At 37.5% G+C, this 144,179-nt stretch overlaps 2 protein-coding genes across 3 annotated transcripts; both read right to left on the bottom strand.

Moving 5' to 3' along the window:
• Positions 1-26,596: 26,596 nt before the first annotated feature.
• On the bottom strand, positions 26,597-143,225 carry LOC134843885 (peptidyl-prolyl cis-trans isomerase-like 3). Its single transcript, XM_063860207.1, has 3 exons — positions 143,202-143,225; positions 28,218-28,554; positions 26,597-27,124 (listed from the first exon to the last, which is right to left on the bottom strand). Exons 2-3 carry the CDS (start codon positions 28,492-28,494, stop codon positions 26,901-26,903), a joined length of 501 nt encoding a protein of 166 aa, XP_063716277.1. The 5' UTR covers positions 28,495-28,554; positions 143,202-143,225; the 3' UTR covers positions 26,597-26,900.
• Positions 28,632-65,598, bottom strand: LOC134843884 (methylglutaconyl-CoA hydratase, mitochondrial-like). Of its 2 annotated transcripts, none has more exons than XM_063860205.1 (5): positions 64,346-65,598; positions 45,026-45,277; positions 43,886-44,119; positions 38,804-39,037; positions 28,632-28,742 (listed from the first exon to the last, which is right to left on the bottom strand). In XM_063860205.1, the coding sequence occupies exons 1-5, from the start codon at positions 64,634-64,636 to the stop codon at positions 28,665-28,667; spliced, it is 1,089 nt and encodes a 362-aa protein (XP_063716275.1). In that variant the 5' UTR covers positions 64,637-65,598; the 3' UTR covers positions 28,632-28,664. The 2 variants fall into 2 exon arrangements, with proteins under 2 accessions (XP_063716275.1, XP_063716276.1); XM_063860206.1 differs by having other exon boundaries at positions 45,026-45,262; positions 64,346-65,597.
• Positions 143,226-144,179: the final 954 nt, after the last annotated feature.

Below are 144,179 nucleotides of genomic sequence, written 5' to 3'. Positions count from 1 at the left end.
GTCTTTTGTGGAACTTTATAATCCTGATACATGAATTAGAGTATTCAATACCTTGTGCAACTAGACATTCTCGAATTTTGTTGCTCATGGCCACAACTATATCACCCATATTTGGGTACAATCTCGGTTCAACACACATCGCTTCATCTTCCTTTTTGTCTCCGGAACTTTGTCTGCAATCCAAAAAATCAAAAATTGCTTTTCCACGCCGAAAAATTCTGAGCTCTATCAAATGAAACTATTGTTAGTTGAAAATAAAATTCATCAAAAAGAAAGCGCAACCGCTGAATTTGTATCCATTGCGACTGCTATTCTTGTTATTGAAGCATTATTGAAAATTTTTCTTGAATATCCAGTTTTTGACGAAAAGGAATGATAAATGTTCTGGCAATTGATTCCATTGCAACTATTGATGATTACCTTCAGCTACTAAAAATCTTTTAGTAAACAGCAAACGATCAACAATTATTAGACTAACACTTGGATTATAAGAAAACACGTATAAATTAGGTCTGGCTCGATTTACTTTAATTCGAACTTTGATATTTGAAGGTTTTTTTTTTCTGTACCAGAAAAAACAAATCAAGTACGAGCCTCCCATAGAGTGAGAAGGTTATTCCTGCTCCTCAATAATTTTCTCTATCAGTGAACGGAATCGTATCAAATTTTTTGGTAATTCTAAAAACAAAAAAAAAATTGGTCTAAATTGAGCTATTACTTGTTTTTATATGATGCTCTATTTCCTTAACGCAATGCTTTATACATTTGAAACTATCTATGCGGAAATCTACTGAAACTTCGGTAAAATTAACACTTACAATTAATAACTACACTTTTACATAAAAAATACTTCAAAAATCAAAACATGCACAAAATCAAAAATAAGTTCCTAGGGAGGAATTAAAAAACATGAACGAAATAAAAAAAGTAAAAATCCACTCACATTTTTGGGTTTTTGTTGTTTTCGTGAAACCATTCGCCGAGACTTTTTTTGTAAGAAATGAGTAAATAAATTGATCTCTTTCTTGTCAAAGAATCAGGAAGGACTAAGTTTTGGGCAATCGAGTAATCGCGATCCAGTGTTTTCCTCTATCACTACTTGGAGCTGAGTTCACAAACGCCAAAGAGTAATTTGCTAGTTGGCGAATTTAATCAGAGAGATAAGATCCCATATACTTGAACCTGAGCTCAGGAAGTACTTCAATAATATGCACAAGTGAAAAATTATTAATCTTTGCATTTGTTAGCTGATTCCCGGACTAGACAGAAAAAGATCAATTTTTTGTACAAGTAAGGAAAATACATTAGTTCACTTACAGGCATTCAGGGACTGAAGAAAAACTCAAACAGATGTCGTCTTATGTACTGGACAAAGATTATTGAACACGGCGTTCGAAAATATATCAGATAATTTTTGGGTTTTCAACTACGCAGCACTCACTGCCAATTTTTGGTGGAGATTCAAGTATGATTAAAAACAAAACAGATCGTACAAAGACTATAAGGATGAACAATCCCCAAAAAAACTTACTTTCGTTGGAACCTAAAATTCAGAAAAACGAAAACAAATTTAAGCGATTTATCTGAATTTGCCAATTTGAAGATTTGATTGGTCTTTTCCAAGACTATCACTTCCGTTACTTACTCCAAATGAAATTGTAAAAACATTTCTAATCTCAAGTTTCCGCCGCTAAGTTCTGGATAATGCATCTGTTCAGCTGCATCTTGTAGCGAAGTCAAGTCAAAAACAAGATAAGTGTTTTTGAAAATCTTCCTTAGGAAGAGCTGGAAAATCTTCGTTGAAATGCTTGCATTCATTGTTGTAAAATGGGCGACAATAAGCGGTGAAGTCTCTGATGAAACAATTGCTTTTCCAGGCCGAATAATTCTGAGCTCTCTCAAAAGAAACTATTGATAGCTGAAAAAAAATTTCACGAAAAGAAAGCGCAACAGCTGAATTTGTATCCATTGCGACTGCTATTCTTGTTATTACACCATTATTGAAAACTTTTCTGGACAAAGATTATTGAACACGGCTTTAGAATATAAATATTAAAAAACTTTTGGGTTTTTAACTACGCAGCATTCACTGCCAACTTTTGGTGGAAATTTCAGTCTGATTAAAATTAAAAAAGATGGTACAAACACTACAACAATGAAGAATCTCCAAAAAATACTTACTTTTGTAGGAACCTAAAAATTCAGAAAACTTGAAAAAAAATTAGCAACTATTCCGAATTTGTCGATTTGATTGAACTTCTCCCAAGACTATCACATCCGTTTTTTACTCCAAATGAAATTGTGAAAACATTTCTAATCTCAAATTTTCGCCGCTAAGTTCTGGATGATGCATCCGTTCAGCTGTATCTTGTAAGGAAGTCAAGTCAAAAACAAGATTACAGTGTCTTTGAAAATCTTCCTAAGGAAGAGCTGAAAAATCTTCGTTGAAATGCTTGCTTTCATTGTTGTAAAATGGGCAACAATGAGCGGTGAAGTCTCTGATGAAACAATTGCTTTTCCACGCCGAATAATTCTGAGCTCTCTCAAATGAAACTATTGATATATAAAAAAAATATTTCACGAAAAGAAAGCGCAACAGCTGAATTTGTATCCATTGCGACTGCTATTCTTGTTATTACACCATTATTGAAAATTTTTCTGGACAAAGATTATTGAACACGGCTTTAGAATATAAATATTAGAAAACTTTTGGGTTTTCAACTACGCAGCATTCACTGCCAACTTTTGGTGGAGATTTCAGTCTGATTAAAATTAAAACAGATGGTACAAACACTATAACGATGAAAAATCCCAAAAAAACTGTTGTTTGTAGGAACCTACAAAATCAGAAAACTTTTTACAAAAAATTAGCAACTATTCCGAGTTTGTCGATTTGATTGAACTTCTCCCAAGACTATCACATCCGCTTTTTACTCCAAATGAAATTGTGAAAACATTTCTACTCCCAAAATTTCGCCGCTAAGTTCTGGATGATGCATCCGTTCAGCTGTATCTTGTAAAGAAGTCAAGTCAAAAACAAGATTACAGTGTCTTTGAAAATCTTCCTAAGGAAGAGCTGGAAAATCTTCGTTGAAATGCTTGCTTTCATTGTTGTAAAATGGGCAACAATGAGCGGTGAAGTCTCTGATGAAACAATTGCTTTTCCACGCCGAATAATTCTGAGCTCTCTCAATTGAAACTATTGATAAATGAAAAAAAATATTTCACAAAAAGAAAGCCGAACAGCTGAATTTGTATCCATTGCGACTGCTATTCTTGTTATTACACCATTATTGAAAAATTTTCTGAACAAAGATTATTGAACACGGCTTTAGAATAGAAATATTAGAAAACCTTTTGGGTTTTCAACTACGCAGCAATCACTGCCAACTTTTGGTGGAGATTTCAGTCTGATTAAAATTAAAACAGATGGTACAAACAATACAACGATGAACAATCTCCAAAAAAATACTATTTTTTGTAGGAAACTACAAATTCAGAAAAACGAAAACAAACTTAAGCGATTATTCTGAATTTGCCTATTTGAAGATTTGATTGGTCTTTTCCCAAGACTATCACTTCCGTTACTTACTCCAAATGAAACTGTAAAAACGTTTTTAATCTCAGGTTTCCGCCGCTAAGTTCTGGATAATGCATCTGTTCAGCTGCACCTTGTAGTGAAGTCAAGTCATAAACAAGATAACAATGTCTTTGAAAATCTTCCTGAGGAAGAGCTGGAAAATCTTCGTTGAAATGCTTGCTTTCAATGTTGCAAAATGGGCAACAATGAGCGGTGAAGTCTCTGATGAAACAATTGCTTTTCCACGCCGAATAATTCTGAGCTCTCTCAAATGAAACTATTGATAAAGAAAAAAAATATATTTCAGGAAAAGAAAGCACAACAGCTGAATTTGTATCCATTGCGACTGCTATTCTTGTTATTACACCATTATTGAAAATTTTTCTGGACAAAGATTATTGAACACGGCTTTAGAATATAAATATTAGAAAACTTTTGGGTTTTCAAGTACGCAGCATTCACTGCCAACTTTTGGTGGAAATTTCAGTCTGATTAAAATTAAAACAGATGGTACAAACACTATAACGATGAAAAATCCCAAAAAACTGTTGTTTGTAGGAACCTACAAAGTCCGAAAACTTAAAAAAAATTAGCAACTATTCCGAATTGTCGATTTGATTGAACTTCTCCCAAGACTATCACATCCGTTTTTCACTCCAAATGAAATTGTGAAAACATTTCTAATCTCAAATTTTTGCCGCTAAGTTCTGGATGATGCATCCGTTCAGCTGTATCTTGTAAGGAAGTCAAATCAAAAACAAGATTACAGTGTCTTTGAAAATCTTCCTAAGGAAGAGCTGGAAAATCTTCGTTGAAATACTTGCTTTCATTGTTGTAAAATGGACAACAATGAGCGGTGAAGTCTCTGATGAAACAATTGCGATTCCACGCCGAATAATTCTGATCTCTCTCAAATGAAACTATTGAAATATGAAAAAAAATATTTCACGAAAAGAAAACGCAACAGCTGAATTTGTATCCATTGCGACTGCTATTCTTGTTATTACACCATTATTGATAATTTTTCTGGACAAAGATTATTGAACACGGCTTTAGAATATGAATATTAGAAAACTTTTGGGTTTTCAAGTACGCAGCATTCACTGCCAACTTTTGGTGGAAATTTCAGTCTGATTAAAATTAAAACAGATGGTACAAACACTATAACGATGAAAAATCCCAAAAAACTGTTGTTTGTAGGAACCTACAAAGTCCGAAAACTTATAAAAGTTAGCAACTATTCCGAATTGTCGATTTGATTGAACTTCTCCCAAGACTATCACATCCGTTTTTCACTCCAAATGAAATTGTGAAAACATTTCTAATCTCAAATTTTTGCCGCTAAGTTCTGGATGATGCATCCGTTCAGCTGTATCTTGTAAGGAAGTCAAATCAAAAACAAGATTACAGTGTCTTTGAAAATCTTCCTAAGGAAGAGCTGGAAAATCTTCGTTGAAATACTTGCTTTCATTGTTGTAAAATGGACAACAATGAGCGGTGAAGTCTCTGATGAAACAATTGCGATTCCACGCCGAATAATTCTGATCTCTCTCAAATGAAACTATTGAAATATGAAAAAAAATATTTCACGAAAAGAAAACGCAACAGCTGAATTTGTATCCATTGCGACTGCTATTCTTGTTATTACACCATTATTGATAATTTTTCTGGACAAAGATTATTGAACACGGCTTTAGAATATAAATATTAGAAAACTTTTGGGTTTTCAACTACGCAGCATTCACTGCCAACTTTTGGTGGAAATTTCAGTCTGATTAAAATTAAAACAGATGGTACAAACACTATAACGATGAAAAATCCCAAAAAACTGTTGTTTGTAGGAACCTACAAAGTCCGAAAACTTAAAAAAAAATTAGCAACTATTCCGAATTTGTCGATTTGATTGAACTTCTCCCAAGACTATCACATCCGTTTTTCACTCCAAATGAAATTGTGAAAACATTTCTAATCTCAAAGTTTGCCGCTAAGTTCTGGATGATGCATCCGTTCAGCTGTATCTTGTAAGTAAGTCAAATCAAAAACAAGATTACAGTGTCTTTGAAAATCTTCCTAAGGAAGAGCTGGAAAATCTTCGTTGAAATGCTTGCTTTCATTGTTGTAAAATGGACAACAATGAGCGGTGAAGTCTCTGATGAAACAATTGCGTTTCCACGCCGAATAATTCTGATCTCTCTCAAATGAAACTATTGATATATGAAAAAAAAAATTTCACGAAAAGAAAACGCAACAGCTGAATTTGTATCCATTGCGACTGCTATTCTTGTTATTACACCATTATTGAAAACTTTTCTGGACAAAGATTATTGAACACGGCATTAGAATATAAATATTAGAAAACTTTTGGGTTTTTAACTACGCAGCATTCACTGCCAACTTTTGGTGGAAATTTCAGTCTGATTAAAATTAAAACAGATGGTACAAACACTATAACGATGAAAAAACCCAAAAAACTGTTGTTTGTAGGACCCTACAAAGTCCGAAAACTTAAAAAAAATTAGCAACTATTCCGAATTTAACGATTTGATTGAACTTCTCCCAAGACTATCACATCCGTTTTTCACTCCAAATGAAATTGTGAAAACATTTCTAATCTCAAATTTTTGCCGCTAAGTTCTGGATGATGCATCCGTTCAGCTGTATCTTGTAAGGAAGTCAAATCAAAAACAAGATTACAGTGTCTTTGAAAATCTTCCTAAGGAAGAGCTGGAAAATCTTCGTTGAAATGCTTGCTTTCATTGTTGTAAAATGGACAACAATGAGCGGTGAAGTCTCTGATGAAACAATTGCGTTTCCACGCCGAATAATTCTGATCTCTCTCAAATGAAACTATTGATATATGAAAAAAAATATTTCACGAAAAGAAAACGCAACAGCTGAATTTGTATCCATTGCGACTGCTATTCTTGTTATTACACCATTATTGAAAACTTTTCTGGACAAAGATTATTGAACACGGCTTTAGAATATAAATATTAGAAAACTTTTGGGTTTTCAACTACGCAGCATTCACTGCCAACTTTTGGTGGAAACTTCAGTCTGATTAAAATTAAAACAGATGGTACAAACACTATAACGATGAAAAATCCCAAAAAACTGTTGTTTGTAGGAACCTACAAAGTCCAAAAACTTAAAAAAAAATTAGCAACTATTCCGAATTTGTCGATTTGATTGAACTTCTCCCAAGACTATCACATCCGTTTTTCACTCCAAATGAAATTGTGAAAACATTTCTAATCTCAAATTTTGCCGCTAAGTTCTGGATGATGCATCCGTTCAGCTGTATCTTGTAAGGAAGTCAAATCAAAAACAAGATTACAGTGTCTTTGAAAATCTTCCTAAGGAAGAGCTGGAAAATCTTCGTTGAAATGCTTGCTTTCATTGTTGTAAAATGGACAACAATGAGCGGTGAAGTCTCTGATGAAACAATTGCGTTTCCACGCCGAATAATTCTGATCTCTCTCAAATGAAACTATTGATATATGAAAAAAAATATTTCACGAAAAGAAAACGCAACAGCTGAATTTGTATCCATTGCGACTGCTATTCTTGTTATTACACCATTATTGAAAACTTTTCTGGACAAAGATTATTGAACACGGCATTAGAATATAAATATTAGAAAACTTTTGGGTTTTTAACTACGCAGCATTCACTGCCAACTTTTGGTGGAAATTTCAGTCTGATTAAAATTAAAACAGATGGTACAAACACTATAACGATGAAAAATCCCAAAAAACTGTTGTTTGTAGGACCCTACAAAGTCCGAAAACTTAAAAAAAAATAGCAACTATTCCGAATTTGTCGATTTGATTGAACTTCTCCCAAGACTATCACATCCGTTTTTCACTCCAAATGAAATTGTGAAAACATTTCTAATCTCAAATTTTTGCCGCTAAGTTCTGGATGATGCATCCGTTCAGCTGTATCTTGTAAGGAAGTCAAATCAAAAACAAGATTACAGTGTCTTTGAAAATCTTCCTAAAGAAGAGCTGGAAAATCTTCGTTGAAATGCTTGCTTTCAATGTTGCAAAATGGGCAACAATGAGCGGTGAAGTCTCTAATGAAACAATTGCTTTTCCACGCCGAATAATTCTGAGCTCTCAAATGAAACTATTGATAAATGAAAAAAATATTTCACGAAAAGAAAGCACAACAGCTGAAATTGTATCCATTGCGACTGCTATTCTTGTTATTACACCATTATTGAAAATTTTCTGGACAAAGATTATTGAACACGGCTTTAGAATATAAATAATAGAAAACTTTTGGGTTTTCAACTACGCAGCATTCACTGCCAACGTTTGGTGGAAATTTCAGTCTGACTAAAATTAAAACAGATGGTACAAACACTATAACGATGAAAAATCCCAAAAAACTGTTGTTTGTAGGAACCTACAAAGTCCGAAAACTTAAAAAAAAATAAGCAACTATTCCGAATTTGTCGATTTGATTGAACTTCTCCCAAGACTATCACATCCGTTTTTCACTCCAAATGAAATTGTGAAAACATTTCTAATCTCAAATTTTTGCCGCTAAGTTCTGGATGATGCATCCGTTCAGCTGTATCTTGTAAGGAAGTCAAATCAAAAACAAGATTAGTGTCTTTGAAAATCTTCCTAAGGAAGAGCTGGAAAATCTTCGTTGAAATGCTTGCTTTCAATGTTGCAAAATAGGCAACAATGAGCGGTGAAGTCTCTGATGAAACAATTGCGTTTCCACGCCGAATAATTCTGAGCTCTCTCAAATGAAACTATTGATAAATGAAAAAAAGTATTTCACGAAAAGAAAACGCAACAGCTGAATTTGTATCCATTGCGACTGCTATTCTTGTTATTACACCATTATTGAAAATTTTTCTGGACAAAGATTATTGAACACGGCTTTAGAATATAAATATTAGAAAACTTTTGGGTTTTCAACTACGCAGCATTCACTGCCAACTTTTGGTGGAGATTTCAGTCTGATTAAAACTAAAACAGATGGTACAAACACTATAACGATGAAAAACCCCAAAAAATTGTTGTTTGTAGGAACCTACAAAATCAGAAAACTTTTTTAAAAAAATTAGCAACAATTCCGAATTTGTCGATTTGATTGAACTTCTCCCAAGACTATCACATCCGTTTTTTACTCCGAATGAAACTGTGAAAACATTTCTAATCTCAAGTTTTCGCCGCTATGTTCTGGATGATGCATTCGTTCAGCTGTATCTTGTAAGGAAGTCAAGTCAAAAACAAGATTACAGTGTCTTTGAAAATCTTCCTAAGGAAGAGCTGGAAAATCTTCGCTGAAATGCTTGCTTTCATTGTTGTAAAATGGGCAACAATGAGCGGTGAAGTCTCTGATGAAACAATTGCTTTTCCACGCCGAATAATTCTGAGCTCTCTCAAATGAAACTATTGATATATAAAAAAAATATTTCACGAAGAGAAAGCGCAACAGCCGAATTTGTATCAATTGCGACTGCTATTCTTGTTATTACACCATTATTGAAAATTTTTCTGGACCAAGATTATTGAACACGGCTTTAGAATAAAAATATTAGAAAACTTTTGGATTTTCAACTACGCAGCATTCAATGCCAACTTTTGGTGGAAATTTCAGTCTGAATAAAATTAAAACAGATAGTACAAACACTACAACGATGAAAAATCCCAAAAAAACTGTTGTTTGTAGGAACCTACAAAATCAGAAAACTTTTTATAAAAAAATTAGCAACTAATCCGAATTTGTCGATTTGATTGAATTTCTCCCAAGACTATCACATCCGTTTTTTACTCCAAATGAAATTGTGAAAAGATTTCTAATCTCAAATTTTCGCCGCTAAGTTCTGGATGATGCATCCATTCAGCTGTATCTTCTAAGAAAGTCAAATCAAAAACAAGATTAGTGTCTTTGAAAATCTTTCTAAGGAAGAGCTGGAAAATCTTCGTTGAAATGCTTGCTTTCATTGTTGTAAAATGGGCAACAATGAGCCGTGAAGTCTCTAATGAAACAATTGCTTTTCCACGCGGAATAATTCTGAGCTCTCTCAAATGAAACTATTAATAAATGAAAAGAAAATTTCACAAAAAGAAAGCGCAACAGCTGAATTTGTATCCATTGCGACTGCTATTCTTGTTATTACACCATTATTGAAAATTTTTCTGGAAAAAGATTATTGAACACGGCTTTAGAATATAAATATTAGAAAACTTTTGGGTTTTCAACTACGCACCCTTCACTGCCAACTTTTGGTGGAAATTTCAGTCTGATTAAAATTAAAACAGATGGTACAAACACTATAACGATGAAAAATCCCAAAAAACTGTTGTTTGTAGGAACCTACAAAATCAGAAAACTTTTTTAAAAAATTAGCTACTATTCCGAATTTGTCGATTTGATTGAACTTCTCCCAAGACTATCACATCCGTTTTTTACTCCAATTGAAACTGTGAAAACATTTCTAATCTCAAGTTTTCGCCGCTAAGTTCTGGATGATGCATTCATTCAGCTGTATCTTGTAGGGAAGTCAAGTCAAAAACAAGATTATAGTGTCTTTGAAAATCTTCCTAAGGAAGAGCTGGAAAATCTTCGTTGAAATGCTTGCTTTCATTGTTGTAAGATGGGCAACAATGAGCGGTGAAGTCTCTGATGAAACAATTGCTTTTCCACGCGGAATAATTCTGAGCTCTCTCAAATGGAACTATTGATAAATGAAAAGAAGATTTCACAAAAAGAAAGCGCAACAGCTGAATTTGTATCCATTGCGACTGCTATTCTTGTTATTACACCATTATTGAAAATTTTTCTGGACAAAGATTATTGAACACGGCTTTAGAATATAAATATTAGAAAACTTTTGGGTTTTCAACTACGCAGTATTCACTGCCAACTTTTGGTGGATATTTCAGTCTGATTAAACTTAAAACAGATGGTACAAACACTATAACGATGAAAAATCGCAAAAAACTGTTGTTTGTAGGAACCTACAAAATCAGAAAACTTTTTTAAAGAATTAGCTACTATTCCGAATTTGTCGATTTGATTGAACTTCTCCCAAGACTATCACATCCGTTTTTTACTCCAATTGAAACTATGAAAACATTTCTAATCTCAAGCTTCCGCCGCTAAGTTCTGGATGATGCATTCATTCAGCTGTATCTTGCAAGGAAGTCAAGTCAAAAACAAGATTACAGTGTCTTTGAAAATCTTCCTAAGAAAGAGCTGAAAAATCTTCGTTGAAATGCTTGCTTTCATTGTTGTAAAATGGGCAACAATGAGCGGTGAAGTCTCTGATGAAACAATTGCTTTTCCACGCCGAATAATTCTGAGCTCTCTCAAATGAAAATATTGATAAATGAAAAAAATATTTCACGAAAAGAAAGCACAACAGCTGAATTTGTATCCATTGCGACTGCTATTCTTGGTATTACACCATTATTGAAATTTTTTCTGGACAAAGATTATTGAACACGGCTTTAGAATAAAAATATTAGAAAACTTTTGGTTTTTCAACTACGCAGCATTCACTGCCAGTTTTGGTGGAAATTTCAGTCTGATTAAAATTAAAACAGATGGTACAAACACTATAACGATGAAGAATCCCAAAAAACTGTTGTTTGTAGGAACCAACAAAATCAGAAAACTTTTTAAAAAAAATTAGCAACTATTCCGAATTTGCCGATTTGATTGAACTTCTCCAAAGACTATCACATCCGTTTTTTACTCCAAATGAAATTGTGAAAATATTTCTAATCTCAAATTTTCGCAGCTAAGTTCTGGATGATGCATCCGTTCAGCTGTATCTTGTAAGGAAGTCAAATCAAAAACAAGATTACAGTGTCTTTGAAAATCTTCGTAAGGAAGAGCTGGAAAATCTTCGTTGAAATACTTGCTTTCATTGTTGTAAAATGGGCAACAATGAGCGGTGAAGTCTTTGATGAAACAATTCATTTTCCACGCCGAATAATTCTGAGCTCTCTCAAATGAAACTATTGATAAATGAAAAAAATATTTCACAGTAAGAAAGCGCAACAGCTGAATTTGTATTCATTGCGACTGCTATTCTTGTTATTACACCATTATTGAAAATATTTCTGGACAAGTTTATTGAACACGGCTTTAGAATATAAATATTAGAAAACTTTTGGGTTTTCAACTACGCAGTATTCACTGCCAACTTTTGGTGGAAATTTCAGTCTGATTAAACTTAAAACAGATGGTACAAACACTATAACGATGAAAAATCCCAAAAAACTGTTGTTTGTAGGAACCTACAAAATCAGAAAACTTTTTTAAAGAATTAGCTACTATTCCGAATTTGTCGATTTGATTGAACTTCTCCCAAGACTATCACATCCGTTTTTTACTCCAATTGAAACTGTGAAAACATTTCTAATCTCAAGTTTTCGCCGCTAAGTTCTGGATGATGCATTCATTCAGCTGTATCTTGTAGGGAAGTCAAGTCAAAAACAAGATTATAGTGTCTTTGAAAATCTTCCTAAGGAAGAGCTGGAAAATCTTCGTTGAAATGCTTGCTTTCATTGTTGTAAAATGGGCAACAATGAGCGGTGAAGTCTCTGATGAAACAATTGCTTTTCCACGCGGAATAATTCTGAGCTCTCTCAAATGGAACTATTGATAAATGAAAAGAAGATTTCACAAAAAGAAAGCGCAACAGCTGAATTTGTATCCATTGCGACTGCTATTCTTGTTATTACACCATTATTGAAAATTTTTCTGGACAAAGATTATTGAACACGGCTTTAGAATATAAATATTAGAAAACTTTTGGGTTTTCAACTACGCAGTATTCACTGCCAACTTTTGGTGGATATTTCAGTCTGATTAAACTTAAAACAGATGGTACAAACACTATAACGATGAAAAATCGCAAAAAACTGTTGTTTGTAGGAACCTACAAAATCAGAAAACTTTTTTAAAGAATTAGCTACTATTCCGAATTTGTCGATTTGATTGAACTTCTCCCAAGACTATCACATCCGTTTTTTACTCCAATTGAAACTATGAAAACATTTCTAATCTCAAGCTTCCGCCGCTAAGTTCTGGATGATGCATTCATTCAGCTGTATCTTGCAAGGAAGTCAAGTCAAAAACAAGATTACAGTGTCTTTGAAAATCTTCCTAAGAAAGAGCTGAAAAATCTTCGTTGAAATGCTTGCTTTCATTGTTGTAAAATGGGCAACAATGAGCGGTGAAGTCTCTGATGAAACAATTGCTTTTCCACGCCGAATAATTCTGAGCTCTCTCAAATGAAAATATTGATAAATGAAAAAAATATTTCACGAAAAGAAAGCACAACAGCTGAATTTGTATCCATTGCGACTGCTATTCTTGGTATTACACCATTATTGAAATTTTTTCTGGACAAAGATTATTGAACACGGCTTTAGAATAAAAATATTAGAAAACTTTTGGTTTTTCAACTACGCAGCATTCACTGCCAGTTTTGGTGGAAATTTCAGTCTGATTAAAATTAAAACAGATGGTACAAACACTATAACGATGAAAAATCCCAAAAAACTGTTGTTTGTAGGAACCAACAAAATCAGAAAACTTTTTTAAAAAAATTAGCAACTATTCCGAATTTGCCGATTTGATTGAACTTCTCCAAAGACTATCACATCCGTTTTTTACTCCAAATGAAATTGTGAAAATATTTCTAATCTCAAATTTTCGCAGCTAAGTTCTGGATGATGCATCCGTTCAGCTGTATCTTGTAAGGAAGTCAAATCAAAAACAAGATTACAGTGTCTTTGAAAATCTTCGTAAGGAAGAGCTGGAAAATCTTCGTTGAAATACTTGCTTTCATTGTTGTAAAATGGGCAACAATGAGCGGTGAAGTCTCTGATGAAACAATTGATTTTCCACGCCGAATAATTCTGAGCTCTCTCAAATGAAACTATTGATAAATGAAAAAAATATTTCACAGTAAGAAAGCGCAACAGCTGAATTTGTATTCATTGCGACTGCTATTCTTGTTATTACACCATTATTGAAAATATTTCTGGACAAGTTTATTGAACACGGCTTTAGAATATAAATATTAGAAAACTTTTGGGTTTTCAACTACGCAGTATTCACTGCCAACTTTTGGTGGAAATTTCAGTCTGATTAAACTTAAAACAGATGGTACAAACACTATAACGATGAAAAATCCCAAAAAACTGTTGTTTGTAGGAACCTACAAAATCAGAAAACTTTTTTAAAGAATTAGCTACTATTCCGAATTTGTCGATTTGATTGAACTTCTCCCAAGACTATCACATCCGTTTTTTACTCCAATTGAAACTGTGAAAACATTTCTAATCTCAAGTTTTCGCCGCTAAGTTCTGGATGATGCATTCATTCAGCTGTATCTTGTAGGGAAGTCAAGTCAAAAACAAGATTATAGTGTCTTTGAAAATCTTCCTAAGGAAGAGCTGGAAAATCTTCGTTGAAATGCTTGCTTTCATTGTTGTAAAATGGGCAACAATGAGCGGTGAAGTCTCTGATGAAACAATTGCTTTTCCACGCGGAATAATTCTGAGCTCTCTCAAATGGAACTATTGATAAATGAAAAGAAGATTTCACAAAAAGAAAGCGCAACAGCTGAATTTGTATCCATTGCGACTGCTATTCTTGTTATTACACCATTATTGAAAATTTTTCTGGACAAAGATTATTGAACACGGCTTTAGAATATAAATATTAGAAAACTTTTGGGTTTTCAACTACGCAGTATTCACTGCCAACTTTTGGTGGAAATTTCAGTCTGATTAAAATTAAAACAGATGGTACAAACACTATAACGATGAAAAATCCCAAAAAACTGTTGTTTGTAGGAACCAACAAAATCAGAAAACTTTTTAAAAAAAATTAGCAACTATTCCGAATTTGCCGATTTGATTGAACTTCTCCAAAGACTATCACATCCGTTTTTTACTCCAAATGAAATTGTGAAAATATTTCTAATCTCAAATTTTCGCAGCTAAGTTCTGGATGATGCATCCGTTCAGCTGTATCTTGTAAGGAAGTCAAATCAAAAACAAGATTACAGTGTCTTTGAAAATCTTCGTAAGGAAGAGCTGGAAAATCTTCGTTGAAATACTTGCTTTCATTGTTGTAAAATGGGCAACAATGAGCGGTGAAGTCTCTGATGAAACAATTGATTTTCCACGCCGAATAATTCTGAGCTCTCTCAAATGAAACTATTGATAAATGAAAAAAATATTTCACAGTAAGAAAGCGCAACAGCTGAATTTGTATTCATTGCGACTGCTATTCTTGTTATTACACCATTATTGAAAATATTTCTGGACAAGTTTATTGAACACGGCTTTAGAATAAAAATATTAGAAAACTTTTGGGTTTTCAACTACGCAGCATTCACTGCCAACTTTTGGTGGAAATTTCAGTCTGATTAAGATTAAAACAGATGGTACAAACACTATAACGATGAAAAATCCCAAAAAAACTGTTGTTTGTAGGAACCTACAAAATCAGAAAACCTTTCAAAAAAAGCAACTATTCCGAATTTGTCGATTTGATTGAACTTCTCCCAAGACTATCACATCCGTTTTTTACTCCAAATGAAATTGTGAAAACATTTCTAATCTCAAATTTTTGCCGCTAAGTTCTGGATGATGCATCCGTTCAGCTGTATCTTGTAAGAAAGTCAAATCAAAAACATAATTACAGTGTCTTTGAAAATCTTCCCAAGGAAGAGCTGGAAAATCTTCGTTGAAATGCTTGCTTTCATTGTTGTAAAATGGGCAACAATGAGCGGTGAAGTCTCTGATGAAACAATTCCTTTTCCACGCGGAATAATTCTGAGCTCTCTCAAATGAAACTATTGATAAATGAAAGAAATATTTCACGAAAAGAAAGCACAACAGCTGAATTTGTATCCATTGCGACTGCTATTCTTGTTATTACACCATTATTGAAAATTTTTCTGGACAAAGATTATTGAACACGGCTTTAGAATATAAATATAAGAAAACTTTTGGGTTTTCAACTACGCAGTATTCACTGCCAACTTTTGGTGGAAATTTCAGTCTGATTAAACTTAAAACAGATGGTACAAACACTATAACGATGAAAAATCCCAAAAAACTGTTGTTTGTAGGAACCTACAAAATCAGAAAACTTTTTAAAAAAATTAGCTACTATTCCGAATTTGTCGATTTGATTGAACTTCTCCCAAGACTATCACATCCGTTTTTTACTCCAATTGAAACTGTGAAAACATTTCTAATCTCAAGCTTTCGCCGCTAAGTTCTGGATGATGCATTCATTCAGCTGTATCTTGTAAGGAAAACAAGTCAAAAACAAGATTACAGTGTCTTTGAAAATCTTCCTAAGGAAGAGCTGAAAAATCTTCGTTGAAATGCTTGCTTTCATTGTTGTAAAATGGGCAACAATGAGCGGTGAAGTCTCTGATGAAACAATTGCTTTTCCACGACGAATAATTCTGAGCTCTCTCAAATGAAAATATTGATAAATGAAAAAAATATTTCACGAAAAGAAAGCACAACAGCTGAATTTGTATCCATTGCGACTGCTATTCTTGTTATTACACCATTGATGAAAATTTTTCTGGACAAAGATTATTGAACACGGCTTTAGAATAAAAATATTAGAAAACTTTTGGTTTTTCAACTACGCAGCATTCACTGCCAGTTTTGGTGGAAATTTCAGTCTGATTAAAATTAAAACAGATGGTACAAACAGTATAACGATGAAAAATCCCAAAAAACTGTTGTTTGTAGGAACCAACAAAATCAGAAAACTTTTTTAAAAAATTAGCAACTATTCCGAATTTGCCGATTTGATTGAACTTCTCCAAAGACTATCACATCCGTTTTTTACTCCAAATGAAATTGTGAAAATATTTCTAATCTCAAATTTTCGCCGCTAAGTTCTGGATGATGCATCCGTTCAGCTGTATCTTGTAAGGAAGTCAAATCAAAAACAAGATTACAGTGTCTTTGAAAATCTTCGTAAGGAAGAGCTGGAAAATCTTCGTTGAAATACTTGCTTTCATTGTTGTAAAATGGGCAACAATGAGCGGTGAAGTCTCTGATGAAACAATTGATTTTCCACGCCGAATAATTCTGAGCTCTCTCAAATGAAACTATTGATAAATGAAAAAAATATTTCACAGTAAGAAAGCGCAACAGCTGAATTTGTATCCATTGCGACTGCTATTCTTGTTATTACACCATTATTGAAAATTGTTCTGGAAAAGATTATTGAACATGGCTTTAGAATATAAATATTAGAAAACTTTTGGGTTTTCAACTACGCAGCATTCACTGCCAACTTTTGGTGGAAATTTCAGTCTGATTAAAATTAAAACAGATGATACAAACACTATAACAATGAAAAATCCCAAAAAAACTGTTGTTTGTAGGAACCTACAAAATCAGAAAACTTTATAAAAAAATTAGCAACCATTCCGAATTTGTCGATTTGATTGAACTTCTCCAAGACGATCACATCCGTCTTTTACTCCAAATGAAATTGTGAAAACATTTCTAATCTCAAATTTTCGCCGCTAAGTTCTGGATGATGAATCCGTTCAGCTGTATTTTGTATGGAAGTCAAGTTAAAAACAAGATTACAGTGTCTTTGAAAATCTTCCTAAGGAAGAACTAGAAAACCCTCGTGGAAATGATTGCTTTCATTGTTGTAAAATGGGCAACAATGAGCGGTGAAGTCTCTGATGAAACAATTGCCTTTCCACGCCGAATAATTCTGAGCTCTCTCGAATGAAACTATTGATAAATGAAAAAAATATTTCACGAAAAGAAAGCGCAACAGCTGAATTTGTATCCATTGCGACTGCTATTCATGTTATTACACCATTATTGAAAATTGTTCTGGAAAAAGATTATTGAACACGGCTTTAGAATATAAATATTAGAAAACTTTTGGGTTTTCAACAACGCAGCATTCACTGCCAACTTTTGGTGGAAATTTCAGTCTGATTAAAATTAAAACAGATGATACAAACACTATAACGATTAAAAATCCCAAAAAACTGTAGTTTGTAGGAACCTACAAAATCAGAAAACTTTATAAAAAAATTAGCAACCATTCCGAATTTGTCGATTTGATTGAACTTCTCCAAGACTATCACATCCGTCTTTTACTCCAAATCAAATTGTGAAAACATTTCCAATCTCAAATTTTCGCCGCTAAGTTCTGGATGATGCATTCGTTCAGCTGTATCTTGTAAGGAAGTCAAGTCAAAAACAAGATTACAGTGTCTATGAAAATCTTCCTAAGGAAGAGCTGGAAAATCTTCGTTGAAATGCTTGCTTTCATTGTTGTAAAACTGGCAACAATGAGCGGTGAAGTCTCTGATGACACAATTGCTTTTCCACGCCGAATATTTCTGAGCTCTCTCAAATGAAACTATTGATAAATGAAAAAAATATATTTCAGGAAAAGAAAGCGCAACAGCTGAATTTGTATCCATTGCGACTGCTATTCTTGTTATTACACCATTATTGAAAATTTTTCTGGACAAAGATTATTGAACACGGCTTTAGAATATAAATATTAGAAAACTTTTGGGTTTTCAACTACGCACCATTCACTGCCAACTTTTGGTGGAAATTTCAGTCTGATTAAAATTAAAACAGATGGTACAAACACTATAACGATGAATAATCCCATAAAAAACTGTTGTTTGTAGGAACCTACAAAATCAGTAAACTTTTTGAAAAAATTAGCAACTAATCCGAATTTGTCGATTTGATTGAACTTCTCCCAACACTATCACATCCGTTTTTTACTCCAAAGGAAATAGTGAAAACATTTCTAATCTCAAATTTTCGCCGCTAAGTTCTGGATGATGAATCCGTTCAGCTGTATCTTGTAAGGAAGTCAAGTCAAAAACAAGATTACAGTGTCTTTGAAAATTTCCTAAGGAAAAACTGGAAAATCTTCGTGGAAATGATTGCTTTCATTGTTGTAAAATGGGCAACAATGAGCGGTGAAGTCTCTGATGAAAGAATTGCCTTTCCACGACGAATAATTCTGAGCTCTCTCAAATGAAACTATTGATAAATGAAAAAAATATTTCACGAAAAGAAAGCGCAACAGCTGAATTTGTATCCACTGCGACTGCTATTCTTGTTATTACACCATTATTGAAAATTGTTCTGGAAAAAGATTATTGAACACGGCTTTAGAATATAAATATTAGAAAACTTTTGGGTTTTCAACTACGCAGCATTCACTGCCAACTTTTGGTGGAAATTTCAGTCTGATTAAAATTAAAACAGATGATACAAACACTATAACAATGAAAAATCCCATAAAAAACTGTTGTTTGTAGGAACTACAAAATCAGTAAAGTTTTTGAAAAAATTAGCAACTATTCCCAATTTGTCGATTTGATTGAACTTCTCCCAACACTATCACATCCGTTTTTTACTCCAAAAGAAATTGTGAAAACATTTCTAATTGGATGATGAATCCGTTCTGCTGTATCTTGTAAGGAAGTCAAGTCAAAAACAAGATTACAGTGTTTTTGACAATCTTCCTAAGGAAGAGCTGGAAAATCTGCGTTGAAATGATTGTTTTCATTGTTGTAAAATGGGCAACAATGAGCGGTGAAGTCTCTGATGAAACAATTGCCTTTCCACGCCGAATAATTCTGAGCTCTCTCAAATGAAACTATTGATAAATGAAAAAAATATTTCACGAAAAGAAAGCGCAACAGCTGAATTTGTATTCATTGCGACTTCTATTCTTGTTATTAAACCTTTATTGAAAATTTTTCTGGAAAAGGATAATTGAACACGGCTTTAGAATGAAAACATTAGAAAACTTTTGGGTTTACAACTACGCAGCATTCACTGCCAACTTTTGGTGGAAATTTCAGTCTGAGTAAAACTAAAACAGATGGTACAAACACTATAACGATGAAAAATCCCAAAAAAAAATGTTGTTTGTAGGAACCTACAAAATCAGAAAACTTTATAAAAAAATTAGCAACCATTCCGAATTTGTCGATTTGATTGAACTTCTCCAAGACTATCACATCCGTCTTTTACTCCAATTCAAATTGTGAAAACATTTCTAATCTCAAACTTTCGCCGCTAAGTTCTGGATGATGCATTCGTTCAGCTGTATCTTGTAAGGAAGTCAAGTCAAAAACAAGATTACAGTGTCTTTGAAAATCTTCCTAAGGAAGAGCTGGAAAATCTTCATTGAAATGCTTGCTTTCATTGTTGTAAAACTGGCAACAATGAGCGGTGAAGTCTCTGATGACACAATTGCTTTTCCACGCCGAATATTTCTGAGCTCTCTCAAATGAAACTATTGATAAATGAAAAAAATATTTCACGAAAAGAAAGCGCAACAGCTGAATTTGTATCCATTGCGACTCTTATTCTGGTTATTACACCAATATTGAAAATTTTTCTGGACAACGATTATTGAACACGGCTTTAGAATATAAATATTAGAAAACTTTTGGGTTTTCAACTACGCACCATTCACTGCCAACTTTTGGTGGAAATTTCAGTCTGATTAAAATTAAAACAGCTGGTACAAACACTATAACGATGAAAAATCCCATAAAAAACTGTTGTTTGTAGGAACCTACAAAATCAGTAAAGTTTTTGAAAAAATTAGCAACTATTCCGAATTTGTCGATTTGATTGAATTTCTCCCAACACTATCACATCCGTTTTTTACTCCAAAGGAAATTGTGAAAACATTTCTAATCTCACATTTTCGCCGCTAAGTTCTGGATGATGAATCCGTTCAGCTGAATCTTGTAAGGAAGTCAAGTCAAAAACAAGATTACAGTGTCTTTGAAAATCTTCCTAAGGAAGAGCTGGAAAATCTTCGTTGAAATGATTGTTTTCATTGTTGTAAAATGGGCAACAATGAGCGGTGAAGTCTCTGATGAAACAATTGCCTTTCCACGCCGAATAATTCTGAGCCCTCTCAAATGAAACTATTGATAAATGAAAAAAATATTTCACGAAACGAAAGCGCAACAGCTGAATTTGTATTCATTGCGACTTCTATTCTTGTTATTAAACCTTTATTGAAAATTTTTCTGGAAAAAGATAATTGAACACGGCTTTAGAATAAAAATATTAGAAAACTTTTGGGTTTTCAACTACGCAGCATTCACTGCCAACTTTTGGTGGAAATTTCAGTCTGAGTAAAACTAAAACAGATGGTACAAACACTATAACGATGAAAAATCCCAAAAAAAACTGTTGTTTGTAGGAACCTACAAAATCAGAAAACTTTATAAAAAAATTAGCAACCATTCCGAATTTGTCGATTTGATTGAACTTCTCCAAGACTATCACATCCGTCTTTTACTCCAATTGAAATTGTGAAAACATTTCTAATCTCAAATTTTCGCCGCTAAGTTCTGGATGATGCATTCGTTCAGCTGTATCTTGTAAGGAAGTCAAGTCAAAAACAAGATTACAGTGTCTTTGAAAATCTTCCTAAGGAAGAGCTGGAAAATCTTCGTTGAAATGATTGTTTTCATTGTTGTAAAATGGGCAACAATGAGCGGTGAAGTCTGATGAAACAATTGCCTTTCCACGCCGAAAAATTCTGAGCCCTCTCAAATGAAACTATTGATAAATGAAAAAAATATTTCACGAAACGAAAGCGCAACAGCTGAATTTGTATTCATTGCGACTTCTATTCTTGTTATTAAACCTTTATTGAAAATTTTTCTGGAAAAAGATAATTGAACACGGCTTTAGAATAAAAATACTAGAAAACTTTTGGGTTTTCAACTACGCAGCATTCACTGCCAACTTTTGGTGGAAATTTCAGTCTGAGTAAAACTAAAACAGATGGTACAAACACTATAACGATGAAAAATCCCAAAAAAAACTGTTGTTTGTAGGAACCTACAAAATCAGAAAACTTTATAAAAAAATTAGCAACCATTCCGATTTTGTCGATTTGATTGAACTTCTCCAAGACTATCACATCCGTCTTTTACTCCAATTGAAATTGTGAAAACATTTCTAATCTCAAATTTTCGCCGCTAAGTTCTGGATGATGCATTCGTTCAGCTGTATCTTGTAAGGAAGTCAAGTCAAAAACAAGATTACAGTGTCTTTGAAAATCTTCCTAAGGAAGAGCTGGAAAATCTTCGTTGAAATGCTTGCTTTCATTGTTGTAAAACTGGCAACAATGAGCGGTGAAGTCTCTGATGACACAATTGCTTTTCCACGCCGAATATTTCTGAGCTCTCTCAAATGAAACTTTTGATATATGAAAAAAATATTTCACGAAAAGAAAGCGCAACAGCTGAATTTGTATCCATTGCGACTGCTATTCTTGTTATTACACCATTATTGAAAATTTTTCTGGACAAAGATAATTGAACACGGCTTTAGAATAAAAATATTAGAAAACTTTTGGGTTTTCAACTACGCAGCATTCACTGCCAACTTTTGGTGGAAATTTCAGTCTGAGTAAAACTAAAACAGATGGTACAAACACTATAACGATGAAAAATCCCAAAAAAAACTGTTGTTTGTAGGAACCTACAAAATCAGAAAACTTTATAAAAAAATTAGCAACCATTCCGAATTTGTCGATTTGATTGAACTTCTCCAAGACGATCACATCCGTCTTTTACTGCAAATGAAGATTTGAAAACTTTTCTAATCTCAAATTTTTGCCGCTGAGTTCTGGATGATGCATTCGTTCAGCTGTATCTTGTAAGGAAGTCAAGTCAAAAACAAGAATACAGTGTCTTTGAAAATCTTCCAGTGGTCATATCGAAACCTTCGTCGTATTTGACAAGTATTTCGGAATATTGTGTTTTGTGGAGTGGATTTTGATATTTACATGCAAATTCTGTTTCATGGTAGATTCGAAAATTTATTTGTGAATGTTCCTAAATTTAATATTGCGGCTTCTTAATTGACTTGGATTGACATTGTCAAATGGGATGGATTCAATGAAATATTTTTCAGGGAATTTTATCATTAGAGCGTGGATTTTTGCTACTTGAAAGGTTGTTTAAGTATCTTCGGGAAACCAAACAATTTTAGCTGCTTGTGTCCTTGTTGTAGGGTCACAAGAGCCTTGGTCATTTTTGCAAGGTAGTCTGATGCCTTGATAAATTATAGTGTTATCTTTTAAATCTTGTGTGAGTTGTATTTTTTCGAGTTGTATTTTCCGGTCAAAAACATTATTTCTTGGTATCCTTTATCTTTTGTATCTGCTTTGCAGTTTGAAGGATTATTTATTCCAATATATGGTATTCAGTGTTTGTCGTGAATATCATAAGTTAGTCGTCCGTGTGCGCCGTTGTATGGATATCTTTCGTCTAGTTTAATATGTCCTTGCTATCTTTCAAGTTCTGCTTGATGTACAGAGTCTGCGAAGACTTGAAAGTTTACTATTTTTCTGTTTGATTTTTTATTCATTGTCAAGTTTAATCTGAGCAGTTCGTTTCTACAATCTTCGGGACTTAGATGTAAAAGTCTTTCTATATTACTTTGGTAGAATGACTCGTGATCAAGTCGGTTTTTAATTCCATTTGAAACTTGTGAACAATGTACTTTCTTTTCGGAAAATGTTTTGCTGTAAATTTATAGCCTGTAAGTGTTGTTGCTCGGGCTTTCGAGTACAATGTTGCAAGTATGTTTGTGGTTTCTATATCTTGTGGTTCTGATTCGCATTGTTTTACTTGGTTTATTGCATATTTATGTAATGTTTTTTGTTCATTTTCTTCACAATGGTAGTATGTTACTAACAAATCCTGAGGTCCTGTGCGAGGAGATGGATTTGTGTTTTGTTCGGAAAAAATTAGAGAAAGGATGTGTTGAAATGTTAATATTTTAAAATATACATGTGTATGATAATCCTGAGTATGGGTTATAAAAGGTGAGATATCCAATTGTGTTTTTGGTATATCTGTCGTATTTATATATGACTTCAGTCGTTATAAATAGGGGAAGGCAATGATTGAGCTGTTATATTTGGTGGACTTAGGGGAAAAGGGTGTTGAACAATATTATTAAGTCTGACTGAGATTTCAAATTTTAATTGGAGACTATTTTGTTGAAGTATTTGAATATTGTGTTCTTGAATATCTTTGTGAACATCTTGTCTATACTGTAATCTATTTAGTGCCCGATTGTGGAGTCGTCTGATTTTTTGATGTTTTCCAAACAGTGGGGGAGGTGCTACGAAAGTATTCCAATCTAACCGTAGAGGGGTATTTGTCGATGATTGTTCTTGGTATCTTGCGTCAAGATTGGTGGGGAAATTCAGGGGGAAAATTGTTGGTGCAATTTGACTTAAAGATGGTGTTGATCGAAGTGAAAGTGTTTCTGGTAGAGATGATAATATTGTATCAGAAGAAATATCTATTGGTTCATTCACTAAATTTGGTTCACCTTGAGTATATGAGTGTGTTGTCCATTATGGTGGTCTTTCGGTGGTGTCTGGGGGGTTAAAAGGATTTTCTCGAATTTGTTCTGATGTTGGAGTTGAACCTACATAGTCTGATGGAATATTTGAGATGCTTTGTTGTGAAGCAAATGTGGGATTTTCTGGTAGTGTACTACTTGAAAGTTCTGAGGTAGTTGGTGTCGGCGATTGAGGTATGTTAAAAGGAACTCTGGGGGTCTGAAAATTTCTGTTTCTTCTTGGATGTATGATTTGTCTAATTATTTCAAGTGTGTTTTGATTTTGGCTTATATGTCTTACTCGATTAAGATCTTGTTGTAAGCTGTGGTTCGCTTAAAGATGCTTGGCGATGAACTGGTTCTAATGGTTCAGATAATCGTGCGTGTCGTTCTTCAAAAGTATATGGATTGTCTTGAAAAAAAATTCGTGTTGATGGTGGGGGATTGTTGGTAATTGTAGGTGTTACTGGACTTTCTTGGGATGTTGTTGGTGGGGGCTGGTTTGGTGGTGGTTGATTAGCAATTTTGAAAAGGTATTTGAGTGTTAAATTTTATTGGGAAAATTTATGTTTATTATAATATTCTTCAATAAAAAGTATCAAAAGAATAGTTGCTAAGGCGAATGTGACTATTGCCTTTTTTATACGTTTGCACATTGTCATGATTAGGGATATTAAAAATGTGAGAAAAATTATGAATAAAAGAAATATATCTTTTCGACTAAAAATGGTTCGTATCAATTAAATAGATTTTATGTTTTCGTACCTGTAGATGTGGTCAAGGATTTGGGAAAGTTGGAGATATATTTCAAATAGGTAATAGAAAATTAAAAAGAGATTGCGAAAAATTATAGAAAGGATTATAAGAGATTCAATTTGAGAGTTAGGTTAGAAAAAAAGCTGTTAAGGTGCCCCAAAAGTGGCACCAAAAAGGGCGACTTCGGTTACAAAAAAAAGAAGCTTCTCATTGATACACTAAGCTGTCGCTAGTGCAATACGCCGACAATTGCTTTGAAACGGAATAATTGCCGCTTGAAAAAAAAACAATTCCTGTCAGATTCGAGCGCAGGACCTTTGCCGTACCAGGCGTACTCGTTACCTCCAGGCCAATTCCCACCAATTCCAAGTTTGCCCCCAGATTTTGCTTGGACTGGATGAGCTGGAAAAGCTTCCCCTAGTGAACCAGGAGAGAAGCGGACCTGCACACAGAACAACCCAAAATTTATTTGAAGAAAACACAAACTCCATCTTTTCTAGTTCTGGTATGCATTTTCGTGGACATAGACAAAATATAGCCTGTTGTTCGAAACGTCAACAAAACATAACGCAACTTTCTTTAATTGGGCTTGCAATAAGGAAACTTTACGTCATCTACTTCTACCAAAATCTTCAGTACAGCTGATACTTTCCGAAACCCAGTTGATGGAGATTTTCTATTATTGCAGTTTTATACAAAATTAGGATACATGCTTTAACAACCAAAAACCACGAACCCGGTAGTTACGTAGGATCCACCGGTTTTTAAATCAGTGACACCCGTCTCGCATCGAAGAAAATTAACATTGCATTTGAATTTTTCAAATGCTGCGTCTGAAACTTGTCCAGTATTTCTTAAAACGAATATGAAAAACGTGTTACAATTTACTTATTTCTGATTTCAATTGAATCGGGAGCTTTTTCTATTGATTTATGCGATCTTCGATGCATTTCGGTAGCGTATCTTCGTTTGTTTCTATATCTTCAAATGGTTGAAGCTACTGCAGCGGTGAGGAAAACTTTCTTGCAAACATTCACAAACAGGAGTTCTCATGACGTATGGAAAACCAAAACATAGTCAACAGAAGGTTGAAAGAAAATTGAAAAACGAGAATCTGGAACCTAGGGTTCCTTCTGTTATAATCCCTTTTAAAGGTCTTTCAAAGAAGCCCCTGAGTTAAAAAGAGTTCGAACCTGTGAAGGGTTGGAAGTTTTTCAAGAAATTTTTCATTTACTAGCTAAAATGTGTCTGCTCAATAATTTGAGGCATGTTAGTTGGTATTTTTTTTGCCAAATGGACTGAAACTGCAAACGCGTCATAATTGGCTGGCGTCACTTAGCAATTATTCAGACTCATAAATGGCGTGCGTCACTTAAGAAATTTTGCAGATTCCAAGTTTTACTCATTCAGTTTTTCCCAATGGCGTTATCGGTCATACTTTAGCTTGTGTATGCAAAATGCAAGTTCACCTCTTTGTAAAGCTTTAAGAGCTTGGGAAAAAAAACTTCTCGTTTTCGCACCCCGATTCTCTCTATGAATTAACTTGGAAGTATGCCGAGCTAGAAAATTTCGAAAATGTTATTTTATTATTATACTGTTGTATAGAACAAATAGCTTTTACGTGGTTCAATTGATGCATTGAAAAAACATCAACTGAGTTTACTTATTACTAAAAAAAAATGTCGAAGGTCATGAAAAAAAACTGCGAGTTGAACAGTATAACAACACTGAACATACTACAACTGTGAACCCTTTTATTTGCGAGTTAAGTTTTAAAAAAAACAAGAAGTTTTAAGCTAACACACTACGGTTCGCAATCTCGATATTGCAAAAATTGCGGGAATAAGAGCAGATATTAAACGAAAATGCCAGATTCAGTCAATTACGCGTTATCCAGGAAAATCATATAATATTAGCATTAACACAGTTGGATTTACTAGAGACATCTACTTCGAATATACCCCAAATAGCAGCATAGCGGTTTTTTGCAGCAATTCTTATTAGGTTCATTCCTATCTCAGTCAGTAAAGAAGTACTGCACGCTATGCATGACGGAACAGCGACTGCAGAGAACATGCTAGTGTAATCACTATAAGTAACCACTGTCTGCTCACTACTATTCATAGCTAATGCATGTCGGCTATGGGATTGGCGTGTACTGTGACTGAATGTATAAAAACATCGCTGGTAAGTCGGAAGCTTCTCATCTCCTGGTCCACTGGTGGCAGCTTTTCCAGCTCATCCAGCACATCCAGTCCGTGCAAAATGTGGCCAAACACAGTGTACTTTCCGTCAAGCTGGGGCAAACTGCTGTATGTGAAGAAGAACTGGGACTCGTTAGTGTTCGGACCTACAAACAGAGCAACCCAAAAGTTGAAGAAAACGCAATCTCTTTCTTTTTTAGTTCTGGTATGCATTTTAGTGGACACAGACAAACCGTCTCGTGATGTTTAAAATGTCAACAAAACATAACGCATTTTTCTAATATTGGGCTTACAATAAGGAAAATTTACGTCATCTACTTCTACAAAAATCTTCAGTACTGCTGATACCTTCCGAAATCCAGTTAATTGATATTTACAGAACGCTAAATCTATCACTGGATCCGAAGTCTTTAGCTTCAAAATCAATTTAATATCCCTAAGTTATTAGAAAAAGACCGATGTACGACATTTTCTATCAATTCAGTTTTATACAAAATTAGGAAGCGTGCTTTAACAACCAAAACCACGAACCCGGTAGTTACGCGGGATCCACTAGTTTTTAAATCAGTGACACCCGCGTCGCAATAAACAAATTTAACATTGCATTCGAAATTTTCAAATGCTGCATCTAAAACTTGTCCAGTATTTCAAAGAAGATTGAAAAAAAATTGAAAAACAAGAATCAGGAGCCTAGGGTTACTTTTGTCAAAATCCCTTCAAAAAGTATTTATAAAATAAAAGCCCCTGAGTTAACTCATTATTCATCAAATTTCAAAGCTCATGTAAATATACTGCAAGTTGAACACTATAACAACACTAAACCTGCTACAAATGTGAGCCCTTTTATTTGCGAGTTAGCTTAGAAAAAAGGTAAAAAGGTGTCACAGAGGTAGTGCCAATATTTGTGACTTGGGTTAGAAAAAAAGAAGGTTTTCAATAATACACTATGCTGCCGCAAGTGTAATACGCCGACAATTGCTTTGAAACGGAATAATTGCCGTTTGAAAAAATTTCGGTCAGATTCGAGCCCAGGACTTTTGCTGTACCAGGCGTATTCGTTACCTCCACACCAAGGGGGGCGGAGACGCAAAGAAATATGAATTCATTATGAATTGAGTCTAAATTTACCATTTCTAATTTTGAACATTCTGAGACCAAATTTATGTACGTGAAAAAAGTCAGGTCTCCGACTGCAACAAACTTGCTTTAATGGTAATTATTATGAGTATTATTTAAGACCTGAATTTGCCATGGAGAGGATGCCCCTTTTGTTGTGCGTGAGGTTGTCGAAAATCTCGTCAGGGAACTTCCTGCCCCAGATACTGGCACCGCCTTTGCCCGTGTTCGTCCTGTCACCCGTCTGAACTATGAAATTTGGGATGTTCCTGTGGAAAGCGCAGCCGGAAAAGTAACCAGAGGCGCACAGCGCCAAAAAATTTTCACAAGTCTTGGTGGGTCTATCGCAGAACAACTCCACTTTTATGTCTCCGAGGTCTGTGTGCAGAGTCACTGACATCACTCAGCACAGCATAGAGGAGTAAAAAACAAAACTGTAATAGCCAAACAAGACCAATCTGAAACAATTATCTCGCTATCAAACTAGCTGAAAGCAACAGTTTTTCAGTGCATTCACATAAAAAATGAGCCTTGCTTCAATAAAATAAGTTAATTATTGATTGATTTATTCTATTCTCCAATAAAAACGGGGTTCCTTTTCTCTCGAAATGCTTGAAGTCCCTCCAGGCGGTCTTTTGTCGGTATCACCTGTAGGTAAAATCACGAAATCATTTTTGACCAGTCAAATATCAGTTTCTAAACATTTTCTAACAACCGCATCTTAATCTGACACAGATTTTAAACCAATTGACCTCAGATGAAGAAACTATGAGCAAAACCGGATAATAAGTACTCGAGAAGAGGGAATCGGATAACAGCCATTCAAACAGAAGAGAAGTTCGATAACAGTATAAAAAACTTCCGACCTTACTCGCGACGTCTAGATCGCCGTCTGCATACTGGACTAAATTACACCAAATTTTATTAAATTAAACTATCAACCATCTAACTCAAGAAGCTGAGATGAGCTTGTCGACACAGAGATGAAGCTGTGCTTCGCAAACACAAGCGAGAAAACGACGGAAATTAACAGTCAAAATGAAATTATTGCTGTGACTGATTCGAATCTACGATTTGGAGTCGCACACACCTGCATCTTCACCACGTACCCTGAAAGAATTAACACTAGCTACCAATAAAACAGCCACGTACACAAATAAATTGCAAATGCTATGCGGCAAAAATTGCACCAAATATAAAGACTAAACTTAGCAGGTAATAATCTGGAATATAAAAAACTAAAGGCAACAACACTAACTTTGCATGTAATCAACTAGAAAGCTTTAAGTCAAATATGTATAAATTATGCATTTCAAAAAAATTGCGAGATATATTGGGAAATGTCTGAAAAGCTTTCTAGCACTGTGCTGCTGTTTGAAAGAAATATTTTTTTTTCGTCTCAATTGATGAACTAAAAATGCATGAAATGTGATAACTCATTAGTAATCCAATGACAAAGCAGATGATAACAAAAAGTCGTAAAGGTGGCTCCAAAAGGAGCACCAGTATTTTCTACTTAGGTTGGGAAAAGAATACCCTATTTTACTACTGAGTTTAGGTCCGGAGTGGCCTTCTAATAGAGTAATTTCGGATAATGTACACCGTCTATTCGTCTTGTAACCTGGAGTAAGGTATTTGAACGTGCAATGTACAACAGAGTGTATAGCTATCTTGAAGCAAACTCTCTAATTTATATCAAACAGTTTGGTTTCCGAAAAAAAACACAGTACTATTGATGCTATTGCCGAAGTAACAGAGAAATGTCGCTTAGATAAAACTAAATCACCAAAAAGAACAGTTTTTCTTGATTTAAAAAAAGCTTTTGACACACTGAATCACGATATTCTTTTTCATAAGTTAGAAATGTATGGTGTCAGTGGGAAAAATCTACTTTGGTTTAAAAGTCACTTGAAGCACCGCAAACAACTTGTCCAAATTGGTGAAACGCGATCAACGTGGCGAAGTCTTGAATGTGGTGTCCCACAGGGATCCATTTTGGGGCCTCTGTTGTTTCTTATATATAAAAACAACCTTCCAACAGTCTGTAAATTTAGCGAAGTTTTTCTATTTGCCGACGACACAAACGTCACTGAACTGAACTGCTCGGTTGACAGCTTCGATCAAGACTTAGAAGCTATAAATAAATGGTTATTTTTGAATAAATTATCTCTAAATATGGACAAAACGGTACAAGTTAGTGTATCTCTTAACAGTACTTTCAACCAACAATTGTTTATTAATAGCATTCCTTTGAAAATTGAAGGGTCATGCAAATATCTTGGTGTTTATGTAGATGCTAAATTATCATTTAATTCTCACATTAATTTCATACGATCCACGCTTAGAAAACAATGTGGCATTGTTTCGAAAATGCGTCATTATGTTCCCAAAACTGTTATGATTGATTATTATGGCTCTAATATTAAGCCTATTTTGCAATATGGAATATTAGTGTATGGTTGCACTTCCTACACAAACCTTTTACCCCTTTTTTGATCCAAAAAAAATTATTCGAAATTATAAGGAAATACGAAAGCATTCGAAAAGTTTTTAATGATGAAAAGTTTTTAACAGTTCACGAGCTGCATGTATATGAACTCCTCAAATTTGTTTTGCGATCAGTAGCAGGACTTTTTTAAACGAGCTTTTTGTAATTGATAAACCGTCTTATATGACCAGAAGGTCAAATCTTAATCTAATGAAAGTTCCTAATTTCAAAAGCAAATGTCAAAGAGCTTCAATAAGTTACAGAGGAGCTAAGCTCTTTAATATACTTAGACAGAATTCCCTAATTCCAAAATTTTTTGATCAAGTTTCAAATTCAGATATTCAACGCATTGCCCACGAAATTCGGGATTTGTTTATATTAAGCAATGAAGAGCTAATCAAATTGGTTTTTTGTTGACATTTTTTTTGCGGATGCAAGGATAATGCTGGAGGATGACAGATGTGGAGTGCCTGCTTGTTTCAAGTTTTTTTCTAAGTATATTTGTATATGGTTTTCAATGCGTCTTCGGCGTTTTGAAGACCACACTTGGGCTTGTTCGCTGGTTACTGCCGCATGGGCTCAGTTGGATGTCTACTGACCGTTTAGCCCCCAATCAGCTCTGCTGATGTTAGAGAGGCTTCAAGGGATGGGACACAGTTGGTAGAAGCAGTAACCTTGAAGGGAACAAGTTCAAGTTTTGTTTTTGAAACCGAATAGGGGTGCCTACGACTAGCGAGTTTCAGAAATTATGAATGATGAATTTGAACTAGCTTCTTCTTTAATTTGGTTTTATACCGACTACGATTAAACCATCACTTTAAATATTGATACAGAGCGTGGACCTTATGTCATTAATCTGTCTAAACAACGCCTTAAATCTGCTGCTTTATGTTTATTCAAACTTGAGTATTTTTCTTTTCCAATATCTTCTTTTATGTTTTCAGATTTATATATTTTTCCTTGTCTTTGAAGATCACAAATTTGTCCTTCATTTGATAAAACGGGCAGTGATGAGTAACCAAATTGGGTTAACTGTCCCCTCACTGTTTCTGGTGCTTCATATTTAAATTCTGTTTATATGTTAATTTACCATTAACAGTGAGAAAAAAATTCTTTCTTTCTCACGGTATCTTATTTTCGGCCGGATATATTCATGCAATTCTTAGTCTAATATCAATCCTCTTCTTACTCTTATATTTCCTAGTCTCAAAAGCTCTTGTATAAACTCCTATTCTTGCTAGGTTAGAGAAGAGAAAGAGGCGGTTGATTTCTGATCTGTATCATACTTTCTCTGGCTGAAGCTATGAATAGTTTCAGCTTTACAATTTATCATAAATTTTAGTAATGGATCATGATTGGTTAGTCCTAAATGATTTACAGGGATAAATATCAAGGTAAACAATTACTTAAAATTCTTGTTTTGAACTGGTTCCACCCATCAGTGGTTCAGAAAAATTTTTAAGCCTACGTTTTTCTTGTGAAGGATGCATGGAGTGTCTTCTCGATTCTTGGACCAGAGTGTAAATTTATTGTGTCAGTGAAGATCATGTGACAAGATTGATGAAGATTGAGAAACCGTTAATAATCCAAAAAGATCGTATTGAAGTTGCAGATGTGTGTTATTGAAGTGTCAAGTTCGTAGATTAGAACGAGACTACGAGCATTCTCAATAACTCGTTCGTAACGAGTAGCGAGACAAAGGGCTGACGTCTCTGCGTGAAGCGCCAAGTGACAAGTATACGTATGTTTTGAGTTTAGGCATCGAGTTGGCCATTTTCTTTTTCAATTGATACTTTTGCTGCGATATTGGCTCCATACTTTAAATCCTGTGAGGGTTGTGACTGCGGGAAGCAAAACGAAAAGATTTGCCATTGCATAGTCGGAGCGTCGTTGAGTCATCTTTCTTATAATTGCACTTTAAGTGAATCAGTTTTAGTTATGATCTCAATTAATTATTTTCGCAAAAGCATTTTAATTGGTTCGATTATCCAGAGAGCTATTCAAAGTTGTTATCAGTTACTTTCGAAACTTTCCAATTTTTTGATGAAATCTGCAAGAAAGAAGGTAATCTAAAAAATTAAAAAATGGTTTGTAAATAGTCAAAAAAAATAGCAAAAATGAAACTCTAACGTAGAATCAGAATCAGAGAAAAATCCATTACGGAAATTAATTTCGATAATAGGTGCTTGTATTAATAGCTTTGCTAACATGTTGATTACGTTTCTAGTGTGTAATAGTGGCTCAAGACGCTCAAGTACATTTTCTTCAAGTTCTTCTGTTGTGACACTAAAATCCTGGTGAGTATTTTGGATTAGATTATAAAGTTTGTGATTAAATTTCGTGCCGTTTGTTTTCTAACAGTGGGATTTCAACAGGTTGAATGTATTCGTAAGGGATGATAAAGAGGCGGGAGTCTTCAACAGGGAACGTGTTATGAGGGGGCAAAAATGTACATTTGTCGAACGGGATCATAGAAGCGGAGGATGCCGTGCAGGTTAATACTTTTGATACAATGAGTGAAATTTAAGAAATAAGGTGATGTGTACTTTGAGTTTTTAAACAAAGACCGATGGTGTGGCTTAGAAGAAGTTGAGCTTTGTAGGAAGTGTCTTGGTTAAAAGGATAATAATTATGTGTGGGTTAACTTTGTTTTCAACATAAATTCGTGCGATCGAGTTCTTTTGGGTTGATGAAATTTAACTTTTGTTGAAAACTATAAGGGACTAAAATAGGACTGATATACTTTGATGTTATTAAGCGCATGCTCAATGATATGGTCGATTTTTTTATTGTTGCTTGGCAAACCAAAAATATATGCTTTGATGTTATTAAGTGCATGCTCAATGACATGGTCGAAAATTTTTATTATTGCTGTGCAAACCGAAAATTTTTCAATTTTTACGAAGAAATCTTCTGTGAGCTGTGAATTTACTGCAGGGTATGTGTCGCATGGTGAATCTTCCATGTAGCGGATGACATTGTGATCATAGTGTGCGATGGGGAAATGATTGGAATTGCGTGCTACGAAACGATAGTAAAATCTCTTAGTTGTATATTATTAGTGAGTTGGTGAAGTGCTGTTATATAAAATTCGTCGTCTTCAGGTTTACGAAGTGGTACATGGACTGGGTTAGTAAAGCTGTAGAAACAAAACCAAGGTAGTTTGGGAATTAATATGTGTTCGTCTGTATAAGAAACTTCGTGGCGTTGGGGTTCGTGGTCATTATAACAAAATTGTGGGAAAAATGGTATGCTAACAAGTAAAAATTCTCCAGTGTTAGTAAGTCTGGTGTGGTGGCTGCGGAGGAGTCTTGATGCAGAAGGCATAAAGATAAAGATATGGGTGGATTTGTTGGTTATTCTTTTCATTAGTATACCTTGTGCATGGGTGGGAGTGTTGCGAACGGATAATGTTGATGTTTCTGATGGTGAAGCGGAGTGGGTGAGTTGGTGTATTGTAAGTGGTTGATTAGCATTATGAAATTGTTGTTGGCGCTGAAAAAAAATCTAAATCGTGCGCTAGTTGATCATCTGTCATTGGGCTTGGAGTGTCAGGAAGAGTGCTAGAAAGGGGTGAAAGAATCGGGGAAGCGTCGGTATATGAAAATTCTACTCGAAAATGCGGAAAAAGCTGCTGCTCATATGGAAATTCCATAAAATAACCTGTTGAATTCGTATGGTTGATTTCCGATTACAAACTGTGTTAAGCAGGGCGATTGTTCATCTAGGTGGACATTAGATTATAAGCGCTGTTCATGTCATCTGTTGTGTAGTATTGTCCGTTGATTTTTATGAGAATTACTTGTATTGGTTCTATTTAATTTTAAATCATCTATGAGTGAGTTTCAGTAGCTTGCGTCGAGTATCTTTTTTAAAGTTTCTCCTGTTGCTAATAAGTTAACTGGGTTTTTAAATGTGTTTCCCTTTCGTGTTGTTTTTATATTTAAAGGGGGATAATTTCAAATTTCTCAAGTATTCCTATGAGTCTATTTACTATTTACTGTGTATGGGTAATTCACTTGTGTTTGTTTTTTAAATACTGCGTCTGAATTTAGTTGAAGATGTAATGGCAATTGAATTTTTCGAACAACAAACTTTGATGTGGCATATCCATTTGGTATAATTAATAAGAAGTGTGCTAATTGTTCAAACTTTCTTGATTGATTTGAGAATGTTGAAATTAAACTTAGCGAAAAAATTCTGCTATGTCGGGTATTTAATAAAATTTGTAATTTGGTTTCAACTAATTTCATGTTGCATCGACTAATTTCATGTAAATATTATGGTATTGGTATTTCATTTCTCATTGTCTCTGGTTGCCAACATTGAGAAGACATGGGTATTGTGTTTTTATATTATAATTTGGTGGTAAAGAATTTGTGATTGATTTTTTGTGGGTCAAAAATCAATCACAAGCATGGTTCAAAAACATCTGGTTAAAAATATCATCTGGTTCATCAATATTATTCCATTGGTATTTTCGTTGATTAGAATTATGTTGTTGTTGTTACAGTTTTTTTCTTTGGAAATAACCTTCATCTTCGAAGAAATGGGGTTGATTTCCTTTAGTGAATTGTCTATTGGATGGATAAAATTTTTCTGTTGGGTAGTTGTCAGTGTGATCTATTTGAGTGTTCCGTTTGTCATGGAAGCTAACTGATAGTGAATTTAAAAATTTTGTGGGGTTGTTGATTATAGTTCTGTTCCAGAGATTGTGATTGCTTTGTTCGAACTGAGTGTGCTATGTGATGACGGATATTTTTGTTTGCAAAAAAAATATAAATATGGTTCGCAAAACAGTTTCCATTTTTGATTTTTATTCCACCGAAGGAGTGTTTTTTAGTATTTGGTCTGTGTGTCTGATAATCCGTTTGTAAGTATTTAGGTAAAACAGTTGGTTTAATTGTTGATTGCAATGTTGTTTGTGGGAACGGGATGCAATTCTTATTTTGTAATGTTGTGATTGCTGGGTGAATAGGTGAGATCTTTTAATGTGTTGTTACTGGTAGTGTTGTAACTATTCCTTCATGAGTAAAATGCGATGGGGTTTGAAAATCTCGGTTTAGCGTTGTTGTTGTTGTTCCATTCGGGTTTCTCGTTTATTCATGAAAGTTGTGTTTATACTAATGATAGCTGTTCTATAGTAAAATAGTGTATTGTAGTTTGATGGTGTTGTGTCAGTTGATAAAGAGATTACCCTGAAATAAACCTTGTTTAGCGAAATTTTTTGAACAGTTCTGAGCTTAGTTCTATATTATTCTACAACATCATTTGGTAAAATAATAATCAAATCATGGTACCATTCAGGGTCCCAGAGAGTCTGTTTAATCTGCGAAAATCTTCGACGGTGAGTAGGAAACTCTTTTCTAGATTGTTCAATATTATTATTTGAGAAACTTCAATATCAGAGAGTTTTTCGCGAATGGCATTTAAAAATTTTGAGAATATGTTTGTTTTGAAAATTATTGTGGTGGGTATACAAAAATGTTTCATCTGTATCTATAAAGCAGACATAACTATAAATGATTGGGAAATCATAATTTGTAAATATTGAGTCTACTCGTTGTGAGTTTTGATGGTGTAAATTTTTGAAATATTCGTCAAAACTTTTGAGACACTTGAGTTCTATATTATCTGTTTGTATTCTGTGTGACGGTGTTTTATTATTTAAATCTGGTGATAGAATTTCATTGGTGAATATACCATATTGTGAGGTGATATTACACATGCTTGGTAGATAAGGTCTAGTATTGGCCTTTTTAATTTAACTTCTGGAAATTCTTGTCGGCATGGTATATTGCCTTTTCGAAATAAGCTTATAATGAGGTTATTACAAAATTGTGCCACTCCGGGTGATGGGTCACTGTCGGGATGTATGACAAACAGTAGGATAGAGTCATCCTCGAAATTTTCGCGAATTGAACCAATTTTCATGGTATATCACTGCTAATGTGAATCCAAGTGTATGTTTGTACTGGTTTTCTGTTATAATTCTTTTTTATTGTGCTTAATTTTATTGATGACGCTGTTAGTGCTTCTGAATCAGAAAAAAAACCAGTGTTCAATTAATTGTTTGTTTTGATTGCTTATTTGATCTTGGAGCTTTTCGAGATTTTGTATAAATGTAATATCATATTCTGAAATTGCGTTTCGTTTTCTAGAAAAAAAGATGTTTTTTTTTGTTTGGAAATAATAGTTTTTGTTTGGAAATAATTCTTATGATGGTTTTTTCGATCTGATATAGCCTATTTTTTGTTTGCGTGGTGTCATGACAAGATCGTTTCTGGGTCGGGTCTCGAAATAAACAATTGTCTAGACCTACTGTTAGTTTGTTGGCTTAACTATCTTTTGACATAAGTGTTAGAATGTTTGATGCGAAATCCAGGTGTTAACTGCCTATTTCCTTTTTTGTTAGTTCTTACTTTTTTTGTGAGGTTATCCTCTACCCTCTGGTCGTTTTTTCGTGGCAAGACAGGTTGGGGAGAGAGTACATGAAAAAGGATGATTCACTGCTTTCAAACGAATGCGGTGTTTTCTACAGTTAAGTAGTCTTAACCTTACTTAAATGGGGTTCGATCTGAGATCGAGTGTTGGAGAACACTAAATCAATTGACAATGTTCAGGTATAATTAGAACACACGTAGATCGCTAGAAAATATTTTGGAGCTTACTGTATCTTAAAGTTTTCATAAGCCTGGGTCAAATAGGAGGTGAGGTTCAAATGAAGGATGAATAACCGAAGTTCTTCCTTGCTGAGCTTCAAATAAATAGTGAGTTTTTGCAAAAAATCTTCAATTAGTCCTGGGTCGTTTAGAAAGTTTGGAGAGTGAATCGACATTTTAGGTCGTTAGACACTTATACTAAAGGATGACGTTGAATTTCATGAGTTAACAGATCCGAGGGAAGCCTTGATGATCTAGATTTAAGAAAGAATTAAGTTAAAAAGATTTCAGTTATAGATTTTAGATTATAGATCCAAGGAGAAGCCTTGCCGATCTAGTTTTTGATTTGAAAAATAAAGTTTAAGTTTTAAAGTGAAGGAGAGACCTTGGTGATTTCAATTGATATAAAATTTTAAATAATTAAGAATTAAAGAGAGATCTTGATGCTCTTGATTTTGATCATGTTAGTAGTTACATTTATGATTGTTTTAGGTAACGAAATACAAGAAACGATGATGATCCTCGAGAAGCAAGGAAGTATCACCTAACTCAAATCAAATAATTTTTATACTATTTTTTTGTATTTTTGTAGTTTTTCATGAATTCATGAATTTTAAATGAAATTTTTCAAAAAATTCAGTAAAGACTTCAAGTTTTAAAGTATATCGAGTTTCTTTGTCGACGTCTTGTTGTTTAAAAACAGTATTAGTTATTGCAAGTTATTCAACATATCGCTTATTAAATCAAATTTACGGCACCATTTAATGCAGTTCGTATAATAGTTAAAAAGATTTTAGTGCACATTTAATCTTCAAATTTTGTCGTCGTCGTCGTCTGCTTTTTCGCTTTGCGATGCACGTTTTTGTTTTGTCGTCTTTTGTTGTGATTCAGTTAGGTCTTCAGTATCAGCTCGGCTTGATTAGACTTATTGGGAACTGGGAAATAAGCTAATTCTATTATCGATTCGTTTTGACTTGTTTTTTTTTCTATAACTAAGTTAGTATTATATCTGCTCGAGACTTGTTGGTCAAACCATATGAATTTAGGTCCGGGTGGCTTTCTCATAGAGTAATTTCGGATACGGTACACCATCTGTTCGTCACGCTGTCCGTTTTTCGGCCGGAAAGATTCGTGCAACTTCTTAGTCTAATACCAATCCTAATCTTACTCTTATATTTCCTAGTCTCAGTAGATCTTGGATAAACTCGTATTATTGCGAGGTTAGAGGAGAGAAAGAGGCAGTTGATTTCTAATATATATCATACTTTCTCTGGCTGAAGCTATGAATAGTTTCAGCTTTACAATTTAACATGAGTTTTAGTAATGGATCATGATTGGTTAGTTGTAAATATTTTACAATGATAAATCTGAAGGTATAAAATAAATACTTTAAATACTCGTTTTGGACTAGTTCAACTACGCTCGCTAAATTTCAATTGTGTATATTGATAATGATTATTTAATTATCAAGTAGAAAAGCCTAAACTAGTATCAGAAGCGTTCTGGAGAAAAAATAGACCCGTAAAGACCTGAAAGAGAAAGGAACAAGAAAGAATCACCTGAGCATAATACTCCTGTTCTATCTTCATCCCTTGCTCTATGGGGCCTTGGGCTGACTGGTTGATTGCACGCTTGGCCATCCGCAGTGCAACAGGTCCCCTCAGCCCCATCTGCTGAGAGAGGGAAAGTGCAGTGGCATCTACTTGGTCACTGTCAACCACGTAATCCACCAGACCCATCTCCTTAGCCTCCGTTGCAGTTACAATTCGTCCAGTGAATATGAGCTCCTTAGCCTATCAGTGAACAAAAACGAACAAAGCAGTCACCAAACTGTCGTCTGTGAACTGTTGTATTTTTCTTCTGATTCAAACAGGAAGTTAAACTTCTAACGCATAAGCGAAGCAACATCAAGCGAAAAAAGGCCAAAAGGGAGCAGATGATGCAGGAAAAGAGAGCATATGTTGCAGCCCAAGGCAACAGACAAAAAGCCTCTTGAAATAAGCCTTTTAACAATAACATGACTGTACCACGAGCCTCTTTGTACCGATAGCTAGTGATATACATAAATACTCACCAATAAAGCGTTTAAAACCCATGCTATTGCACTGTCAATGCTTAAAGGCTATGCAGCAAAATGCCATCAATTATGAGAACTATATTCAGCGAGAAGCGTTCGATAGTGGACTCGTAATTAAATAAACCTTTGCTGGTGTAAAAGAGCGAGACAATTCAGCACGACATCTCATCAATCACGGACGGCATGTATTGAAAAATGCTTCACATAAATCATCCAAAATTACGTGAGCCTATGTGTGAAAAATAGAGGGCAAGAACACAAAAACATTTAAAAGCAAATATGACGCCTTCGAAAAATTATGATTTTGGTAAGATTCGACATTTGAGGTAAAAAACGAGCTTTGATTCCATCGCTCTGGAATTTAAGCCCATTTAGGCGACATTGACGATGAATAAACACCAACCAGAAAAACAATTAGTCTATATTATGAAAAAAAAACATCTAGAAGCACCAAGGTACTTTGCTGAATTAAATCATTGTTTTTCAAAAACAAATATATGATGTTTCTAATATAAATTCTAATCAAAATGAATTCTATTGCGATAAATAACTTAAAGCTTTACAAAAGACGTGAGAATAGGCTGATACATGAGAGGATGAAACTAGCTATATTGTGCTAACTTTTGTCAGTCCGACTACTCTGGGCAGAGTTTGGGTGCCTCCACCGCCGGGAATGATTTTGAAGAAATGAGGTTGATTTCCTTTAGTGAATTGTCTATTGGATGGATAGTGTTTTTTCTGTTGGGTAGTTTTCAGTGTGATCTATTTGAGTGTTCCGTTTGTCATGGAAGCTAACTGATAGTGAATTTAAACTTTTGTGGGGTTGTTGATTATAGTTCTGTTCCAGAGATTGTGATTGCTTTGTTTGAACTGAGTGTGCTATGTGATGACTGATATTTTTGTTTGCAAAAAAATTATAGGTATGGTTCGCAAAATAGTTTCCATTTTTGATTTTTATTCTACCGAAAGAGTGTTTTTTAGTTATTGGTCTGTGTGTCTGATAATCCGTTTGTAAGTATTTAGGTAAAACAGTTGGTTTAATTGTTGGTTGCAATGTTGTTTGTGGGAACGGGATGCTATTCTTATTATGTAAGGTTGTGATTGCTGGGTGAATAGGTGAGATCTTTTATTGTGTTGTTGCTGGTATTGTTATAACTATTTCTTCATGAGTAAAAGGCGATGGGGTTTGAAAATCTCGGTTTAGCGTTGTTGTTGTTCCATTAGGGTTTTCTCGTGTATTCATGAAAGTTGTGTTTATACTAATGATAGCTGTTCTATAGTAAAATATTATATTTTAGTTTGATGGTGTTGTATCAGTTGATAAAGAGGTTACCCTTAAATAAACCTTGTTTAGCGAAATTTTTTGAACAGTTCTGAGCTTAGTTCTATATTATTCTACAATATCATTTGGTATAATAATAATAATCAAATCATGGTACCATTCAGGGTCCCAGAGAGTCTATTTAATCTGCGAAAATCTTCGACGGTGAGTACGAAACTCTTTTCTAGATTGTTCAATATTATTATTTGAGAAACTTCAATATCAGAGAGTTTTTCGCGAATGGCATTTAAAAATTTTGAGAATGTGTTTGTTTTAAAAATAATTGTGGTGGGGATACAAAAATGTTTCATCTGTTCTATAAAGCAGACATAACTATAAATGATTGGAAAAACATGATTTGTAATTATTGAGTCTACTCGTTGTGAGTTTTGATGGTGTAAATTTTTGAAATATTCTTCAAAACTTTTGAGACACTTGAGTTCTATATTGTCTGTTTGTATTCTGTGTGGCGGTGTTTTATCATTTAAATCTGGTGATAGAATTTCATTGGTGAATATACAAATTGTGAGGTGATTTTACACATGATTGGTAGATAATGGTCTAGTATTGGCCTTTTTAATTTAACTTCTGGAAATTGTTGTCGGCAAGGTCTATTGCCTTTTCGAAATAAACTTATAATGAGGTTATTACAAAATTGTGCCACTACGGGTGATGGGTCACTGTTTTTTTTTTATTTGCCCCCGGCCTGCTCAGTGCAGGACCAACCGTGGGGGAGGGGGAGATGTTATCCATTTTGCCGCAGCCGGTCCCACCTTGAGGAGGCGGATGACACTGGGACCCCTCCAGCCGTGACCGAAGCGGGATTCGAACGCATGACCCTCGTGTTAAGAGGGATGTGCCTAACCCACTTGACCACGACTGCTCACATCGGTCACTGTCGGGATGTATGACGAACAGTAGGATAGAGTCATCCTCAAAATTATCGCGAATTGAACCATTTTTCATGTGATATCACTGCTAATGTGACTCCAAGTGTATGTTTGTACTGGTTTTCTGTTATAATTATTTTTTATTCTGTGCTCAATTTTATTGATGACGCTGTTAGTGCTTCTGAATCAGAAAAAAATCAGTGTTCAATTAATTGTTTGTTTTGATTGCTTATTTGATCTTGGAGGTTTTCGAGAAATTTGTATAAATGTAATATCATATTCTGAAATTGCGTTTCGTTTTCTAGAAAAAAAGTTATTTTAAGATTTGTTTTTTTTGTTTGGAAATAATAGTTTTCTTATGATGGTTTTTTCGATCTGATATAGCCTATTTTTTGTTTGCGTGGTGTCATGACAAGATCGTTTCTGGGTCGGGTCTTGAAATAAACAATTGTCTAGAACTACTGTTTGTTTGTTGGCTTAACTATCTTTTGACATAAGTGTTAGAATGTTTGATGCGAAATCCAGGTGTTAACTGCATATTTCCTTTTTTGTTAGTTCTTACTTTTTTTGTGAGGTTATCCTCTAACCTCTGGTGGTTTTTTCGTGGCAAGACAGGTTGGGGAGAGAGTACATGAAAAAGGATGATTCACTGCTTTCAAACGTATGCGGCTTTTTCTACAGTTAAGTAGTCTTAACCTTACTTAAATGGGGTTCGATCTGAGATCGAGTGTTGGAGAGCACTAAATCAATTGACAATGTTCAGGTATAATAAGAACACACATAAATCGCTCGAAAATATTTTAGAGCTTACTATATCTTAGAGTTTTCATAAGCCTGGGTCAAATAAGAGGTGAGGTTCAAATGAAGGATGAATAACCGAAGTTCTTCCTTGCTGAGCTTCAAAGAAATCGTGAGTTTTTGCAAAAAATCTTCAATTAGTCCTGGTTCGTTAAGAAAGTTTGGAGAGTGAATCGACATTTTAGGTCGTTAGACACTTAAACTAAAAGATGACGTTGAATTTCATGAGTTAACAGATCCGAGGGAAGCCTTGATGATCTAGATTTAAGAAAGAATTAAGTTAAAAGGATTTTAGTTATAGATTTTAGACTATAGATCCAAGGAGAAGCCTTGCCGATCTAGTTTTTGATTTGAAAAATAAAATTTAAGTTTTAAAGTGAAGGAGAAACCTTGGTGATTTATTTTAACTAATTAAGAATTATTAAAGGTCCAAGAGAGATCTTGATGCTCTTGATTTTGATCATGTTAGTATTTACATTTATGATTGTTTTAGGCAAAGAAAAACAAGAAACGATGATGATCCTCGAGAAGCAAGGAAGTATCACCTAACTCAAATCAAATAATTTTTATACTATTTTTTTGTATTTTTGTAGTTTTTCATGAATTCATGAATTTTAAATGAAATTTTTCAAAAAATTCAATAAAGACTTCAAGTTTTAAGGTATATCGAGTTTTTTTCGACGTCTTGTTGTTTAAACAGTATTAGTTATTGCAAATTATTCAACATATCGCTTATTAAATCAAATTTACGGCACCATTTAATGCAGTTCATATAATAGTTAAAAAGATTTTAGTGCACATTTAGTCTTCAAACTCTGTCGTCGTCATCGTCGTCTACTTTTTCGCTTTGCGATGCACTTTTTTGTTTTATCGTCTTTTGTTGTGATTCAGTTTGGTCTTCAGTATCAGCTCGGCTTGATTAGACTTATTGGGAACTGGGAAATAAGCTAATTCTATTATCGATTCAATTTGACTTGTTTTTTTTTAACTAAGTTAGTGTTAGATCTGCTCGAGACTGGTTGGTCAAACCACATGAATTTAGGTCCGGGTGGCTTTCTCATAGAGTAATTTCGGATACGGTGCACCATCTGTTCGTCACGCTGTCCGTTTTTCGGCCGGATAGATTCGTGCAACTTCTTAGTCTAATACCAATCCTAATCTTACTCTTATATTTCCTAGTCTCAGTAGATCTTGGATAAACTCGTATTATTGCGAGGTTAGAGGAGAGAAAGAGGCAGTTGATTTCTAATATGTATCATACTTTCTCTGGCTGAAGCTATGAATAGTTTCAGCTTTACAATTTAACATGAGTTTTAGTAATGGATCATGATTGGTTAGTTGTAAATATTTTACAATGATAAATATGAAGGTATAAAATAAATACTTTAAATACTCGTTTTGGACTAGTTCAACTACGCTCGCTAAATTTCGATTGTGTATATTGATAATGATTATTTAATTATCAAGTAGAAAAGCCTAAACTAGTATCAGAAGGGTTCTGGAGAAAAAATAGACCCGTAAAGACCTGAAAGAGAAGGGAACAAGAAAGAAATACCTGAGCATAACACTCCTGTTCTATCTTCATCCCTTGCTCTATGGGGCCTTGGGCTGACTGGTTGATTGCACGCTTGGCCATCCGCAGTGCAACAGGTCCCCTCAGCCCCATCTGCTGAGAGAGGGAAAGTGCAGTGGCATCTACTTGGTCACTGTCAACCACGTAATCCACCAGACCCATCTCCTTAGCCTCCGTTCCAGTTACAATTCGTCCAGTGAATATGAGCTCCTTAGCCTATCAGTGAACAAAAACGAACAAAGCAGTCACCAAACTGTCGTCTGTGAACTGTTGTATTTTTCTTCTGATTCAAACAGGAAGTTAAACTTCTAACGCATAAGCGAAGCAACATCAAGCGAAAAAAGGCCAAAAGGGAGCATATGATGCAGGAAAAAGGAGCATATGTTGCAGCCCAAGGCAACAGACAAAAAGCCTCTTTAAATAAGCCATTTAAAGATAACATGACTGTACCACGAGCCTCTTTGTACCGATAGCTAGTGATATACATAAATACTCACCAATAAAGCGGTTAAAACCCATGCTATTGCACTGTCAATGCGAAAAGGCTATGCAGCAAAATGCCATCAATTATGAGAACTATATTCAGCGAGAAGCGTTCGATAGTGGACTCGTAATTAAATAAGCCTTTGCTGGTGTAAAAGAGCAAGACAATTCAGCACGACATCTCATCAATCACGGACGGCATGTATTGAAATAGGCTCCAAATAAATCATCCAAAATTACGTGAGCCTATGTGTGAAAAATAGAGGGCAAGAACACAAAAACATATAAAAGCAAATATGACGCCTTCGAAAAATTATGATTTTGGTAAGATTCGACATTTGAGGTAAAAAACGAGCTTTGATTCCATCGCTCTGGAATTTGAGCCCATTTAGGCGACATTGACGATGAATAAACACCAACCAGAAAGACAATTAGTCTATATTATGAAAAAAAAAACATCTAGAAGCACCAAGGTACTTTGCTGAATTAAATCATTGATTTTCAAAAACAAATATATGATGTTTCTAATATAAATTCTAATCAAAATGAATTCTATTGCGATCAATAACTTGAAGCTTTACAAAAGACGTGAGAAATGGCTGATAGATGAGAGGATGAAACTAGCTGAATTGTGCTAACTTTAGTCAGTCCGACTACTCTGGGCAGAGTTTGGGTGCCTCCACCGCCGGGAATGATTCCGAGTTTGGTCTCTACCAGCCCAAGTTTAGACTGGATAGATGCCACTCTGAGGTCGCAGCACAGTCCCAATTCCAGACCCCCTCCCAGGGCCACTCCATCTATAGCTGCCAGAGTGGGCACGGGGAAGTGGTAGAGCAGCAAAAGGAGGGCTCTGATTTTGGCAACAAACACGGCCACCGGAAACAACCACACCTGTATAGCTTTACTTAAAATAAACGCAAAGTTAGAGCAACAGACAATCAAAAAACAAGAGATGTCAGCAGAAAGAGCTCTAAAATTCACAAAAACACAAATTTAGCATGTACTAATTTGGGAAGTTAAAATATGAAGGCAACCAAACCATTGAAGCCGAATAAACTTTTTAAACAAAAAATGAAAGAAATTGAAAAAGAAATTCGCTCCTGATCGGAATCGGAACCAGTAACTTTGTGGTTCCAAGCATACTTGTTGTTATTTTTACGCTAAGCGGTCAGCAAAGTCTCCTGAAAATAGCAATGATAGCTATCAAAAATGATGTATTGTCAGAAAATGTATTGCAAATACTTTCATCGCGTATCAAAGAAAATAGAAAAAATAATTGTGACAACTTTTCTAACAATGCAATCACATTCGATCTAGTGGTTTTCTGGAAAAGACTGAAAGCAGCCACTATACCTGTCCGAAACTTTCGCTTCTTTACAAATTCATCTGAAGGTTACACAAACAAAAATTGAAAACTAAAAAAGTTCTGTTGCATCTCTGATTTTTTTTCTTTATCAGCGGAACTGACAATACTCTCAGATTATTTGTTGCAAGAAAACGCAGAAAAACAGGTCGATAGATATTTTTGAATTCTTGCAAAAAAGGTTGATACATGAACGAAGCTGCTTAGATTTGAGGCGAGAAACATAATAAAAAAGAACTATACTGGAAGTTGACGAAAACAACCGAACGGGAATCGAACTATACAAAAACACTTAGGGCAACAAAATTAGGGCATCGAAATATGCCCTAACAGGGTCGAGAAGCCGGAACAAGATAAAGAACTGTACAAAAATAGAACTTTTTTAAAAAACAATATCAGATTGCCATATTGAAAAAAAAAATCACCATAAAGGTCTTCAAATTTCAAAATTATTTTATGACTGATACTTTCTATTTCTTCATTAAACATACCCAGTTTGAGAAAACTGATTCGTTTCTTTACGCTACAAATTGGAAGACACTCACAAACTGGAAGTCATTCGCTTTTTTTGTGCCATTTGCACTTTCATTATTGCATACTGAAACTGAACAGAGTTTAGATACGGGGTGGCCATCTCATAAGAGTAATTTCGGATAAAGTACACCGTCTGTTCATCACGCTATCTTATTTTCGACCGAACAGAATCGTGCAACTTCTTAGTCTAACACCAAACCAAATCTTACTCTTTAATTTCCTAGTCTCAATTATTCTAGAAAAAATATATATTGATATTTTTGCGAGGTTAGAGGAGAGAAGGAAGCAACTGATTACAATCTGTATTATAATTTCTTTGGCTGAAACTATGAATAGTTTTAGCTTTACAATTTAAATAGGTTTTAGTAATGAATCATCACTGGTTATTTATAATTATTTTCGAAGCTACATAATAAATATTTGTTCCAGACTTTATATCCTATCAGGACTGAGACTGCGTCAAGCAAAACCAATAGATTTGCCATTCCATAGTCTGAAAGTCGTCGAAATTTTTAATACCTTTTGCTGCTCGTTTCTTTTGCGCTTTACATTTTATATATCTGCTCTTTAGTGGTTTTCAGTTTTAGTTATGACCCTATTAGTTATTTTCGCAAAAAACTTTCATTGACTTTTTATTTTGAAATTTGCTCACCCTGGAGCCACTTTAAGGAAAAAATAAAATAGTCGGTTCAAAGCACATGATCAAGATGTCCTTCGAACGGCTGGTGGGTTAAGCCAGTTGGGGTATACTTGTGAGTGTCTCTTTGACTGGAGTCTTTTCTTAATGATAACCATTTCTTTCTTTTGTGTCAGGTGTTTTGTCTATTGTTTCTGTGGTTGTCCTCTTCTGAGAAACAGTGTCTTTGATTAGTGTTGAATTGGAATTTGGCATAATAAATTTGGAATAAAATGTTGATTTGAGTTTCAAAAGAAAATTTCATCCAGTTTATTCTGGTTGAAGTAAAGTGGTTATCCTTATTCCAACTGGGTTAAAGGAAACTTTGAAACGCGTGAAAGCTTTTCAAAAAAACTGTTATCAGTTCGTTTGAGAAATTCGAATTCTTTTATTCACTTGAAATGTCATGCGAAATTTGTTCAACAATGAAACAGTGTGCGCGGAAGTGGGCATTTTTAAGGGGCGAGTTCGAGATTTTACAAAACTTAAGAATGAAAAAGGTTAATTTTATCTTTATTTTTTTTTTTCATTTATCAATTCATTACATTGTATGAAAATTTTGATTACATTAGAATAAATACTATTTAACTTCTTAGTTAAAAATTTTAATATACATTTAGAATTTACTGGAGTCGGTTAGCAATTTTTATTGAAAACAAAAAACTGAGTGCACTTAAAGCTTTGCTGACATGTTGATTACGTTTTTACAGCGTAGAAGTGGCAAAAAAAGCTCAAATACCCTAATGATCTTGAGTTCTTTTGGGACAACTGTAAAATCGTGGTGATTATAATATATATAGTTGAATTCGTGCCGTGGATGTTTTCTTATAGTGGGATTTCAACAGGTTTAGTGTATTCACGTGAGATGATGGGGCGGGAGTCTTCACTAGGAAATGTTTTAGTGAGAAGGCAAAATATTTACATCTTTCTGACGGGATGGTAGTTGCGGACGATGCACTGCAGGTTAGTAGTTTTGCTGAAATATGTGATGTTAAAAAATACGGTGACGTGGTTATAAACATGTATCAGTGGTGTGGGTTGCGAGAACGTAATTTTTGTAGAAAGTGCTTTTCGATGAAAGGATAAATTTGTCTGTGGGTTAGTTTCGTTTGCAACATTAGTTAGTGGGAGCAGTCAATATCACGTTCTTGAGGTGTGAGAAAACTTAATGATAGTTGAAAACTTTCGAGGAGACTTAAGTGTATGTATAAATAATCTTTGGTGTTTTTAGTGCAAGCTCGATGACATGATAAAATTTTTTGTTAGTTATGTGCAAATCGATAACAAATCGGTTTTTAAGAATTTTTTTCTGTGAGTTGTGAGTTTACTGCAGGGTCGGTGTCGTATGGTGCAAGTTCCATACAAGGAATGACAGTATGGTCAAAGTGTGCAATGGCGAACTGGCTGGAATTGCTTGCGATGAAACGTCTGAGGACTTGTCTTCAGCCAATGTTGGTAAAATATTTTAGTTAAAGGGTATAAGTGAGCTGGTGAATCGCTGTTATATATCATTCTGATTTCCGAAATGGTTCATTGAGTGAATTAGTGAAGTTATAAACACAGAACCAAGTGATTGTGGTGATAAGTGTGTATTCGTCGACATAAGAATGTCGTAGGCTTGGTAATTTTTGGTTACCGTAACAAAATTGAGAAAATGTGATGTTAATAAGTAAAAGTTCGTACGTATTAGTATGCCTAAGATGATTGCTGCGGAGGAGTCTGAATGTGAAGGGGCTATTGTTAAAGTATCTGGGTGGGTTTTTGGATAATTCCTTATCATTAGTTTACACTGGACACCGTTGGGAGTGTTGCGAATAGATGATAAGGATGTTTTTGAAGGTGAAGCGGAGTATGTTAATTGATATGGGTGAAATGATTGGGATAGCGTCGGTATTTGAACTGGAGTTGAATGAAAGGGTGACTACTGGTATTGAGGGAGTAAAATATGCTTGTGAAGAATTAGTAATGGGGCTTGGTTCGTAGTCGTGATGTTTTCTGCGAGATTTTCTAAATACTCTTGTGTTTTAAAATTTGTTTGGATTGAGTCATCGGAGTGCATGTGTGATGAGTTGAGTGACGAAATGGAAAAAATGGAATAGAATACCGGAAGAAAAAAGGAGAGAAGTTCATTGATGAAAGTGACAGAGGTCTGGTGTTGGAAATTTGAAGGGTACGAAAAGGTACGATTTCGCAGCCCATTGTGGACTAAAACTATTATCGTTAAGTAATCGTGTGTGGTTTTTCTATTATTTATCCATCTGTTTCAATCGAATGGGGCGGTTGATAAGCAATATGAGAGATTTGGATTTGTTGTGGTTAGTTGTTTTGATGAAGTCGTGATTGAAGTGAAAAGTTTGTACTAAAATTAGCATGTGGAATGATTTGCAATTGATTTTGATTGGGTAAACTGTGCGAGTAAAGCGGTGCTAGAGGTGTTATAAGTGTGTTGTTTTGTGGCTCGTCATATGAGTTTGGAATTAATGACATTTTTTTTATTATATTCGTTGATTTCTAGCGGTGCTATAGGTGTTATAAGTGTGTTGTTTTGTGGCTCGTCATATGAGTTTGGAAATAATGACATTTTTTTATTATATTCGTTGATTTATATGGTTGAATTATATTTATTTTATTGAAAAATTATTAAAATTTTTGTCTTCTGATGTGATATTGAATATCGGATTTTGAATCAATTCTTATTGATTGTAAATCAATGTTGGAATTTCTGGCTATTGTGCGTATGCCTTCTGGAGAAAATTTCTTTAGTGGTTGCTTCAGTATAGGGTATGATTTGAAGACATCAAATTTGAAGGATGATTTTTGTATTTTGTGTTCTTATAGCTTTTGTTTGTTCTGACGTATTTGAGTTTTCGGAAGAGTTTTTATTGTTGATAACTGGTGATGATTCAACAATATGGAGTTCAGTGAATGAATATAACTGGGTTACTTCTCGAAGAGCTCACTCTTTTAGATGATATGGCAAGAGGTTATTTATGTTGTGTAATTTCAGTTGGTTTATCAAAAATTTGATAAGATTTTTTACGTAGTGGTTGTCATTTTTTTGGAAAATCTTTTAAGCATTGTGAAACTTGGAAAGATTTTTTACGTAGTGGTTGTCATTTTTTTGAAAAATCTTTTAAGCATTGTGAAACTTGGAAATAGAACGAATGTGAAGCTAGTGTAAACCGTGAATTTATGTAGGGCTGAAAAAATTGTTCTCTTAAAATTTCGTTGCTACTTTCAGCTATATTTCGTCAAGTTTTTTTTATCTCTATGAAAGATCCATTCCTTATTAGTACCGGAAGCTACGTTGGCGATGGAAAAGATCGTCATCGTGGATATGGAGCGGTAAATTAAAACATATTGATTTTTTGATGGTTTACAAGATCCTGGTGAACTTTTTGATGCGTTTTCTGTAAACACTATCAGATTACGTGGTTTTAGGTTCGAAACCATTTCGCAGGGCGATGAGCTAAAGGTTGTGATTAATTGAGAATTATATGCTAGTGTAAAGATTTTTACGTCTGTTGACTATTCAGCGTGAGTTTTAATCATTCCCGTTAATGATAAATCGTAGATATTCTTGTAGTGACTTCTTCATGCCTCCGACTAGTCCAATGATCCAGGGTCCGTTTTTAATTTTCTACAAATGAATTAAGGTGATGATCTCGTTATGATTAAATTCAATGCCATTATCTGTGACAAGAATTAATGGATATCCGGATTTTGATATTCATTGTTCGTAAAGTGTTGTAGAAGCATAGAAAGAATAAGTGTGGAGCTGGATTTAGGGCTAACTGATGTCTGAATGCGTCTACGATTACCATGATGTATTAATTGCCTTCAAAAGAGGATGATATTGGGTCTTTTGTGTCAAATGATATTCCGTGATTGAAATATTAATTTTGCCCTTTAAAATCTTGTTTCTCAACAATTTGTTTTTTATCTGTTGAAAAATTTTGTTCAATTGACTTGTGAGACAATCATTGCTAAATACATTTATCCAAATGGGTTCATTTGGTAAATAAAAATATTGGATGAAGTTATTGTAGGTTTTTTCTGAACCAAAATGTACTTTTTTATGTATGATGAGTGTATGTTATAAAAAGCTACTAAAATTACACTTGATGGTATAGATGGCACTTTTGAATCAAAGTAAACATCTAAGATGTCAAATTTTTTAATTAATTAATGTGTTATTCAATTTTCGGATAACGGGGACTAAACTTTGATATTTTTGGAGTAGTTCTTGTTATGGCAAATTGTACATGGCAAAATAAGGGTATTTAGAAGTTCCTGATTTGTTGATGCAACACAATCAATAGGGTCTTTTAGATCGAAATTTTTTTCAATTGTATAACTTTTGCTTGCATCTAATGGTCCCGCAAAAATTATTGTTGTCTACTAAATCTTTTTCTTAAGTAAATATTTTGTTTATTATGAGTTTTTTCTAACTAAACAATGTTTTTTGTCCACGAGGAGTATGGGATAGATTTCAATGTAATTGTTTTCTGTTAGGTCAAGTTCATAATGATTATTTTGACATTCTAACTCCAGTGAAAAATGATCTAAATTACTTATTTGTTTACTCGTGGTGCATTGTAATCGTGGTGATGTTTAAAATACGTTCGAACCATCGAAATTTGTCTGTGGGTTAGTTTCGTTTGCAACATTAGTTAGTGGGAGCAGTCATTATCACGTTCTTGAGAAGTGAGAAAACTAAATGATAGTTGAAAACTTTCGAGGAGATTTAAGTGTATGTATAAATAATCTTTGGTGTTTTTAGTGCAAGCTCGATGACATGATCAAATTTTTTGTTAGTTATGTGCAAATCGATAACAAATCGGTTTTTAAAATTTTTTTCTGTGAGTTGTGAGTTTACTGCTGGGTCGGTGTCGTATGGTGCAGGTTCCATATAGGGAAAGACAGTATGGTCAAAGTCTGCAATGGCGAACTGGCTGGAATTGCTTGCGATGAAACGTCTGAGGACTTGTCTTCAGCCAATGTTGGTAAAATATTTTAGTTAAAGGGTATAAGTGAGCTGGTGAATAGCTGTTATATATCATTCTGATTTCCGAAATGGTACATTGAGTGAATTAGGGAAGTTTTAAATACAGAACCAAGTGATTGTGGTGATAAGTGTGTATTCGTCGACATAAGAATGTCGTAAGCTGGGTAATTTTTGGTTATCGTGACAAAATTGAGAAAATGTGATGTTAATAAGTAAAAGTTCGTACGTGTTAGTATGCCTAAGATGATTGCTGCGGAGGAGACTGAATGTGAAGGGGCTATTGTTAAAGTATCTGGGTGGGTTTTTGGATAATTCCTTATCATTAGTTTACACTGGACACCGTTGGGAGTGTTGCGAATAGATGATAAGGATGTTTTTGAAGGTGAAGCGGAGTATGTTAATTGATATGGGTGAAATGATTGGGATAGCGTCGGTATTTGAACTGGAGTTGAATGAAAGGGTGACTACTGGTATGGAGGGAGTAAAATATGCTTGTGAAAAATTAGTAATGGGGCTTGGTTCGTAGTCGTGATGTTTTCTGCGAGATTTTCTAAATACTCTTGTGTTTTAAAATTTGTTTGGATTGAGTCATCAGAGTGCATGTGTGATGAGTCTAGTGACGAAATGGAAAAAATGGAATAGAACACCGGAAGAAAAAAGGAGAGAAGTTCATTGATGAAAGTGACAGAGGTCTGGTGTTGGAAATTTGAAGGGTACGAAAAGGTACGATTTCGCAGCCCATTGTGGACTAAAACCATTATCGTTAAGTAATCGTGTGTGGTTTTTCTATTATTTATCCATCTGTTTCATTCGAATGGGGCGGTTGATAAGCAATATGAGAGATTTGGATTTGTTGTGGTTAGTTGTTGTGATGAAGTCGTGATTGAAGTGAAAAGTTTGTACTAAAATTAGCATGTAAAATGATTTGTAATTGATTTTGATTGGGTAAACTGTGCGAGTAAAGCGGTGCTATAGGTGTTATATGTGTGTTGTTTTGTGGCTCGTCATATGAGTTTAAAATTAATGAAATTTTTTTATTATATTCGTTGATTTCTGCGTCAGGAAATAATTTGTGAATTGAATGTGAAAAAAATCCAATAAATCCAACAAATAACAATGAAGCTACGATTGCTTTTCTGTTGACTTGCGTATGAAATGCACATGAGTTGTATATTCCTTCGAGGAAAAAAATCAAAAATCGTATAAAATTAAACATTGCGTATAGACTTGTCAGTCTCTCTAGGATGTAATAGGGCCATCATAAAAAGGCTACAAGTTTTAACGAAAAAAACTAATTAAACTGATTAGGGAGATATCTTCACAGCGATATTTTTCTCCATTAGGATATTTTAAAACAATTATATCTTTAAAATACACACTATAATCTTGTGTGTGAATTTCTGATAGTCAGGCTGCTTCAGTGAGTTTTCTTCGATTTGATCATGGATTATGGTTGAATTATATTTATTTTATTGAAAAATTATTAAAATTTTTGTCTTCTGATGTGATATTGAATATCGGATTTTGAATCAATTCTTATTGATTGTAAATCAATGTTGGAATTTCTGGCTATTGTGCGTATGCCTTCTGGGGAAAATTTCTTTAGTGGTTTCTTCAGTATAAGGTATGATTTGAAGACATCAAATTTGAAGGATGATTTTTGTATTTTGTGTTCTTATAGCTTTTGTTTGTTCTGACGTATTTGAGTTTTCGGAAGAGTTTTTATTGTTGATAACTGGTGATGATTCAACAATATGGAGTTCAGTGAATGAATATAACTGGGTTACTTCTCGAAGAGCTCACTCTTTTAGATGATATGGCAAGAGGTTATTTATGTTGTGTAATTTCAGTTGGTTTATCAAAAAATTGATAAGATTTTTTACGTAATGGTTGTCATTTTTTTGGAAAATCTTTTAAGCATTGTGAAACTTGGAAATAGAACGAATGTGAAGCTAGTGTAAACCGTGAATTTATGTATGGCTGAAAAAATTGTTCTCTTAAAATTTCGTTGCTACTTTCAGCTATATTTCGTCATGTTTTTTTATCTCTATGAAAGATCCATTCCTTATTAGTACCGGAAGCTAGGTTGGTGATGGAAATGATCGTCATCGTGGAAATGGAGCGGTAAATTAAAACATATTGATTTTTTGATGGTTTACAAGATCCTGGTGAACTTTTTGATGCGTTTTCTGTAAACACTATCAGATTACGTGGTTTTAGGTTCGAAACCATTTCGCAGGGCGATGAGCTAAAGGTTGTGATTAATTGAGAATTATATGCTAGTGTAAAGATTTTTACGTCTGTTGACTATTCAGCGTGAGTATTAATCATTCCCGTTAATGATAAATCGTAGATATTCTTGTAGTGAATTCTTCATGCCTCCGACTAGTCCAATGATCCAGGGTCCGTTTTTAATTTTCTACAAATGAATTAAGTTGATGATCTCGTTATGAATAAATTCAATGCCATTATCTGTGACAAGAATTAATGGATATCCGGATTTTGATATTCATTGTTCGTAAAGTGTTGTAGAAGCATAGAACGAATAAGTGTGGAGCTGGGTTTAGGGGTAACTGATGTCTGAATGCGTCTACGATTACCATGATGTATTAATTGACTTCAAAAGAGGATGATATTGGGTCTTTTGTGTCAAATGGTATTCCGTGATTGAAATATTAATTTTGCCCTTTAAAATCTTGTTTCTCAACAATATGTTTTCTATCTGTTGAAAAATTTTGTTCAATTGACTTGTGAGACAATCATTGCTAAATACTTTTATCCAAATGGGTTCATTTGGTAAATAAAAATATTGGATGAAGTTATTGTAGGTTTTTTCTGAACCAAAATGTTCTTTTTTATGTATGATGAGTGTATGTTATAAAAAGCTACTAAAATTACACTTGATGGTATAGATGGCACTTTTGAATCAAAGTAAACATCTAAGATGTCCAATTTTTTAATTAATTAATGTGTTATTCAATTTTCGGATAACGGGGACTAAACTTTGATATTTTTGGAGTAGTTCTTGTTATGGCAAATTGTACATGGCAAAATAAGGGTATTTAGAAGTTCCTGATTTGTTGATGCAACACAATCAATAGGGTCTTTTAGATCGAAATTTTTTTCAATTGTATAACTTTTGCTTGCATCTAATGGTCCCGCAAAAATTATTGTTGTCTACTAAATCTTTTTCTTAAGTAAATATTTTGTTTTTTATGAGTTTTTTCTAAGTAAACAATGTTTTTTGTCCACGAGGAGTATGGGATAGATTTCAATGTAATTGTTTTCTGTTAGGTCAAGTTCATAATGATTATTTTGACATTCTAACTCCAGTGAAAAATGATCTAAATTACTTATTTGTTTACTCGTGGTGCATTGTAATCGTAGTGATGTTTAAAATACGTTCGAACCATCGAAACCAATATCTCAGATTTGGGAGGGTAGTTTTTGAGAAAAGTCAAAACGTTTCAGAAAACGGTAAAAAACGGTCAGAAAACGTATCCGAAAACTTGACATTTCCGACGGTCATAGCTTTCTTTGTGAAAAAATGGGCATAACTGCTAATGCAGCGGCTTCCCACAACCCGTTCTACCCATGAAACCAAAGCCTCAGATTTGAGAGGTTAGTTTTTGAGAAAATAAAATTTGCAAAAAAGTTGTTCAAAAATCCCTCCACACATTTTTTCGAAGGCTGTAAAAAGTGGGGTAAGATAAAGATTCCATTATTACCACTTTTTTGAAAATCAGTAAAGTGGATTTAGAGAAAAACTAACTTTTAACTTTTTGAAAAAAAGAGAGAACTCCACTAGCGCCTCGAAAAAAACCGATCCCAATATTTTTCGAGATACCTGATTTCATCAAACAGTATATGGGTGTTTTGATCCAATGATTAAAAATTCGTAATCCCTCAGTGTATATATTATGATCGTACATACATGAGTACAGAGTTATACTTCTGCTGGTGTAAAGTCTTGAAATTGCGGAAAATACGTTCATTTTATTTGTGCTTTGGTGAGACCCGTAAGAGCGCTGCGCAACTTCCAAAGTTGAATTCGTCACAAATAGCGTAAAGGGATTGCTTAGGATCTGGGATAGTGCTCAAAAATTGTTCACTAATTAATTTTTTCATTTTCGACAAAACCTCATTTGATGCTCAAATGTTGATTCATAAATTTTTTGTTGGCGTAGGATGTTATAAAGGTCTGAGATATAATTGCATTTCAAAGATATTTACTAAAAAAAAAAATACCATTCCAAAAATTTATTGGATTGTCTTTTTATTTGATGGTGGTTGCTATTTTAAAACTGCGTTAAGGGTTAATTCTTGATTTTAAGGGTGTTATAGTTTGCCCATCAATTATATGTCCTAAATATTAACTCGGATTTGAAAAAAATGTGATTTATCAGGCGCTGCTTTCAATATTTCTGCTTGTACAATATGACGGTATTTTCTATGTCTGCAAACATTTCTGCTTTGGTTTGTGATTGTAAGAAAACATCCTCCAAACATGACAATTGTGACAATTGTGCTTAAAATTAGTGCTAAAAAATTTCGCTGATAGAAGCTGAAAAAGCTGCTGGTCCTATGGATATTCCATTAAACAATCGATTAACCTCGTATTGTTGATTTCAGATGACGAATTATGATAACTGGCATAATTGTTCATTTAAGAGAATTTGATTATATGCACTGCGCACTCATATCAGCTATAGTGTAGTATAGTCCTTTTATTTTAGTTAGTATTAATTGTACTGGTTGTATTGGCCATTTGCATTTTATTTTGATTCATCTCTAAATTAGTTCAAGTATCTTGCGTCGAGTACTATTTGTAAAGATTCTCCTTTCAAATGAATTAGTATATTACTGGGTTCACAAATCTGTTACCTTTTGGTGTTGTTATAATTTTCAATATGTCCAAGAGTCTATTTTATTTTCTCTTGTAAGTTTATGGGTACTTCACTTCCGGATTGTTTTTTTTTTGAAAACTGCATCCGGTTTCAGTGGAAGAAGTTAAAGTTAATGAATTTTTCGGACATCCAACTTTAATGTGGCATAGACAATTGGGAGTTTTAATGAGTCTGCTAATTCTTCAAACTCATCTTGATTTATTTGTTAATTTTGGGAAAAAAAGTTTAAAATTTTTGATATTCTGGTGTATAATTAGAAATTCGAAAAGTGAGTTGAAAATATGGTGTGCTTGTAAAATAGTCGGTTTTTCGTAGTGATTCTTTGATAATATTATTGATAGATAATTCTTCATTGAGAACAGTATATTGACAAATATGTAATAGTTTTAAAATATTGTTCACTCTATATGCTCTTTTTTTCAATCGCGTGTAATGTTGCGTTTGCTTCGTATTATCATAAGAGTCCTAAGGGAAGTGTTAGTTTGCATGATGAATTGTTATATATACAAGTGTAACGACATCAACAATTTATCTATATTTATACTTACAACCAGTGAATGGGTTTCAATGTTTTCTTTGTTGGTTATATATGAGAAAAAATTTCAAAAAGAATGGGTGTTGTTTGTTTAATCTCTGAAAGAACGGTAATGAAGTACTATTTTTTCGAGTAAACTTATCTTTGATTTGTAATTTACGATCTAATATATTAATTTTTATTATATAATTAGTAACAAAAGGTACGCCCATTATATTATGCTAAATATCTGTTATATGAAATATATCTTTAAAGGGTTTTATTTTTAAAAATTTTCGATGATTTTAGTCGGTTGGAGGTAGGTACAGTCGAATTTTTCCATTGTTTTGTAAACGTGTACCTTGTACTGTACCTAATTTACTTAATGTACCCTGAAGTGTCATTTTCGGGTGTAACGAGTGAATTTCATTCCATGTATTAATTTTTATGATTTTTGATTCTGCGCCTGACTGAATTAAAAAATCTGATTATTCGATACGGAGGTTGAAAAATTGTGCGATTTTCTGGACTTTCTTAAGAAAAGGGTATTGTCCAATTTTTTTCTTCTTGTTCGTACAATTCTTAAAACAATCATTTGAATAATTTTTATTGCTATGGTTTAAATGATTCGAGAAGGGTCACTAGAGTAGTTTCTTATTCGATTGTTTGACTATGACCGATTCCCATTATATTTAGTATAATTACTTCTGTTTGAATTTGATCCTGGAATAATAACTCTGTTTTGATAATTGCGGTTATTAGAATGGCTATATTTATTTTGTGTTATATAATAAAAATTTCTTCTATCTGAAGAAATTTCTTCTATCACTCTCTTATTTCGTCTATCACACTCTTCTATCAAACTCTTATTATATTAGGAGTGTGATCTATTGTAATTATAGTTGAATGAAAGTGCCTTTCCTGAACTATGATGGATTTGGACATTTTTGTTTGGTAAAAATTAGTTTTTTTCATGCATTGATACGAAGATTTCATCGGTTCTGTGTGTTTTGGAGACTGATTTGATTTAATCTGTTGTTTTTGTCTACACACGGCGATGCTGTGTCCGTAGCATTTACAATCATTACACCAATTCTTGAAAGAAGTTTATCACTTAGAATTTGGCGTTTTGTTTATATAAAGTTTTGTAATTTTTTTTCTGCTAATTCACTCTGTAAGTCTTGTATATTATTTTATTTAATGTGGTTGTTTCCATATTTGAAAAAACGTATTTTATATTTTCTATTTCTACTAAATTCATTGTGATTTCTGCGTGTTCCAGTTTGTCTGCAAGTTTTCTCAAGTCAATATCTGGTTCAAGGATTAACGCTCTTTTCTTGATTGCTATTTGTCTTAATAGTGGTGTTAAGGTCATCACTAAAATTTCGGTCATTTTCCTATTTTTCCAATCATTTGTTTTCAAAGAAAATACTTTTGATACCAGTGCTTCTATCCTCACAGCGAGTTGTTTATTTGTTTCATTTGATAGTCAGCGGATTTGATTATTTAAAACTCTTTGATGTTGTTTATTTCTTGCTGCGTCAAACATCTTTGAAAATTCGTGTGTGAAATGTTTCCAATCTGATTTGATTTATATAGCTTAAACTGAAAACCAATTTTGAGCTGCACCGTCGAGTGTGGTTTGTATCAGAGCTGTGCGCCTTTGAATTCAATTTTGATCAAGAAGGGTGTTTATAGGTTCTAGGCCTATGTTTAAAATTGAATTCGCTGTAACAGCGGGTAAGTAATATTCAACTGAGCATCCAGGATCTGTTCCTGTCATAAACCATTAGTGGTTTGTTTGATGTAATAGATGATCCACCCATGGGTATGGATTCATCGTCATTTGGAAATATTTCGCTGAGGTATTTGAGTGAAACTTGGAAAAAAATCGACTTTTTCAAGTTGTTTTAATTAATACGGTATTGGTATTTCGTTTCTCATTGTTTCTGGGTGGTAGCCTTGAGTATTGGTTGAATCCTGTGTTTGTATGTTATGAGTTGCTGGTGTAAACTAAGGTCTTGTTGGAGTTTTAGCACTTTGTGATTTTGTTTTTGGTGGGTCTAGGTTTGGTTCAAAAATACCTTGTTGAAAATTGTCATCTAAATTGTTATCACGATTCTATTGATATTTCTTTGGATTAAAATAATGTTGTTGCTGCTGATTTCTGAGAAGTGATTTTGACTCTTTTTATTATTTTGTCCATTGAATAGGTCATATGGTTTATTTTGTTGGAAAAAGGGTGATTCAAAGAATGATCTATGTTTGTTATCCTTTGGTCATGGAAGCTAACTGATAGATATTTTCCCTTTTTTATGCAAAATGTCGTGACGTCTGTGGTGGTCATACAAAAAAGAGGTTCCGTCTGTATCTAAGATGAAAACAGAACTGTAGAAAACTGATAAAACATCATTTGTAAGTTAAAACAATTTGACCGTGTTTAATTTTGATGTTTTCTATTTTTGACATACTCAACGACAGCTTTTGAAAAGCTTAATTCTAGATCAATTTATTTCTAATGTGATGAGTTTTGGTTCTCTAAATCTGGTGGTAGAGTTTCAATTATGAATCTACAAAATTGTGAGGTTACGTTGCAAAAAATCGGTATGTAATGATCTAGTATTTGCCTTTTTGTTTTAACTTCCGGAAACTTTTGTTGACAAAGGCTGTCTTTTCGAAATAAAACTATGATGCGATTATGAGAGTACTTGTTCCCGTGATGGTTCACTGTCGGCATGTTTTACAAACGGCACGTTACAATCAACAAGAAAACTATCGTCTTATTAACCATTTTTTGTTGTATCACTGTTAGTATGTAACTTTGAATATGCCTTATAGGTTGATTCCAAGTGTATGTTCATACTGGTTTTTTTGTTATAATTATTTTTCATTCTGCGTTTACTCCTTATTGATGATGTTGTTTTTGCTTCTGAATCTGAAAAATGTCTTTCGTTGACTGATGGTTTATTTGGTCTAGCAGGTTTTCGAGATTGCGTTTGGTTGTATCAGATAAAGAAAATGCATTTCGCATTCTAGAAAAACGACGTTTCAGAATTTGCTGGTTGAAAATAAGAGGTATCTTTTTGTTTATTTGGGTTTAGGACTTTTTGTTCATTTGGGTCTAAGACAAGATCCTATCGGGAGTCTTGAACTAGACAATTTGATAGAAATACTGTTTGCTAGACTAGCTTTTGACATAGATATTTTAATGATTGATGCAAAATCCAGGTGTTAAATGTCTGTTTCCTAAACTGTTAGTGCATACTACTTTTGTGAACGTTGCCTTATTACTCGTGTCGTTTTGTCGTGTCAAGACAAGTTGGGGAGAGAGTACATGAATTCGAAACAACGATGTTTTACTGCTCTCAGACGTAAGTGGCGTTTTCTGCAGTTACGTATTCTTAAACTCACTTAAATGGGGATTGTTATGAGATCGAGGGTTGGAGAATAGTATATCAATCTACAAGGTTCAGGTATAACTAGAACACAAAGAGAACGTTAGATACTATTTTAGAGCTTACTAGTTCTAAGAGTTGTTATAGGCCAGGGTCAAATAAAAGTTGGGGTTCAAGTGAAGGATGAATAACCGAATTTGTTCATTGTTGAGCTTAATTTAAAAGGTAAGTTTTTGAGAAAAATTGTCGGCTAGTCCCGGTTTGTTTAGAGAGGTTGGAGAGTGAATCGACATTTTGAGGAAACAATTTTTAGTTAAAGAATTAAAATTAATGGTTAAAGATCTAAGAAAAAGCCCTGATGATCTAGTTTAATTAATTAACTTTCGATGAAAACAGAACTGTAGAAAATTGATAAAACATCATTTGTAGGTAAGAACAATTTGACCGTGTTTAATTTAGATGTTTTCTATTTTTGACATACTCAACGACAGCTTTTGAAAAGCTTAATTCTAGATCAATTTATTTCTAATGTGATGAGTTTTGGTTCTCTAAATCTGGTGGTAGAGTTTCAATTATGAATCTACAATATTGTGAGGTTATGTTGCAAAAAATCGGTATGTAATGATCTAGTATTTGCCTTTTTGTTTTAACTTCCGGAAACTTTTGTTGACAAAGGCTGTCTTTTCGAAATAAAACTATGATGCGATTATGAGAGTACTTGTTCCCGTGAGGGTTCACTGTCGGCATGTTTTACAAACGGCACGTTACAATCAACAAGAAAACTAACGTCTTATTAACCATTTTTTGTTGTATCACTGTTAGTATGTAACTTTGAATATGCCTTATAGGTTGATTCCAAGTGTATGTTCATACTGGTTTTTTTGTTATAATTATTTTTCATTCTGCGTTTACTCCTTATTGATGATGTTGTTTTTGCTTCTGAATCTGAAAAATGTCTTTCGTTGACTGATGGTTTATTTGGTCTAGCAGGTTTTCGAGATTGCGTTTGGTTGTATCAGATTAAGAAAATGCATTTCGCATTCTAGAAAAACGACGTTTCAGAATTTGCTGGTTGAAAATAAGAGGTATCTTTTTGTTTATTTGGGTTTAGGACTTTTTGTTCATTTGGGTCTAAGACAAGATCCTATCGGGAGTCTTGAACTAAACAATTTGATAGAAATACTGTTTGCTAGACTAGCTTTTGACACAGATATTTTAATGATTGATGCAAAATCCAGTGTTAAATGTCTGCTTCCTTAACTGTTAGTGCATACTACTTTTGTGAACGTTGCCTTATTACTCGTGTCGTTTTGTCGTGTCAAGACAAGTTGGGGAGAGAGTACATGAATTCGAAACAACGATGTTTTACTGCTCTCAGACGTAAGTGGCGTTTTCTGCAGTTACGTATTCTTAAACTCACTTGAATGGGGATTGTTATGAGATCGAGGGTTTGAGAATAGTATATCAATCTACAAGGTTCAGGTATAACTAGAACACAAAGAGAACGTTAGATACTATTTTAGAGCTTTCTAGTTCTAAGAGTTGTTATAGGCCAGGGTCAAATAAAAGTTGGGGTTCAAGTGAAGGATGAATAACCGAATTTGTTCATTGTTGAGCTTAATTTAAAAGGTAAGTTTTTGAGAAAAATTGTCGGTTAGTCCCGGGTTGTTTAGAGAGGTTGGAGAGTGAATCGACATTTTGAGGAAACAATTTTTAGTTAAAGAATTAAAATTAATGGTTAAAGATCTAAGAAAAAGCCCTGATGATCTAGTTTAATTAATTAACTTTCGGACTTTAGATTTAAAACCAAGGAGAAGCCTTGATGTTTAGAGAAAGTAGATAAATTTAAGGTATTTCAAAAGGTTGAAGTTCCAAGAAAGGTCTTGATGATCTTGTTTTCAATTAAACTAGTTGTTATAGATTTAAATATTCTAAGATCAATTACTGGTTTATCCCCAATTACTAGTTCATCCCCAATTACTAGTCTGGATATTATTGATTTGAAAAATTCTTGGAAGCCTTTTTCAATGTATATATCTTCCCTTATCTCCAGAATATTGATCAAAAGAAAAATGATTTTTTGGTTCATTTCAAAATACAAAAGTCTACCTCTAGTCTCCGATACCTTGCTTAAATTTATTAAGGCAATAGACCTTCATCAATTTTTCTACCGAACTCCTTTTTTTATCAAACTCTTTTTTATCAAACGCATTTTTTTATCAGACCTTTTTTCTTTCACTCAAGAAAGTTGATATTTTTTAACATTACTTCTATCATTTTTACATTCTGTGTAAAGCTTGTTTCTCTTGCTAATTGCTTTTTTATTCGCTTATTGAACCAGCAAGCAGAAGAAGTGGCATTTTTCGAGATTTTTCTGATGGGAGCGAAGTGTTCCAGAACTGCACAGAAATTGTCAAAGAATAATTTAAAAGCAGTATTAGCACACGACTCACTGAGGATATCTGATTATTCTAACATAATTTTCAGAAGATTTCGAAATTCCATGACTTCAGTTTTTTTTTGAGAAACTACAGATCTCGAAAAAAAATTCTCTTTATTTTCAGTTGTTTGTTTTGATTTTGAAAAGAAATGGACAAGGATCAGAAAACGAATGACTATCGAAAACGCTTATATAATGCTCATTTAAATTTTTTGATTGATGGAGGTTTTTGAGATATCAGTTAATCTAGCAGGTGATTTGCTTAAAAGTTCAAGATTCATTTGATTGAATGACACTAAGATAGACTTAAATATAGATTTAGTCCGACAATTCATCTTATACGAAAAAATCCAGTTCCATACACGCTGAAAAAAACAAGGGCACCACGTTACCTTTAAGCCAAGTGGACGCTAGCCTAGATGTTGTCAAGGTTGAATAAAGCAAGGAATAAAAGTATGTAAGATTTGTATGAAAAGTTGTTTACTGGAAAAAGTCTACTTCCTGGTTACAAATCACTTACTCTGGCAAGTGTAATAAATAAACTCTATTGATTATCAAAATTAGGGTCAACATTAAGTTCGATAACTCGTTATGATCCCTAAAGTACGTCAATTTTGTTGTCCTTTTTTGCCTGTTTTGCCTTTTTTCTCCATGAACGATCGGCTATATTTCAACATTAAGTATAAATTTTTTGTGCACAAAAGTCTTTTTTGATCAATTTTTAACAAAGAGGAGGGTCGAAAAGGTTTCCTCACACAAGTCCGAGATAGATACACAAGTATAGACACAAGCATAGATTAAGATTGCAACGAAAACATTCTTTGTAACTTGAAAAACTGATCTTGCACTATCTAACAAGGTTTCCAGATTCTGCTTGACCTATTCGTAATTTATTTAATAGGGCCGTCGAATGAAATGAGCCAATGACTTTTGGTAGGTTCAGGTGGAATTAACTTGATTTTCACAGGAATGTATGATGAGCTTCGTAAAAATCACTATAGATTGTTTTTAAAACATCAAGATCCAAATGCACCTTCTTATATGTGGACGATGCGCAAAAAAGTTAAGACCGCGGTAGATATGCTAATAAAAGTTTAAATTACTCCCCCGGTGACTGCTTACTTCAGATTCAGGCATGTTTGCCCTTTCTTTCAAGTCTGCTCCCGCACAGAATACTCCAGGCACTTCACTGCGAACAATCAGCGAAGTTAGGGACCTTTTCTTTGCCAGTTCTTTCAAGCAGCGCTCAAGTGATTCCACCATTTGCCTGTTGATTGCATTCTTCGCTACCGCTCTTCCCAGTGTTAACACCGCAGTCTTGTCATTATTATGGACTTGGACCTTCGTTAAATAATCCACACTTGAGCTCGCCAATCGAGAATGCAGTAAATGTGCATATCGCTGACATGCCATTTTCTCACATCTTCAAAATTTCTCACTATAGTTTAGTAATAATTCACAACATCTTAGTTACCCAACATGTAATATTTTAAATATCATTTTGTGGTTTAATGGCGGCTATTCAGATTTGGAGGATGCGTAAAATAAAATATCGCACAATTGAAACTCTAGATCCAATTTAGTCGACTTATTTTGCAGATAGAAGTTGGATCAGGGATTATACAGGATTTTCACGAGGGGGAGGGGTATTTTCAAAAAACCCATTGACGCTTTTCGGATGACAACACTGATTTCTGAGCTCGTCCTAAAAATCATTAATCAAACCATTCACATGTGGATAGCGAAACCAGTTTTCAATCATTAGTTGAATAAGAGAGTAGTGTGCATGCCATGAGCAGCTAAGACAACAGTTCAACTACCAATAACTTTTGGACCGCAACCAGATTATGGGTCTACTCTACATGATCCCTCTGCAATAAACACTTCGACAACAGAACAGCAATTCAGCCAAGTCACGACAAACTTTCAGCCCCATTCGATCAACAATTTGCCTCAACACCATTCATATGGATTCAACCATCCAACATACGGACACCCAACTTCATCAGCAAATTCTGAGCCCCAGTGTTTGAACCGGACAGCAGTCAACAGCTACCCTGCTTACCAGTCAATCACTTTTGGTAACTCACCAGCAGCTTTTAACAGTGACCTTCATGGCCACCCAACCGTTCGCTACTTGCTAGTTTGGTAGGTGGTTCCTTGAAATCTCAAGTTCTGACCCAGAAATTCTGGAACCGCTACCTCAAAGACTACCTGCGAACACGGGCTATTCGATCAAAGTAGACACAGCCAACTCGGAATATCCAAACAAGAAGATTTGACACCTCGCGGTCTTTGGCCCCTGGGACCGGTACTATGTACTTTTGCAGGATCGGACGGAATTGTTCGCTCATGTGAAATTCAGACAAGTGCGGACTCCTGACCCGAACAGCCGTTAAACTTTCCAAAAATTTGGAAGAAGATACATCACGAACTGATGACAAATAAGCCATGATACAACCTAGAAACCGACACAACTATCAGGACGCTACAACGATTACAATATTTATTTGCAACATGCAAATGGACCCGGCCATGTGCAAGCTATTAGCGCACGAATTTAAAAACTGAACAAAGTCAATTGAAAGTCAAGTCCATAAATTTGAAACAGCATAACTTTCAACTTTAAACTGAAAAGGCAATGCAACTAATTTAGCTGAATTGAAAACTCAGAAACATCTCCAAATCAAAAGCTAAATATTTTAAATGTCACCCTTTTTCTAAACGTTTTTATTTCTTGTTTCTTCTGTTTCTCTAGTTAATTCACAATCACCTCCTTTTAGATAACTTAACCTTACCGTTTCCCCTACTGATCTTGGTGTTGTTGCCAGGTACGTGCATAAAGACGGGGACAAGTAGTAGTAAACCATCTTTTATACTTATGAAAGTAAACTGCGTATTGTGGCCTAATCTGATGATATGACACCGAGTGAAATTTGCAAGTCATGTTCTTAGTTTGGACCAGAAAGTGGTAGGTGACTTCTCTAAAGCGAGAAGTCATTTATTTATCCGAAACCTACCACTCAATTTTTCGAAAAGCGTTTTGAGAATTCTTGAGTAAACATCCTAAAATTGAGCTTTCAAATTAGCGCCCTCAGCTTCAGTAGACAAAGTATCAAAGATATACAGACAGTATCGCAAGCTTTTTGGTGGCAAAATTGTTGAATTAACAATGTTGACAAATTAGTAGTTTTGTTGTAAATAGTAATAACGTATCGTGTCCCGGATCCTAAGGGGGTCCAACCTATGGGGGTCCAACCTGAGCGGGATACATCATCATGTAAAGCAAATACTAGGAAAAGGCTCCTTAATTTTTTAAAGAACCTCATTCTAGGATTTTGTAAACGAAAGAAACTTTCTACCCAAATAGCAGTAGACCCCCTACTTAAGATTTTCCGAACCTTAGCTCAAAAAACAATGGACACAATACATTCTAATTTTTGGTGTCCTCATTTTTCTTCCTGGTTAACTATATGAATCATAAAATTGTAACATTTGTTTCGGGCACATGAACTTTCGACGTAGTTGTTGTTGGTGAAATTGGAATGGAAATTTATGGCAAATATTGAAAATTCTTCGTCGATTTTGGCAGCGTAGCTTACCTTTTGGTAGCAGTAAACTATTTTCCCAACTTGTGCAATATTTTATGGTGCAGGAAAATGAAATCACTCTCCAAAGTCGGCGGCGGCGGTTTCTGGGCAAGTTGCAGCAAATGCTCAATTTGTCAAATTTTGAAATAAGAAAAAACGAAATTGGAGGGGAATTTGTGTACTGAAGATACTGATAATTAACATTTACAATCTGGTGTTTTCAACCAAAAAAATTAAAACTCAAAACCGGAGAGAAGCCCTTTGTCGTGTTTCTCGAGAGGGGAAAAATTCAAAGTAAGAAAACCAAATTAATTATCAAAGAAGAGTATTGTTTGAGTGAGCTTCGACAAATCACTTAGTGCATTTTCACAAAGGCAATTCTGGTGGTTTATTAGATTATTTACTAACGGTATCTATACGATGCTAAATGTATCTCCTAGGTATTTTTTATTTCCACTGGCTTGAAATTTAGCAAAATGGAGAGGTGTTGGAAAAAATGAAATCGCGAAAAGCTGAGGTACGCAATTTAATGTAAAATTATTTCACAAAATTAACACGTCCATAAAATAACCTTGTCCTGATAATTCTCACCGACGAAACTATTTTCTTGCTGCATGTTTTTTTTTTATTTGGAATCATTTAAGCTATGGCGTTTTAATTGAATTGAGACTTTATGGTGGCTTGATTGGTGTTAAAAACTCCTTAGACAAGTATTTGAACAACTTCAAGATTTTACGATTGCAAGTTATTTTGCACAATGCTGCCGGATTGAAAAACGAAGTTTATAAAAGGGTTCAAAGTCTGTTATATGTTGCCCTGGACCTCCAACAACAATTTTTTGGGAATCGCTTTCTGTATTTTCATTAAAATGCAGTAACCAAAAGCATATCATTTAATAACTTCAGCTGCACAATGTTATGCAGCTTTATTTGGAAAACTGGCAGTCTCAAGCTGTGTCATTTGCAAGCCACTTCCTCATAAATTCATGTCGCTCCTTGTCAGGTGAAAAATGGGGAACTTTGAGACCTATCAGCAACATTTCGGTCTCTTTATAACTCATGACCTTGACAATAATTTCAGGGCTTCGATAGCCTTGATTTGAGGCGCTCAATTGTTTAATTAATACTTGCTTGTTGGCTCACTTATTATTTACTAACCTACTGTTTTACTTATTTATTTGATTACTTATTTTTTTTTCTTTGTTTAACTACTTCCTCACTTAATTTACTTTACTTAACTGCTAACATTTACTTTCCTGCTTTCTTTTTGATTCAACATCACTTCATTTTGCGTTATAAACATCACTTCTGGCATAAAAATATCATACATTTTTTTTCCTCTGATCTTGACTAAGCTATAAGCAACAAATCCAGCATTAAACTTAGTGAAATCAACATTGAATTCGTACTTAACAAGAACCATCTACTGCCTTTATCCTTGATTCACAACAAAATGTAGTATTTTTCATTGCATAGTGCCAAGTAGGATCTGCTTAAGCTTCCGTAGCGTTTTTGGAAAAATTTGAAGCAGCTCTCCAAACAAACAACGTTTTTGCCTTTAATAACTTATAAGTTTCCTAGCTTTTCTCAATATGGATTTTGAATTCATCGAAAGTAATATTTCAAATACCTTTTCTAGAACATTCCAACCTTTGCTGTCATTACCTTAATAAAGTAAAATTACCTTAAACACAAAACTGACTTGTTATCTAGAGCCTATGAGTTTTTCATAAATCAACCTTGCCTTTACTATTGCAGCTTGTTTTTGAAAAACTGATCTTGCACTATCTAACAAGAATTCCAGATTCTGCTTGACCTATTCGTAAATTATTTAATAGAGCCGTCGAATGAAATGAACCAATGACTTTTGGTAGGTTCAGGTAGAATTAACTTGATTTTCACAGGAATGTATGATGAGCTTCGTAAAAATCACTATAGATTGTTTTAAAAACATCAAGATCCAAATGCACCTTCTTATATGTGGACGATGCGCAAAAAAGTTAAGACCGCGGTAGATATGCTAATAAAACTTTGAATTATTCCCCCGGTGGCTGCTTATTTCTGATTCAGGCATGTTTGCCCTTTCTTTCAAATCTGCTCCCGCACAGAATACTCCAGGCACTTCACTGCGAACAATCAGCGAAGTTAGGGACCTTTTCTTTGCCAGTTCTTTCAAGCAGCGCTCAAGTGATTCCACCATTTGCCTGTTGATTGCATTCTTCGCTACCGCTCTTCCCAGTGTTAACACCGCAGTCTTCTCAGTATTATGGACTTGGACCTTCGTTAAATAATCCACACTTGAGCTCGCCAATCGAGAATGCAGTAAATGTGCAAATCGCTGACAAGCCATTTTCTCACATCTTCAAAATTACTCACTATAGTTTACCAATAATTCACAACATCTTAGTTACCCAACATTTAATAATTTAAATATCATTTTGTGGTTTAATGGCGGCTATTCAGATTTGGAGGATGCGTAAAATAAAATATCGCACAATTGAAACTCTAGATCCAACTTAGTCGACTGTTTTTGCAGATAGAAGTTGGATCAGGGAGTAGACCGGATTTTCACGAGGGGGGAGGGATATTTTCAAAACACCATTGACGCTTTTCGGCTGACAACACTGATTTCTGAGCTCGTCCTAAAAATCATTAATCAAACCATTCACATGTGGATAGCGAAACCAGTTTTCAATCATTAGTTGAATAAGAGAGTAGTGTGCATGCCATGAGCAGCTAAGACGAACAGTTCAACTACCAATAACTTTTGGAACGCAACCAGATTATGGGTCTACTCTACATGATCCCTCTGCAATAAACACTTCGACAACAGAACAGCAATTCAGCCAAGTCACGACAAACTTTCAGCCCCATTCGATCAACAATTTGCCTCAACACCATTCATATGGATTCAACCATCCAACATACGGACACCCAACTTCATCAGCAAATTCTGAGCCCCAGTGTTTGAACCGGACAGCAGTCAACAGCTACCCTGCTTACCAGTCAATCACTTTTGGTAACTCACCAGCAGCTTTTAACAGTGACCTTCATGCCCACCCAACCGTTCGCTACTTGCTAGATTGGTAGGTGGTTCCTTGAAATCTCAAGTTCTGACCCAGAAATTCTGGAACCGCTACCTCAAAGACTACCTGCGAACACGGGCTATTCGATCAAAGTAGACACAGCCAACTCGGAATATCCAAACAAGAAGATTTGACACCTCGCGGTCTTTGGCCCCTGGGACCGGTACTATGTACTTTTGCAGGATCGGACGGAATTGTTCGCTCATGTGAAATTCAGACAAGTGCGGACTCCTGACCCGACCAGCCGTTAAACTTTCCAAAAATTTGGAAGAAGATACATCACGAACTGTTTAAATGACTACGATGACAAATAAGCCATGATACAACCTAGAAACCTACACAACTATCAGGACGCTACAACGATTACAATATTTATTTGCAATATGCAAATGGACCCGACCATGTGCAAGCCATTAGCGCACGAATTTAAAAACTGAACGAAGTCAAGTGACAGTCAAGTTCCCAACTTTGAAACAGCATAACTTTCAACTTTAAACTGAAAAGGCAATGCAACTAATTTAGCTGAATTAAAAACTCAGAAACATCTCCAAATCAAAAGCTGAATATTTTGAATGTCACACTTTTTCTAAACGTTTTTATTTCTTGTTTCTTCTGTTTCTCTAGTTCACAATAGCCTCCTTATAGATAACTTAACCTTACCGTTTCCCGTACTGATCTTGTTGTTGCCAGGTACGTGCAAAAAGACGGGGACAAGTAGTAGTAAACCATCTTTTACACTTATGAAAGTAAACTGCGTTTTGTGGCCTAATCTGATGATATGGCACCGAGTGAAATTTGCAAGTCATGTTCTTAGTTTGGACCAGAAAGTGGTAGTGACTTCTCTAAAGTGAGAAGTCATTTATTTATCCGAAACCTACCACTCAATTTTTCGAAAAGCGTTTTAAGAATTCTTGAGAAAACATCTTAAAATTGAGCTTTCAAATTAGCGCCCTCAGCTTCAGTAGACAAAGTATCAAAGATATACAGACAGTATCGCAAGCTTTTTGGTGGAAAAACTGTTGAGTTACCATTGTTGACAAATTATTAGTTTTGTTGAAAATAGTTTTAACGTATCGTGTCCCGGATCCTAAGGGGGTCCAAGGTACGGAGGTCCAACCTGAGCGGGGATACGTCATCATAAAAAGCAAATACTAGGAAAAGGCTCCTTAATTTTTTAAGGAACCTCATTCTAGGATTTTGTAAATGAAAGAAATTTTCTACCCAAATAGCAGAAGACCCCCTACTTAGGATTTTCCGAATTTTAGCTTAAAAAACAATGGACACAATACATTCTAATTTTTGGTGTCCTCATTTTTCTTCCTGGTTAACTATATGAATCATATAATTGTAACATTTGTTTCGGGCAAATGAACTTTCGACGTAGTTGTTGTTGGTGAAATTGGAATGGAAATTTATGACAAAAATTGAAAATTCTTCGTCGATTTTGGCAGCGTAGCTTAACTTTTGGTAGCAGTAAACTATTTTCCCAACTCGTGCAATATTTTATGGAGCAGGAAACTGAAATCACTCTCCAAATGCGGCGGCGGCGGTTTCTGGGTAAGTTGTAGCAAATGCTCAATTTGTCAAATTTTGAAATAAGAAAAAACGAAATTGGAGGGAAATTGGTTTACTGAAGATACTGATAATGAACATTTACAATCTGGTGTATTCAACCAAAAAAAATTAAAGCTCAAAACCGGAGAGAAGCGCTTTGTCGTGTTTCTCGAGAGGGGGAAAAATTCAAAGTCAGAAAACCAAATTAATTATCAAAGAAGAGTATTGTTTGAGTGAGCTTCGACGAATCACTTAGTGCGATTTCACAAAAGCAATTCTGGTGGTTTATTAGATTATTTACTAACGGTATCTATACGAGGCTAAATGTATCTTCTAGGTATTTTTTTATTTCCACTGGCTTGAAATTTAGCAAAATGGAGAGGTGTTGGAAAAAAATGAAATCGCGAAAAGCTGAGTTACACAATTTAATATAAAATTATTTCACAAAATTAACACGTCCATAAAATAACCTTGTCCTGATAATTCTCACCGACGAAACTATTTCCTTGCTGCATGTTTTTTTTTTTTTATTTGGAATCATTTAAGCTACGACGTTTTAATTAAATTGAGACTTTATGGTGGCTTGATTGGTGTTAAAAACTCCTTAGACAAGTATTTGAACAACTTCAAGATTTTACGATTGCAAGTTATTTTGCACAATGCTGCCGGATTGAAAAACGAAGTTTATAGAAGGGTTCAACGTCTGTTATATGTTGTTGCCCTGGACCTCCAACAACAGTTTTTTTGGAATCGCTTTCTGTATTTTTATTAAGTAACCAAAAGCATATCATTAAATAACTTCAGCTACACAATGTTATGCAGCTTTATTTGGAAAACTGGCAGTCTCAAGCTGTGTCATTTGCAAGCCACTTCCTCATAAATTCATGTCGCTCCTTGTCAGGTGAAAAATGGGGAATTTTGAGACCTATCAGCATTAATTTGGTCTCTTTATAATTCATGACCTTGACAATGATTTCAGGGCTTCGATAGCCTTGATTTGAGGCGCTCAATTGTTTAATTAATACTTGCTTGTTGGCTCACTTATTATTTACTAACCTACTGTTTTACTTATTTATTTGATTATTTATTTTTTTCTTATTTGTTTAACTACTTCCTCACTTAATTTACTTTACTTAACTGCTAACATTTACTTTCCTGCTTTCTTTTTGATTCAACCTCACTTCATTTTGCGTTATAAACATCACTTCTGGCATAAAAATATCATAAATTTTTTTCCTCTGATCTTGAATAAGCTATAAGCAACAAATCCAGCATTAAACTTAGTGAAATCAACATTGAATTCGTACTTAACAAGAACCATCTACTGCCTTTATCCTTGATTCGCAAAAAAATGTACATTTTTCCATTGCATAGTGCCAAGTAGGATCTGCTTAAGCTTCCGTAGCGTTTTTGGAAAAAATTGAAGCAGCTTTCCAAACAAACTGAACGTTTCTGCCTTTAATAACTTATAACTTTCCTAGCTTTTCTCAAAATGGATTTTGAATTCATCGAAAGTAATATTTCAAATACCTTTTCTAGAACATTCCAACCTTTGCTGTCATTACCTTAATAAAGTAAAATTACCTTAAACACAAAACTGACTTGTTATCTAGAGCCTACTAGTTTTCCATATATCAACCTTGCCTTTACTATTGCAGCTTGTTTTTGATCACTCTTTACATTCGGTTTCACAATTGACACGGAAGTATTGTTGTCTACGGTCTCATCTAGAAACATGATCTTTTTTTTTTTCTCCCAAAAATTGTTCTTTTCTCAAAAAAATTATTCAGTTTTCGACAATTTTCACTTTAACAAAAGCTATATCCCTTAAAGATTTTTGGTACATCAAAATTTAGCTTTAAGTGCTCTGGAACATTTGCTCTGCCTATTACTGCTACGCGTGAAATTTCAATTTCCGCATTTAAAATTGCAAAAAAAAACTGGAGCAGACATTAGAATTATAAATTTGGAAACAAAACGTCTGTCCTAAAAATGTCGAGCGAAAAAACCCCTTCAACAAAATACTAAATGAAGTCTCTTCTAATTTTTTCGGTTATTTTTTCAAAATAAGCAAATAGAAAAGCACCCATTATGAATATTTGTGGCAGCTCCTCATTCTTAATTACAAAATTAACTCAATTGTAGATTTTGATAAGTAGTTATCTCATATGTTCTTGGCCAGAGCAGATGATGTGCGATCGAAATCACCTAGAAGATAAGTGTGCGCACGGATCTTATGTCCAAGCTCTGATCCACAGAAAACCCAATTTTATTTTTGATCGCATGGCAAACTCAGTCTAACGGAAATGCAGAAAAAAGATGACAGAAAAAGTCTGACAGAGGTCGAAGCATAGAAAGTAAGGAGGCATCACCCAACCACCGTACTTGTAAGAAACTGAGAGAGCTGCAGATGGGATGACTCCGTTTGTACTTTATCAGGCCCATACCCAGAACCAACATTCAGTAGTACCTGAAAAAAACACCAACAATAAGCCACATATCAAACGGACCACAGTTTGTAACGCGTCCACGAACTCGAAAAAAAACGATGAAAATTTTTTTCGTAAACTACGTTTATAAATTCCAATATTAGCTGATTCTACTAGTAGCATAATTGTTGTAATGAATTTAGGTTTCAGAGATTCGACAATGACTACCGCAAAAAAGAATACCCTAAAAGTACCGCAAGATCATCATAATAACATCAAAGTTTGATATAAATTGGTGGTTAGTCAGCTCATCTTTGTCTGGCAAATGTTTTTGTTTGGTTCTACTTTGGTTGCTGAATTTGATTTTAATTCGAGAGAAAGAGATAAAACATGAGTTCGCAATCCAATTTTTTGCATATTTTTTTACGAAGATGAATCAATTAGCAGGTTCCGAAATGTTCTCAAAGTAGGAATGTATCAAATTCAATGACATGTGAAACTTCAACTTTGAATTTGATACATTCCTACTTTGAAAACAATTCGGAACCTCCTAATTGAGTCATCTTCGAAAAAGTTATGCAAAAAACTGGGTTGCGAAGTCATGTTTTATATGTTTCTCTCTTATTAAAATCAAATTCACCAACCAAACTTGAACCAAGCAAAAACATAAGCCAGACAAGGAAAAGCTGACTAACCACCAGTTTTCATCAAATTTTGATATTATTATGATGATCTTGCGGTACTTCCACTTCTAGGGTGTTCTTTATTTGCGGTACTCATTGTCGAATCTCTGAAACTTTAATTCATTACATTTGAAATAGTCATTCCCTCAACCTTTCTATCTTCAAAGTGACAAAAATTATGAGCCAATATCATTCTATATATAAGGGATTGTAGTAACGCTAAAGACTATTCCTAAAATTTTCTAACTTCATTCTAATCTTGCACTATAGGACCGCCACTAACTCTGTCGCAATCTAAAAGTCCTAATTAGGTCCTGATCGTTTTTGATCATAGTCGACATTCCTTTTCCGCTTAACTTCGAAACTAACTGGTTCATCGAGAGCAAACTCGGGATTGTAATCAACAGACAAAATAAAACCCTTGGTATAAAACAATGGTGCATACAGCTCAAAAAAAGGGATACCAAGGGTGTATTTTATATCAGTCACTAATAGTTTTGCAATTACCGGGTTCTCATTGCCGCGAGTCCGATAACTTTTGTCAAAAACTTGGCAGCGGCCGCTTAGACCGCGCAGATTCTCACAAGCGGTTCTCTCTTTTCAACCCAAAAGGCTTAAATTTGAGAGCGTAGTTTTCGACAAATGCACACATTCAAAAAAAATTCAACATTCCGAGGGCCATAGTTTGTGTGTAGTTTGTCGTTATGCAGGGCACTTCTCTTAACGCGTTCTATCCATTTAGCTCTAAAATATCAAACTTGGGACAGTACCTTTCGAGCTTACTTAATTATTTTCTTGCTTTTCTTTGATTTACTTTGCTTAAGCTCACTTAAAAGCTTAACATAAATATAGCTTCTATCATACTTACTTACTAACTAACTTACTTATGCTTAATGCTTGTGCCCATAATACTTATCTTGAAAGAAAAACTGAAATACTCCCGTGTCCATTGAACTTATCTGATCATTCAGGTTGCTTCGCGAAGAAATCTTCATTCATTTCATATGAGATACTTCAAGATTTAGAATTCTTCTTTTCTTCGACATTTTTAAAGTTGGCATAAGAAATATCATACATTTTTTCCTTTTATCTTGACTAAACTATCAGCAACAAATCCAGCCTTATACTTGGTAAATTAATCATTGGATGCGTACTAAACAAATGCCATTTGCTGCCTTTATCCATGATTCACAAGAAAAACCAAGAAAACGTAATTTTTTTCATTGCATAGTGCCAATTATAGCTGCTTAAGCCTCCGTAGCGTTTCGGGAAAATTCTGAAGCAGCTGTCCAAACAAACTCAACGGTTTTGCTCATAATTCCTTATAAGTTTCCTAGCTTTTCTCAACGGAATTTAAAATCATCGAAAGTAATATTTCAAATACCCTTCCTAGAACATTCCAAGTTTTGCTGTCATTACCTTAATAAAGTAAAACTAGCAATTAACTCACCTTCGGTGCTTCTAAATTTTTCGACAACTCATGAAAAACCGCATATATTGGAAACAACATCTGCAAACTTTTAGTGTACTCTGACTGCATCCAATTACAGGGTTGGTAATTTCGAACTTCTAAATTTTTTTAAATTCCCATTTTAAAAGCGTCATCTCGAAAACTTAATGGGCCTCTGGAGAAATTTAGAAGCCAGATTTGCAACCACTGAGGCAAGATTTGAGACGCCTGGGTGTACGCTGACAATAAGGTTGTATCTTCATCAAGTTAGTAGTTTAAAATTTTTTGAATTTCTTTGTAGATAAGTTCTTTGAGAAATTTTGAAAGAATCAAAAAACGTTACATCTCGGAAACTAAAAGCATTTGAGCAGTCGCATGTGGAAAGATTTGCAACTCTTTAGAGTACCGTGACAACACCGAACTATAGAGTTGGGAATTTCAAATTTTGAAAACATAATTAATTTGCACTTTCTGAAATTTTTGAAAAAATCACAAAAAACGTCACATCTCGAAAACTACAAAGAACTGAGCAGTAATATTTGGAGGCAAGATTCGCAATCTTTGAGAGTACTTTGACAGGACCTAACTACAGGGTTGGGAATTTCAGATTTTTAAAAACTAATAATAAATTAAGTTTTCTGAAAAATTTTGAAAAAATCACAAAAAACGTTATATCTCGAAAACTACAAAGAATTGAGCAGTCAAATTTGGAGGCAAGATTCGCAATTCTTGAGAGTACTCTGACAGGACCTACCTACAGGGTTGAGAATTTCAGATTTTTAAAAACTAATAATAAATTAAGTTTTCTGAAAAATTTTGAAAAAATCACAAAAAACGTTATATCTTGAAAACTACAAAGAATTGAGCAGTCATATTTGGAGGCAAGATTTAGAGTACTCCGACAGCACCCAACTACAGGGTTGGGAACTTCAAGTTTTGTAAATTGTTTTGTTATTTGAAATTTCGGAAAATTTTTGAAAAAATCTCAAAAATCGTCTTATCTCGTTAGCGAAAATGATTCGAGCATTCAAAATTGGAGGCCAAATTCGCAACCCCTAATTCGATACTGAGCTGCTTAACTTAAACTCGGTAAAATTACCCTTAAAATCAAATTGGAAAATTGAAAAAAAAATTCTTAACCATTGCAATATACGATATAGCTTAAACATGCAAAAATAATACGTAGAAAAAGCTTAAACATGGCGAGACAGTCAAGCCCGCATTTAAATATATAATTTCGCAATCACTAATTCGATACTGAGCTGCTTAACTTAAACTCGGTAAAATTACCACTAAAATCAAATTGGAAAATCGAAAAAAAAATCTTAACCATTGCAATATACGATATAGCTTAAACATGCAAAAATAATACGTTGAAAAAGCTTAAACATGGCGAGATAGTGAAGCCCGCATTTAAATATAAAATAGATAACTTTATAAACAAAACTGACTTGTTAATTAGAGCCTACAAGTTTTTCATAAATCAGCCTTCCCTTTACTATTGCATCTTGTTTTTGATCACCATTTGCGTTCGGTTTCACAATTGACACGGAACTATTGTTGTCTACGATCTAGAAATTTAATCATTTTTCTTCTCCCGAAAATTGTTCTTTTCTCAAAAAAAGTTATTCAGGTTTCGACATTTATCACTTTAACGAAAACTATACCCCTTAAGGATTTTTGGTACATCAAAATTTAGCTTAAAGTGCTCTGAAAAATTTGCTTCTAATATTGCTACGCATGAAAAATCAATTTTCGCGTTCAATTTTGCAAAAAAACAGGAGCCGACAATAGAAGTTTGAAAACAAAACGTATCCGAAAACAGTCGAGCGAAAAACCCATTCTAGAAAATACAAACTCCACATGAAGTTTCTCTTAACTTCTTTGGTTGAGTTTTCAAAATAAAATGAAAAAGAATTCATAATAAAAATTTATAACAGCTCCTCATTCTAATTACAAAGTGAACTCAATTGTAGATTATGACAATTAGTTATCTCATATGTTCGTGGCCAGAGTAGATGATGTGCGACCGAAATCGCCCAGGGGATCACTGTGTGCACAGGATTTATTGTCCGTGATCTGATCCACAAGAGACCCAATTTTAATTTTGATCGCATGGCATACTCACAATGTAGCAGGAATGCAGAAAAAAGAGAGAAAGATGACAGAAAAAGTCTGACCGAGGCCAAAGCATAGGGGAAAGTAAGGAGGCATCACCCAACCACCATACTTGTAAAGTACTGAGAGAGCTGCAGATGTGATGACTCCGTTTGTCACTGGACCAATCAGGCCCATACCCAGAATCAACATAAAGTAGTACCTGAAAAAACAATAAGCCGCATATCAACCAGACCACAGTTTCTAACGTGTCCACGAGCTCGAAAAAAAATAGTGAAAAAACTTTCGAAAACTGTTTATAAATTTCAGTAGTAGCTAATTCTACTTGTAGCATAAATATTGTGATGAATTTAAGTTTCAGAGATTCGACAATGAGTAGCGCAAAAAAAGAATACCCTAAAAGTACCGCAAGATCATCCTAAATACATCAAAGTTTGATATAAATTGGTGGTTAGTCAGCTCATCTTTGTCTGGCGTATGTTTTTGTTTGGTTCAAGTTTGGTTGCTGAATTTGATTTTAATTCGAGAGAAACAGATAAAACATGAGTTCGCAATCCAATTTTTCGCATAATTTTTACAAAGGTGAGCCCCTTAGGAGGTTCCGAAATGTTCTCAAAAAAGGAATGTATCAAATTCAATGACAATTGAAATTTCAATTTTAAAATTGTTGCAAATTTTGAATCTTAGAAGGGTTGAGGGAATGACTATTTCAAATACATATCTTCAAACTGACAAAATTCATGAGCCAAAACGAAGATCATTCTACATAGAAGGGATTGTAGTAACGCAAACGACAATTCCTGAAGTTTCCTAACTTCAATCTATTCCTGCAGAAAAAACATAGGATAGATTAGAGATTTGCGGAGAACCGCCACCATCTCTGTCACCATCTCAAAATGATATTCCTAATTAGGCCCTGATCGTTTTTGATCGTAGTCGGCATTCCGTTTCCGCTTAACTTCGGAACTTTCTGGTTCTTAGAGAGGAAACTACTCTTAGAGAGGAAATTGTAATCAACAGCCAAAAGAAAACCCTTGGTACATTATAATGGAGCATACAGATAAAAAGGGTATGCCAAGGGTGTATTTTATGTCAGTCAATAATAGTTGCAATTACTGGGTTCTCATGGCCGAGTGCGATAACTTTTTTGTCAAAAATTTGGCAGCGTTACTCAAACAGGGCAGATTCTCACAAGCGGTTCTCTCTATTGAACCCAAAGGCTTAGATTTGGGAGCGTAGTTTTCGAAAAAGTCAAAGACTCAAAAAATGATCGAAAAATTTAACATTCCGAGGGCCAAAATTTGTGTGTAGGTAAAATTTAGTTCAGCCAAATTTGATGGGCACCAACAATGGGCACCAACAAAATTGATGTGCGACCATAAAAAAGAGGCAAAAAAGCAAACATTCCGAGGGCCATAACTTTTTGTTTAAAAAAAAATGGCCCTAGACGTTATGTGGTGCAACTTCTGTTAACATGTTTTATCCATTGAACTCAAAATCTCAGATTTGCCGGTGTAGTTTTTGAGAGGTCGAAGTTTCAAAAAGTCTGTCAAAAAATCAAAATTTTGACTCTTCCGCGGGCCATTTTTATTTGTGTAAAACAACTGCCGCTTATGCACGTGCCCTTCCCACAACCCGCTCAATTGATTAAGCCCAAAAACTCGGATTTGGGACGGTAGTTTTCGAGAAAAATCGAACAATCAAAAAACGACCTAAAACCAAAAATTAGACTTTTAGGAGGGCGATAATTTATTCGTCAAACACTTTGCAGTGGCCGCAAAAACAGGGCAGCTTCCCACAATCGGTTCTCTCCATTTCACTGATGGACTTAGATTTGGAAGGGTAGTTTTCGAGAAAAATAAAGCTTAAATTTAAAAAAGGTCAAAAAAGCAAACATTCCGAGGGCCATAACTTTTTGTTTTCAACAATAAATGGCCTTAGACGTTATGTGGTGCAACTTCTGTTAACATGTTTTATCCATTGAACTCAAAATTCAGATTTGCCGGTGTAGTTTTTGAGAGGTCGAAGTTTCAAAAAGTCTGTCAAAAAATCAAAATTTTGACTCTTCCGCGGGTCATTTTTCTTTGTTTAAAACAACTGGGGGAGCCGCTAATGCACGTGGCCTTCCCACAACCCGCTCAATTGATTAAGCCCGAAAACTCGGATTTGGGACGGTAGTTTTCGAGAAAAATCGAACAATCAGAAAACGACCAAAAACCAAAAATTAGACTTTTAGGAGGGCGATTAATTATTCGTCAAAAACTTTGCAGTGGCAGAAAAAACAGGGCAGCTTCCCACAATCGGTTCTCTCCATTTCACTGATGGACTTAGATTTGGAAGGGTAATTTTTTGTGGAAAAAAGCTTACAACCATAAAAAAGGTAAAAAAAAAGAAAACAATCGGAGGGCAATTACTTTTCGTCCAAAAAACAGGTCAGAGCCGTTACGCGGTGAAACTTCTGTTAACATGTTTTATCCATTGAACTCAAATCTCAGATTTGCCGCTGTAGTTTTTGAGAGGTCAAAGTTTCAAAAAATCTGTCAAAAAATCAATATTTTGTCTCTTCCGCGGTCCATTTTTATTTATTTAACACAACTGGGGGAGCAGCTTATGCAAGTGAGCTTCCCACAACCCGTTCGATTGATTAAGCCCGAAAACTCGGATTTGGGGCGGTAGTTTTCGAAAAAAATCGAGTAATCATAAAACGATCAAAAATTTAAAATTAGACTTTTACGAGGGCGAAAACTTTTTCGCCAAAAAATTGGCAATGGCCGCAACAGGGCAGCTTGCCACAACCGGTTCTCTCCATTGAACCGATGCGCTTAGAATTGCGAAGGTTTTTTTCGAGAAAAAAAAAGTTCGAAAAAAAGGTCAAAATGCAAGCCTTCCCAGGACCATAGCTTTTCGTTACAAAAATGGGTCGCTGACGTTACGCGGGGCAACTTCTCTTAGCCTGTTTTATCCATTGAACCCAAAATCTCAGATTTGAAGGTGTAGTTTTTGAGAGAAATCAAAGTTTCAAAAAAAATCTGTCGAAAATCAATATTTTGACTTTTCCGATGGACATTTATATATTTTTTAAAAAACTGGGCATAGTCGCATATGCACGTGAGGTTTCCACAACCCGTTCAATTGATTGAACTCGAAAACTCGAATTTGGGACGGTAGTTTTCGAGAAAAATCGAACTATCAAAAAACGACCAGCGCCAAAAAATAAAAGTTTTACGAGGGCGATAATTTATTCGTCAAAAACTTTGCAGTGGCCGCAAAAACAAGGCAGCTTCCCACAATCGGTTCTCTCCATTTCACTGATGAGTTTAGAATTGGTAGGGTAGTTTTTGAGAAAAAAGCTTACAACCATAAAAAAAGGTAAAAAAAAGAAAACATTCCGAGGGCAATTAATTTTCGTCCGAAAAAACAGGTCAGAGACGTTACCCATTGAACTCAAATTCTCAGATTTGCCGGTGTAGTTTTAGAGAGGTCAAAGTTTCAAAAAAACAATATTTTGTCTCTTCCGCGGTCCATTTTTATTAGTTTAAAACAACTGGGGGAGCCGCTTATGCACGTGCCCTTCCCACAACCCGCTCAATTGATTAAGCTCGAAAACTCTGATTTGGGACGGTAGTTTTCGAGAAAAATCGAACAATCAAAAAACGACCAAAAACCGAAATTAGACTATTACGAGGGCGATACTTTATTCGTCAAAAACTTTGCAGTGGCCGCAAAAACAAGGCAGCTTCCCACAATCGGTTCTCTCGATTTCACTGATGGGCTTAGATTTGGAAGGGTTGTTTTTGAGAGAAAAAAGCTTAAAACCATAAAAAAAGTAAATAAAAAAAAACATTCCGAGGGCAATTACTTTTCGTCCGAAAAAACAGGTCAGAGCCGTTACGCGGTGAAACTTCTCTTAACATGTTTTATCCATTGAACTCAAAACCTCAGATTTGAGGTAGTTGTTTTCGAAAGAGGTTAAAATTTCAAAAAATAGGTGAAAACATCAACATTTGACTTTTCTAGGGCATTTAAAATTTGTGAAAAAAAACTGGGCGTAGGCGCTTATGCACACGAGCATCCCACAACACATGTATTTGATCAAGCCTAAACACTCGGATTTGGGACTGTAGTTTTCGAGAAAATTCGAACTTTCAAAAGACGACCAAAAATCAAAAATTAGTTTTTTCCTAGGGCGATAACTTGTTGTCAAAAAAGTGGCAGTGGCCGCAAAACCAGGGCTGCTTTCCACATTCGGTTCTCTCCACTGAACCGATGAGCTTAGAATTTGGAGGGTAGTTTTCACGAAAAAAAAATTTAAAACAAAAAAATGTCACAAACGCAATCATTCCGAGGGCCATAACTTTTCGTTTGCAAAATTTGGTCGTAGACGTTACGCGGGGCAAGTTGTCTTGAATTGTTTTATCCATTGACCCCAAAAATCTCAGACAGGACAAAATTTCAAAAAAATCAAAAAATCAATCTTTTGACTTTTCCGCGGGCCATTAAAATTTGTTCAAGATAACTGGTCGTAGCCGCTGATGCCTTCCCACAACTCGCTCCGTTGATTAAGCCCGAAAACTCGGATTTTGGTCGGTAGTTTTCGAGAAAAACCGAGTAATCATAAAACGATCAAAAATTGAAAATTAGACTTTTACGAGGGCGAACACTTTTTCGCCAAAAAATTGGCAATGGCCGCAACAGGGCAGCTTGCCACAACCGGTTCTCTCCATTCAACTGATGGGCTTAGAATTGAGAGAGTAGTTTTCGAGTAAAATATCGCTAAAATAAAAAAGGTCAAAAAAGCAAACATTCCGAGAGCCATAACTTTTTGTTTTCAAAAATAAATGGCCCTAGACGTTATGTGGTGCAACTTCTGTTAACATGTTTTATCCATTGAACTCAACATTCAGATTTGCCGGTGTAGTTTTTGAGAGGTCGAAGTTTCAAAAAATCTGTCAAAAAATCAAAATTTTGACTCTTCCGCGGGCCATTTTCATTTGTTTAAAACAACTGGGGGAGCCGCTTATGCACGTGCCCTTCCCACAACCCGCTCAATTGATTAAGCCCGAAAACTCGGATTTGGGACGGCAGTTTTCGAGAAAAATTGAATATTCATTAAATGACCAAAAAATCCTAGTCTTTTACGAGGGCGAAAACTTTGTCAAAAAATTGGCAGAGGCCGCAAAAACAGGCCAGCTTCCCACAACCGGTTCTCTCCATTGATCCGATGCGCTTAGAATTGGTAGGGTAGTTTTTGAGAAAAAAAAAGCTTACAACCATAAAAAAAGGTAAAAAAAAGAAAACATTCCGAGGGCAATTAATTTTCGTCCGAAAAAACAGGTCAGAGACGTTACGCGGTGAAACTTCTGTTAACATGTTTTATCCATTGAACTCAAATTCTCAGATTTGCCGGTGTAGTTTTAGAGGGGTCAAAGTTTCAAAAAATCTGTCAAAAAATCAATATTTTGTCTCTTCCTCGGTCCATTTTTATTTGTTTAAAACAACTGGGGGAGCCGCTTATGCACGTGCCCTTCCCACAACCCGCTCAATTGATTAAGCTCGAAAACTCGGATTTGGGACGGTAGTTTTCGAGAAAAATCGAACAATCAAAAAACGACCAAAAACCGAAATTAGACTTTTACGAGGGCGATACTTTATTCGTCAAAAACTTTGCAGTGGCCGCAAAAACAAGGCAATTCCCACAATCGGTTCTCTCGATTTCACTGATGGGCTTAGATTTGGAAGGGTTGTTTTTGAGAGAAAAAAAAGCTTAAAACCATAAAAAAAGTAAATAAAAAAAACATTCCGAGGGCAATTACTTTTCGTCCGAAAAAACAGGTCAGAGCCGTTACGCGGTGAAACTTCTCTTAACATGTTTTATCCATTGAACTCAAAATCTCAGATTTGAGGTAGTAGTTTTCGAGAGAAGTTAAAATTTCAAAAAATAGGTCAAAGCTTCAACATTTTCGAGAAGTTGGGTCGATAGTTTTCGAGAAAAATCGAATATTCATAAAACGACCAAAAACACAAAATAGACTTTTCCTAGGGCGATAACTTGTTGTCAAAAAAGTGGCAGTAGCCGCAAAAACAGGGCTGCTTCCCACATTCAGTTCTCTCCACTGAACCGATGAGCTTAGAATTGGGAGGGTAGTTTTCGAGAAAAGCTTAAAACAAAAAAATTTCACAAACGCAAACATTCCGAGGGCCATAACTTTTCGTTTGCAAAATTTGGTCGTAGACGTTACGCGGGGCAACTTGTCTTGAATTGTTTTATCTAGTGAGCCCAAAAATCTCAGATTTGAAGGTTTACTTTTTGACAGAGGTCAAAATTTTTTAAAAAAATCAAAAAATCATTCTTTTGATTTTTCCGCGGGCAATTAAAATTTGTTCAAGATAACTGATCGTAGCCGCTGATGCCTTCCCACAACTCGTTCCGTTGATTAAGCCCGAAAACTTGGATTTTGGTTGGTAGTTTTTGAGAAAAATCGAGTAATCATAAAGCGATCAAAAATTGAAAATTAGACTTTTACGAGGGCGAAAACTTTTTTGCCAAAAAATTGCCAATGGCCGCAACAGGGCAGCTTGCCACAACCGGTTCTCTCCATTCAACTGATGGGCTTAGAATTGAGAGAGCAGTTTTAGAGTAAAATAACGCTAAAACAAAAAAAGGTCAAAAAGCAAACGATCCGAGGGCCATAACTTTTTGTTTTAAAAATAATTGGCCCTTGACGTTATGTGGTGCAACTTCTGTTAACATGTTATATCCATTGAACTCAAAAATCAGATTTGCCGGTGTAGTTTTTGAGAGGTCGAAGTGTCAAAATATCTGTCAAAAAATCAAAATCTTCCACGGGCCATTTTTATTTGTTTAAAACAACTGGGGGAGCCGCTTATGCACGTGCCCTTCCCACAACCCGCTCAATTGATTAAGGCCGAAAATCGGATTTGGGACGGTAGTTTTCGAGAGAAATCGAACTATCAAAAAACGACCAAAAACCAAAAATTAGACTTTTACGAGGGCGATAATTTATTCGTCAAAAACTTTGCAGTGGTCGCAAAAACAAGGCAGCTTGCCACAATCGGTTCTCTCAATTTCACTGATAGGCTTAGATTTGGAAGGGTAGTTTTTGAGAAAAAGCTTAAAACCATTAAAAAAGGTTTAAAAAAGAAAACATTCCGAGGGCAATTACTTTTCGTCCGGAAAAACAGGTCAGAGCCGTTACGCGGTGAAACTTCTGTTAACATGTTTTATCCATTGAACTCAAAATCTCAGATTTGCGGTGTAGTTTTTGAGAGGTCAAAAATTCAAAAAATCTGTCAAAAAATCAATATTTTGTCTCTTCCGCGGTCCATTTTTATTTGTTTAACACAACTGGGGGAGCCGCTTATGCAAGTGAGCTTCCAACAACCCGTTCGATTGATTAAGCCCGAAAACTCGCATTTGGGACGGTAGTTTTCAAGAAAAATCGAGTAATCATAAAACGATCAAAAATTGAAAATTAGACTTTTACGAGGACGAAAACTTTTTCGCCAAAAAATTGGCAATGGCCGTAACATGGCAGCTTGCCACAACCGGTTCTCTCCATTCAACTGATGGGCTTAGAATTGAGAGAGTAGTTTTCGAGTAAAATAAAGCTAAAATAAAAAAGGGTCAAAAAAGCAAACATTCCGAGGGCCATAACTTTTTGTTTTAAAAATAATTGGCCCTAGACGTTATGTGGTGCAACTTCTGTCAACATGTTTTATCCATTGAACTCAAAAATCAGATTTGCCGGTGTAGTTTTTGAGAGGTCGAAGTTTCAAAAAATCTGTCAAAAAATCAATATTTTGTCTCTTCCGCGGTCCATTTTTTATTTGCTTAACTCAACTGGGGGAGCCGCTTATGCACGTGCCCTTCACACAACCCGCTCAAATGATTAAGCTCGAAAACTCGGATTTGGGACGGTAGTTTTCGAGAAAAATCGAACAATCAAAAAACGACCAAAAACCAAAAATTAGACTTTTACGAGGGCGATACTTTATTCGTCAAAAACTTTGCAGTGGCCGCAAAAACAAGGCAGCTTCCAACAATCGGTTCTCTCCATTTCACTGATGGGCTTAGATTTGGAAGGGTAGTTTTTGAGAGAAAAAAAAAGCTTAAGACCATAAAAAAAGGTATAAAAAAAAGAAAACATTCCGAGGGCAATTACTTTTCGTCCGGAAAAACAGGTCGGAGCCGTTACGCGGTGAAACTTCTCCTAACATGTTTTATCCATTGAACTCAAAATCTCAGATTTGAGGTAGTAGTTTTCGAGAGAGGTTAAAATTTCAAAAAATAGGTCAAAACATCAACTTTTGACTCTTCTAGGGCAATTAAAATTTGTACGAAAAAACTGGGCGTGGGCGCTTATGCACGTGAGCATCCCACAACACGTTTATTTGATCAAGCCTAAACACTCGGATTTGGGACTGTAGTTTTCGAGAAAATTCGAACTTTCAAAAGACGACCAAAAATCAAAAATTAGTTTTTTCCTAGGGCGATACCTTTTGGTCAAAAAAAGTGGCAGTGGCCGCAAAAACGGCTGCTTCCCACATTCGGTTCTCTCCACTGAACCGATGAGCTTAGAATTGGGAGGGTAGTTTTCGAGAAAAAAAAATTTAAAACAAAAAATGTCACAAACGCAAACATTCCGAGGGCCATAACTTTTCGTCTGCAAAATTTGGTCGTAGACGTTACGCGGAGCAACTTGTCTTGAATTGTTTTATCCATTGAACCCAAAAATCTCAGATTTGAAGGTGTACTTTTTGACAGAGGTCAAAATTTCAAAAAAAAATTTAAAAATCAAACTTTTGACTTTTCCGCGGGCCATTAAAATTTGTTCAAGATAACTGGTCGTAGCCGCTGATGTTTTCCCACAACTCGTTCCGTTGATTAAGCCCGAAAACTCGGATTTTGATCGGTAGTTTTCGAGAAAAATCGAGTAATCACAAAACGATCAAAAATTGAAAATTAGACATTTACGAGGGCGATAACTTTTGTCAAAAAAATGGCAGTGGCCGCAAAAACAAGGCAGCTTCCAACAACCGGTTCTCTCAATTGAACCGATGGGCTTACAATTGGGAGGGCACTTTTCGAGAAAAATTCTTAAAATAAAAAAGGTCAAACATGCAAGCAATCCCAGGGCCATAACTTTTCCTCTAAAAAATGTCGTAGACGTTACGCGGGGAATTTTCTATTCACGTTTTTTTATCCATTAAACCCAAAATCTCAGATTTAAGGGTGTAGTTTTTGAGAGAGGTTAAAGTTTCAAAAATATGCCAAAAAAAATAAATATTTTGACTATTCCGCGGGCCATTAATTTGTTTACAAAAACTGGGCGTAGTCGCTTATTCACGTGAGCTTCCCTTAACTCGTTCAATTGATTGAGTCCGAATACTTGAATTTGGGTCGGTAGTTTTCGAGAAAAATCGAACAACCAAAAACGGACCGAAAATCAAAAATTAGAGACTTTTACGAGGTCGATAATTTTTTTTTCAAAAAAGTGAAAGAGGCTGCAAAAACAGGCCAGCTTGCCACAACCGGTTCTCTCCATTAGATTGATGGGCTTAGAATTGGTAGAGTAGTTTTCGATAAAAATAACGCTTAAAATAAAAAAAGGTCAAAAAAAGCAAACATTCAAAGGGCCATAACTTTTGTTTTAAAAAAATGGTCGTAGACGTTACGTGGTGCAACTTCTGTTAACATGTTTTGTCCATTGAACTCAAAATCTCAGATTTGACGGAGTAGTTTTTGAGAGGTCAAAGTTTCAAAAAATCTGTCAAAAAATCAATATTTTATCTCTCCCGCGGTCCATTTTTATTTGTTTTACACAACTAGGGGAGCCGCTTATGCAAGTGAGCTTCCCACAACCCGTACGATTGATTAAGCCCGAAAACTCGGATTTGGGATGGTAGTTTTCGAGAAAAATCGAACAATCAAAAAACGACCAGAAACCAAAAATTAGACTTTTAGGAGGGCGATAATTTATTCGTCAAAAATTTTGCAGTGGCCGCAAAAACAGGGCAGCTTCCCACAGCCGGTTTTCTCCATTTCACTGATGGGCTTAGATGATTTGGAAGCGCAGTTTTTGAGAAAACCATAAAAAAAAGGTCAAAAAAGCAAACAATCCGAGGGCCATAACCTTTTGTTTAAAAAACACTAGCGTGTAAACGCACTTCCGGTGCTTCGAAGTTTTGACAAACTAATGAAAAACCGCACACATTGGAAACCACATCAGAAGGCTTTTAGTGTACTCTAACAGCACCCAATTACATGGCTGGAAATTTGATATCTGAAAAAAAAATTTAATTCCTATTTTCCCTCATCATGAAAAAGTCAATCTTGGAAAGTACGAATAATTTAGTAGTGATACTTGGAGGCAAGATTTGAAACTCCTAGAAAAACTCTGGCAGCACCCAATTACAGGGTTGGTATATTCAAATTTTGAAGAACTTTTCTAAACCTAAGATAATTTAAAAAATTTTGAAAAATCATAGGAAAATAATCCTCAGATCTCGAAAACTACAAGGACTTGACCAGTCATGTTTGAAGGGAAGATTCGTAACCCCTATGAGAACCCAGACAGCACCTAACTACAAGGTTAGGAAATTCGAACTTAAAAAATTCAAAGTTTCGTTTTCTGAAAAATTTTGACAAAATCACAAAACTGTCATATCTGGGAAACTACGAAGATTTGAGCAGTCATAATTGGATTCAAGGTTTGCAACTCCCTGAGAGTACTCTGATAGCCTCCAACTACAGGGTTGGGAATTTCAAACTTAGTAAAAAAAACTTTTTGTTTTGAAAATTGGTCGTGGACGTTACTCGGGGCATCTTCTCTCAACCTGTTTTATCCATTGAACCCAAAATCTTAGATTTGAGAGTGTAATTTTTGAGAGAGGTAAATGTTTCGAAAAATCTGTCAAAAAATCATAATTTTGACTTTTCCGCTGGCCAATTACTTTCGATTAAAACAACTGGTCGTAGTCGCTTATGCGCGTGAGCTTAATACAACCCGTTCAATTGATTGAACACGAAAACTCGGATTTGGGCCGATAGTTTTCGAGAAAAGTAGAATATTCATTAAAAGACCAAAAAGCCCGAAATAGATTTTTACGAAGACGATACTTTTTTTGTCAAAAAATTGTTAGTGGCCGCAAAAACGGGGCAGCTTTTCACAACCTGTTCTCTCCATTGAACCGATGGGCTTAGAATTGGGAGGGTATTTTTCGTTTTGAATGCTTAAAAAAAATAAAAAGTCAAAAATGCAAACATTCCGAGTGCCATAACATTTCGTTTTGAAAAAAAATGGTCGTAGACGTTACTTGGGTCACTGGCCGCAAAAACAGGGCAGCTTTCCACAACCGGTTCTCTCCATTGAACCGATGCGCTTAGAATTGGTAAGGTATTTTTCGAGGTCAAAATGCAAGCATTCCGACGACCATAGCTTATCGTTTAAAAAAATGGTCGGTGACTTTACGCAAGGAAATTTCTCTTAGCCTGCTTTATCCATTGAACCCAAAATCGCAGATTTGAGGGTGTAGTTTTTGAGAGAAATCAAAGTTTCAAAAAATCTGTCGAAAAATCAATATTTTGATTTTTCCGAGGGACATTTAATTTTTTTTAAAACTGGGCATAGCCGCATATGCACGTGAGGTTTCCGCAATCCGTTTAATTGATTGAACCCGAAAACTCGAATTTGGGTCGGTAGTTTTCATTAAAAAATATGCTAAAATCCAAAAAGTGTCAAAATAGAAAAGATTCCGCGGGCGATAAATTTTCGTTTTAAAACAATAGGTCAGAGCCTTTACGAGGTGCAACTTCTCTTAACATTTTTTATCCATTGAAATCAAAATCTCAGATTTGAGGGTGGAGTTTTTGAGAGAGGTCACACTTTGAAAAAACCTGTCAAAAAATCAATTTTTTGATTTTTCCGCGGGCCATTGTTATTTGTTCAAAAAAAACTGGGCGTAGCCGTTTATTCACATGAGATTCTCACAACCCGTTCATTAGATTGAGCCCGAAAACTCGAAATTGGGTCGGTAGTTTTCAAGAAAAAATCGAATATTCATAAAACGACCAAAAATCCAAAATAGACTTTACGAGGGCGATAACTTTTTGGTCAAAAAAGTGGTAGTGGCCGAAAAAACAGCAGCTTCCCACAACCGGTTCTTTCCATTGAACCGATGAGCTTAAAATTGGCAGTGGCCGCAAAAACAGGGCAGCTCCCACAACCGGTTCTCTCCATTGAACCGGTGCGCTTAGAATTGAGAGGGTATTTTTCAATTTGAGTGCTTAAAAAAATAAAAGGTCAAAAATGCAAACATTCCGAGGGCCATAACATTTCGTTTTGAAAAAAATGGTCGTAGACGTTACTTGGGTCACTGGCCGCAAAAACAGGGCAGCTTTCCACAACCGGTTCTCTCCATTGAACCGATGCGCTTAAAATTGGCAGTGGCCGCAAAAACAGGGCAGCTTTCCACAACCGGTTCTCTTCATTGAACCGGTGCGCTTAGAATTGGGAAGGTATTTTTCGAGAAAAAAGTGTTTAAAAAAATGTCAAAATGCAAGAATTCCGAGGACCATAGCTTTTCGTTTACAAAAATTGGTCGCTGACGTTACGCGGGGCAACTTCTCTCAGCCTGTTCTATCCATTGAACCCAAAATCTCAGATTTGAGGGTGTAGTTTTTGAGGGTGTAATTTTTTTAAAAAAACTGGACATAGCCGCATCTGCACGTGAGGTTTCCACAACCCGTTCAATTGATTGAACCCGAAAACTCGAATGTGGGTCGGTAGTTTTCATTTTAAAAAATATGCTAAAATTCAAAAAAAGGTCAAAAAAGAAAAGATTCCGCGGGCGATAAATTTTCGTTTTAAAAAAACAGGTCAGTGCCTTTACGAGGGGCAACTTCTCTTAACATGTTTTATCCATTGAAATCAAAATCTCAGATTTGAGGGTGGAGTTTTCGAGAGAGGTCACAGTTTCAAAAAACCTGTCAAAAAATCAATATTTTGATTTTTCCGCTGGCCATTATTATTTGTTCAAAAAAACTGGGCGTAGCCGTTTATTCACATTAGCTTCTCACAACCCGTTCATTAGATTGAGCCCGAAAACTCGGAGTTGGGTCGATAGTTTTCGAGAAAAATCGAATATTCATAAAACGACCAAAAACACAAAATAGACTTTTACGAGGGCGATAACTTTTTGGTCAAAAGTAGCAGTGGCCGAAAAAACAGCAGCTTCCCACAACCGGTTCTCTCCATTGAACCGATGAGCTTAAAATTGGCAGAGGCTGCGAAAACGGCAGCTTTCAACGACCGGTTCTCTCCATTGAACCCATCGGCTTAGATTTGGGAGGGTAGTTTTCAATTAAAAAAAATATTCTAAAATTCATAAAAAAGGTCAAAAATGAAAACATTCCGAGAAAAATAACTTTTCGTTTGAAAAATAATGTCAGTGAGAAAAATAGAATATTCAAAAAAGAACCAAAAATCCAAAACTGGATTTTTACGAGGGCGATAACTTTTGTCAAAAAATGGCAGTGGCCGCAAAAACAAGGCAGCTTCCAACAACCGGTTCTCTCTGTCAAAAAATCAATATTTTGACTTTTCCGAGGGCCATTTAAACTTTTTTTAAAAAACTGGGCGTAGCCGCATATGCACGCCAGCTTCCCACAACCCGTTCAATTGATTGAACCCGAAAACTCGGATTTGGGTCGGTAGTTTTCGAGAAAAATCGAAATTCATAAAACGACCAAAATATGACTTTTGCGAGGGCGATAACTTTGCGTCAAAAAGAAAGCAGTATTGGCAAAAACAGGGCAGCTTCTCTTAACCGGATCACCCCATTGAACCCATGAGCTTAGAATTCGGTGGGTAGTTTTCAAAAATAGATACCAAAATTCAAAAAATATGTCAAAAATGTTCACATTCCGAGGGCAATAACAACAAAAATAGGTCAGAGCCGTTACGCAGTGCAACTTCTCTTCACATGCTTTATCCATTGAACTCAAAATCTGATATTTGAGGTTGTAGTTTTTGAGAGGTCGAAAATTCAAAAAATCTGTCAAAAAATCAATATTTTGTCTCTTCCGCGGTCCATTTTTATTTGTTTAAAACAACTGGGGGAGCCGCTTATGCACGTGCCCTTCCCACAACCCGCTCAATTGATTAAGCCCGAAAACTCGGATTTGGGTCGGTAGTTTTCGAGACAAATTGAATATTCATTAAATGACCAAAAAATCCTAGTCTTTTACGAGGGCGAAAACTTTGTCAAAAAATTGGCAGAGGCCGCAAAAACAGGCCAGCTTCCCACAACCGGTTCTCTCCATTGATCCGATGCGCTTAGAATTGGAAAGGTATTTTTCCATAAAAAAATGTTTAAAAAAAGGTCAAAATGCAAGCATTCCGAGGACCATAGATTTTCGTTAAAAAAACTGGTCGTTGACGTTACGCGGGGCAACTTCTCTTAGCCTGTTCTATCCATTGAAACCAAAATCTCAGATTTGAGGGTGTAGTTTTTGAGGGAAATCAAAGTTTCAAAAAATCTGTCGAAAAATCAACATTTTGACTTTTCCGATGGACATTTAATTTTTTTTAAAAAAAACTGGGCATAGCCGCATATGCATGTGAAGTTTCCACAACCCGTTCAATTGATTGAACCCGAAAACTCGAATTTGGGTCGGTAGTTTTCATTTAAAAAAACATGCTAAAATTCAAAAAAGGTCAAAAAATAAAAGATTGCGCGGGCGATAAATTTTCGTTTTAAAAAAATATGTCAGTGCCTTTACGAGGGGCAACTTCTCTAAACAAGTTTTATCCATTGAAATCAAAATCTGAGATTTGAGGGTGGAGTTTTCGAGAGAGGTCACAGTTTCAAAAAAACCTGTCAAAAAATCAATATTTTGATTTTTCCGCGGGCCATTATTATTTGTTCAAAAAAACTGGGCGTAGTCGTTTATTCACGTAAGCTTCTCACAACCCGTTCATTAGATTGATCCCGAAAACTCGGAGTTGGGTCGGTAGTTTTCGAGAAAAAATCGAATATTCATAAAACGACCAAAAAATACAAAATATACTTTTACGAGGACGATAACTTTTTGGTCAAAAAAGTAGCAGTGGCCGAAAAAACAGCAGCTTTCCACAACCGGTTCTCTCCATTGAACCGATAAGCTTAAAATTGGCAGAGGCCGCAAAAACGGCAGCTTGCCACGACCGGTTCTCTCCATTGAACCCCTCGGCTTAGATTTGGGAGGGTAGTTTTCAATTTAAAAAAATATCCTAAAATTCAAAAAAAAAGGTCAAAAATGAAAACATTCCGAGAAAAATAACTTTTCGTTTGAAAAATAATGTCAGAGCTTTTACGCGGTACGACTTCTCTTAACCTTTTTTATCCATTGAAATCAAAATCTGATTCGAGGGTGGAACATAAATATGGGAGGGGGCCATAAATATTTACTTAAGAAACTGGGCGTAGCCGCTTATTTACGTGAGCTACCCACAACCCGTTCATTTGATTGAGCCCGAAAACTCGGAATTGGGTCGATAGTTTTCGAGAAAAATCGAATATTCATGAAACGAACAAAAAGCCAAAAATAGACTTTTACGGGGGCGATGAAATTTTTGTCTGAAAATTGGCAGTGGCCGCAAAAACATGGCACCATCCAACAACCGGTTCTCTTTCTCTCGCCATTGAACCCATGGGCTTAGATTTGGGAGGGTAGTTTTCAAAAAATATAGATGCCAACTCAAAAGAGGTCAAAAATGCAAACATTCCGCGGGCGATAACTTCTCGTTCATAAAATTGGTCAGAGCCGTTACGCAGTGCAACTTCTCTTAACAGTTCTATCCATTGAAATCAAAATTGGAGATTTTAGGGTGGAGGGGCCAAAGTTTCAAAAAAATCTATCAAAAATCAAAATTTTGACTTTTCCGCGGGCCATTTTTTGTTTTGAAAAACTGGGCGTAGCCGTTTATGCACGTAAGCTTCCTACAACCCGTTTATTTGATTGAGCCCAAAAACTCAGATTAGGGCCGGTAGTTTTCGAGAAAAAGAGAATATTCAAAAAAAAACAAAAATCCAAAAGTGGATTTTTACGAGGGCGATAACTTTTGTCAAAAAAATCGCAGTGGCCGCAAAAACAAGGCAGCTTCCAACAACCGGTTCTCTCAATTGAACCGATGGGCTTACAATTGTGAGGGCACTTTTCGAGAAAAATTCTTAAAATAAAAAAGGTCAAACATGCAAGCAATCCCAGGGCCATAACTTTTCCTCTAAAAAATGTCGTAGACGTTACGCGGGGAATTTTCTATTCACGTTTTTTTATCCATTAAACCCAAAATCTCAGATTTAAGGGTGTAGTTTTTGAGAGAGGTTAAAGTTTCAAAAATAGGTCAAAAAATCAATATTTTGACTATTCCGCGGGCCATTAATTTGTTTACAAAAACTGGGCGTAGCCGCTTATGTAAGTGAGCTACCCACAGCCCGTTCATTTGATTGAGCCCGAAAACTTGAATTTGGGTCGGTAGTTTTTGAGAAAAATCGAACCTTCAAAAACGGACCAAAAATCAAAAGTTAGACTTTTAGGAGGTCGATAATTTTTTTCTTCAAAAAAATGAAAGTCGCCGCAAAAACGGCAGCTTGCCACAACTGGTTCTCTCCATTGAACTGATCGTCTTAGAATTGGGAGAGTAGTTTTCGAGAATGAGAGTGGAGTTTTCGAGAGAGATCAGTTTCAAAAAACCTGTCAAAAAATCAATATTTTGATTTTTCCGCGGGCCATTATTATTTGTTCAAAAAAACTGGGCGTAGTCGTTTATTCACGTAAGCTTCTCACAACCCGTTCATTAGATTGATCCCGAAAACTCGGAGTTGGGTCGGTAGTTTTCGAGAAAAAATCGAATATTCATAAAACGACCAAAAAATACAAAATAGACTTTTACGAGGACGATAACTTTTTGGTCAAAAAAGTAGCAGTGGCCGAAAAAACAGCAGCTTTCCACAACCGGTTCTCTCCATTGAACCGATAAGCTTAAAATTGGCAGAGGCCGCAAAAACGGCAGCTTGCCACGACCGGTTCTCTCCATTGAACCCATCGGCTTAGATTTGGGAGGGTAGTTTTCAATTTAAAAAAATATTCTAAAATTCAAAAAAAAAAGGTCAAAAAGGAAAACATTCCGAGAAAAATAACTTTTCGTTTGAAAAAAAATGTCAGAGCTTTTACGCGGTACGACTTCTCTTAACCTTTTTTATCCATTGAAATCAAAATCTGATTCGAGGGTGGAACTTTTGAGAGAGGTCAAAGTTACAAAAAATCTGTCAAAAATTCAATATTTTGACTTTTCCGCGGGCCATAAATATTTACTTAAGAAACTGGGCGTAGCCGCTTATTCACGTGAGCTACCCACAACCCGTTCATTTGATTGAGCCCGAAAACTCGGAATTGGGTCGATAGTTTTCGAGAAAAATCGAATATTCATGAAACGAACAAAAAGCCAAAAATAGACTTTTACGGGGGCGATGAAATTTTTGTCTGAAAATTGGCAGTGGCCGCAAAAACATGGCACCATCCAACAACCGGTTCTCTTCCTCTCGCCATTGAACCCATGGGCTTAGATTTGGGAGGGTAGTTTTCAAAAAAATATAGATGCCAACTCAAAAGAGGTCAAAAATGCAAACATTCCGCGGGCGATAACTTCTCGTTCATAAAATTGGTCAGAGCCGTTACGCAGTGCAACTTATCTTAACAGTTCTATCCATTGAAATCAAAATTGGAGATTTGAGGGTGGAGGGGCCAAAGTTTCAAAAAAATCTATCAAAAAAAATATTTTGACTTTTCCGCGGGCCATTAATTTTTGTTTTGAAAAACTGGGCGTAGCCGTTTATGCACGTAAGCTTCCTACAACCCGTTTATTTGATTGAGCCCAAAAACTCAGATTAGGGCCGGTAGTTTTCGAGAAAAAGAGAATATTCAAAAAAACCAAAAATCCAAAAGTGGATTTTAACGAGGGCGATAACTTTTGTCAAAAAAATCGCAGTGGCCGCAAAAACAAGGCAGCTTCCAACAACCGGATCTCTCAATTAAACCGATGGGCTTAGAATTGCGAAGGTAATTTTCGAGAAAAAAAAAGTTTAAAACAAAGGTCAAAATGCAAGCATTCCCAGGACCATAGCTTTTCGTTAAAAAAATGGGTCGCTGACGTTACGCGGGGCAACTTCTCTTAGCCTGTTTTATCCATTGAACCCAAAATCTCAGATTTGAGGGTGTAGTTTTTGAGGGTGTAATTTTTTTAAAAAACTGGGCATAGCCGCATATGCACGTGAGGTTTCCACAACCCGTTCAATTGATTGAACCTGAAAACTCGAAATTGGGTCGGTAGTTTTCATTTAAAAAGATATGCTAAAATTCAAAAACAGGTCAAAAAAGAAAAGATTCCGCGGGCGATAAAATTTCGTTTTATAAAAATAGGTCAGAGCCTTTACGTGGTGCAACTACTCTTAACATGTTGTATCCATTGAAATCAAAAAATCAGATTTGAGGGTGGAGTTTTCGAGAGAGGTCACAGTTTCAAAAAACCTGTCAAAAAATCAATATTTTGATTTTTCCGCGGGCCATTATTATTTGTTCAAAAAACAAGGCAAAGGAATTTATTCACGTGAGCTTCTCACAACCCGTTCATTAGATTGTGTCCGAAAACTCGGAATTGGGTCGGTAGTTTTCGAGAAAAAATCGAATATTCATAAAACGACCAAAAATCCAAAATAGACTTTTACGAGGGCGATAACTTTTTGTTCAAAAAAGTGGCAGTGGCCAAAAAAACAGCAGCTTCCCACAATCGGTTCTCTCTATTGAACCGATGAGCTTAAAAATGGCGGTGGCCGCAAAAACGGCAGCTTTCCACAACCGGTTCTCTCCATTGAACCGATGCGCTTAGAATTGAGAAGGTATTTTTCGATAAAAAAATGTTTTAAATAATAAAGGTCGAAAATGCAAGCATTCCGAGGACCATAGCTTTTCGTTCAAAAAAATTGGTCGCTGACGTTTCGCGGGACAACTTCTCCTGGCCTGTTTCATCCATTGAACCCAAAATCTCAGATTTGAGGGTGTATTTTTTGAGAGAAATCAAAGTTTCAAAAAATCTGTCAAAAAATCAATATTTTGACTTTTCCGAGGGCCATTTAAATTTTTTCTAAAAAAACTGGGGGTAGCCGCATATGCACGTGAGCTTCCCACAACCCGTTCAATTGATTGAACCCGAAAACTCGGATATGGGTCGGTAGTTTTCGAGAAAAATCGAAATTCATAAAACGACCAAAATATGACTTTTACGAGGGCGATATTTTTGTGTCAAAAAAGCAGTATTGGCAAAAACAGGGCAGGTTCTCTTGACTGGATCTCCCCATTGAACCCATTAGCTTAGAATTCCGTGGGAAGTTTTCAAAAAATAGATACCAAAATCTAAAAAATATGTCAAAAATGTTCACATTTCGAGGGCAATAACAACAAAAATAGGTCAGAGCCGTTACGCAGTGCAACTTCTCTTCACATGCTTTATCCATTGAACTCAAAATCTGATATTTGAGGTTGTAGTTTTTGAGAGGTCGAAAATTCAAAAAATCTGTCAAAAAATCAATATTTTGTCTCTTCCGCGGTCCATTTTTATTTGTTTAAAACAACTGGGGGAGCCGCTTATGCACGTGCCCTTCCCACAACCCGCTCAATTGATTAAGCCCGAAAACTCGGATTTGGGTCGGTAGTTTTCGAGACAAATTGAATATTCATTAAATGACCAAAAAATCCTAGTCTTTTACGAGGGCGAAAACTTTGTCAAAAAATTGGCAGAGGCCGCAAAAACAGGCCAGCTTCCCACAACCTGTTCTCTTCATTGAAGCCATCGGCTTAGATTTCGCTGGGTAGTTCTCGAAAAAATGCTGAGATAAAAAGTCAACAAAATTCAAACATTCCCAGGACCAAAACTTTGTGTGAAACCATTTTGGTCACAGCCTTTATGAAGGGCACTTTTCCATAACCCATTCTATCCAATGACCTAATTCTTATATTTCGGACGGTAGCTTTTAAGAAAAATTTGAAACGACGCCCAAAATATCAAAAACTGGATTTTTCCTAGGGCGATAATTTGTTGTGCGAAATTTGGCAGAGGCCGCTGAAAAATTACAGCTTCCCGCAATCGGTTCTCTCCATTGAACACAAAGAATTAGATTTGGAATGGTAGGTTTTCTGTAGCCGTTACGCAGGGCACCTTCTCAAAACACGTTCTATCTATTGAACTCAAAATCTCAGGTTTCAGAGCGCAGTTTTATGAGAAACTAAAATATGTCCAATAATAACCAACAGACTTTTTAGAGAGCTGTACAATGTGGAGTAACGTAAAAAAGAATAGAAAACTATACAGATACACAGGGTAGAAGGCGATCTTTCCATTGATACCCCTTTCGGATAATTGGTCAAGTAACTTTTGAGAAAAACGAAAAACTTTGCAAAAAGTGAAACAATTTTCCGAAGTATCTCACAAACATGAAATGAAAAACCCAATCCAATACATTTTCATACTACCTCTTTTTTTATCAAACAAAATTCCAGTATCGATACATTTGCGACCAAGACATTTGATTTTGAAATTAGCAACGAAATTCGTCAGGTAGCTTTTGAGAACAAAAAATTTTGCTAAAGGAAAAAATCGAAGTGTCTCAAAAACATGAAATGAAAAACCCATTCCATTACATTTTCATACTACCTCTTTTTATCAAGCAGGAATTTCAGGATAACCCAGAAATTGCGAGTCAAGACATTTGATTTTGAAATTAACAACGGAACAAAACCGACAACCTTTGAGCAGACACCAGTTAAGCCCAGCAAAAAAGTTTCATAAAAAACTTCGTCTAAAAAAATTGGTTTAAAAAAGTTTTTAAGTCGCCCCTTGAAGGTACATTGAACAACTCTTGCAATAAACATGATACTTGCTTAAAGCACAAGAAAAAATCGCGATGACACCTAAGCCGGCAAAACTTGAACAGACAGCAAAAGTCCTACAATTCAAAACCGAGACAATTGCAAACCAAGACATTTGATTTTGAAAAAAGCAACGGAACAGAACTTAGAAAGCAGAAACAAAGCCGACAGCCTTTGAGCAGACACCAAATAAGCCAAAAAAAAATAATAAAAAACTATCTAAATTTTATCTTAAAACAACTTGGTTTAAAAAAATTTTAAGTCACCACCTGGAGGTACAATGGTCAATTCTAGCAAGAACCACGATAATTGCTTAAAGGAAAAGAAAAATTCGTGATGGCACCTAAGCCGACAAAACTTGAACAGGCAACAAAAGTCCTACAATTCAGCTTTAAACGAACGACAGAAATTTTCAACTTCATACATACGCAAAAAAAATAGGTTCAACCGTGACTCGAAACCAAGAACTTCGGGAAAAAAGACACCGCTTTACAACCTGGTGAAAACGGAAGGAGCTCGGAAGTTAGTAACAATTAGAAATAAAGCAAGTTCAACTTCTTCAAAGCAAATTTGTTCACGAAAAAAACGTTAACTACCCAATTTCAAGACAATTTTTTCCGGCAACCGTACCATTGCAAGCTAACAAATAGAAAATTAGATGGAAATGACTTAAAAATGAAAAAACTGCAAAAAAAAACACTTTTTTTAAAACGATTTTCCAAATTCAGAAAAACAAACGAGATATATAACCACTAGCCTCAAACAAGCTCTTACTACTTAGCTAGCGTACACTAAGCCAACATCACGTGGTAGGATATCAATTGATCCCAGAATAAAAAACGTCAAAATAATTTGTTGAAATAAAAAAAATTGAAAATCAACAATTTTTTTTAAATACGGATATTCAATCTCAAAACACAAGAGGCGAAGCATAGATTCGCACATTTTGCAATACCAAACTACATGGCAGGCTGGCCACTATTTTCTCAAAAAGATATAGACTTCAAGTGACTATGACAATTTTTTGTCGACTTTTTTTAGGTCGACCAAATTAATTTTTCAAGCTCTGCCAAAGCATTGAAAAGTCCCTGTTTTGGCCAAAATTTCTGCGCCGCAGGCATAACTTTGAATTTAAAAATGCGTTTTTTTCAAATTTCTAGAAATATAAGAATATATTGGCGCCTAAGGCGCCTTTAGAAAAAAAATTATGTATAAGGGGGTACAGATCGCTGCGCAAAGTTCAATTTATCGACAACTCCATTAGCGCTATTGTACAGCAAGGACGGCTAAGATAAATTAACATTACGACGATGCATTTAATGCTGATTAATGACTTCATTGATAAATTGATACATTTGCTGATATATATGCATTTTATAACGCTGGTATGGCCCTATCCAGCTTGTGCATTTACCGTAACTAAACGGAAGGGCCTCTTTTGTAATTTAGTTTTTTTAGAAAAAAATTACAGTCTCTCCTACGAGGAGACGTAATTTCAATTTTATTCCCCTATTTTTAGCAGAAAAATCTTTTTAGAGGAAAAATCTTTTTATATTTTACCATGTTAGAATTGAAATGGTCTGCATTGTAGCGGCTAGCTTCCTCTACCACAGCCTGGAACAACTTAGCAACCCGGAAAAAGAACAAATTCTGCCCAAAATATTGGCTATTCCGGGATTTTCCTAAAAACCGAACACCACCAAAAATTTTAGGGTCCGTCGCCAAAAACAGATATCTAAAAACAGTGTTAAGAGGGGATGCTTTAAAAAAGATTAAGAAACAGAAAGCTTTGTAGTAAATAGTGACTTTTACATGGTCTCTAGAAAAAAAAAGACTTCCAAAAATTATAGACCAAAGAATGACTTATAATATACCGTATCTGGCGGATGAATGATACGGATATATTGTCGTTTAGTGTAATACGAGCTGTTCAATTGGTAATATTATTTAGTGCTGCTGGCTATCAATTGTAATTAGATTGGATTCATTATTTTAGATATGTCTCGAGCGGTTAAGACCTATCTTGCTTTAAAGGATGCAGGTTCCCATTCCTAGCTTCTGATATTTCGTAAGTCGATCGGCACAAGTAAGAGCATGATTAGAAAATTTTAATCAGTTGATTTCTCTTCAATTGATTTCTAGCTCGATATAAGTTTCCCAATGACTGGTATTAATTACCATCAATGTTTACATAGTTAAATAAATATATGATGCAGCTCTATTTTAACATCAAGGTGAATTATGTAATCTATTTGGCTCAAATGGTTAATAAGAATGAATGACATCATAAAGGGATGTCACACAACCTCACAAGAAGAAGTCTTCCCGGGTGGTTGAAGTGTTTCATCAGATACATATACAATAATTCACGTAATAATGAAAGACTGCTTTGGATAAAAAGAATTTGTACATTATCAATAAGATATGTATCTATCGAAATTTACATCACAATAAGTTAAAAGTACTCATAGTATTAGGAGCACAGATTATTACTTTAATTTAAATTATGAGAGAAAACATCGATTCAATTTAAAGGGGAAATAATTGTTAAACCACCTTGAGTCGGGGTTTGGGAGCTAAAGTGATATATGGTAAGGATAGATTAATGATATCATGACGTTATAAGTTGTCAACTGTAATTAAATTTGCACGGCAAGTACTGTCGAGTGGAGTAGCTGACTAGTTTTGGTCGTCGTTTCATTTCACATTTTCTTATCGCTGACTTCGTTCATTGTTTGGTGCATGTCATTCATTTTGCTCCATTGATGCTGAAGTTGATTGTTCACTTTGGTATGGGCTTTTTGATCCTTCTATTAGCCTCGTTAATTGTGAATTTGTATCCAACAACGTAACAGTGTTCTGTTTTGTCGAAAAACTCCCGACTTTTTTTGAAGTTGACAGCTTATAAAGCAATTTGTACTTTGTTGTACGTGCTTAAAAAATGCCACTGTGGGTTTCAGATATCATCTGATTGTTAAGAAGTATTATCATCTTCTTCTTTTGGGTATTTTGTGCCTCTGGTGGCCTGACACCCTGAAAGACAATGGTACTTCTTTTTGTGTGAAGTCAGAATTCCACTTTTTTAACGATGATTTTTGCTTTTTAGCCACCATAGTCTCATAATACAGAATCTGTATTTTTGTTTTCAATTAGTTTCTTCTGCTGTCACTGCACTTAACTCATATTGGCTGTTCCAGTACTCTGCTGGTTCGACTGAGCAAAATTAAGCGTCAGACAGAATGATAAAGGATGGAATCCCCTTTTTTATTCTAAAGTTTTTGAAGATTTTTGGTCTAATCGTATCTTTCAAGGCTCGAAGAAACTGTTCAGTGTGCCTGACAGCTCGTCAGGGTTGTGCCAACGGTTGCAGTGGACGATTTCAGGTGTTATCTTAGCTCTTGAGGTCGGATTTTTAGCGATTAACTCCGTCGATTTTTTTTTCTCGTTTTTGCCTATCTTATTACATAGGAATTTCGGAAAATGATGTATCTTTCCCAATTTTAATCTGCTAGTGAGCTGACTTCGTACATGTTCCTCATTGGCCATTTGGTGGTCACTGGGCTCAAAAAAAAAGATACTGTTTCTCGTTTTTGGGGGACGACCAACTTTTTTATAGCTAATGCTTAAACATGGGCAACAGGTGGAATTTTTCATATCTCGTGAAGTTGAGATCTCCTAGTGAGCCGACTTCCTCCCTGTTCCTCATTGGCCATTTGGTGGTCACTGGGCTCAAAAAAAGATACTGTTTCTTCTCCTCGTTTTTTGGGGACGTCCAACTTTTTTATAGCTAATGCTTAAACATGGGCAACAGGTGGATTTTTCCATATCTCGCGAAGTTGAGATCTCCTAGAGAGCCGACTTCCTGTCTGTTCCTCATTGGCCATTTGGTGGTCACTGGGCTCAAAAAAAAGATACTGTTTCTTGTCCTCGTTTTTGGGGGACGTCCAACTTTTTTATAGCTAACGCTTAAACATGGGCAACAGGTGGATTTTTCCATATCTCGTGAAGTTGGGATCTCCTAGTGAGCCGACTTCCTGCCTGTGTCCCGGTAAGGCTATAAGGATGATCCAGGAGTATGAAACCGTTGTACCACGCATATGATGTCTTGGACGTCCGTTTTTGCAGAAATCTCGAATTTGAAAGAAGACTTTTCTCGAATTTTTCTCTTTTTCTTCGACTTCACTTCGTCTTTTTTGATTTTTGTAACATCAGCTGGTTGCTGTTGGTGCTAGAAAGGGTTATAGTGAATGGATAAACGGTAGGGCGCGATATCGTGACTTTGTTTCATATGTAAATTCGCTTATTTTTCGAAAATGTCGCTTATTAGACTGAAAACTCTACTTTCTTTCAATTTGTCGAGTCCATATCCAATCTTGGGTAAAGCGATGTGCCGTATACCTTTCTGGAGAAGCTGCTTCTTCATGCAATTGAGGCTTCGTGACAAATTGTAGTAGGTTGGCTTTTCGAAAAATTGAGATTTTGTAAACAGGTTGAAAATTGACTTGTTTTCCCAAGGCACAGAAACTGCAACTGATGATCCGACTATTGGTGTTTCAATGCTTTGTAGGGTTGGTCTCATGCATGGATAGGCACTGCTGATTTGTCGTGCTACTCCTTTGTTCATGTGAAAGTCACTTGAGACACAGTGAGCTATAGAGCCTGGGAACTGTAAAACATCACCTGTTCCAACAAAGATATTTGGCTCATAGATTGCATTTACCGAATCCTTGCTGCTTCCAGGTCCATATTTTCGTTTAGTCAGTTGTTTTGCTCGCTTCACACTGTCCTTTATAATAATCCGTTTCGTTTCGCGTGGAGGCAAAGATTCATTTGCCTCTTCTACTTTCTTCTTCATTTTTGATTGGTTCTCGTTTTGAGTTGATCTTGGACTGAACGTTACTGGAGCCACGTTCGTAGGCTGAATTTTCGTGGTTGCAGTTCGCGTGGTGGTATTGGGCCATATCTCACATCGTTGATAAACTGAAGTTGAGCGTGTATTCGGTCTCTAGCTTCGGCTGCTGCTTTTCTTCGAACAACTGGCTGATGTTCGCGAAACAATTCGTCGAGGCTGTATCCCTCGGGATCAGATTCGTTGTTGGTTAATCTGTCAGGGCGCTGCTCATCAATGATATCCATTGGTGGCGCTGCTGGTAGTTGAAATGGTGGTAAATCCGGTACATGTCCTGCTCCTGGGATTGGAGGTGGATCGGGCGGTGGTGGTATTACTGGTACTGGGACCGGTAGTGGTGCCACTATTGGTGCTGCTGGAATTGGCACTGGTGCGGGTGCTGCTGCAACTGCTGGCATTCCAAAGGGTACTGACAGTTTGATTCTAGCAGGTGCGGCTGCTTGCTCTTTTTCGTCGCTTTTATCAGGTTGTATTTCATCCAAGAGTTTCGGTAAGTTCTCGTCGATAAGTCCAGGTTCGCTTCGGTATTTTCCGAGTGACGGATCTGTTTGAAACTTCGCTGGATCTATTGGATCAACATCGTCTGGTTGATGCTGTGGATCAACTGGTCTGAGACGAATTCGATGCACACATTGGGTGTAGTTAGTTCCAATCTTCCGACAATCTTCCGACTATAGTTCGAATTTGTTAACGCTTTCTCAACTCTGTACAGGGGTAACCAGACTTGCATTGATTTGCTTCCAAAGTCTGATTGAGTAGTCAACAGAGGGTTTAGTAGTAGACAAAAGGATTCAACTTTGAGGGGTTGCGCAAGTGCCTTTTGATCGTAATATCCTCGATACTTGTGGTATGAAGAAATCAAGTTATTTTTCGTTTCTTTGAACTTTTCTAGCATCACATCTTGCATCGCCGTAACAAAGTCTGATTCTGCTGTTACTGCTTCCATTGCTTTCGTCGAAAAGCGGAGATCAAGTGGTTTTGTTGGTTCTCTTCCATGAAAAATTGAGCTAGGACAGCATCCAATTGATGAAGAATACGACGTATTGTGAATAAATGTTGCCAATGGGACATATTTGTGCCAGTCTGACCATTGTTCGTTAGTATTCAGCTTTAAGGTCCTTTTTAGAGGTCCATGAGATCGCTCGACAAGACCAATTGATTGTGGATGTTTCAGTGTTGCATGGTTGATTTGAACTTCTAATAGGGTTCATGCATTAGCTCCGACGTGAATGTCGTTCCGAGATCTGCGATTATCTTTTTCGGTATGTAGCTGCGCATGAGAAAAATTTTCGTGAGTTCCCTTGAAACTGTATCAGCGCTAGCGTTCGTCAAGGGCGCTGCAAACAAGTACTTGGAGAAGACATCGATTCCAGTTAATACAAATTTGTACACTGGAGACTTCAATGGTCAAACAAAATCGATTTGCATCATGTCTCCTGGAAAGCATTGCAGCGACGAGATTGGCGGCAATGGTGGAATTTGATATTTTGCAGATGCTCTTTTGAGTTGCAAACATGTTAAGCAATTTTTGATTGAGTTAGTTAAGAACTCTTGTGTTAGTGAATCCTGGAAGGTAGAATCGTTTTCTGAACTCTTCTGTGGTTTTTGTCATTCCCAGATGACCACCGGTTCGCGAGTTGTGTAGTCGATACACGACCTCGTTCCAAAGATGTTTTGGTAAGCAGTATTGCTTATGTTTTACCTGTCCCGTGTCATCATAGAAACTTCGATAAAGAACTTTGCTTGGCATACTTTGAATTGCCGCTTGAACAGCCGATTGAATTGCTTGGCATAATTCTTCTTGCGGCTGCTTTCGTACGTGAGATTTGGAAATTGTTCATTGCGTTTCCAATCCTTAACTTCTAATATATCAGGATCTTTGTCTTGTTCATTTTTCAAGTTGCGTACTTCGTGACTCATATTCAGGTCACTGAAAACATCAGCAGGATGAGGGTATTGTACTGCTGCGATGATTGGTCTCGTTATTCGGACAACATTTTGCGGTTGAATGGTGTCGCTAGCTTCCTGCGAGCTTAGCTCTCTCATAACGTTTTCATACAGTCCGAGTTCTAGCAATTGTGCTCTGAGGTTGTCATCGATCTTCTTCTTTTCGGGAAATGCCTCATCCATAGAGTGGATCAGGTTCAGAGATGCATCCGGAACTTTCGCTGTGGCTTCGATCTGTATTTCTCGCACTGCTATTTTGTCCGTTAATTTCAGTGACAGTGAAGCTGATGGGTCAGTTTGCATTCGAGACAAAAAAATCTGCTGCATAATTCGCTTTTCCAGGTATATGTGCGATAATGATGTTGAATGCCATGACGCGATCCAAGAAATTCCAGACTGAAGGTGGAATTGTCTTCGCTTGGAAAAACTGTGTTAAGCTTCGATTGTCAGTCAGTATTATCACAGGCTTTGATGATCTCTAGATGAAATGAGAAAAATGATCGAGAGCGAAGTATAGTGCTAAAAACTCTTTATAGTAGATGGAGAGCTTCAGTTGTGCTGTGTTGAAGAGTCTTGAACCAAATGACACTGGTGCATATGTTTTCAGTTCACCTTTATTATCAGTTTTCACAAAGTCTTCAACCATTAGTACGAAACCTGTTCCATGATAGCTTGCATCACAGAGTATTACGTATTGTAATCTTGGTTTTGGTAAGCGGAGCGTTATGTCCGTTGCCTGAATTAGATCATGTTTTAGCACTTCGAGACTTTTCTGATGCTCCTCATTTGTTTGAAATGCTATATCTTCTCTGAGTAGGCGATAAAATGATATCAGTTCTTCACCTAGGCTTGGCATATAATTCCGGAAGAATTGAACAAATCCGATTGGTCGTTTAATTTGTTTTACAGTTTGCGGCATTTTAATTTTCTTAAGGAACGTCGAAGTTTTCTCTTGTTCAGGTGATATTCCTGCTGGTGTAATTATATTACCAAGGAATTTCATTCGTTGCGTTCCTATTTCGCATTTATTCGGTGATAATTTTAATCCCGATTTCCTTACACATTCGAAAACTTTTGAGAGGGTCGGTATTAGTTGATCGAAATTATTCACTGCACTTCCGATGTCATCCATGAACTGTGTACATAAGTCGGCTGCTAAGCATGGATCAAGATAGTGACGTATGAATGAGCTGAAACCGGTGACTGATTTGCTTAGCCTTTGAGCTAGACATTTGTATGCATAAGTTCGTGAACCGAAATTGAATGCCAAAAATTGGACTGAAAGGTCAACTGCCATTTGTACACAGTGGTATGCTTGCGAACAATCAAGTTTGGTAAACAAGCTCTTTCCTGCGAAGTGGTTTGATGCATCGGTCAGGTTTGAGATCGGAAAGTTGCTGTTGATATAGTCATTTTTTAGTGAATGATTTATCCTTCTGAGGTCAATCAACATCCGCAATTTACCAGATGGTTTTCGATGCGCAAACAATGGGCTGCTATATTTTGAATGAGACAATGTTGTTATAATAGTGCATTAGGGCAAGTTCCACTGTCAATTCTTGACGCAAATGTATCGGCGTAGGTGGGCCTTGTGTGTACAAAGGTAGTGTGTGTTCCGTTCCGGTTTCAGTTTGATTTTGAGATCGGAATTATAACCAACATCAAATCTATGTTTGGCGAAGATGTCCGAAAATTCAACAAGCAAATCTTCTACTTTTGACCTTTGCTCTTGTGTCGACCGAATTCTCTCACTTAAAATTCTTTATAAATGTCAATCGATCTTCAAAGTTCGTTTTTGGTTCAATTTTTTCAAGACCTTGAAAAAGAAGAATTCGGTCGTAAATGTCCCGTTGGATTTGTGGAAGTAATTCCGGGTTTTGACATGTTTCAGGTGTAGGAAACCAAAATTTTTCATACTCAGGTTGACGTTGCTGTTGAGACTGCTGGTTATCACAAGACTGCTGAATGAGCTCGTTAATGCCAATTTCAATATCGTCTGGATTATTCATTTTTGCAAAAGCAAGCATTTCTGCATCAATTGGTATTAGAGTCAGAATTGAAATATTTCCAATTTCAGTTTTGAAAGGCAATGTAACGGGATGATCAGTGATGTTAAATGCAGTGATGTATAGCAGGTTATTTTTCAGAACTTCGCTAATTGAGGAAGTGAATGCAATTTCGCAATTTTATTCAATTCTTTCGATGGGATTACGATTCCGGTTGTTTTTGCCATGTCCTGACATGCGTCCTTTAAATGACATTCTACAAGAATTGTTTGATGCGGAGCTATTGTTTGCCGTTTTGTTAGAATTAACGGGAATTTTTTCACTCGATTAATTCTTCTAGGTTTGTTTGGAGGTCTTATTTCGTTGAATTGTAGAGTTAAATCTGGGAAATGCAGTAAATAATACTTTGGACAGATATGAATATGGTGTTTCTTGTAGAAAGGGTTTCCTAGAATTATTGAGTTGGCTGCGTGTAGAACAAGAAAAGATTCTACAAATGTCATATCTGCCAATTTAAATTCTAGGGTAACTTCTGTTTCAATTGGCACGAGTTGTCCTCCTGCCATTCGTACTCTCTCAAGTTTCGATTCACTTATTTTAAGAGGGCGGTATAAAGATTTTTTTTATCTTTCAAGTCGTCAAATGTCTGTTTTGAAATGACATTTGCGCAGGCTCCTGTATCAACCAGGGCTCTTCGTTGTAATCCCGATGAAAATCGGAATTTTGTGTCCGTCAAAACTGTTCCTTCCGCTGGAATGATTGCGTAAAGGTTGATTATTTCATCAGGTTGAATTGATTATTATGATGATTTAGATGATTGAGATGATTTGGGGGACTGACTCGGTGGCTTTCTTAGTTTTTTGGCTCATTTGGAAACATGAGCGTTGGATCTTGTCCTTGTGGTTTTTGTCTCCACCAGCATTGACTTGCTGTGTGATAAAAGTTTCCACAGATGTCGCAGCGTTTTGCTGGTGGTCGAACCATTGGTGCTAACGGTCCAGCGGGAAATTGATTTTCAGCTTGCACTGTCTGATTTCCAGTGAATTGTTGTTGTTGCAGGTAGTTCGCGTTTTGCTGTACTTGTGCTGGTTGAATTTGCACTATCGGTTGATTTTGCTGCAGATTTTGGTACTGTTGGCATTGGTACCATGGTGGATATTGCTGAGGTGCAATTGGTCCCATATTTTGGAAATTAGGCTGATTATTGCTAAATCCAAACTGATTTTGCCAATTATTTCTGTTTTTTCCTTTCCTGCCATTTTGTTGCTGTCCAGGTCAATTATTTTGATTTTGATTACCACTTAACTGACTGACTGTTTTGGTTTGTGTTGTTCTTGTTTTGATGAAAAGGCGGATTCGATTGTTTCTTTGACTGCTCAGTTATTTGTGATCTCATTTCGTTAATCTGCTTCTCAATTTGTTCCTGATTTGTGGACAATTTTGTGAGAGCACTAAGTAGGTTTTCTGAGACTCTGTCGTTTACTTCGTTAAATCCGTCTTCCGGATAGTCTTCTTTTCGGCAGACCTCTCGAATCATGATTTGTTTCTTTGTCAAAATATACAATTCTTCGACAGTAGTTGCTTGTGGTTGCTCCATCAATTTTGATCGCAGCCAGTTTGGCATTCCTTTTATGAACAATCGTCTAAATTGTTCACTGCGATTGTCATTTACTGCATCAATTCTCTCTTGTCGTTGAGGAGTTTCACCATGAAATCGAGCTGTGTCTGCGATGAGTGTTGCTCCGTTTAATGTACCATCTATAATGGCAACAGCTGGCAAATCTGGTGTTGGGTACACTCGCTGCGCTTTTTTTGTTAAGTTCACCAAGAAGTTCTAGGGTGAATCGGTTTTGGGATCGTAACGTAGCTGCTCTAAATTCAGTACATGGATTTTTTGAAGCTGGGGATTGCAGGGCGTCAAGACTATTCTCTACGTTCGCGCGGATTGCTGCTGGCAGCGTTTGGTAGAATCGTAGCGCCGCATCCCGTAGCTGTAGTTGCAAGAAGTTCGTTTGCTGGCCGAGATCGATTGCCGCTACTACGATGTATCCTCGGAACAGTTGTTCAAACTGCTGAAAGTCTTCTTTGTCCGTTCCTCCATAAGGTTCGACCGAAATTTGTGCGTGTGCCATCTTATTACAGTTGAATGAATATCAAGATGATACCGTTGATGATAAGACACAGTACTAATTAAATTTAAGGGAACACCAGGGGGTTTGCTACATAAATGTGCTCTTAAAGAAAGCTAGCGGTATCACTGATCAGGTTTTATTGCTGCAATTATATGTTGTTCTAAAGGTTCCGTTACTTCACTTCTTTGGTGGGGAAACTTAAGGACGATTATATCAATTTACTGCAGAGGTTTGAGTTTGGTTTAACTAACTGTTTTTGTTGATTGTTGAAAAACCTGTAGATCTGCTTTCTTTGTCTGTCTTGTCAGTAGCTCCGCTGCCCTGCCTTCTGACTGGAACATGAAGTAGAGAAGTTGTAGGTCACAACCCTCATCTGCTTCTGTAGATTGGAGGAACTGTCAGCTTATGAGATGTTGGGAAGTCGTGATTGTCTTCTTTTCCTCACTGTCTGTCTCAGTTGTTCAATGAGTGTTGCTCTGCTGCCAACATCTGAGCATTGCTGTGCTGATCAAGCTGTTTTTTGCCGATCTTCTTCTGCAAAGTTATTGTTGTCACTTTCTGCTTGAATTATGATGTTTGGAATTGCCGATGACTGTTTTGAATCCAGAAGTAGAAATTCCCGCGAAAGTCACCATATAATATACCGTATCTGGCGGATGGATGATACGGATATATTGTCGTTTAGTGTAATACGAGCTGTTCAATTGGTAATGTTATTTAGCGCTGCTGGCTATCAATCTTGCTTTAAAGGATGCAGGTTCCGATTCCTAGCTTCTGATATTTCGTAAGTCGATCGGCACAAGTAAGAGCATGATTAGTATATTTTATTCAGTTGATTTCTCTTCAATTGATTTCTAGCTCGATATAAGTTTCCCAATGATTGGTATTAATTACCATCAATGTTTACATAGTTAAATAAATATATGATGCAGCTCTATTTTAACACCAAGGTGAATTATGTAATCTATTTGGTTCAAATGGTTAATAAGAATGAATGACATCATGAAGGGATGTTAAATGACTTCTATAGACCAGTCTATAAATATAGACCAAGTGGCCAGCCCTTACATTGCACAGTTCGAAAAAAGTCTGCATCGTACGAACAATTGAAACCGAAAAGGATTGTTTGGAAATAGACAGCTGCAAAGCCTGGAAGTTTTTCTTAAAGAACTCCAAAACGTAAAGAACTCCACGCTACACAATACCCGTTAATTTTTTCTGATTACTGTTAGATTGAAAAGATACGAGAAAAGAGGCTTCGGTCCAAATATCATGATCCGAAAATTCCAAAATTCACCAAGAAACCGCTGAAAATCTTGGAACCAAACAAACTGCATATCCATTGAGAACATCTGGATGTAACAGAAGGCATTTTCGATTGCTTGCTAAAAACAAAAACCAAAATGAACAGAACTCTCAAAAGCTAGATTACAAAAAAGAAAAAAGGAACCTGCAAAAAATACAGAAATAGAAGCGTATGATATTAGCCCAAGAACATCAATATTTTCAAGCATGGAGTTGTTACGCAAAAACAAGGTAGTAGAAAAACGCAAATTTTGGTTCCTGTAGATCTCTGGAGCTCATGTTAAAAGGAGAGCGTCCTTGTTGCGGAATCCGTTGACAATTCACGATATACTAACTCTCGCCTCGCAATGCTGAAAAAAACACAGTCCGGCCGCGATTCCAACTCAGACCATAGGAAGCAAAGGTAAGTGCATTACCTCTAGACCATGTGCCACTGGTCCTGGAATCAGAATCGATAATAAAGCAAGGATTTATATTACAAATGTGTAAAAGTTGTTTAAGAGGAAAAGTCTAGTTTCCGATTACAAGACACTTACTCTCGCAATTTTAATAACTTATCAAAACCTACGATCAGCTTCATTTTGGTTGTTGATCATCGAATGGGCAATACACTAATTTGCCTGCACCGCTATAAACATCAAAAACGCCATTCTTAAATCGCGGAAAAAACAGGCGGACAAATAAACAGCCATTCGATACGGCTTGGGCTTCAAGGGCAGAGTTCGTCCTCAGAACTTAAACTGAATTTAAACCAATCTATAAAAAAAAGATTATCTGATTCTGTTAGATAAAAAAAAACTGCTTAAAACAGTACATACCTCGCATAACGATGTTTCTTCAAAAAGCAGAGAGCAATTGCAGCTGCGACGAAATGAACACAAAAAGAGCTCACAAGGTACCAAAGAAATATTTGATTAAACATCACACGCGGATCAGTCAGAGTAACAGCTCTATCTTGAATACCGAGTGTCGTCAGAAAGTTTCCGAAATTGAAGAAATCGGTCTGTTTTTCCGGCATTACTACCTTAAATTGAGAAGTAAATAATCCTTTCATTTTAACGCATTCTCAAAATATTTAGATGTTAAACTTTCAAACCCTACGGCCTTGAGCCATTTCTCAATTACAGTCTCTCCTGCCAAAATTTTCAACCACATGCCAAAACATCGCGAAAGCTGCATAAAGACGCATATAAATATCACGAAACGCTGAAGAACTCCAAATATCAGCAAAGAATTTTAAACGTAGAGCAGAGGAGCTTCTGCCCATCAATTTTCGGATGCACAGGTGGCGCTGCTCCAACAGCCACGCGGACGAAGCAACGATTAGCCGAACAACTAAGTCAAAAAAGACAAGAAAGCTATCCAGAATCGTAAATTACATAAGAACTAAAATAAGCTTCGCGCTCCTGAGGAGCTCTATACTATGTATAAGGGGGTGCAGATCGCTGCGCAAAGTTCAATTTATCGACAACTCCATTAGCGCTATTGTAGAGGAAGGACGGCTAAGATAAATTAACATTACGACTCTTTTGTATCTATAACAAACACGTATTGGAAATTCTTCGACTGAGATTTTGCAGAAAACAACTTGTGTATGTGGAGAATTCTTGTAACATTCGCCCGGAAGATACATATCGACGGATAACAAAACTAAGTCTTAAGACGACTGGCTAGCGTCTAAACAGAGCTTTGCATGTTTTTCACCGTCTCTACCAAGCCAGTACTTTTCGGTGGTCTTTCTTACATCAGGCTGACAAAAACGTTACTGTTCTCCGGCTTCGACCAGAACGCTCAAATTAACTGAATTACATGCGAAATTAGTGAGCTCATGGCTGGGTCTCTGTATCCCCAGACCACGAGGTCACTCCTAAAAACAGGGCTACTACTTATCATATTACTATTGTTTTTGTTCAGTAGATAAAAATCATCATCTCCATCGAAGATGGATCAACCCTTTCCCCCAACTCCTAGCACCTCATCCTTGTCAAAACTAATCAAAATATCAGTTAAATTCAAGTCAGGACATGACAGGATGCTAAAAGTTTTTGTGAGTTAATAAAAGTTTCCGTCCCGAGACCCTTCCGGATTCTTGAATCCGCTGAATCAAGCTCCTTACTCTTGATTTCTTGCTAATCCGGAAGGCTGGTTCTCACCCTTCACCGTTGTTGGCAACGGCCTTGCAACTATTGTAGCAGCACAATAGTTGCAACTCGGAGCGTTCTCTGCTATTCTGTAGTTCGTTGTCGTTTTCCAATCTCGATTTTCGTACTGTTCGCAATCGCAGATAAAAGTTGTTCTGTTTTTTTTACTCGCTTTTTTGTTAAAATGGCCGTTTCAGCATTTCTCAGAAACGTGACGTCATCATTCGAATTTTTGAAAATTTAAAATACTAGAATATTCTAGCCCTCACCGTTTGGCTAAACGTTCCAATAACGTCGCTAATCCTTCGAAATCATCAACTCGGAAGGCTTACTGCTCAAAATTCGAATCCTGCATAAATTGCATTTTGGCCATTCTGGTCGAATGTCACATACTCCCCGGACAGTCCGGTCAATGTCCTCATTGAATCGCGCAATGTTCTAAATGGTTACAGTGTCATCGAACAGAATTTACAAAATGCACGAAATTACTTTTATCTACGTCACATCGACTCACTGCAGAATATAAATGGCATCATACTACATCACTAAAGCCTTCAAATTCTTCCATTAATCTGCACATTGAGGATATGACTTAAGATAAAACATATTTTCTGACTTCCAGTGTCAATGTCCCGATTGAAACTTTTTCTCCTAGATTTAAAAGGTGTTGGCTTGCAGGACAATCCTGCCAACCAACAAGCTAAAATTATCCTACTATGCTCCTTCCCTTCGGAAATCTTGCTTGTCTATTGTCATGAGTATTAAAACTAAGAAACTTTGTGGTTAGAAAGAACAATGCAACAACCTCCCTCCTCAAGAAGTTACTCAAGTTTTTCATGTCACCACAAAGTTATCAGTCTTCCTAAGTGATTAAAAACAATCATGCAGGCTGGAATATTTAAATATACTCTTCCCTCAAGCCTTTCTAAATAAATAATAAGTGAGTGTCTCTAAAGCCACTTCAACTAAAACCAAAATGCAAATTTATAAATGCAACAATTCCAAAACTCAACTAAATGTTTCAGTTTTCAATTACAACTTGGTTGCTTGGTTTCTCACTTGAGTTTTTCACACACATAAAACAATTCTGAGTTTTAACTTTTCTTCATCATCCCTTTGTTTTCTTCTTTTTTCGTCGTTTAGAAGTTCTAAAACTTCTAAATTCTTCTAATTTTCTTTCTTGCTGCCTCTTGTTTTCTCGACCATTCGTCAATGCTCCATTTCCTCCTCCTGTGACACTGACTCCGCACTCTCGGTTTCCGTGTCTTGTAGCACGTCATTGACTATCCTGACGCTGTTGGAAGCCGTCCTCCAACACTTCTGCTCTTCCACCCTCTGTTTACAGCAAGGTAGGGGATCCACGTTTAATTCTCTGTTTCTACAGAAGCTGTTGTGGAGACACAACGTCACGTTTCTCTCCAAATCTTCTTTCAGCATCTCTGCCTTCTCATTTCCACTACGCTCGCTCGTCCTGGAAATTCTTTTCACAGCGGTGGTCACTGCATTCCGATGGGTCACGAAAGCTCGCTTGAAAGCTCCTGCCCCAATGTCCAGCTGATATTCACTGTACACTCTGCCATGTTTCGACATATGCTTTTTCGCATACTCGTACAACCATGCAGTCATGTTAGCTCTGAACCATGGCATCAATCGTTTTCTTGCCCATATCTTCTTCACTTCCATCGGAATGTTTAGAACTTTGCACATTGTCTCAAAAAGATCTAAATCTTTTAGACAATCTAATTTCTGCAATTGTTCTCTCGTCGGTGCCTCCTGTCTATTATTTTCTCTCACATGAGCTTCCAGCCATCGTATCGCCATCATAACTCCCACTATCACTATTGTTATGGGCTGTGATGAATCTGGTAAACCCATGGAGAGCAGCTCTCCAGAGTCCCAGATCAACACCAAATTACTACGCTTGGGATACCACCAGGTCTGCAGCAAGCAGTGGCAAGGAAACTCGTCATGTGTCAACATGATGCTCCTCCAATTGCGTTTTCCTGAAGCTTCCAGCAATGGTTCCACTTCCATCATCACTCGGTGGATTTCATCATTCTCATCTACTGCATTGTAATCTGTGACAGTTGATCCTCTCTGTTTCTGTTTTTCAAAGTCACTGAAGTTCCCGCTCACATATCCCATGAACTTCTTTCCTAGTATTGACTCCAACTCCTCTTTGGTTCTCTCTGGAACTGCTGAGAACATCTTACATAGTAACTCGTAAGACTTTTCAGACATTCTCGCCAATCTCACGCACTTTGGCACTGAGAAAGCTTGATCCACGATCGTTCTTGTACTCTTCACGTCCACAGCCACGAAATGTACAGGGTATCTGCTCTTGCACATTGGAGCCAACGTTGAACCCACCAAATATCGTGCTCCTGATGGTCTACAATAAGTTTCGCTGTGTCTGATGTTCATCTCCGTTTCGATTGCTTCCCTCCATTTTCCTATATACTTCTGCTCAGTCTGCAGAACTCCTGGGAATACTTCTACGCTGATGGCGGTGACCATCTCATGTTTCTGTTCTAGATTCAATAGTGACTCTAAAGAACCAAACATGCTGTAGAATCCTAGTGCTGTCACTAGATTCACATCGGTTCCTCCATGGCAATCTGCTATCAGTTCCGTTTCCGTTCTTGCTTTCATCACTACATTTCCAAACAATACCGTCAACTGCTTGTGTTGTTTCTCCAGGGTTTTCACACAGTCTAGACTTCCACAAACGTGACCCTCTAGTCCACAGACTTCCGCCAGACAGCTACCAGGTTTGACCCAGTCTTCTGGTCCCCAGCCAGGCAACTCCACTCTATCTTCTCCGTTGCTCTTAGAGGCTGTTATCATCACATTATATATGATGTTGAGGTCACGCAGGTTACAGTCCGCATTCAGTTCCCTCTGTATTTCCTGTGTCGCCCGTAATATTGAGTCAGCGTTGGGACTAGGACACCACGATGGCTTCATCAATTCCCACACTGCCATCAAGCTCGTTCTCAGTAATTCATCTGAGAATCCCAACCCAAATTCCACTCTCTTGTCGGATTTTGGTACTGAAGGTGCAGTCACCTCTTCTTCCAAGACCAATCCCAATTTGGCCTGTGGATTGTTAACGCTCTTAGTCGTCACAATTCTGGACGTCCAGAATCTTAGTAACACCGCCTGCTCATAATCAAAGAAGCAATCACGTATGTCTTCACTCAGGAAAGGATTGTACGCTATCCCTATGATCCCGGATACATAGCTATATGACTTCTTCTTGATCGGTCCACAGTATTCACTGGATTTCGGCAATGCTCCCATAGATTCTTTAGTGAGCCTCAACTCCTTGTTTGAGAATCTCCTGATCTCGTCTATCTTTTTCATGGGTTCCAATTCTTCAGGTTCTTTCATGTTCACCCTCATCGGTTTACTTTGCTGCATATCCAGCATTGCTAGTAAGAACATGGCTTTCGTTCGCTCATCGCCTTCCTTCAACATTTTAACACAAGTGCTTAATGCAGGTACTGAGATCTGCTCTATCAGGAATCGAATGAAACAGAGAGCGTCTCTCCGCTTTGCACACGCTACTGCTGCTCCCTCCTGGACTATCAGATCCCTCATATTCGTCATAAGGAAAACTTTTTCCTCCTTTGATCTCTTCCTTTCTTCCGAATCATATTCTTCGCGAGTCAGTCCCATCATGCACCAGGCGAGCCTGAGTTGTAATTCTGTCCTTACGTAAGGTACTGCCACGAGAGCATGTATTCTTGGCGTAGTCCTCATTTCTTCTTCGAAATACCTCAATACTACTGCTTTCCATGGAAGGCTCACTAACTGCTCGATCGTCTCCGCCTCTACGTCAGACGACGCCAAAGTTCCATACGCCTTCTGCTTGAGGGTGGTGCCTTGCAACATCACTTCCAGATAACCCTCCATGGCTTTTTCGTCTTCCAGGGCCACTACATACCCTCTAGCCGAGTTCCGGTATTCCAACATCTCCATGTATCCACCGGTGGGTTCATCTATCGACACTGTCTCCGACACTGTTAGTCGGTTGTATTCCACTGGTGTCAGTTGTCCTGCAACACTCCCTTTTCCATGATTCATGGGAGATGGTTTGAAGTCCCTCATTTTACTCTCTCCACATTGACTGAGTATTTCCATTTCTAAAGTTGCTCCAGTCAGAGTGCGGTCACTCCTTTTGGATTTATAACCGGTTGACTTTATCCCCGCCATGAGAATGGGTGGCACCATCGCTATATCAGTTAATATTCTATCTGTGCCAGACAATTGATAATCACCTTGCCCCAAATCCATGACTTCCTCGACTCGTTTTCTTTTCGCTGAGTTACCAGCTTTCATCGATATTTCCGAATCCACTTTCGTCTTTCCAATCCTCCTCGGCATCACTCTGCTGCCTAACTTCATTTTCATCGCATTGATTTTATCAATCACCATTTTCGATCGCATCGTTCCTCTCCTGGTCCTTGACAGGTACACCACCTCTCCTTCATTATCCTGCGGTGTCATCTTGATGGGAGAATTCGCTTCACTCTCATCAGTGGCTGAGTCGATCAATAACTCACTCAGTCTCCCTTCACACTCATCAAGCTTGTCAAGTACTTCTCTCATCAAGGGTTGATTGAGACCTGTTTTGAGAATGGACTGGGTCCCATAGCTCTGAATCACAGTCCAGACTTCTTCCATGAACGCCACTCTGTCCAGCTTACATCCCGTCCTACTCTCGTGGTCTCGGTGATGTACTTCCCATTCTTCTTCGGGTAGCGTTCCCAAGAAAGGTACTCTGGCTGAGGCCTCTATTCTTCTCCTCCGAGGTGATTCCATGAGGATTCTCTGATCGTTATTTCTTGTATTGCCAGGAGAGCTGCTCTCCGGCAAATTCCGTTTCATCTCCTCAAAGGCTGACGGAGGTTCCAGTGTCGAGATGCCTTCATCCGCTGGCTCAGTCGTTTCCAACGTGTCTGCATTATTCTCAAGATCACTGAAGATATTGAAATCCAGGCTGGATGTTCCTCCTGTCGATGCCCTGTCGTCCTCCCCACCAGCTTGATCTTGTTGCATGGGTTCTTCAGTCTGACGGTTTCCACCCTGTCCGTCATCTCCTTCTGACTTGTCCCTATTCGAGTTCGATGGTCCTTGTTTGTCATTGTCAGCTTCTTCCTGGAATCTCGGTATGAGCAATGTACCGGCTGATTTATCTTCCTCTTCTCCATGGACCACTTTGATTTCTTCGCAGCCGAAGGGTGCTAGGAAAATTCTCGTCTGCAATACTCCCGCAGCTTTCATCTCTTTTCTCACACTGGTCAGGATTACTGAGGCTTCAGGCAATTCAGTCCTGCCTCTCATCCTCATTGGAGCTAACCCTAGTCCCCTCCATTCCTCATCAAATCCTTCAGGCTTGGGAGTAGCAGCGTTGCTTATTCGCCTTCTCGTCGCTTGATCCGTGTACGCAAATCGTGTGTACTGTAACACGGCGGCATTTCTCCCCACGAAGTATGGATCCATCGTCGCCGAGAAATTCCCTACTCTCCTTTCATTGGTTTCGAATGCTCTCAACCTAGGAGTTTGTACTACGGAGACTGCTCCGAGCAACATCCTTCTTATCAGAGGGAATTCAGGGATTGCTTCGGGTAGCTTCTTGTAATCGCCCCAGTCCTTCGTCTCTTCTCTCACCTTGTGATACGCTGCTGTGAGACGAGGCACTCTGGTCATTTCGCCATTCGTTTTGTCATAGGGCCTCAGATTCCAAAGCTTTGGAAACACCTCGATGTGCCCTCTTTCTACTTCTCCCATGCGGTCACAGAAGTGATCGTCAAAATTGATGACTGTCATCTCTGGCTCCGATATTTTCGCAAATAACAGATCTTCACTCATGAGCTCTCGCAATGCGTGCTGCTCACACCAGTTCAGTGTACTACCGTCCACTGCCGATATGAGGTTCAGGTGCAACACCGACCTCCTATATGCTTCCACTTTAACGTCAGGGAACGCAAAGGTGACTGCTGGTCCATAGATCACTGTCACGAACTCCGTGACTCCTCTGATCAGTGCCAAGGGATCGATTCTCATAGCTAAGCTCAAATCTGTTAACAGCGGCATGCCTCCAACATGTCGTCTAACATCTTCCTCTCTTTCAATTGTCTCGTCTTCTCCGGTTCCAAAGCGATTTTGCTGCAAGAGATACTGGATAAGAGTGTGTCTCAGATCTCTTATTTTGTTCCACGAGTCTGTGGATTTCTTCATATCCAGATTCCTCACTCTCTCTTTCATCTGCTCTGGACAACGTGCCAGTTTCATCAGTCCTCCCAAGTTTCCGTGGGTTATCGCGATCAATGTCAGAAGTCCATCTAGTCGCAGGTTCTGTATTCCATCCGTAAGCAGTATCACCGGTCCTTTCACGAAATTCTCCGCTCCAAATGTCACAAACAGGGCTATTAATTCCACTATCGATACTTTCACTACCGCTTGGAGGAATTCCTTTATCAAGTAGTGCGAGACTTTCGGGTAGACTTTTGCCAAGAAGGACGCGGTCCATCCGGCTCCCAACCCTTCTAGCATGCTGTCTGTCCTTTCAAATCCCTCCTGTCCTTTCACTTCCTGGGTCCAGAAGGTTTCCAGAGTAATCTGACACATTCTGTTCACGAACTCAGCTGTCTTTTCTCCGGCATTTTCCGCCAGGTTCACCTCCTTCAACAAGTAGGCGTGTATCTTAGTGATCATTACTGGGCCTTGCTGAAAAGCATCTGCACCCAATGCCGCTACTCTCGGATTCAGGTGTAGCCACTGGTTTGCTTCCGGCTTGGTTCTCAGCACCATCGCTTCCAGATGAGCTCTCGTCTCCAGTGAATTTTTTCTTCTCGTGTCTTCACTCGCCACTTCCATTGCTCGGAACCACAAGTCGTTGGACATCGCCGTGATCACTCGATGGTCGTCATCTATTCCTGGTTTCAGTTTGAGTTGCCGACTGAAGTTGGACAGTTCCAACCCCAGCACTTCGTCCAACACCAACATGTGTAACGCGTGGTCCTTGAACCCTCTCATCGCGTTTGAGATATCTGACCATACTGCCGGCAGTTCAGCCTTAAGTGGCCTCAGGTTCTCCATTTCTATCATGCGATTCGGGGCTGATATGATCACATCATATTTTCCCTCCGAAAGTAAGGCTACCATTGCATACACAAATTTCAGTCCATCCGGGAGATATGCATATCCCGGAGACAACGCAAATACTACTCTCAACGTCACTTTATTGAATGATCCCTCCTTTGTCGCGTCTACCACTTCACCCATTGACTCCAGGATGTCTTTTATCGCTGGCCATACTGCGTTTTCTGCTGTTGCAGGATCTCTGAGCCTGCTCAGAAAACCTCTACTGTGTAGATGGTCATTGATGCCAGCAAACACAATCGTTATCGGGTTCATTTCTGTCTGCCTTTGTACCCCTATAGCCAATGACACTGATTGCAATAGGTCTAGGTCAACTGCGGCCAGCATTATGACGTCCGGCCAAAACAAAGACTTAGAGGTGTACACGAACTCTGAATTCGCTACTACCATGATTTTGGCCTTTCTCATCTCTGCTTTGTCGTAGGCGGCGAAGATGGTCTCATCTTTCTTTATCGCTGTCAATCCGCCATATCTCTGGGCATCACCATCTTGGTTCACTAGTTTTGGGTACACTCTCTCCTTCACATGACCAGGTGGTGTCGTCAATTGCCTAAATATCTTCACGTGTTGTCCAATCGGCGCTCTCGCCGTCAGGAATCTTCCTGGCCTTTCTTCACGCTTCCTCTCATCATGGTTCAATCTCACATCTTGCAACGGTCTTGCATTCACAGGTCCTATTGTGTTGTTGGAGGGCAGTCCCTCCAAGTCGGCAAACCTCAAGGCCGTCGTGGAGCTGAAATTTATGCTAGCGGCTATCAACCAGTCTACGCCGGTTATCGAGTACAATCTGCTGACGGATAGCGTCGCTCCATTCAGCATCCTCCTTGCATCTTCGATGAAGCTCACTCTCTGTAGGTCCAGCTTCATTAGTTCTTCTTTGTATATATGCCAAGGAGACGGTATGGATCGCGACCACATCAATGAGCCTCTGCTCGGTCTCTCCTCTCGACTGGTACTCGTCGTCTCCGATCTAGTGTCCGATCTGGATGTGCCTGCTACTTCCTCGATTGGTTGGTTGACAGGTCCTATCCTTTTCCTAGGATGGATTGTCCTCCTCATCGGTGCTTCTCCCAACCGATCTTGTACGTCTGTTCTTCGACCTGGTTCACTGGAGCTTTGTTGCCGGTAATTTATGGCGGCTGGGACCGTACCCAAGCGTGTTTCCAGGTTAGGAGGCACAAAGGTGGTGATCACCGTATCACTCACCGTTCCCTCTTCCTTCAGCACTCCTGTGTCAAAGAGTTCTGCTTCCAGCTCATCCAACCGTTCTTGGAAGACTCGATTCAACCAAGCTTGTCCTTCGACACTGTCGAAGTGGATGCCATCTGTGGTCAGTCTGGCTTGATCCATGGCTCTCAATTCATGTTCAATGTCCATGAGGATCATTCTTCCGGCGTTTCGATTTGCTAGGTTTCTCAAAATGTTGTTCCATCTCATGACTCCCTCGTTGTGCCTTCTTCCTGATACTGTCAGGCTTCTTGTGTTCATTGGCACCGTGCAAACGGTCAGTACCGCGCAACTGAACTTCTGCCAGAGAGTAGTAAACAAACACACCATCATTGCTTCCCACAGTGCTTCCTGCTCATCTGTTCCTCTGGAGATGTCATTCGTCCCAACTAAGATCATCACATTGGGTATCTTCCCTGGATTCATCAGCTCCACCATGCGATATAATTGGGCAATCGTCGCGCCTCCAAAGGCCATCACCGTGGTGACCCATGAGGTCCTCAAATTCGACAGCACTCTGACTAAGCTGTCTCCCAATATCAGGTGAGATGTCCCGAGTGGTGGTTGCTGCAGGTTCACAGCCGGGCACTTTCTTCGCTGGCATCTTCCTTACTTTCCTCTCTGGGATTCTCGAGTTCCCCATGAGTGGTGTCACGTTACTCATCCCTTGTCTGATTACTGTCTGGGAGAGTTGTACTCTGCCCGTATCGTCGATCGTTCCATAGGGTGCAGTCACCCCGGAACCTGGTGCATTCTTGTTAGCGACCAATCGTCCAGCGGTCTCTATCAGTTTTCTCACTGTCTGTTCTACGACGGGATCACCCAAGGTGTCACTAGGATCCGGGATTGTTACTCGGTTCGTCTCTGCTGGAAGCCGTGTCTCTGTTGTTTGACTCATTTCTCGAGGTGTCAAGAGCTCCATCGGGGACTGCCCACGAGGAATATCCCTTGCAGGTATCATTTTCTCAATGGACGTCGTCAACGCCACCTGCTCCGATCGCTCTTTGTATTCCTGCCTTAAGCGTTCGATCTCTTGACCCTGCTTTTTGTTGCAGTCTTCAAACAACTTTCTCCACATGTCCCGGTCTTCCTCCATCGCCAGCATGGTCTTCGTCATATCGTCTAACTCCTTCTTCGTACTTCTCAACTGATCGTTCATCTCGTCCAGATCTTGTATGGTTTGGTTCGTCTGAACCTTCTGTGTTACTTTCGCCCCTTTTGGTGGCACAGCTGCTCTCAGTGGTGAACCAGACGAGGTCGCCTCGCTGTTCATCTCCCGATGCATTCTCGTCAGCCCAGGTTTGGGTTTGGAGGGCATTGGCATCTCACCTGGTTGGTAAGTCCTAGAACTTCCCAACCCAGGCTCATTCGCCAAGTCACTCCCTGAGAGAGCCCCGTTTCTCCACCTCATCACTCTCATGTTCGGGCGGTCTAGTACTCCTCTTTCTCCATATGCTGCCATCAACAGGACTTCCGTGGGGCGGTCTTCACGGTTGTCGTGCCCCAAGATGTTAATCAGGGCGGTCAGCAACATGACCATCTCTGGGTCCTCCAGAGCGAAGTCTCGTTCGATCAGCCGACGATAGATCGCATCTACCATCGGTCCTACATATGCCTCTGCCAGGTCCATCAATTCATCCAGGTTGAAATTGTCCATACTGTTCTTTCCAAGTTTGATTTGATTTCGATTTCAAGTTTTGACTCAAGTGAGCAATTAAATGATCAATCAGGATCTAGAAAAGAAATCACGAATGTCACACCTGTCAATTTCACCTTAACATACATCGTTAAAATTTGCTTAAAGACAGCTCAGATAGAAAGATATTTATCCTAAAATTTATTAAAATCAATTGGTTTCTAAAATTTTGGAATTCGACCTAAGATTGGACAGTCCAAACTTTGGATCTATTCCCAAGATCGTCATTTAGTTGTTCATGGTCACTAACCCCTACTTACCCATGATCTTAATAACCTAACACATAACATAACATAACGCACCTCTCACATATTACACACAACTTAGTCTTTGGCCTAACACCCTCTCGCACATCACTCAGCCTATACTTAAGTAATATTTCTTATGTAGATATACTTGTATGTTCGTATCAGAGAATATCACGTGTACAAGCGCGTACAATTCACGAGGATGCAGTCTTCCTCTATTTGGATCGTACACTGGAAGCGAGAGCTCCTTCACGTCCATTTCCACAAGGAAGTCCCTCAGCCTCGTCAAAGACAAGACTAGGTTTTCTGGGTCCACGTGCTGCTTCTCCGTCGCCCTCGTTACCAAGAAGCACAAGTACTTTCCCGTTATCTGCGACACCGCCGGGGGTAAGGCTGCTACGCCCCCTATCCCTGGTCTTTGCTTCCAAAGGAATTCCACGTTTTTATATTCCCTCTTAAAATCTGCCGCTAGCGCCGTCCTAAAACTCATGTCTGCGGTGATAGCTACCGCACATGTTCTGTTTGTGAGTATGAAATCACTGTCTGTTAGTATTATGTTACTAGAATATTCATTTGGTAAATTAAAATATGACTCAACTACCCTGCCTATGTCAGGTTTCTTAGGTTCTTCACCTGTTTCTGCTTCTAAGTTTCCTGTTTCTCTTGCTATTCTCAATTTTTTTATTATCAAGTTTTCAGTGTGGGTAAGTCCTACCCCCACTCCCCGGACAAAAATATCCATCGGCGTTCCCGTCGATCGCATACCGGGTATTAAGTCAAGATTAGAAGCTGGAATGAGAAGTTGTCCTTCCTGGGCAGCCCAGGAAGGATCATCTCGTTCGGTCTTAATGTATTTCGCGCTTTCGCGATCTACGTCTTGAATCGTAACGCCGGTCTTTTCAGGGTCTGATGTCATTTCGTTCAGCCACTCTAAGACACGCAGGTTCGTCAGGTCTTGTTCATTTGACTGCTGTTGCTCATCGTCGAACTCCACCTCGGGTTTCGACCAGTCGTCAACCCACTCATCGTTGTGATCATCGACTATGTCAATGTCCTCTGACACTGTTATTTCCTCTAAACCCACTACTTCCTCCACTATTTTCTTTAGATCTATCCTATCCACTACAAAGTCGTCACCGTAAGGATTGTATTTCTTTCTTAGTCTCGTCCCGTCTTTCTGACGAGTCTGCATCGTGAACGGAAGATCTGGTTCCATGTTCTTGGGAACCTCTGTCTGTTCGGAATCCTGCCAATCTTCCTCTGCGTAGGGCAAGGTTTCATCGTCCGCTTCGATCTGTTCGTTTGGATCCAGGTCCAATGGTGTATCCGTACCTTCCTCTACGACTTCGTTTCCATCGTTCTTCTCCCTGGTGCCTTTTTCATTGACCTCACAAGCAGGATCCATCATTAGATAATCCCCTTCTTCCATGTCTGCAGGTATACACCAGTCTTCTGTCGATGGATTGTGTGGCTTGATGTTCTCGTAGTGGGCGGCTCGGCCAGTACTCAGTCTATAAAAGCGTCCCTCTTGGTGCACCTCTGTAATCATGAAGGGTCCCCTCCACTTCTTCAGAAGCTTTTTTGTCCCTTTCGGTGGTATAACGTTCTGAAATACCCATACGTAGTCTCCCGCGGAGTAAGCCTTTGCACCAGCTGCTTTCTTGTCGAATCTTTTCCTCTGCCTTGCCTGTGCCTGCTGAGTGTTTCGTCTACACAAGTCGTTCAACTCCTGTTGACGTCTAATCACATCCCTTACATAGACCTGTGGTGACGTTTTCATACTCTGGGTAGAAGAAAGTCGAGGGCAAACACCTCTCGTGCCCTGTCAGCAATATGTGGGCTGACTCCGGTAGTGGAATGTTGTGTGCTATTGTAAGCTCCCATCACCTGTGGAAGGTATCTGTCCCAATCGGTCATGTACCTGGAACAATATACCCTCAGCATCGACACTAACGTCCTATTCTGTCTTTCCACTAAGCCATTCGTCTGAGGGTGGTATGTCGTGGAGTGAGCCTGAGCGACTTGTGACCGTCTCATAAGCTCTTTCGTAAGCTCGCCTACGAAAGCCGTTCCATTGTCCGATTGAAACGTCATTGGACATCCGTGTCTTGCTATCCACGTATTGATCAGGTGGTCGCATGTCTCTTCCGCCGAGGCAGTTATGCAGGGCACGGCCTCTGCATACTTCGTGAAGTGATCTATCATGACCAAGACATGGTTGTAACCGCTGTCTGTCATGCATATCTTCTGGTGATCTATCTGCACCACCTCGTTGAATTCAGACGACTCAATTGATTGTAAAGGAAATCGCAACTTCCTAGGATCCTTGACCTGTTGGCATGACAGACATGCTGTCACCCATTTCTCGCATGCCTTTTTCATCCCAGGCCACTCAAAGCGCTTCAGGATCCTCTGATACACTTTGTCGATCCCTTGATGGCCCATCTGATCATGCGACCTGAATAATAATTCTGTCTGATAGAGTTGCGGCAACACTATCGCGTTATATTTGTATAAGACCTTGTCTTCTTCTCTTCTCCTGCAAGCCACGATCCCGTCCTTGTTCAGATATAATCTCCCCTCCTTCTGCATGAAGTATTGTCTCAGGATCCTATAGCTGTCTTCTTCCAGATCACCTTTGTCAGGTGCACCGTTTTCTATCCACCTTTTTAGGTTGCTTGTCATGCGATCATTTCTCTGCGCCCTTAGAAGGTCCGAGAGTCTGTATCTCGCCTTCAAGTACGTCTTCATGACTCTCATCTGACTGTTCAGCTCGTTGGGCTGATGTGTGTCTTCTTCCATCTTAACGCACCAAATCTTCGCCAACGGTTGTGTTTCTTGTTGAAACGGCTGAAGATCAGTCCTGACTACCTCTTTCTGCGGCAACAGGCTTATCGAACGTTTCGATACCGCTATCGTTTCTAAGTCATCCGCTGCGTTGTCAAAGACTCTTTCGCTTGGTATTAGGTAGCGATCACTGTCAGGATCCTGGTACACCTCTCTGTCCAGGTTTCTCGCCCGAGTTTCCACTAGTAGCGTGTGTATCGCCAGTTCTGACAGTTCTGATCCCGAGGTCGAATCCCTGTCTGAATAGGTGTTCATTCTCGAGCTTTCTGACTTATCATCCGTCGAAGGTGTTGTGCTGGAGACTGCACGCTCCTCCAGATCATGTCCGTATTTCCTTCGCATCCATCTGAACTCCCCGGACAAAACTTTGTTCTCTAGGTCCTGTTTCTCATCAGGAATTTTCTCGTCTATCTCGGACTCCCCGGACAAATTTCCTTGTCCCGGGTGTTGATCTTGTGATCGCTGGTTTTTCTCCTTATCCTTCTCCCCGGACAAATAGTCTTGCAGCAGATTTTGTTTTACAACTCCACCCTCTTTATCCCGGTCTACAAAGGTGACAGTTTTCTTTTGCTTGCCGCTCTCCCGTCCTTTCTGTCCGTAAGAAGTACTGGTTAAAATCTCTTGGGGTATTGAGGATACTAGTTGCTGAACTATTGTCCTACAATCCCTCTTGTTCTCTTCGTGCTGTTGTCTGGACGGCATGATCTTCACTTTCTCACTGACTGTTAGCGATGCCACTGCTGCTGTCCACTCGGGGTCATCTCTGGTCACTTCTCTTTCTAACAATCCACCCAGTATCCGCATCACTTGTGGTGTGACTTGCACCGTTTTATCCAATAATGAGAGGCTGTTTATATTCATGCGAGAGAGTTCTTGCTGTACCAGGTTCGAGCGCAGCAACAAATCCAAGGGGACCGGGTCCTCCCTTGACAGGATCTTTATCTCGGCTGCTTTCTCTACAGGTAACTCAGGATGCCCCGGAATTGGATGTCCAGACTTATCCAACCATCTCGTTAAGGGAAGCGCTTCATAAGTTTCTTTGTCCAGAAACGAGAATCCCTCCTTTACTTCCGCCTGATTGGCCTGCTTCTGCTCCAATCTTTCATAGAACTCAGTTTTCTTGCTGAGACTGTCAGCATTCTGATGTTTATCACGCATCCTATGTTCGATTATCATATGGTAGCCATCCAATCTGACTATCCATCTACCATGCGTCTGTGTCAAGAACATACATGCCCTTTTCTGTAGGCATGCCCAGCACTGGCGCTTCGCACAGTTCCCGCTTTATGTTCTCGAAAGCAACTTGTGCCTCATCGTTCCATTCGAACTTTTTCCCTTTGTTGCGCATCAGCTTCTGCATCGGGTACACCTTGTCCGCGTATCCTTTTATGAATTCTCGGTAGTAATTGGCAAACCCTAGGAAGCTCATGAGCTGTGTGTCCGTTCTAGGAGCTTTCCATGTCAGCACAGCCTCTACTGCTTCTGGATCTGGTCTCACACCATGCCGGTCCACCATTCTTCCCAGGTACTTGATCGAATCCCTAGGATTTCACATTTCGATGGTTTGCATTTCAAGCCTGCTCTTTTCATACATCCGAAGACCTCATCGAGTCGATCAATGTGATCCTCCAGGGTTGGTGTCGCTATGACTACGTCATCCACGTAGCACATCAAGAGATTCCCGTACTTTTTGGTCACTCCTGTCAAAGCCTGAGCCATCAGCCTTTGAAAGGTTGCTGTTGCCTTGCACAAGCCGAAGGGCATCCTCTTCCACTGGTACAACCCCAATTCGCACGCGAATCCGGTTTTCTCCCTGTCCTTCTTTCGCAGAGGAACCTGCCAGAAGGCAGAACCCAAGTCCAATGTGGTGAAGAACTTTGCATCACCAAGTTTGGATAGGCTCTCGTCTATTCGCGGTATCGGGTACGCATCTTTAATCGTTACCGCGTTCAAGTAACGAAAGTCGCAACAAAATCTAAGCTGCCCCCCTTTCTTTTTCGCCATTACTACTCCGCAAGCCCATGGTGATTTCGAGGGTTCTATCATGTCGTATTCAAGCAACATTTCTATTTCCGCTCGGCACGCTTCCGATTTATGTGGCGTCATTCGCCTTGCGCCTTCCCTATGGGGAACGGCGCCCTCTTCTAGTTCGATTTCGTGTTCGACGAAATTACAGCAACCGATGTCCGCCTTATGTTTTGAAAATACTTCTGCGTTCCGATCTAGGAGGTCCCGCAATTTTTCAAAATCTCCCTCACCTATTTTTCCTTTTAAATGTTCTATTTCTGGCAAAACCGGTTTGTCAGAATCTAGTTCATATGACGAGGGGCGTTCCGGAAAATTCGAGCAGCTTGATAAGCCGTCGTCCGTTTCGGATTTCATTGAAAACAATTTACGAATAGATTTTAATTCATTAATTCTCTTTAAGATTTTATCTTTATTTGCATGATAAGGACAGTCTTTCACACTATATTTCTTCAAGTTTTGTGTCTCTTCATAGTCGGTCCTCATCGGCAATGCGTAACCAAGCTTCTTTCCACGCTGGATTGAAACCGTGGTGTCCAGTGTGTTCAACAACACACTGACACACAGTCCGTTTCGCGTTACCGAGAAGCTCCGGCCTAAAATCACCGAACTCTGACTATTTGGATTCGGTACTAAGCAAACCTGTTTACTATCACTTAACGAATTTAAATTTCTCATTCTAAAAATCGCTACTACAGCTTGTCCTGGTTGTAACTTTACTTTTCTATCCAAAAAAACTGGTACCTTATTTTCATCTGTTATTATCCTATTAATGGGTCTCTTAACATACTTTCGGTCCGGGTTTCTAATCCGTATTAGACCGTTGTTCAAGTCAATCATCACGTCAAAATTCCTGACAAAATCTCTGCCCAAGATGAATTGGTCGGCGTCGTCCAGATTCTCTACCACCAGGAAGCTCATCCAAAGGTTCCGTCCTCCCATGTGAAGGACCGTCACCGGTGTTCTTCCGGCTACGTAGATAGCTCCTCGATTTGCAGCGGCTAGTCGGAGATTCGTAGGAATCAAATCTTCCCGCGTGAAGCCCATTCTCTCCCAGGTTTTTATCGGCATCACACTCACCACCGCGCCTGTGTCCAGAAGCCCTGTGACTCCGATTTTTGTTCCGTTGGTGTCAAGCAGGTGTGCTGTCACATCTGCTTCATATCCAATATGTACCGCGTCTTGTTCCATCATGGCGTCATGGCCTATCCTGCGGACTTTGAGTTCCTCTTCACCCAAATAGATCTGCCCCATTTGGTCATCATCTGTTGTTATGTAAGTCCTGGTGTAGATGCTGATTCCATCCACGTTCAGCATTATTTGATACGGCCCATAGACCTCCAAGTAGCGTCCATGAAGTTTCTTCATGCAAGGGCCACCCGTCGTTAGTAGTGCTCGCACAGCTCTCGACTCAGTGCGTGGCTCCACCTGCCTCAGATAATCTGCATATGTGTCCAAATGCATTAAAGTGAACTCTGATGGTTCACTCAAATTTCTTATTACCTGGTGTCCAGCCACTGAGATTATCGACTGTATCTTCTTTCCCTGCGGCGCCATGCCGAACCTCTTACCGGAGATCACTTTAAGTTTCATATCTAAACTGCTTGGTGTTTTCGTCTCTTCGAACTCCGTTGCCTCGAAGGTATTCAGTTGCTCCTGAAGCTTTTCATTTTCCAGTTCAAGTTTCACTTTTTGTTCGATCTCTTTCGTCACCAATTCCTGCTGTACTCTATTTAAAGCATCCTTTGCGGCTGCCTTATAATCGATCTTGAAGTCATCGGCCGCAGTTGCTGGTTCCGGTTCACGTGCTTCTTCTGTTACTGCTTGCATTTTCTTTGCCGCCAGCTCTTGAGGTTTGTCCTTCCTGCGTGCCTCTGCTTCGCCCAAAAGTCGAGCCTTGCTTGCTTTCACTCCTGACAAAGCTTCTTCATGCCTTGGATGCTTGATGTCTGCCACTGCATCCCAGAATTGCGGACAATCTGATTTAAAATGACCTTCCAAGTTACAAAAGAAACACCTCGGGCCAAATTTCGCAATTACTCCTCTCATGAAATCCTCATGATCCAACTCTGACGCATCTTCGTCCTCGAGGCTAAAGCCTATTGCTTTCATGCCTTGTTTGTAAGCTGGGCATGCTGACACATGATGGTCTGTTGAACTGCATTTAGCACAAGAACGTCTCTTGTCCATATCATCCCTCGGTTTGTACCAATTGTTCCCTTGGTTAGCTGGTCCGATGTTAAAATTGCCATAATTGTTCTTGTAATATCCAGATCTCGAAGGAGGTTTCAACAAAAGATACTCTTTTGATTTGAGCCTCAACTCCTCCGGTGTTGGCGCATTAGTTGATAGTGGTGTGTAATGCGTTGCTAGCATCGTACGAAGTTCATCATTTTTCACACCATCGATGAATTTTGAGGCTACGGCCAGGTTCATCCTTCGGTTTGACTCATCCGGTTGGCTGCGTCTTCTCAGCATTTCCAAATCATCGAGAAACTTGTCTATTGTTTCATCTTCTCGTTGCCTCCGTTTCTCGAAGCGCATCATCGCCTGGTGCCCCTGCACCCCTGATCCGAAACGGTTTAACAAGATTTCGAAGATTTTCTCAGCAGTGTCACGTTGATACTGTTTCTTAGCCATGACACAGTTCAGGGCTGTCCCTTCTAAGTTGCTGGTGAGCGCGCTGCATTCCTGTCTCTCCGACAAGTCCTCTTCCTCGAAATGCAGCTTCATTACCTCTATCCAGGTATCAATACAGCCATCAGATTCGTCCTTGTAGCATCTTGGCTTCTTAAAGACTCTTCTGGACTTTTCACTGCGTTCATTGGTTCTAGATAACCGCGTCAGGAATGTCTCCAAAGACCTGTTCAGGGGTTCAAATGCTGTGGCCATTGCCGTAGCATCCCTTGAGTGTCCCGCCTGAGTGTCCTCACACCTTGTCGAAGGCTCTGTGTGCGGTGCATCCCTGCAATCCGAATCACCATGAGCGTTTCCCGCTTGGCCCATGTGACTCCTCCTCGGGCTTGTATGCCCCATGTTGCCAGAATCGCTTCTCCCGGTCGCATGTGTGCTTTGCGTTGGTCGTTCGTTCGAGGTTTGTCTGTTCCCCGTTGAACTTGCTCTACTGTTCGGGCCCCATGCTGTATTACCCCTTGTGGCATAGCCTGATGAACTGCCCTGCCTCTAGTGGATCCATTTGTCTTCCTCCTTTGATGTTCATTGAAGTTCACCCTCGGTTCCCTGCTGGGACCTCCCGAGTTCGGCTCTCCTTCTTTTGGTCCACTCTTGCTGCTTAGTAGCCCGTCCAACCTATCCATGATAGCCTGCGTTCGCCTCTCCATCATCGCGTCTATCTTTGTGTCAAGAGACCCAAGAGACTGCTCTGGCTGAATTCTTAACTTCTCCATGTCGGCTCTTAAGCGTAACTCCCTCTGTTCCGCCTCTCTTGTCATTCGCGACAAGTTCCTCGTCATACGTTCGTCCGTTCTTTCTTTCAAGCGTTTTTCGCTTCTGCCAACTTCTTGTCTGTTGCGGTTTATTTCTTCCCGCAGACTTTCTCTTTCAATGTGAACTGCTCTTTCCAGTTCACTCATCCTTATCGACATCTGTTCATTTTGTTCTCCTAAACTGCCCACTATGTTGTTTAAGGCTTCCTCTAGTGCTGCCCCGTTATCCATGAGTGGCGTCACTAGTGGTGGTGTAACTCTGTCGGTCCCAGGTAGCTTCGTGCTGGTAGAGATCCGGGCCTTGACTCTCTGTCTTGACGTTTTATCATTATTTATTTCAGGATCCACTAACGCGTTGCCAAGCCCTCTTGTTCTACTCTCTTCAGGTTGTGGCTCCGAACTTGTCCTAATCGTGAAGTCCTTCGACTGGCCCGGCGTGTTTGCCTCTTTGCTTATCGTTCTCACTACACCAAATTTATCCATGGTTCCAGTCTCTCTTCCGACGTGTGCCTCACTCTCCTGGATCGAACTATTGAGACTGACTTGAGATCCAAAGTCCCCTTGCTCCTCTTCATCCTCTTCCTCCTGGGACTCCCCATCGTTTCCTGCTCCTCCTCCCATGCTGAATGGAAAGATGTTTCCGAAGGTGTTCTTCATTCTTTCTGAGAACGATGATGAGGTTGTTTGTTTTCCAGTTCCGCTTGCCATCATAGTGTTGTCTGTCGGAGATCTTCTAGTTGCCGTTACTTCAGTTGAGATGTCGGACAGTTCCGACATCTCCTCTCGATCCAACGTCCCGGTGGAAGTGGCAAAATCATGGCCTTGTTCTACCGGAGTAGATTCACTCGCCAGCCTTCTGCCTCTCCCTTCCAGTCCATTTACTCCCTGGTTGTCGTTCATGGTATGGTCCGTATTGACCTCCACTTCTAACAGTTATCTTCGCTCTTCTGAGGTCTTTTGACTTCTCGTTTCAACCATTCTGCCTGAAACCGTCCCCTCTTTATCGGACCGGGTTCGCTTGATCCAATCCACAAAAGGATCGGTCATCGTTTTTCTTTGCTTTTCAGGTATGAATTTCCTAGAGCTATTACCTCGTTTTGGTATCCTTGACTTGTCTAAACTCATTCTTTATTTGTCACTTTCCTATGCCTACTCTTGACTCAATTGCTAGAGACCTTATAGTTTTATTAACAATAATAATGACACAACACAATAAATTTCACCAGATTCTATTAAATAGTGACCACGAATCCCTGTATGTTGTCAGAGTACAGTTTGTATAAAATTTATTCACACTAGCCAATTATCGGTCCAAAGATCTGGAAACTAGCACAATATGATGTTATCAGTCAATTTAAAAGATAGTGTAGTCACCACCCAATCAAGCACAGTTTAGGTTGATTTAAAATCAAAAACAAAAAAATATATATATTGACACAATATGAATGTATATATAAAAAAAACGTATGTGTCTTGTACTCTTAGTCGGTCGCAGTACAATAGTCGAACCTGTCTTTTAAAGAAAAAGCTTTCCCTGCTTGGTGCTGCACCAAACAGACAAAACTTTGAAGGCAGTAATTTTCTCAAGTGGGCGTCTATTGCACCCACCGAGTACTGTGTTACCTATCTGCCTTCGGACTGCCCGAGCTAGACCTACTAAAATCCTCAGGGCAGTTACTTTTCCCAAAAACGTATTATGTTTCAATCCACACCAATGAGTCACGCTCTTTTTAATTTAGACTTAGTGTCGCGAATATCCGAGTTCGGACCTGTTTTGTATTAGTCTGGTTCTTTTTGAGAGGCAAGTTACCAGTGCAGTCACTGATACCTAGCCTGTGTATTAATAACCTAATACCTCTCGCTTTTTAGTCTTTCTTTCGTTTACCTAAGTCCTTAATAAAATGATACCCCTCCGGATTTGCACAAATAGGACCCTTCCGGACTGTCAGAATATAGACCCCTCCGGATTGGGACCCCTCGGAATTAGCAACTATAAGACCCCTCCGGATTCGGACCCCTCCGGTTTTGTGGAAAGTAGACCCCTCCGGATTCGGACCCCTCTGACTTTGAAAAATTTCGACCCCTCCGGATTGGGAGCCCTTAGCTCTGTCAAAGTAGCTTTTTGTAGTTTTCTTAATTTCAGCTTATACCCCTCCGGATACGTTCTGCGTTGCTTTTATGCTGTTTGAATTAACTGGGAAGGGTATAGGGTCCTTTCCTAGACCCCTCCGGATTGAAGTTAAGGCACTTATTTGACAATTCACACTAACGGTGAAGGGTCTTATCACTTGCCTAACTTCGACTCTATTATGGTTGTCTTGTGCCTTCAGCCTTCCCTTTTTGTCTAGAACTGTCCTAAGTTACTTAGTTCAATCGCTATCAACTTTTGGTAGGGGTATAAGGGTTTTTCAGAAAAATTTATAAAACGTGAAGGGTGTACCCCTCCGGATTTGTGTAATTTGCTAAAAACAATCTCAAAAAATTTTCTCGCTCGCTTTTCCGAAAAATTTCTGATCCTATTAGTAAGCTCAGCTAATTTCTGATCTATTGGTACCAAGATCAACTCGATATGATCAGTAGTTCCAAAGTTATTAACCAAAACGTGGTCCTTTCGACCTAAAAATTATTGATCCGAGCTCAGAAGGCCTATACTCTTCTAGTTCAATGCAAAAGACCCAATCTAAAACGCTATTGTAGAAAAATTTTGCGAAAAACTATGCTACCTGGACCCCTCCGGATTGATGAATCCACCAAATCAAACACGTTATGTTCGATTTCTCTGCAACCCGGAAGGCTTTCGGGTAGCGGATTTTAAGACTTGTAGATTCACTAGTGGACGTTGTCCGAACAACTATTTTTACTGTCCTACCTCAAAAATTTCAAAAAATTTTCTAAATTTTTAGTGTTTCTTACTATCAAAAATTGGGAAAATTTGGTTTTTGGTACCAAACTAGTTCCAACCACTTCCGAACTAAAGTTAACCGGTTCTACTTATTGCAGTAGTGCAGTTACGATGTAACACACTAACTTAGCGCTTTTTTCCGTTTCAAAAAATATCGATATCTCAAAAATCGCGACTTGTGGGGGGATCAAAATATCGCTATTTTGACCCTAAAAACCGGTCTGTTTTCGTTGTTTTTCACTGAAAAACGATATGTGACTATTAATATAGGCTATATGAATAATAATATTAGTAATACTATACCCCTCCGGGTTTGTTTATTATCCGAATTAAGGTGCTTAACTCGGATATTCGCAGTTCGGTGAAGGGTCACTACAGTGCAGCACTGTCGAGCCCCCCACAGATTACTATCTTACTTTTTGTACCAAAAGGGATACAAAACTTGTTAACGATACCCAACAGTCGATTGTTGTTGTCGTTGAGCCCCTTCTTGTTGCTCCTTGAACTGCTTGCCGGATCGGTCTTCACCCAAGACCCTTCCGAATTGAGCGCAAATCAGCTGACCCTTCCGGATTGAGCGCAATTTATCATTAACGTGCTTAAATGCTCAAATAACCCTACAGTACAAGCCTCACAAACGGGCTACAAAATTGATCGTAACGATCCTGACTGATATAAATGCCTGTAACAACAATATATCTATCAACAACAAACGGGGGGGGGGGGGTTGAATCACATCTTGTCTGGGGGGATGATTTCTACTGATTTTTTACTTTTTTACTGTTTTTGGTTTTTTCGGTTATTTTTTATGTTTTTTGTTTTTCTTGGGTACTATACTACTTTTTGTTTGGTTTTGCTGATATCTTTAAGTGTTTTTGGTCACAAACCACTCAGGGGATGAGGGGTTCATGATTCCCCCCACCCTTCCTGGTTCGTGAATTTTCGGTCTTAACTAGGTTAAAAAACTATTCACGGTAATCCGGAAGGCTTCCGCGTTCCGAACTACCCTTCCGCCCCGGCAGTTTAGGCCTATTAAGGGCGTTAATGTGAGCATCCGCTCGGCGCGGAGTGCTCGTTAACGGTTCCGCCGGTCATGATGTTATGAAAGAATAACACCCAGGAGCGCCATAAAAACATACATGTAACATTCGCCCGGAAGATACATATCGACGGATAACAAAACTAAGTCTTAAGACGACTGGCTAGCGTCTAAACAGAGCTTTGCATGTTTTTCACCGTCTCTACCAAGCCAGTACTTTTCGGTGGTCTTTCTTACATCAGGCTGACAAAAACGTTACTGTTCTCCGGCTTCGACCAGAACGCTCAAATTAACTGAATTACATGCGAAATTAGTGAGCTCATGGCTGGGTCTCTGTATCCCCAGACCACGAGGTCACTCCTAAAAACAGGGCTACTACTTATCATATGACTATTGTTTTTGTTCAGTAGATAAAAATCATCATCTCCATCGAAGATGGATCAACCCTTTCCCCCAACTCCTAGCACCTCATCCTTGTCAAAACTAATCAAAATATCAGTTAAATTCAAGTCAGGACATGACAGGATGCTAAAAGTTTTTGTGAGTTAATAAAAGTTTCCGTCCCGAGACCCTTCCGGATTCTTGAATCCGCTGAATCAAGCTCCTTACTCTTGATTTCTTGCTAATCCGGAAGGCTGGTTCTCACCCTTCACCGTTGTTGGCAACGGCCTTGCAACTATTGTAGCAGCACAATAGTTGCAACTCGGAGCGTTCTCTGCTATTCTGTAGTTCGTTGTCGTTTTCCAATCTCGATTTTCGTACTGTTCGCAATCGCAGATAAAAGTTGTTCTGTTTTTTTTACTCGCTTTTTTGTTAAAATGGCCGTTTCAGCATTTCTCAGAAACGTGACGTCATCATTCGAATTTTTGAAAATTTAAAATACTAGAATATTCTAGCCCTCACCGTTTGGCTAAACGTTCCAATAACGTCGCTAATCCTTCGAAATCATCAACTCGGAAGGCTTACTGCTCAAAATTCGAATCCTGCATAAATTGCATTTTGGCCATTCTGGTCGAATGTCACATCTTTGCTGGTTTGGAAACTGCAACCCACCGGGAAAAATTATGAATTTATAAACGGTGGTTCAAAACCCATGGAGAAATCCTAAAGCCTACCCTACTACTACTTCATTGATAAATTGATACATTTGCTGATATATATGCATTTTTATAACGCTGGTATGGCCCTATCCAGCTTGTGCATTTACCGTAACTAAACGGAAGGGCCTCTTTTGTAATTTAGTTTTTTTTTTTTAAATTACAGTCTCTCCTACAAGGAGACGTTATTTCAATTTTATTCCCCTTTTTTAGCAGAAAAATATTTTTAGAGGAAAAATCATTTTATATTTTACCATGTTAGAATTGAAACGGTCTACATTGTAGCGGCTAGCTTCCTCTACCACAGCCTGGAACAACTTAGCAACCGGGGGAAAAGAACAATTTCTGCCCAAAATATGGCTATTCCGGGACTTTCCTTAAACCCGAACACCACCAAAAATTTTAGGGTCCGTCACCAAAAACGGATATCTTAACACAGTGTTAAGAGGGGACGCTTTAAAAAAGATTAAGCAACAGAAAGCTTTGTTGTAAAAAAGGACTTTTACATGGTCTCCAGAAAAAATAGACTTCCAAAAATTATAGACCAAAGAATGACTTCTTTAGACCAGTCTATAAATATAGACCAAAAGGCAGGCCGTTACATTGCAAGGTTCGAACAAAGTCTGCATCGTACGAACAAACGAAACAAAAAAAGGATTGTTTTGAAATAGACGGCTGCAAAGCCTGGAAGTTTTTCTTAAAGAACTCCAAAAAGTAAAGGACTCCACGCTACACAATACCCGTTAATTTTTTCTGATTACTGTTAGATTGAAAAGCTACGAGAAAAGAGGCTTCGGTCCAAATATCATGGTCCGAAAATTCCAAAATTTACCAAGAAACCGCTGAAAATCTTGGAACCAAACAAACTGCATATCCATAGAGAACATCTGGATGTAACAGAAGGCATTTTCGATTGCTTGCTAAAAACAAAAACCAAAATGTACAGAACAATAAACAGAACTCTCAAAAGCTAGATTACAAAAATTTCAAAAAACAACAAAGAAAGAAGGAACCTGCAAAAAATACAGAGAAATAGAAGCGTATGATATTAGCCCAAGAACATCAAAACTTTCAATCATGGAGTTGTTACGCAAAAACAAGGTAGTAGAAAAACGAAAGTTTGGGTTCCTGTAGATCTCTGGAGCTCATGTTAATTTTGCAGGAAGGACCAAGAAAAACGATAGATATCGGGAAGAGTGAAGAAAGCGTCCTTGTTGCGGAATCCGTTGACAATTCACGATATACTAACTCTCGCCTCGCAATAATAATAAAAATAATAATAATAAAACAGAATTTAGGATACATCCATGGGAGTTAGCTCCCGAATCAATTTTATGAGATCAATCATATTTTAGTTTAATGAGTTTATTTTTTTGAAGTTTAAGCATCTTGTGCATCCGCAGTTGATTCTCCAGGTGCAGGTATCGACTTCATTGTAGATTTTCTCCTAGAATTGCCAGTACACTCTTGATATTTTTGGTTTAAACGAGTCACTTAGTAGGACTTCATATTTCAGGTGATCGTGAAATATGTTTGTCAGGCTGCAGGCGCGTTGCCAGAAATCAGATTCGCATTTATGAAGTCGAAAGTTCTTCGCGTTGAAACGTCTTGTTGTTTTCGGTCGATTTGATTCAGTGATTTCTATAAATCGCCATCATTCCACGTCGGTCTTTCCTCTTAGAATGTTCGCGAACAAAAATAGTACATGCATTTCTTGGTAAAGAGACAAGGGAAGAATTTGAAGAGTGGTTAACCTCGATTTATAAGGAATTTGTTTATTTCCAAGTATCCATTTCGTTGCCCTCTGTTGCACTTTTTCTAAGGTGGCAAGATCTTGCTTTGAGGGTTTCCAGACTGATGATGCATAGCTAACGATAGGTACTACATAGCTTTTATATGAATTTTTCCTGTTGTTCATGGTTGTGGCAGGTGATAAGTTTCTTTTGATGCAATATAGGGCCTTCAGTGCTTTGCTCGCACGATTGTTTGCATGAGAAGTCCAGTTAAGATTTTTTGACATTATCCAAGATCGTTAGGCTGTTCGAATTTGTACGGGAATATGCTTAGGTTGCACTCGCCCTCAATTACTAGTGTTTTGCTCATGGTCATATTGAGGCGCATTTCATTGGTTTCACACCACTTCCAGACTTTTCTAATATCGATGTGCAGGGTAGTCGGGTCGGTGCCCATAATTTTATAGTCATCCGCATAGCCGTAGCACGATGACATGACACATTTTGGCAAGTCGTTGATGTATACTAAGAAAAGGAGTGGCCCTAGAATAGATCCTTGCGGCAATTCACTATAAATTGGCAGTTGGCTTGAGACCGAGCTGCCGATGCGTACTGTTTGGCTTCGACCTGTCAGGTAACTTTTGATTGAATCCAATATTGGGCCTGTTATTCCAGCTCTGCTGAGTTTTTCGATCGTTATATTGTGATTGTCTTTGTCAAAAGCCTTCTGGAAGTCGAGGTAAAATGACGCTAGGAAGTGGCAGTTGCTATTGTCAAACATTTCGTGCAGGTATTCGATTAGGTTTGTTATAGATGAGCCTCTTTGCCGAAAACCGTGTTGAGATTGGGACAATGCGGTGGATAAGATTGGGTACATTCTGTCGAAAATAAGTTTCTCGAGGACTTTGGATACTGCTACGAGGAGGCTGATCGGCCTGTAATTATCTACCAATTGTTTGTTCCCTTCTTTAAATATGGGGATTATTTCGCTTGTTTTCCAGAATGATGGGAAGTAGCATTTGTTTGCAATTGTGTTGAATATGAGATGCAGTGATTTTGGTAGGGAGTCTGATAATTTTTTCAGCAGATTGTTCCCCATACGGTCAAGTCCTTTGGCCTTGCTCTCGTCCAGCGATTGGAGAACGAGTTGTATTTCTAGTTCTGAGAAATTAATCATCGACAGCTTGGGCTGTCCCTCTGTGAGAGTATAATCGTGGTGATTCTTACTGAAAACGGATTGGAAGTACTGATTAAATAATTCGGCTTTTTCGATATCGGTATTAGCTGACTTATCGTCAAGAAATACTTCAGTTGGGATTGAGCTTGTTTTCATGATAGTTTTGAGGTATTTTTGGATGTTTGAGAAGATTCCAGACTTGAAATTTTCTGTTTCATGATTGCATTGGTCAGCTGAGAGCGATAAGGACAATTCAGTTTGTAATTGCTGGATCTTTAGGGTATTTGTTTTACTTTGTCGTCTGAGAGTTTCTACTTTTTTCATGAGGTTTGAGCTCGTGGGAGAAACCCAGGGCGCTAGATGTTTCCTATGTTGGGTTGTTCGGGGTATGTGTTTGATTATAATACCGTAGATCCAATTATACCACTGATCTACCAGGAGATCAACGTTGCTGTAGCAGTATGGGTTGAAGTGGTGCTCTCGCACATATTCGTTGATTTCGTTCCAGTTGGCTTTTTTGAAGGCAAAGCCTGAAAAGTCGTACTTTTGGGAGGGTAGAGGGACCCTTTCGTGATTTATTTTGTGATTCATATGTAACTTTGAGCCGTAAGGTGGGTGATCTGAGGTGAAGTCGTTTTTGAGCCGATTGTCCATGTATACGTCTAGTATGATATCAGGATTTTTGCAGAGCAGGATATCCAGGCTCTTTCCAGTATCGGTTATGATGAATTGTTCCAGGTTTAATTCCTGGAATTTGTCTAGGATGCTTTGTTCGTACTCGCATTTTGATGAGAGTGATTTCCAATTTGTACACGAGAAGTTGATATCTCCAACAATGACAAGATTTTATATGCCTTGCTCGCGTTGTGTTGCTTTTATTAAGTTCAGCAATGTGTTAAGTTGATCTAGTGACCATCGGTATGGGCTATACACGGGGTCACAATATATACAGCAGACAAGTATTGGTACAGATATCTTGAGTTGAACCATTACGAAGTCTTGCATGCCTGTATCAATGCGGTTATGTGGTATGTTGGCGTTGATGCCATTAGAACTCCTCCGTGTTTTGATAGACCGGCTTTTGAAGTTCTTCCAGATCGATAGAGTTCAAATTGAGGCAAGAATATGGAGTTGTCTGTTAGGTCGTTGGTTAACCATGTTTCGGTTAGGCAAAGTAGTTGGTATTGACAGCTTGTAATTATCGTATTTGCGAAGTTTGATCTTCGATTGTAGTCGAGTATGCTTCGGACGTTGTAGATGAGTAGGCTAGGAAAGAATTCTAGTCAATTGGAGATTGAGTTCTCCGTTTTTTCGGTTGCAACTGCTGTCCATCTGTTTTCTATTTTCTGGTAGAGCTTTCCATCGCGGATGCGCAGGTTTTGTTTATCGATGTTTCGGTTATGAGCTCCCGCCGTTTTTGCAGTGCTTGATTTTCAAGTTTTGCTTCATCCACTGATAGCTCGCGGCTGACAAACACAGGTTTGTCATATGTTTTTAGGCGGCAAGCGGATGATAGTATTAGTCGTTTCTGCCAAATTGGGACTTTTACCAGTATGGTTCGGTCCTTGCCTTCCTGTCGTTGACCCATCCGGAACAGATCAACTATCTCTGGCACAATTTGCATGTGCTCCAAGATTTCCTTTACTTGTTGGAGGTCATTTTCTTGTCTTTTTATTTGATCTTTGTCGTTTAGTTCAGGGATGCCGCGGATGCGGATTCCGTTTTGATTTTCTTGTTTCGGCGTTGCGTTTATCGGTACCTTGGTTTTTGCTTCTGATTTGATCTCATTTGGCTTCATTGTGGTTTGGGAGAACAGCGTTTTAATCTCCTGTACGTTCTTTCTGAGTTCGTCTATGTCCTCTTCAATCTTCTTGAATTGCTTCGGCGAGGTTTGTTCAGCGTCACTGACTGTTTTTCGGAGTCTCTCATATCCGTTGGAATCCACACATTTGTTGCAGAGTAGAGCAATGTTTTTTCCCAGTGTCGTAATACCATTGATTGCTGTATCGCTTAGGCTGGTACAGCTTTTCGTCAGGTGCATTTTGCAATTACACACGATGCAACAGAATGTATCTTCATTCTTTTTGATTTTTTGTTGACAAGTTTCGCATACGGAATCAGTGGTCATTTCACGATTTCGTGTCATATTTGTTTGGTGAGGACTCCGAGTCAAAAGACTCAAAGATTACATTCAGTTATATACTAATGTAGTAAATCTAGAAAGGGACTCCGAGTCAAAGGACTCAAAGAGTACAACCAGTACGAGTTTTACTAGCCGTTTTATTGTGGAGTTGCTGAGCGTTGCCTCTTCTTGGCTCTTCGTCAATTCTTCGATGGTTTGCTTTTCGTGGAGCGGGTTTTGAAGATCGCGTGAAGGTTCGGATAGTAGTGCAAGACTACCGAGAGAGATCGTAGTTCTAGATCAGATGGCTGGTGAAGCTCGCGATAAAGTCCTGTGATGTTTTCGTCTAGACTCTCTGATTTACTGATAAGATGTTTTGTAACGTCGATGACAATCGTGTCAAGAGTTCGTAGCTCGTCGAATATATTTTCTGCTCCCGTACGCTGACAGTAGACAATAGCAAACAGATTGTTAAAGCTTCTAAGAGTATCCAGGAGTTGTTGAGTCGTAAGGGTTTGATCTTTTTAAACTCTGTGATCGAATTGTTGATAAGATCGTGCCACAGTATAATAGATTTGCTCGTTGCTCGTATATAATCGGTAACGTTTTTAAATTTAAAGTTCGTCCTTGGGTTCAGGTTAAATCCCCCCTCGGCGTAGACAATTTGCTTTACTATATTTTTCTGTTCAGGGGTTAGACCTTGTTCGATTGAGTGAGAAAGGGAACTTGCGGCAATGATTTCTAACATAAAGAAATAGATAAGGAAAGAACTCAGCTGGTACTGGAGATGAAGAAAAGAAGGAAGAAGCTGTTTTCCCAGAGACCAGGTTTGTTGAATTTGGTGTAGTGCTAATCAGTAGTTAGAAATAGAGGGCCACCACGGCTGCCCTGTTATTCATTTTTATTTGAAAATAACTATTTAATAAGTTTATCACAACAATAAGGCAATACTGAAAAACAAAACACAATTAGTGTAACATTCGCCCGGAAGTACATATTGACGGAAAATAAAGCTGAGCTATAAAACGACTGGCCAGCGTCTAAACAAAGCTCTACATGCTTTTCACCGTCTCTACCAAAGTCAGTTCTTTTGGTGGTCTTTCAACATCGGGTCGACAAAAACGTTACTGCTTTCGGCCTCGGTCAAAACACTCAAATTAACTTAATTATATGCAGAAATAGTGAGCTCATGGCTGGGTCTCAGTATCACCAGACCACGAGGTCACTCCTAAAATCAGGGCTACTACTATTTATTGAATCATTATTGTTTTTGTTCAGTAGATAAAAATCATCATCTCCATCGAAGATGGATCAACCCTTTCCCTCAACTCCTAGCTTCTCATAATCAGAAAATGATTCGAGATGTTATGTAAATTCAATCCAGGGCATGACCAGGAAGCTAAAAGTTAATTTGAAATAGTATGAGTTCAGGTCTCAAGACCCCTCCGGATTCCTGAATCCGGGGAAACAACGCCCTTATTTCCTCTCCGGAAGGCTCAATTCACGGTTCCACCACCCTTCACCGTGGGCGTGAATGGCTTTGTAACGATTGTAGCGACACAATCGTTACAACTCGGAGCGGTCTCTGCTAATACTGTCGTATTTTTCTATTTCCCGTCGTAGTTTCTCTCGCAACTATCGTTATTGTTTTGTTTCTTTTTTGGTTTACTTCTAAAAATGGCCGTTTCAACGTTTCTCGGAAATATGACGTCATCATTCGAAATTTTAAAAATTTAAAATACCAGAATAACCTGACCTTCACAGTTCGTCTAAACGTTCAAATAACGTCGCTAATGTACTAGAACTGCCAATTCTCAAGGTCAGCGGCCATCAATACTAATCTGCACTTTTGTCCGTTCTGGTTGAATGTCACATACTGCCCTGACAGCCCGGTC

Source organism: Symsagittifera roscoffensis, chromosome 4 (genome assembly GCF_963678635.1).
Source record: "Symsagittifera roscoffensis chromosome 4, txSymRosc1.1, whole genome shotgun sequence".
Lineage (NCBI taxonomy): Eukaryota > Metazoa > Xenacoelomorpha > Acoela > Convolutidae > Symsagittifera > Symsagittifera roscoffensis.
Note: the sequence above shows the minus strand (reverse complement) of the source record. Positions and strands in the feature narration are given on the sequence as shown.

Coding starts and splice junctions, on each gene's coding strand:
- LOC134843885 (XM_063860207.1), bottom strand. CDS start 28,494: ATGTCAGTGACTCTGCACACAGACCTCGGAGACATAAAAGTGGAGTTG. Junction 27,125..28,217: donor CCTCTCCATGGCAAATTCAG/GTCTTAAATAAT, acceptor CTCTGTTTGTAG/GTCCGAACACTAACGAGTCC.
- LOC134843884 (XM_063860205.1), bottom strand. CDS start 64,636: ATGGCATGTCAGCGATATGCACATTTACTGCATTCTCGATTGGCGAGC. Junction 45,278..64,345: donor CAAACATGCCTGAATCTGAA/GTAAGCAGTCAC, acceptor AAAGCTATACAG/GTGTGGTTGTTTCCGGTGGC. Junction 39,038..43,885: donor AACAGGAGTGTTATGCTCAG/GTATTTCTTTCT, acceptor GTTCACTGATAG/GCTAAGGAGCTCATATTCAC.